This window comes from Vidua chalybeata, chromosome 2, assembly GCF_026979565.1.
Source record: "Vidua chalybeata isolate OUT-0048 chromosome 2, bVidCha1 merged haplotype, whole genome shotgun sequence".
Lineage (NCBI taxonomy): Eukaryota > Metazoa > Chordata > Aves > Passeriformes > Viduidae > Vidua > Vidua chalybeata.
The window spans coordinates 21,243,694-21,368,500 of NC_071531.1; the positions used below are offsets into that span (position 1 = coordinate 21,243,694).

A 124,807-nucleotide genomic window follows, 5' to 3' on the forward strand; every position below is an offset into this window, starting at 1 on the left:
TGTTAAAGATATTTTAAGTACAGACAGAAATTGCCTGTAGCACTGACTAAATGAGACTGTCACACAGGAAAGTTGTAAATGCACACAAATAATAAAGCAAAGTCTAGGACTTTGGCTACCACCACCTGCTCATAATAAGCACTCATGGCCTCTGGCAAAGCAAGAAACTGAAGATGAAACAATACTTTCCATTGCATAAGGAGGTTGTTTTTCCTGGGTGGTACTATGCAAAAGGTGTGTTGCAGGAATCATTGTGGGGGAGAGTGGAGAAAAGACATCATGGGAATTCTGGTCACTGTGAAATCTCCTTGATAAAATTCAAAAAAGTCTGTGAAGAACTCTCCAAAAAAAGTGCAAGCATTTGCTCCATTTAAAACTGAATGGTACAGTTTCCTGATCCAGTGCTGGAAGGAAGAACAGGGCACTTGCAGCAGTGTGGACAGAGACAGAATGACTTTGCACCTTCATCTGTGGGTACAGATCTGACCTCTTGGTATAAAGATGTGCTGTTTTGCTCATGAGCAAATGAATGTGCGGGGGAGTATAAAAACATTTAACAAAAAAAAAAAGAGAACATATGTAAATTGCTATTATCATTGAACAGTCCTTACAGTCTCCTTCTTCTACCATGTGATGTTTGCCCTGCCCCACTGGCCACTATCTCATCTCCAAGACATTTCAGCAGCTCTGCCCTATTTATGTCATACCAGCTGCAGATGTTTTTCATTGGCCACAGCTGTCTGGTCCAGAGTTTACATCTAACTCTCTCTTCTTATGGAAACACATTAATTTAATGCTTGACCAGCTTGATATTTCTTTTGTTAATCAGATTTCTTAATCTGAGGATGCTTACTGTAGTAAACAAACCTATACATTAGCGTTGTGATCAAACAGCACAAAACTGGACTTCCTTGGTCAGTATTCCAGTGTAAGAATCAAACACACAATTACTCTTTACAAAAGATTGCCATCTTCCAACATGCATTTTTTAACTAGAGAACTAAGTTTTTTGTGTGGTGGGTATGTGCATACACAGCAGTCATTAGTAGCACTTTATTCAGAACACATTATGTGTCTTTTGATGACACATTTGGACTTTTCCCTCCAAAAAGCACCATAGGAGTCTTGCGTAGAAGATTTTCTAGTCCTTAGACAATCTACAACCACTTGTCATCAGACTGTTCTCCAACTATTTGAGAGTCACATTTTCAAAGCATTTTTCAGATATTAGCACTTTGATTTAGCACAGTCATTAAATGAGGGCAACAGGACATTATTATTCTTCAAAAATAACCCTTATCAGAAATTTCTGGATGAGGACAGCAGCAGTATCTGAAACGTGCTTATAAGCCTATTTTGGCTCTTCAGGCTTAAGTTGTCATAAGTTGAAATACCTGACATTGAGACCAGAAAACTGTGTTTCATGAAGCTTCCTACCTGGCAGGGGTTTCTCCAAAAAAAGTGTAACTATGTCAAAAACTGCAAGGGTGGGCTTGAGCTCCCCGGCCATCTGAGGGCTGTCCCAGCTGAACGGTGAACAGCTCCAGATCTGTGTCTTCCAAGGGGCACCACATGTCTGCAACCAAACTCAAGGGGGAAACAACTTGGTTGAGGGTGTCTGAAACCTGGTCTCATAACAACAGAGGCATGTCCTGCCAGTTGCCTTGCAGAGTCCTGCTGGGCTCCTGAATGGCGGGGAAAGAAAAAAACTGTAAATAAATACATTCCCCAAAGCTATAAATTCATAGCACAAAAAGGAGCTGTCAGTCACAGCTGATTGAGTACCTCTTCAGAGAACAAACTCTCTCACTTCCCTGACATGCTTTGATGAACAGTGAAATAGTTAACAGTCTTGACATTTATAGATTCTCTAGAAGAAGTACACTTGCTAGACCATACTGCTTCATGGTGGACCAGGTGGTGGTCCTTCTACTTACAAGCTTCTACTCACAAGCTGGTAAAGCGTTGGCATGGGAAGATTTTACGAAATTAAAGAGAAGAATTAATATAATTTTAAGCGCCTCAGGCAGAAACATTTTATACATGTAAATATATATGCAGTGGTTTTCTCTTATAAAAGGAGAGGTAATGCTTTTTTTTTGTTTTTATATCTTTGTCAGAGATGAATTCTCTTCAATCAGAACTCTTCTGTAATCACATGAAAATACGAGAGCAAAAAATGAGACTATGAAAAATAAGAATCAAAGAAGATCAAATTCCCACATTTCATAATCTTAAATATCTGCTGAGGAAACAGCAAAATAGACAGCAAGATGAAATAGAAAGAATTTTTACCTAAATTGAAAAAATGTGACCATGTGACATTGTGCATGTGACCAAGAGAGAGAGAAATCTTTAATGAATGCACAGCTGTTCACTCCTAGCCCAACAGTTAATTCTGCCCCTAAGTCTCTCAATCAATATTGTTCTTTTCAGAGTGAACCCAGTAGCTCTCTTTCTCCTTTAAGTCTGTTTCTTATGTAGTATCTGGGATTCCTTAACATCCTTCCTAAAGCTGGAATGCTGCTCTGTGTCTCAGTTCTCACTCTGCTTTTTTAGACTCTCTCCATTTGAGCACTTATTAGGGGTCTGGGTTGTTAATGATTTCTCCTATTGCTGTCAGACAGACAGACAGATAAACAAGTGTCATAATCCTAGTTTCTGCTGTATTGTTCCCATTTTCCTGTCAATGGAAGAAATGAAGTGAGCTCATGTACTCTTTGTAATGTCTCAGATTGGCTGTTCTTCCCCAGTGATGTATTAAGAAAATATTTTTCAAACCAGAGAGAAAGCGGCTTCTTCGGGTGACACAACTTGTATGTATAATCTCCAAAAAGGAAGATTATAATGTGAGGATTGAATTCCTTTGTCTGTGCTTCTTAAGCACTGAAAATGATCAGCACATTCCTGCGTAGGTACAGGCAGTTCTCCATTAACTTAAACCTCTGTTTTCAGAACTCTAATATCAGAGCTTTTGTAAAACATGCTCATTTTCAAGTATGGCCATTCAGGAAGCTATTGTTGGCTGCTAGTTTTTTTTTTTTTTTTTTTTTTTTTTTTCATAATATGGGATGATAATTTAATCCTTTTAACTGCATGTTGTGGTGTTACTTACCTTTAATATCTGGAGAAATGGACACCTGATAATGCTGTTCTGCATAGCTATTTGTGAAAGAGGAAGTGGGTCAATCACTGCAATGAAAACAGTGTTCACCCGACCAGACACTCTGATTAAACCTGATGATTAAGCAGATGTATATTCTCTAGTGTCCTCCTAAAACCTGCATGAGATCTCAATGTCTTCTTTCTCAAACAGAATTTTAGAGTAAAACCAATATAATTTAGAAACAGGAAAAATAAGTCACAGTCTTAGTTTATTATTGTGCCCACTACAAACAAGCTGATGCTCTAGTTATCTCATTTAATTTGTGTTCAGTACAAAATGGAAAGTTTTTATTTAAATGACTATGCAACCACATTGCAATCAAATATGCAAATAAACCTTTAAACATTGCACAAAAGCTCTTTTAACTGATGATTCTTGTAAGTGTTCACCAAAATCTGTGGAAGTTTAGTCCCCCGTTAAAAAGCCCCTTGTCTTTGATCATTCAATATACCCAGTGACACAGCACTGCAGAGGAATAAACCAGGTCACAGTAGGTTTGGATGCTTTTAAACTATAATGCAAAATCTGTCTGTTAACTCTTATGTCATCACAGACTAATGTGGAGAGCCTCTACTCATAAATGAAAATTTCCAGCGGTTGTTCAGATTTATTTTGAAAAGTCACATGGATTTTCAGCTGAGCACTAAAAGTAAAATATGAATTGCATTTTGAAGCTTGTGTTTTGAAAGCCCATTGTGTATTAATATTTAATTTCTAATATAACAGTTCTACAATCTGTATTTATATAAAGCAGTAAGAGGTTACAGTATAATAAAGAACTATGATATGTTTTTAATAAAGACTATTTTTACACATGAAGTTGTAGGCACACTTAAGGGACCACAACACACATAGATTTTTATGCCTTCAAAAGATGGATAGTGTTTTGTTTAAAAGGACGTATATGTGGATCTGAATTCCTGAAAATGTGTTTATACATTTCTGAGATTATATTTCACCACAATAATTTGCAGCTAGAAGTAAAGAGAAAAAACACAGGTTTTATTATCAGGGAAGAAAAAATCAATAAACAGAATAAAGGGTAACTCAATGGGCAACTAAAATTGTTTCTTAATATTAATTTAATTATTGTACCACTGAATGTTGTACTGGCCTGGGGCAGAATTTTTCCCTTGTCTTCAATATTCCTTATATTTACTAATGAAATATGGGGTATACCAATTACAGGAGCTAAAGTATTTATCAAATTCCATTTATTACATAAATATTTGTTTGTCTTTGTTATTTTTAACATTAATTTCCTAACCAAGTTAACTCTATGATATCAAAGCATTTAAAGGATCATGAGTGAATTTTTTTGTTTGAATATACTTGAGTCCCACAGACTTTCATTTCAAATAAAAGAATGCATTTTTTGCAGCTAAAATCCTAGTTTGCATGATTTTTAAAAGTTATGTATTGCAACCACTCAAAAAATTATAAAAATTATAAAAATGGAAAAAATCATTAAAATTTACTTTTCAATTTTGTGAAACTCACAGTTCTTGACATGCCCTTTAGACTCCCTCTGAACAGCAACAAAATTTCCAAAACTATGTGTGAGAGTACAAAAGGACATACCAATATGTATTTTATTTTCTGAAACAGCTGACCTGTGAGTAGGCGTTCAGATTATTGATACCTACAATTAGGTGTCTGCATGGGGTTATTTCCTTTTTTTTTTTTTGTTTGCTTGTGTTTTTTTTTTTTTAATCTAAAAGATGTCTCTATATTGAAATAAACATATTTGGTGGGAAAATATAGTTTTTGATAATTGTTTTCTCTTTAAAAAATTGTCAGAGGAAATCTCTAGATAATTTACAAGTAGTAAGGAGAGCTGATGAGCTTCTGAGCTCTTTTCTGGGTCTGTGTTCATAAACATCTAGAAAAGCTGCAATTTTTTTCCCACAGTGCCAGCCAAAGAAAATGTCATGATAAATTAAAGTGACTGAACTACGACTGACATGTGAGAAGATTCCAGGTCTAGTTAAAATCTGACTTGTCTCTTCCATCCATAGCAAAAGTAACAGGTTGGATGATTAAATTTTATTCTTTCTTCTTCACCTGCAGTGGAGATGAGATCATCTGTAGAGGATGATTCACCTCCCAGCTTCAAAAAATTCTGAATCTTAAGAGCCTTTTTTTATATCCGAGTGATCCAATCAGGAAATCACCTCTCTGGAGGCCATCCTGACACCATTCTGTAGTGAACCCTGCTCTGGATGGCTACAAAGAAGAGGACACTGGCTGACCTTTTTTGTCAGCTGAAATTTGGGTATGTTGATCTTGCTGAACTACAGGGAGCACCTTGCCTTTCTGGGTCATTGTCATCATCATGAATCTCAAACATGATGTAGGCTGGGGTTGGAACACATGCCAAGGGTCTGTCTAATATCCTGAAACTGGAAAAAAACACCCAGACTGTAGTTTATATTGCATTTTCTAAAAATAAGAGTAATTTCACAGGGTATAGTATTTGCTGTGTGTTTCTAAGCTATCTGTCATTATACATTTACAAAGAATTTCTTGAAAATCAACTCTACAATAAGAGTGTATGAAATTTTAATGTATCATTTTTTGTTGGTAGGATATGGTTTGCTGGATTTTTGTTGGCTTTTCTAGCAGAGATTTTAGAAATGATCCAGAGATTACAAAGCAACATAAAGACCAGCTTTGAAAGATAGGATATATTGCTCACTATGATTTGAATGAACTAATCTCTAATGGCTCTTTGGGAAAAAAAATCAACTGAAACTTATATTCCATCGCATATATTAGCAATGACTACTTATTAATCTTATAACCTTTTCTAATTAACAGAGTAAATTCTAAAATTAATACAAATTGAATGTATCCAAGGGTAAAATATATTCAGCTATGGAATGGGCCCTTACATTTTCTGAAATATCTATGAAGTAAGTGGTTTGTCACAGAAATAATCTGTTCAATTCCTTTTTTTTTCCACTTTTTGTCAAGAAGAAAAGAAGTGCCAGCAGCTGGCACTTTGCAAGTAGCAATCTTATATCTCTTCATAGGCATGGACAGGAAAATTGCATTGTTGCTGCTGCTGTTACTACTGCAGCTGTTGCTATTTACTATGTGCTACAGTTCTTTCTTCCAACTATGTGACCGATGAAAAGCAGAAGAGAAATCTGAAGTGCAATTTTAAATCTAACATCCTAAAGTCGTAAGGTGCAATGTACAAATTGGATGAATGATGCTTATGAAAAACATGCTACATATAAATTGACACTGTATGGAAATTCTGCTGTGCGTGCTTCAACTAACAATTTGTTCCATCAAACCCAGCATGGACAAAAGGGCATGCAGGAACCATCCTCATAAAAAGAGGCACAAATACCTACAGAGATTAGGACATGGTAAAAGGAAGAAAAAATACCTGTAGTTATTTCCTGGCAAGACTCAAACTGGTATAGTTACATGAACAAGAAGCAAAAACTATGAAGAGATTGAATCTAGTTGCAGCAAATGTTTAACAGTTTTGGTATTTAAGGAAGGGAAACATTTTATGTGCAGTCCTTTAGAAGCATCTGACTCTTTCTCATTCCACTGTCTACAGGAATTAAAAAGCTGCATTAAACATCCAGCTTTAATTATGCTTTCTTATCCAGGAACTAAGCAGAAGTCCTAGAGTACAGGTGACACCTTACTTCAGCTGGAACCTATTTTGGCACTCTCAGCTTTGGAATAGAAGTATATATATTTTTCATTTGTGAAAAAACAGCTGAAATTCAAGGAAACATCTGCAGAGCCAGAATTATTATTTTACTGCAATATTTACTTAGAGAAAACAGGAAATATGAAATATATAAGAATAAAATTCAGAACTATTTTTCATTTATACTTCCCACAACAAAAACTCCAAAATATCCATTTAAGACAATTGTATCAATTCCATGATACACCAAACAAGATAGGCAGCAAGAAGCATAAATCTAGGATTAATAATTATGGGTATATATTTGTCTTTTTAAATGTACATTTCTGTGTATAAGAATATACGTGTAAGGCATAGAGGCTTCCTTCAGTGATACCCAGTGACAGAAATCAAGTTAGCAGGCACAAAGTGAAACACAGGAAGTTCCCTCTGAGCATCAGGAAACACCTTTTTTTTTTTTTTTTTTCCTGTGAGTGTGACTGAGCATTGGCACAGATTGCCTGGAGAGATTGTGGACTCTCCATCCTTGGTGATATTCAAATACCACAGTACCTGGTTCTTAGCAACTGGCTCTAGGTGGCTGGGCTTGATTGGGGGGGTTGGACTAGATGGACTCTGGAGGTCCCTTCCCACCTCAACTGTTCTGTGATTCTGTGATAGCATCATTAAATCATATATGATAAAAAAATATCTATGAGTTAATGAAGTTGTCTGTTTAATTAAGGAAAGTAACTTCTATAGTAATGCCATAAAGCGAAATTATGACTCCTTTGCAGCTGAGTAAGTTTAGCCCAGAGACATTTTATAGGTGTTAATCTGTGTGACTGAACATAGTTGTTAAATATGTTGAGTCTCTTTCACTCACATCCCCAAAGCCATTTAGATGCTAAAGTTCCATTAACTGAAATTGATGAAATTACGATTAAATTGAAATTAACTGACTTCTAAGAGCCTAAAACTCTCCTAGGTATTTGGTCCTCTCTCTTCAACAGAAAAACATGTCAAACAGGAGACTTCCACCACAACATAGTTTCCTTGGTACAGCTCTTCTTGAGCTGTATGACTGACATTGTGCTCTTTAAAATTAAAAAATGAAAACTTATTTTTCATAGAGTTTTCTGTTCTTACTACCACTTCAAATGCATACAAATATTACCAAAAGAATAACTCAAAATTTAAATGCTACAGTCAATGTATATGTACATTGTATATATATACAATGTATATATACATATATATATAATGTATACATTCATATTTGCCTTCAAATAAGGCAAGTCCATTATAACTTTTTATGAGTGCTGTAAACACAAAAGCAGAGATGCTATACTAGAAAACATGCTATATTAGCACAGAAACCAAGTAAGATTAGTGAAAGGTGAGAGATAAAAATGTAAAACAACAAACTATTGATTTTTTACTTCATATGTCTCCAAAAGGCCACAGGATTCTTGGGACTCTTTGGGTGTTTTGTAAAGATTATACGGTATGGGCTATTGTGTTACCATGATTAGATGAGCAATTCCATATAGACCAATATTATTAACTATTGAAAAATCCTTAAAAAAAAATATTTAATCGGCGCTTTTAAAGTCATCTCCACACATGTGCAGTTGATATCCATTCATAAGAAGCTTTCTTTGAGTTTTTATTGCAAGTTAGCATATTGCATCTTATCACCTAGTTTGGGAATACTGGATATATCTGAGATAATTAGAGGAATTTCCTCACATCAAAGTTATTTGAGTTATGTATATCTATTATAGGATTCAGTATTAATTTGTTGTGTGAAGCAAGCAAAGAGACAGAGGTTTGGATGGCACGGAAAAACTATCAGACATCTCATAATCTGAGTCTTGTAATTTGCAATTCAAGCACAAGTCAAAAATCATATTCATTGCAGATGAGTGCTCCCTTGACTGAAAAAAGAACCCAGCAGCAATGAAAAAGAAACAATCCCCCCCAATACACACAGCCCCAAGAAAATCCACATTTTGTATACAGGGTAGAATGTCTTTGGGAGGGAAATCGAAACATGTTAAGTTCTATTTTGAGCAATACTAACCCCAGATTTTTGTCCCTTATTTAGTAACATGGTGATTGGCAGACATGAAGCCACCATAGCATGAATACAACCATTCATTATAGCCATCACTAACTTCTGATATCAGCCCACTTCCTTCTCAGCAAAAACTATGTCAACCAACATCACATGGCACCAGCTTTCCTTTTTACTCATTCCTACATATCGTCACTATAAGAAAAATCCATTTTCTTATTTGGAGATCCTTAGAAGCATCTCTTGTAAAAAAACAACTGATTTTGTAGTAGGAAGGAAATATGGCAATGCAGGAAAATCACGTCACTGCAGTGAATGCTGGTCAGCTCCAGAGGCCATAGGATCCATAGGAAATCTGAGCTGTAACATCACAGGCAACTCCTACTGTTCAACAGACGATACGGGTGTTGAAATTGGACAAAAGTATTGGAAGCACTACCAGTATCCAAGCATTCTGTTTCAGCACTCTCCCATCTGCATTCTGCCATCCATTTCTAGGCTACCATTCAAGAATCTGGGTTTTTAAGCTCTTCCCATTTTGCTCTGATTTTATATTAAAACTACCTCCTTGTGCATACACACATCCCAGTAGCTGTTGTACATTCAGTTGTCTAGTTAGGACACTTCCAATGACAAACCATGCAACTAACAGATAAATCTCCATGCCTCCATCTATTTGAAAGTTTCTTAATATTCTGTATATGTTTACATATGTATGTATATGTTTAATCCTCTTTACTTGCTGCTTCCTCAATTTGTCATACAAATGCATCCTTCCTACTGAGATCAAACTTAAAATAAAATTTGCATTCCATGGCTAATGGCCTCCTCTCAGACATCTGGGAAATGATTCTTCTCTGTCTGGCATCTTTTATCAGCAAATCCAGTTTCCCTCTATTTTAGGGTTAGCACCAGTGCAATTATGACTGTCACAACACAGTCATCCCAGTGTAATAGACTGAGTGCATCCCACTGAAATAAGAAACAACTAGTAATTAAAGTTCACACAGATTCCATTCCACCCTGTCTTTTTGAGGAAAGGGGAGTTAAACACAAGCCTGAAATGCTATATAGAGCTTGTGACCCACCAGTGCCTGGGTTGCCTCCCTTACTGTCTGAATTAATTTTCTTGTTTTGGGATGAAACTAAAGCTGGCATTTTAAACTCTTACCTTTCAGAAAGCATTTTGGGATGTCTTCTTTAGTAGGTAGATTTTCTTTATTCCCTCCTGGTTATATTTAAGCCAATTCCTATTCCCCATGTCCTCATTTTCAGGTTTCTTTCATACTTTGATTAACTTGATTGATATCCCTTCAAACATACTATCAAAGTTTAATAAAGCAATGCAAACATCCCCTGGAATATATGCCAGGTCAGTTTAGTATAACATGGCACTTAAAACTTGCCAACTCTCGGGGTGTGACTACAAGAAATAATGTCATTTGGCTATCTCCTGCTGACCTGCTTGCTCCTTGTGATGGGAAAACACCAACCTCCTCTACTTTAAAACTCTGCCAGTGAGAAATATTTTGGTCTCTCTCCAATCTGTAGGTGATACATAGTCAATGAAAGGTTTCTTGCAAAGTATTCCTTCTCCACTGAGGAGGTGGCAGACAGGCATGGACATGGGAGAGGGTCAGAGGTATCAGCTGAACCTTATACAAACAGTTGGTAGGGCAAACCAGAAAAATCCCACCTTAAAGTTCCTTCTCCTTCCTCCTTCCTATCCCTCTGCTCTGTCACATGGAGTATTTCTTGAAACATGTGAGGAATGGGTGAAACAGAGAACACTGAAACTTTGGGAAGGGGAAGAGCCAAGAGATTCCTGGAGCTGCCAGCTTCAGTATAATGGTGGCAGAGAGAGAGCAAAGCCCCCAGCCCTTGCCCCTAAATGCTGCTCTGCTGGGGAATGTGTCCAAAAGTGGCCTACTCCTGGGGAGTAATTAAAAGAAGAAGCACAGGGTGTGATGGTTTGAAGGATTAGAAATCACAAGACTGAAGATTGACTTTTGGGCTGAAAAAGCAGCCTTGCCTCCAGTTACTGATTACCAAAGTGACAGAGCTGGCAATTCAGGTTGTCCCAGGTAGAACAGGGCTGGAGGGTTATTCTATTTAAAAAAACAAACCAAGACAAACAAACCAACCAAAAAAACCCCAACAAAAACCCCAAGCCCTAATCTACAATTTTATCTTATTTATCTATTTTGTTAAGGCTTTATGGCTGTGTTGAAAAAGGATCTCTCCTTTGGGGAAACCCTAGCAGTTCCAGAGTTCCTACTGCTGTAGCTATAAGAGGATCCTGTGCATCATGTTTGAACTAAAGGAAAAAAAAAAAAAAAAGCGGCATGTCATGATGACTTGATTGATGGCAAACCAGCTTCTAGTGAGGAGGCAGGAGAATCAGAGCTCTTGCAACACAACACAGAAGATTAATGCTAAGTATATTAGTATTGATGTGGGCAGTAGATTACACTTAATAAACTGTTTTAAATAGTATCAACAGCCAAAAAATGTGGATGCAAGGAACTCACACAGACTGATCAACAATGGAATTTCAGATGTTCTTTAAAAGATCACATGTATCATAGTAACGCAGAATAGTTGGAGTTTAATTTGGAAATTAATCTTCATTGTTTCAGTGTTGTTCAGTATTATTTTGGTATTATTTCAGTACTATCTTGCTTTTCAGGCACAGATAAAACCACCAGACACACAGAGAAATACTTCTACCAGAGTCCCTTCTTTCTCATCATTAGGAATCAGTACCATATCTGATGAACTCCTCCAGCATGAAGAATATGTTTGCTCCCTATCTTGGACCTTTTATGTGAGAGGCCTTTGCACACCTTATAAATTCAAAGATATGAATGTGGTAAAAGTACTACATATGATAGAGACTAATTTCTCAGCCATATGGTTTTTCTCTGTTTTTGTAATCTGGTTCAAGAATCTGTGTTATCTAACACTGAGCTGAATGGGAGCTATCTGTGCTCTGGCAGTAACAGAGCACCCTACTGAAACATTGACTGGAACAATAATGTTTCTTGAACACTGAAATAATGCATGTTCCAAAGCCTTAAAAAAAAAAAAAAAACAGGCTTCGCAGAGGGCAGAGAATACTCACAGAGCATTAATAAATATCCCAAAAAAAAGCTCACTCTTTAGTTTAGACAAAACTTTGGGTTCCTCAGAAAAGAAAAATTTAAACTGGCTGAAAAATATCTTTTTAAGCAATGTTGAACTACAGCAGAATGTTATATTTTATGGCAAAACATAAGGTACCTAACTCTAAGAGTTAAGTCACAGCTGGGAGTTCTTGGTAATTGAAAAATGATCCCCTTCTAGTTATGAGTTGATATATGGATTCATATCCCTGATTGTAGGTATCAGACATACATTCTTCCTTTTACCTTGCAATAATGCTTTCAGGGCATACACAAGACCATTAACTCACAGAAAACAGATGAAAGACAACACTGACTTAGCAGTAAAATTGTTCTTGTATTTTCCATTAATGAAAGATAGTGAGTTTTTTGTCAGAATTTAAAGTTTTCATTAAAACACATTCATGTTTTTCTCAAAAAAAAAAAAAAAGAAAAAAGTCCAAATTTTCATAATCTTAAAAAAAAGTAAATAAAAAGAGGAAGAACACAAAAGGAAGGAAGAAACAAAAAGGAAATTGATCAAGAAAAATATTTTTTTCAAAATAGTTAATATTTGAAATAAAATCCACTTAAATTTATTTCATCTGGTTCTCCTATTTATGCAACTAAAATTTTCATAATAAAAACCCAAAATGCCCCATTTCAGATGAAGATTCTGCTTCATTACAGATAGATCTTTGAAAATATTGTGATTGCTGGGAACTGTATGCCACCATGACTGCATATTGCACAGTTTGAATCTAAACTAATGTGGCAAACATTTGAAAAATAATTTTAAATGTATATTCTGTAGCTAGCAATCATGACTTTTCAAATACTACATCACAAAGCTTTCCATCACCTCCTGTAGCTCCAGCCTTTCATAGAAAAATGTGTTGCTGCTACTCTTTAAATTACCATGCTTTTCTGCGAAGAAAAGCTGCTTACATTAGGAATACATTTATGCACCTAGATTCCTAACACAACATGTATTATTATTTGATGTTGTATTTTGTTTATGATATTCCAAAGTGCATTTCAAGTGGTGTGACAATGGTATGCCCTTTACCAATTCTTATATCTTACAGAAAGATGGGGGCAATATTTTCTTAGGGGATCATAATTATTGGTGAAGACTTTGAATCATTTTTACCCATTGAAGATGTGGCGAAATGAAGAAGATAATGCCAATGTCACCTGTTCTGGCATATATCAGGAAGCAATTTAACAGCTACTGTGGAAAATATTATCATAAAGGTTAACAGTTTGGAGACCATAACAATTATTTTAATGGAGTTTTAGAAATTCCAGTTACATCCTTTTCTATTTTTTTTTTCCCAAAGGGTATTCTGAAGGTTTATAAAGGAGACTTAATGATGTGCATGCTTGTGCATGAAGAGATTTTGTGCATCAGTATTCCAGACCTGAAAGCACAACCAAGAAGACCTCTTTGCAAATATGTACGTTGTTGGTGTGCCTTTAGGGCAAAATAGTTAGTTATTTAATCTGGGAGCCATGGCAACACAGAGGTGCAAGATCAAGTACAGACTGAGTTCAAAGGATCAGGTTGTCAAGCAACATCTTAAATGAACTCAGGTCTGGCATGGATCTCCAGATATATCTATGCAAGTTAAATCAAGGCTTTTTAACTGTCAGTGTTACTTAATCTTATTCATACAAGGACACTGAGAAAAAGCTGAGGACAGACAATGTAATTAAACATGCAACAACACACAGTGGCTTCAGTACCTGCTTTCAAAGGCCTCCAACAATAAATTAGTTTAAATAAATTAGATAATTCTTTTTGCATGAAAGGCTCTAGAATCTTTCCTCCAAAATGTTTAGTGTTTAATGACTACCATTGAATGCATTAATCAGGAACCATTTATATTTTCATCATTTACCCTTGAGGGATAAGAAGCCTAGGTAGGCAGGGAAACCATGTAGTCCAAGTCTATTTACAAAAACTTACCTTCAGAGAACCAATCAAAATTTTCAGTTTACTTTTTGGGGCTGGGATATTACTCTCTTCTCTACTTTGATAAAAGGAGTACGGTTGGTGATACTACTGCTTTGTTTCTCTGGTGCAATCGTTATTTTGTTCTGATCTTTCGATCACACCTTCAACCCTTTCTTTGCCTCACCATCAACATTTCAGCTGGTAGGTCTTCTCATGCAGCTTGTGGGCTACCTCTCTAGCCATGCCTATACCATCCCTTCCTCTGCATGTGTCCTTTGCTGCCTCCACCTCAGCTTTCCCTCCTTCCAATTCCAGGGTAATGAAAGACTTAAAAGTTCATCAGTATCACTACACGGCCGTAAGTTTAGCAGGACTGAATAAAGAAATGTTAAATAAAAGGGCAAAGCAAGGTGTGTAGCGGAGACTTACAAGAAATTAAATTTTTTAAGGGTGTTTTATTAGAGGTATCCACCAGTTAAGGAAACTCAGCTGTAGATTCACTTGTTTGCATTGGTGTATCTTCTGAAGTAGTGATTAAACCTTTTTCCTAAACTTCATTCCCCCACTTCATTGAATTTTCACCCTGAATATCTTGTGTTAATCACTTCTTAAAGTTATCAACAGTGTTCATGTTCATCTCTTCTTTAGAAAAGAAGCTGCTTCTCTTTGATGATGAAAATGAGGAAAATTGCAATGGAATAAAGAGTACATAAATTTGATGGACAGAAATAGAACAAAAATACAGAAAACATTTCTGTGAAACTGAAATTTAACTTTCTGCTGAAATCAGGTTACTGACTTCTTAAGTATTTGATGCACATTTATTCTAATTCATTTCTTATGCAAAACGAAATGTAAATTAATATTGGAACATGGATAAAGAAACCATGCTCTTCTGTGATCATTGGGCTTGATTTTCAACTAAGGTGATTAGTAGAAGTTGTAGATGGTCCACTAAAAATTGCATATTATCTCTTCTAAATAATCAGTTACATTGGGTAGGCTTCCCAATATGATACCTTAAATAGATTAATATGCTTTGAATTTTCTAATTAATGTTGACAAGTACATGCCACTTTTGTTAAGGCAATTAATAATGCATAAGATTGGAGAGTCTTCTGCTTCAACTCTGAACTTTTCTTTTTTTCACTATTTTTTGTTCCAAAAAGATTGACACCCTAAAATCTTTAGAAATATCTTTGTCTTTCCTTGTTTTTTTTTTTTTTGGAGGGTTCATTGCTAACTTCTCTTTTGTGTTCTTCTATGAATTATGAATTACTAAAAAAAGAAACAAGCAATCAGGACCACAGCCCATTCAGACAGTTATCTGTCCAGAGGAAATCATTACCTTTTGGTTATATTGTTTTTTGGATATCTTGTTGCATTGTCTGAGGAAGTCGGTGCAATAATTCATTAGGAAGTGCAAGGAAATGTATGCTTATAGTATTCATGCAGAAAGGCAAGAGAAGTCTGCGAGTCTGAGTCTGATATTTTGCTAATGTCAAATTACTTCAGTTTTGAATATGGCTGTACTTAATATTTTGGTGCAGGTAATGTAGATAGAATGAGACTTTTTTAATGAGCTTAACCAGGTACTGCTTTGCAGTTTAACCTTGCAAGCACAAAACTGAACAAGGATTAATTTATGATTCTAAGTGGTGTTATTCCTTTGGAAGCAACATTTTAATAGGCTTTAGAGTTTTATTTAGTAGTAGTAGCAATTTGGCATTATATTTGACATGTTATTTGACAGTACTTAGGATCATGATGTCACATTGTAATGGAAGTAGGTAAAGAGCAGAGTTACAGCGAGGCAGTAAAATGAGAATGCACAATTATTGTCTTAGTGATTCATACCAAAACAAACTTACATGTCCCTAAGCACAAAGGTGGTTTAAACAGAATTAGAAACATGTATAACATATATTACATTTTCAGTCTGGGATTATAGCATCAATTCCAATAAACCTGAATTAGTTTCTATTAATGTCTTTCATTAAAAAAAAAAAACCAAACAAAAAACCAAACAAACCAACAAACCCCACCCCCATAAAAAAAAAAAAAAAGCATAAATAAAATTTGGATGCTTGTATAAATATAACATATTTTAAATGTAGGTTAAGTAAAGATTATTTCTTCATCGCTAGAGGCAGTCATCATGTTTCTTAAATTAATATGTCTTTTCTGCCCCAACATTTACTTTGTCTAAGTATTTGGTAGCATTATATTATTGTAACATTGACCAAAATAGTCTGGTGAAATCACATTAAAGTATTTATTTCATTTTATTCAGGGAACAAGAATAGACTTACCATAAAAGCTGCTGGCAATGCTGGAGGACATCCCTTGTCCCAGATAACAACAACTTCAAAACCACTACTTCTGGATTGCTTCTTCCTCTACAATTAGCTTTGAGAATTTCTCTTTCAGCACAACTGCAGGGGGAAACCTATGTGTTCAACTTTATTGTTTGTGATTAACACAAATATGACATACCTCTGGCAACCTTCAAAGTAATTTCTGCATTAAATTTATGTATGAAAAGTAGGCATTTAGAGGGAATTCCTCCACCAATTACAGGGCTTCATAGCTGTCCAAGTCAAAGAGATCTTTTTATAGGATCACAGAAGGGTTTGGCTTGGAGGGGACCTTAAAGACATCTAGTTCCAAACCTGCTGCCATAGGCAGGGACACCTTCCACTTGACAAGGTTGCTCAAAGGCCCATCCTTGGCCTTGAACACTCTCAGGACTGAGGCATCAACAACTTCTCTGAGCAACCTGTTCCAGTGTCTCAACATCTTCACAGAAAGGAATTTTAATATCTAATCTAAACCTGCTCTCTTTTGCTTGAAAGCCATTACCCCTTTTCCCATCACTACATGCCCTGGTTAAAGGTCCCTCTTCAGCTTTCTTTTAACCCCCTCTAGGGACTGGAAGGCTGTTCAAAGGTCTGCACAGAGCATTCTCCAGGATCAACAGCATCAAATCTCACTCTCTGTCTTCACAGGAGAGCTGCTCCAGCCCTCTTATCATCTTTGTGACCCTCCTCTGGACCCACCCCAACATGTCCATATCCTACTTATGCTAAGGGTCCCAGAGCTGGACTCAGTACTACAGGTGGGATGTCACCAGAAAAGAGCAATGGGGTATCTTGTTCTGCTACCCACACTGCTTTGGATGCAGCCCAGGACACAGTTGGCCTTCTGGGCTGCAAGCACACATTGATCAGTCATGTTGAGCTTCCTGTCAGCCAACACCACCAAGTCTCTCTCCTCAGAGCTGCTTTCAATCCATTTTCCCCTTGTATTTGTGCTTGAGATTGCCCTAACCCACAGGCAGGACCTTGCACTTGGCCTTGTTGAACTTCATAAGTTTTCTCCTCTCAAGCCTGTCCAGGTCCCTCTGGATGGCACCTCTTCCCTCCAGCATGTTGACCCCACCTGACAGCTTGCTCTTTTTTGGCAGACCTGCTGAGAGTGCACTCAATCCCAGGCCTGGACTCAAGCCCATGATGCCAACAAAGGTGTGTTAAACAGAGCTGGTCTGAACACCAGGCCCTAAGGAACACCATTCATCATTGGTCTCCACCTGGACATTGAATTATTGACCACAACCATTTGAGTGCAACCATCCAGCCAATCCCTTGCCTGCCAAGTGATCCATCCATCAAATCCACATCTCTCCAGTGTGAAGACCAGGATGTTGTGGGGGACAGCATCAAATGTTTTGCACAAGTCCAGGTAAATGAGATCAGCCACTACTCCCTCAACCACCAATGATGTAACCCTGTCCCAGGTGACCACCAAACTTGTCAGACAGGATTTGCCCTTAGTGAAGATACCACTGTCACCTATCACCTCTCTATTTTCCATGTGCCTTAGCATAGTTTCCAGGAGGATCTGCTCCATGAACTTGCTAGGCACAAAGCTGAGACTGGGTGACTTGTAGTTCCCTGTGTCTTCCTTCTTACCCTTTTTAAAAATGGGGGGTTATGTTCCTCCTTTTCCAATCAGTGGAAATGCCACCAGGCTGCCACAACTTCTCAAACACACTTCCGTGTATACATCAATATACACTATACATCCAAGTATAGGAAGAGCTGGTGTACATTTTTTTTAATATATCTTTTTGTGGTTACTTGAAAAATTAATATATTTTATATTCTAATCCATTTTTCCTGGATGTTAGTTTATTTGATATCTTTTCAACAGCATTTTATCTGTGGAGTCATAAGCCAATGTAACAGTTGCTAATGCTGGGCTTAGCTCATTTCTATCTCCATGTGTAAAATGCTTCTTTCACCTCTTATTTAAATATTTTTGTCCTCTGTTTTAACAATGGAATCTAACAGATTTAGTGTTGCTTCTTGTGACCCATGTAAAAAGGTACATATTATGTACATATTATGTACAGCTGGATAGTAGCTGATTATCAATTCCTTTGGATTTATTCTCTCAGAAAGATTTTCATTGTTCTGTTAGTTTTTTATTCCTTTTTATCCAGTACATTCTACATCATGATTTTTATGGTAAACAGTATCCTAGTAACAGAAGTAATTGGCTGTAGAGCTCAGAAAAAATATTAACTTGCATTGCATTTTCAAAAAAGAAGCAAGGCTGGAAGCAAGCTTACAAATATATGATAGACTTAGTCTAAAATTATTGAATGGGAAAGGTTGGAAACACCTGGAAATTAAAACATGCAAAATGTTTTTGGTTTAGAGTAAATTAAAGATATTGATAGTAGTAGCAAAATATTATATATTACTTAATCTTCTCTTCAATGGTCTCAATCAGCAAAATTCCTGAATGCAATGGAAATTGCAAACCTTGTTGAAATGTCCTGCTGAACTAGGATCTTTCTCCTGGTGTTCTTACAAGTCATGTGATAATACAGAATACTAGGAAATAAAATCCATTAAGGTGCTGCAACTAGTTTTATATCTAATATAATGCAGCATAAACATTTTTAACTTAAGAAACAAACTGTAATAAATGCCTAGCAGATGGAGCCCTAAAATATTTTTTCATGCATAATTCAGTGCAGTTTATATGTTTGCTTGGCTGCAAAGTATTTCTGCAAATACAAGATAGAAAATGTGTCATATGCATATAACAATATAAATGTTTTAACACTTAAACATCCAACATAGTAGAGGTTGAAAACTGTATTTTAAGTTTCATAACATTTTTTCCAGAAGTTCAGTAGTATTCTTCAATTCAAGTCCTTTCAAAACAATCATAATTGATGTTAAAAGAAAATGTAAATTGGAAAATATCTTAAGTTACTGTTAGCAAAACTCTATTCTAATTGAAATATCTCACCACAGTAAAATAATTAAAGCAGCATAAAAATTACTAATATGATCTTCAAAACAAATTGCCTGACCTCTATAATGATGACACTTCTTTTAAATACTTCCAATAGGATATTTCTTCTCTTACTTGCAGAGCATGGCAGAGACAAAAGGATCCATGCAAATAAACCCGAAGGAAACAAACAAGTAAACAAGGACATTTATCCTTTAAAAAGTGCTTTCAGTGAAAAATAGGCATTTGGTTGCAAAATTCTGACTATGATGATCCATTTTAAATTTCATACATGTTTCCCTACTTAAAAAATATTTCAAAGATTCTGGAAGAAAGAAGTAGGATTCTACTCCCTTAAAACAGGTGTTGTGGGATTTTATTAAATGTTTAAACTGTTTAATGTTTAAATGTTTAAGCTGTTTGAACTGTATCCCATTTCATTTTTTAAAAATTTTGTCTGAGAAAAAAAGAATAAAAAAAAAATAGCAGGGCATTATTAGACATGACTAATAAAATCTTCATACAGCCAAACAAGCTAGGATTGACCCATCTTGGTTTTGTCTGTCCTGGATAGAAATGGAGACAAACTCAGATATAGATATCTTCATCATTTAACTTAAATAAATCTCAGACCTAGAATGATATTTCTACCTACAGTGGTTTCTAAATTCTTCTGCAGGCAGAGAATACATCCTCCCTATGTCATCTAAGTACTTTGATCCTACTTTCAGAGCACTACTGGCAGTGTGAGAATGAGATCCTTTCTGCACAAGCACAGCATTTCTAAGCCTGGGATCAAAGAAGACAGATAATACTTTCAAGCCTTCCCTCCCTGACATTTTTCTAGATGGGACATGCAGGTAAAACAAAGCATTCCTAACCATCTGGTTGGGTGTGAAAAGAGGGTGGGCAAGGAGAAGTACACTGTACTTTCTGCCTTTTTTGTATGAGCTTTGCTGCTCTCAAGCAAAGACTGCTACCTTCACCAGGTCAGGTAGTGAGTAATGGAGACAGAAAGTGACTTCATAGCCAAAAGGCATATCCCTCTCTGCTCCAGAGGCAATATGTGTACCTCATGTGATTAAAAACACTTAATCAGTCTTGAAGTTTCATAGTAAAGCTGTCATCACAGCCCAAGTGAGTGTCCTTACCGCTAGGGAATTTTACCCTCTTCTTAGTTTGCTAGATTTAAAATTTTTGACCATGTGGTGGCACAGTCAGATGATGAAGAGCTATTTTTTTTCATTGACAGCCTGTACACTTTCCTACATCATGATTTCTAAACTCCACAAAATGGATCTGGAGAGCAAAAGGAAAAATACAGGAGACAGCTGAAACAACCACAGGTATTTAATATGTGAAGATGGAGATTCTCTGCATAGCCCAGTACTGAATGCTTAAAAACTGAGTGTCTGCAGCATTCCTTTAGTACACATTGCTGCAGCTGCTGGAGCTCTAGCATTCATTATTGACATTAATCCAGAAAGGGCAGAGTGCTTGGTTTCTGGGGTTGTTCTTTTGTGATTTGGTAGCATAAAGCTTAGTATCAGAGAGGATTTCCATTTATTTTTGGCAAATAGCATAGAGGAAAAGGACAGGGTATGAGGCAGCTCATTTTGCAAAATAATATGCTTTTTGAAAGCTTGGCCTGTGATGACACATGACTGAATGACCCTGTTTCTCATGGGTATCAGACAGGGAAGTGTTAGGATCTAAAACTCCAATTCTAACAATCTCCCTGAAGTTTAAACAGTCACCAGGAAAGTGGCATTAATCAGTTACTTCCCAATGCATTGCATATGACAATGCAAGGTTGACACTTACAAATCAATCAGCACATTTTCCTACAACTGAGTACTTAGTCTGCTTCGCAGGAGGAGCTATAACATAAAAGATAACAATAAGGAAAAAATGAAAAAAAAATTCTCACACATAGTACAAACTTCAAGTATTCTTTTTATCACTAACAGCACAGGCAAGCTATTCTTAAAGTTTGAGGATTTTTTCCTTTTTTTTTCATTTTTGAGCAAGAAAGACCAGATTAAACCAAAGTTATTCTCTTACAGCCCAACTTGAGTCCATAAGACGTTTGAGATGTTTTGTATTTAATCCTTTGTAATAAATATTGCTACCCAAAGCAACTTCATATCAAATTCTCTTAAAATAAGTGTCACAATGAAGAGCTCTGCTTTATAATTTACACTATTTCACAGTATTTTTCACATAAATCAGGTACAATAAAATATTATCTACATAAAAAGGCTTTATTATTGGATAAAGGTAGAATAAAAAGTGTTGGAGGGTTTTTATAACTGAACTGACCCCCACATGCTGAATTTGTTATCTTCAGATATAGCTTTCTTGTCCAAGGAAAGTACCTGCAACACCATTTTCTAATAGATAAGACTAACATTAATATACATAGGGAACCTACCATGATTTATATTAAAAGGCATTCAGGAGATGCTGCATAAACATTGCAAAACCTGTAATTCACATCTCCCAAGTTCAGAAATGTTTCATAACCTTGACAGTGCAATTAGAGATGCACAGATAATCAAGCCAGTCTTTATCTCACTAACCAGTATAGCACAAACTCCAGTGGGAGTCTGGAATTCAGCATCTTCCATATGTATGCACTCCTTCAGTTGCTGTGCCTTGTGTTGGCACAATCTCGTTGTTCTCAGTACCAAACTCACAGGTTAAAATTATTTGGGGGGGGGGGCATTAAGAAAAAAATTTAAAATCCTTTAATCCTTTGTTTTCTGTACATGTGAAGTTTTAGGAAGAATCTTACTAGTTTTGATGTAAAAAAAAAGCTACCAAGAAGAGCATGGAAAAGCCATATTATCTGCCAGGGTGTTTCCAGGACTCTCTGAATTATTTGCAGTTTTAGCAACCTGTAAACTGGGAGTTCCTAGAGCCTGGCTCAGGTCTTCTGGTCCTCCAGCAAAAAAAGTGTGAGACTGTTGCTGCCTTAGAGTGTCAGACTAAGATCTGTCACCTCATGTATGATGATTCATGAGCAGTCTGCTTGGTATAGTTATTCAGAGGCAAGAGGTGGAACCCATCCTATGGGTTCCAAACTAATTTCCTCCTGCCATCCTGACACAGAAGGACCCTGTCGCAGAACACATGACAGTCCAGCTGGCCACAGTAGGGACCTCATTCCTCCTGGTCACCTGCAGTCTCTGACAGACCCAGAGGAACCAGCAATTTCACAGAATCACAGCATATTCTTAGTTGGAAGGGATCCAGAAGGATCAAGTCCAACTCTTGTGTTGATGGCACCCATGGGGATCCAACCCCAAACTCTGGTGTTATTAGTACTGCTCTCTAACCAGTGTAACCAACTGACCTAATCTCAGGGTCAATTTCCAGATCTCTGTCTTCAGATTGGAGATAAACCCCAGACACTGTTTGCTTCCTGGTGGTTCCCAGTGAAGCCTTTTGGTTGCCTAAGCCTTTCGTCCTGCCCACACGTCTGGCACACAGCTTGTAGTGTATATGGACAGGGTGGCTGCCTCTTGCTCCTTACTGCATATTTTGGATGTTGCACAGGCAATGCCATAGGAAAGGGAAATGACAGAGAAGATGAAAAGATCTGTCTTAAGCACAGAACTATTATGTTCTAATGCAAGTAAAAACTATTGTAGTAATGTATGTCAAAAAAATAAATTGAAACCATTTTTAATAAACATACTTTAATAGAACATATGATTTTTGTAGCTATGCTCGCACTCTTCTTCTTTCTTTTTCCATTTTTTCCTATATCAAGTGATATCTTAAGTTTTTACACTGTCCACATATCTGAATACCCAGATTTCCCATTACTACAGTGTGAAATAAACGATTGCTGGTAAGTGATGATTCTCACTGACCTGTGAAGTATACAGAACAGATTCTATTAGTTCTCCGCAAACTTTCAGTTGAAGTGAGCTGACACCTCTCTCCAAAGCTCCTATTTCCCTTTTTCTTTTTTTACTTTTGATTTTTCTGACCATAATTGGAGGCAAGTCAGCATTTTTAAGAGCTGAGAACCTGTGACATCCAGTCCCAGAGGGAAAAACATAATTTATTATTCCATGTAGTTTTCTGACTGCTAAAGAAGAGAATAAATATAATTATAAAAATGGGTCTTATAACTTTTCTGAATCCCAAGTGTGTATCTTTCTCAGCCATCTATTCTCTCTCCTCCAGATCACAATCCTCCAGATCACAATCCCACATGCACTAAACTACACACAGAACCCATCTCCAGACTTCAAGTTAAGGGTATCACCTACTGCCTCATATAGGGGGATCTTATACATCCTATTTTTCCACCTTTTAAGTTGTGTCTTCTATAGAGAAGGTACTAGAAGTTCACCTTTACCTTTACCAGCTTACCACTTTCAGCATTTTCTGTTCTTTCAGTATTCCCAGCAGTTTGAGAAATACTGTTTTCCTTTTCCGAGTGCAACAGAAGAACTGAGAAATGAGTTAAATGACTTGCTCTGGGCTGTACAGGGACTCTGTCACAAATTAGGATATGATACTGTTAAACAATACTGTAGAAGAATACACTACCCTCTGAAGCTGAACTCCCCGTTTAAACTGACATATCCTATAAACAGGCACCATGCTACAAGAGCAGAGCTCATTACATGACAGATTGAAAGTCAGTTTCCAAGTATCAGAGCAGCACATTCTCCTTGAGCCTTCCTTGTTAGTAAGTTGTGAATCACGTATATCCCATCAATAACCTGTTGTTAAAAACAAAAGTTTTCCTTGTTAGATCAGGCAGTACCATTACACAAATGTTATATTGTCTTTCACATTCTATTTTGCAGATAAACAAGACTACTTTAATTACCCTGATCTGGTACACCATCTCCAGTATAGAAGGTATAGTACTGTATTTGCAATACAAGGAAGCTTTATTTTAGGTATTAAATGAAATGGCATTAACATAGAGTACGAAAAATACTGCCGTGTTCATCACAGAATCTTTCTTGAAGGAACAATTGTAAGAATGGATTTCAGATTTTACTGCTTATGTCAAAGTATTAAATGTTGTACTAAATTATATTTTGTAAAATATAAAGTCTGTGCCACAAACAAGAAATATTTTATATTATTTATATTAAACAACATCTCAGGTATATTTTAATTACTTATATTTCATAATGCAAGGTTAATTCTTGTTGGACCTTAAAGAAGCAGGAGGTTAGCAGAGTCAAAGAGCCATACAAGTCAAATTTTATAACAAAGACTACTTTTCATTTTCTGTTTGATTAGGGCAAAATAGCCATTACAATCAATATGACAAGCAAACAGAAGGACTAAGTGCCAAAGAAATAGATGGAAAAATATTTCAGGAGTGTGGATGTTTTAAGAAAGGAGATTAGAAAGATGGCATCAAAAGCCCAGAGGGGTATGAAAGAAACGTCATATTCAGGCAAGAAGAAATCAGAGCAGTAGAAAAGTCATCATTCTTGATACTTGATCAAGCAGCACAGAACAACTGTTGTGCCTAGCAGAACAAAGAATTCTTGCATCTGCAAAAAAGAAAGAAAAAGAAATAATAGCAACACAGTGTCTTCCTGATAAAAAAAGTCAATGTGGGTGTCCTTGAGAATATAAATTGAGTACTCTGTAAAGGTCCCAGGCCAGAAACTGTGGAAACAAAGTAGATCTAATGGCACCAAACCCCTTGTCTGAGTTAGCACTGTATACTGAACATACCATATATTTCTTTTTCCATTTTCTTCAGGAGTACTTGTTTGAAAAGCTTTTGTGTAAGCTATGGCAGAGCTGTGGGAGTTGGAAAGAGCATCCCTCCACAGCGTGGTGTTTCAGCACTCTGGACACAGCTGGGCCTGAGTCCTGCCCTTTGGCTGCAAGGAGGGACATGCTGGCACCAGTGCCATGCCCCAGGGGGTTCTAGGGCCACATGATAGGACCAAAAATTTGGGAAGTACAGATCCTGCCATGACATTGAAAGGCAGCTGCTCTGTGAAACAATATTTGTATTCAAATGAGAGGCATTCTTCTTCCTAAGGTTATGTAGTACATCCAGTGATAAATATTGGTCACGGGGCTTTGCCTCCTACAGAGAGTTTGCTGAGGACATAATTAAGATCATGAACACAAGGTGAAACATAAAAAATAGGATTTCAAGGAAAAAGTACATTTCCCAGGAGAGGCTTCTGGGTATTGTGGAGAATGAAATTTCGAATGAAACTGCAATGGAAAAATCAAATAAAGCCTAGGTTTTACAGACAGAGAAACATACCATTTATCACAATATATTTTTAAAGGAAGGGCTTCAATAGCTCACAAGAACTGGGTCACAACCTTAATGCTGGGTGACTGAAGTTACTGCATTACTATCATCACAGATTATTTTTGCCCCAAACAGGTTTTAATAAATTGTAATGTGGGAATTAACTGCTGCTTTCTGATAAGGAGCAAGTCACCTTCTATTATCAGGCATCAAATCATTTTAGTATTTTGCTGATATCTTCTTTTCATCTGCAATATGCCAAAGAAAATAGTTTGTCTGCCCATAGAGTGGAAAGAAAATCTGCCTGAATAAGACAGTGATAAAAATGGATACAAAAATTAGCCCTCGAGGACAGTAGATTTCCCAAGACCTTGCTGAGAACTCAGAGACAGTTATATTTGGCTGCAAGTACTCAAGCCCAAGCTTATTTTCAGAAAATTATAGATCCTATCCAGAGAGCTTAAAAGATGGCAAAGATATTTAAAGGAAGACCAAATTTTATTTATTTGTGATTACTTTCATCAATGGAAATTCTTTCATTGATTATGGAAGACAAATTGATATGGTATGACATACCATACCATTGATATGCTATGACAAATAAGTGAAAGACAAATTTGTTGTATCATGTGAATTTGGAACTCATAAATCAAGTATGGGCCAAATATTTTCTTTTATCAATTGGAATATGATCATAAGGATGTGCCTATATCAGGGATTGAAGGGCTATATATATATATATATACATATATATGGATACATATATATATAGAGACTTATGGTACACACTCAAGCACACAGGTGGTACACTTGAAATGGTGTTTTTTGAAACAGAGGTTGCTACCATGCAATATAACAGCCAGGACACTGGGGAGCATCATTTTAATATGGACACAAGGTCTTCCATTACCATAGCTCTGCGCATTTTTATGGCACATTCAAAGTTAGACTGCTGGCAAGCTGTCAGTTTTTTCATATTTGTCATGGTTGTTGACAGAGATCTGTTGCAAGTCTGCTCTTAACCTATCTATCAGTTACCAAATGACTGTCACAGGAGGACTTCTCCACTATTATCTCTCTGTTTTCAATTACTCAGTGCTCTGTCCTACTAATGGATAACACTTAGTAAAAAGGACAGGAAAGTGCACATTTAGTAGTTGTGATTGACAGAACTGATAGGTAAATTCTTTGCTGTGTAAGACAAAAACTCAAGCTGAAGGTCTAGAAAATTATCTCCCATATAAAATGCCTACAATTCCACCCACGTGTAGATGAGGACGGTAACATGTCCTTCATGCTGTGTGATAAAGATAGAGAATGTGTGTCTTGCCTTCCCTCTCTTGGCATGTTTTCTTGACTGAAATTCTCTTTTACTGCAATATGTATTTGAAGACGGTCCTCCACCAACACAGCAAAACCTTCTGAAGGCTCATACCACAAGTTCAAGTCAGACACTCACACTCTGCTGGTCCAGTTTCTGAAAGGGAATTGCAGCTTATTTATCCCAAATGCACCTGCAGTGGACTCTCTCCTGACTCATAGTCACAGTAGCAAGACTGAAGGAGAGATGAGCAGCAGAGCTGGAGCCATGGCTTCCAGAGAAGGTTGTCCCAAGACAGCTGGTTTGGAACAGCATGCAGGGATCTGGTGTGGTTGTCTACTGCTTGGTGTACGACCCTGAGAATTTCATAGAAACGGCTCTCAGTTTCTGGAGTCAGTGGGACTTTCTCTTCAGGGTCTCTGGACAGATCGAAGAGCAGTGGAGGATCATGTCGTGTAATGAATCCTCCATGGCAGAAGCAAACGTGAGAATCATAGCAACCATTAGAGTCCTCAGGACTGAAGTTTGGAGTGAAGAAGAAGACTTTCCAGACAGATTCACCTGCAATTTACAGCCACAAAACAGCTGGTGATAAAGTGATAAAATAACAAAATGGAAGTTCCCTGGTCTTAGGAAATTCCACCAACATGGGAAGTCAGTGTTTCGGTAAAAAGACAGTACAGACAGTCTGTAACAGAAACTGCAGCATACTGAAACACTAAAACAAGATTGAACAAAGCAAAAATAAGCAAAACATCATGATTTTCATGCTACACATATTTATGAAGCAACTATGATAATTTCATTCCCTTGGAAGAATTCTGATTAACCAAATTACAGAATACTTTAAATAACATTGTGTTTTATATAAACAGTGCTAAGAAGATTTGCAGAAATATATACTAAGTCTTCTTCAAGGCTTATTAAAATGTATTTTTGCCCCTTGACTATATTTACCCACTGCTGGGCCCTGTCTGCTTCTCATTTTGATTATCTAAATAATTTCATTGTTAACTTTTCCCTCTCTTCCTCTCTTTGTTGTATTAACCCATTGTCCTCTGCCCCATGCTTTCATTGCAAACACCTGGATACTTATTTTATTAAATGGGATGACATGAAAAGGCATAATGGATGCTAAATTCCTGTCTTATGCTTCTATATGATTTTTCCAAATATAAATGATAAATAACAGTTACAGTAGCACAATTCTTAGGTGACATTCTGCTTTGCAAAATAAGAATCAAAATTCTTCATTTATAGACTGGTCACTCTTAGTTTAATTTTCTGTGTACAGAAAACTGAACTGCCCATCCTCATGTAATTTCAGTTGGTATTTTCACTGTCTGAAAATCCTAGTTATTTCTTGGAATAAGAATAGGCAAATATCAGTTGGTTCTTTCAAAAAGCACCCTCATACAAGTCAGTGGAGGATCAGAAAACACTTAACAAGAAAGCTGTGAACAAAAAACTTGTTACTATTTTCCTCAAGTATCACAGAACAGATAGGAAAGGCAGAAACAGACAAAACAGAACTTCCAGGGAAGCACACCATCCTCCTACAGCCAAAGCAGTATATAGTTCTTCAGAAATGGAACAAAGAATAATTCATTAGAGTAAGAAAAATCTGTATTTTATTCTTAATAAAAGCAGGTCACTAAACACCTGAGATCTATATCAGATTAACTGCCCACTTAAGAACTATAAAAACATTGGAAAATTGTAGTCATCAGTAATTTACATTTCTCAGCACCCTGTTGTGTTTTTTTTTTATCACCTCAAGTTTTTAAATACTGTGTGAAAAAACTCTGGTATTTTGTTGAATTTTGTTCAGGTCACAGAAAGCTTGTTAACCTAGTAACAGGCTTTCAAAGATTTATGTGTGCTGCAGTAGTTAATATTTATTAATCAATTCATTGGTACAACAGAGTGGATGGCACAAGAAAATGTGGGATGGGTAGAGCAGAGATAAAGTGGTATATGCCACGCTGTAGCTACATCACACTGAGCTTTTAAAGAATCAAAACAGGTTTATAGAGAAATGTTTCAGCAGACTAAAGAGTCACAGGCTGCAGTTCTAGACTATAGCATGGATTTAAAGGACAGTAGGTGACCTTAAGATTCTTTACAGCTTCTTCTATTCCATGGTATTATTCACATTAGAAATGATTTTACCTTTAGGAACCAATTCAATGACAGAGCCTGGGGACTACCAGTTCACTTAGTCGCCACTTAAATCGGGGTCGGATAGGTGATGGCTATTATACACATTGGACTGGGAGAACCCTCTAAATGCTCCTTGGAAGTCAGCAAAGGGGAAGGACTTTTAAAGCTGAGTGACTTGCTGGCACAGACAATGGGACGTGGCAGGTTTTAAAAGGCTCTGGCTGTGAGAGCCAAAATGGCACAGTCTTACTGGGAAAAATGAAAGGAAATTTAAAAGAAGGCAAAGCAAGATAAGGCCAGGTAGCATAAGATGGCATTCCTTCATCTACCTCCAGTAACATTTTGAAAAGTTGGTCTAGCACTTGAGTCTCTTGTTTTCTTAGAATTAAGATAAACAAAATCAAATACTGACACTTAAATTTATTTGAACTTATGCCCAAAACATTTCCAAGAAATATACCTCTTATTCACTGAGATTTACAATTTTTATTCTGAGAAAGCATGTAATTCTGTACTAAGCATTGGTTCAGGCTCCTCAGACATGTTTAATTGGCAAGATGGATGATAAAAACCATAAAAAGCCAAAGGGCTTGATTAATGAGTGCACTGTGTGCCATTGTAGACCATGCAACATTTGCCACACCTGAGAATTTGATTCACAACACTATAACAACTTGACAGAAGATCAGCAGAAAAAAATTATATGGCTACTAAAATGTCAGTTAAAAGAAATTCCAATAAGGCCATGCACATGAGAACTTTGTGGTCAAGCTGTCTTACCACACATCGGTCTTTCATGGTACATCTGTGCTGAATGACATTGAAAAGAACACTTTCAGACACTTTTTTTTGGTGTTGGGCATTGGAGCACCAGGTGTGCTGAAGGGCTTACAGATAGCAATACAAAACTGGGAACTCCAAATTAATGGAAGTTGGTACAAGCAGCCCATATAGGTAAGAAATGGGGAAAAAAAGAAAAAAGGAAATTGCACCATGATATTTTTTTCCCACACAAAATAAAGACTTGTTTAGGTTTTGTTATGTGCAGAGCATGCAGCATGTTTCAAAATCATGCGTGGGTTTGGGGACAAGGCACGTGTGACATGTCTCATGTCTGAGTGACACTGCTAGTGTTCTGAAGAGCTGATGGTACTTTATCAGATAAGCAGCTATAGAATGTCACGAAACACTGAGCTCTGGAGTGCAAAGCCTGTTCCTGCGCAATGTTTATCTGTTGCACTGCAGCAGTGTTTCTGGAACTGCATGTTGTGCTGGAGAAGCAGCAGACTTTAAACACCTCTTTGCTAAGCATTATAAAAACTAAAGCCTGTCAGTGACTGTGGCTGAGGAGCAGCCAGTGCTATATACCAGGAGGCATTAAGAACTGTCAGACTGCTAATCGGTAAAACTGATGAACTGTATAAGGCGCTATATTAAAAAGAGAGAGCTCTCTCTCAGTCTCTCAGCTGATATAAAATCTCATTTTGTCAGAAGGTTAACTACAAGGATCAAATTAATCTCCCTGTAATTAACAGTACCTGTGTTCTCCAAAGCATCTGGGTAGTAAACCCCCGTTATATAAAAAGATAACTGTATGTCTCTTCCACAGTGAAGTTAGTAGTAAAATTGTCAGGGCTTCCCCAAAGCCAAGTATATCAAGCCCCTTCTGAAACGTAGGTAGGCTCTAAGCCTGCAGCATCCTTAAAGGTCCTGTCCAAGTGCTTCACAAATAATTTCAGTCCCATTTTCCTGCAATTCTCCAGTTCTGTGACCTGTCCAATAAGTTCGCTCTCAGAATACCTCTTTCCTTTAAATGTAAGAAAAACAAAAATTAAAGAAGTTGTACTTCTAAATAATTTCAAATTTAGATAGGTTGCCATTATTCCAAGCAAATCTGCTATGAACACAGTTGTTGAGTATTCAGTCTCCCTAGAAGACTCCTTTTATTATCCTTAACCCAGCTATTTATCCTCTCATACCGACAATATTGCTCCAACAGACCGGTGGAGGCCTTGAGATTAAATAAAAGTCTCTCAGAAAGATATATTAATATATTCAAGATGAAGTGACACACTGGATAGGGATGCCATCTCTGTTATAAAAACACCCTTCTTAATCATTGGTGGCAAACTGGCATTTTCTGATAAGCAGTTCTTGATGTGAAGAGAAGCCATTGTTGTGTTATTGCCTGGACTTAATTTTCACTGAATTTAATCTATGACAGTAGCTTTATAGGTTTGCAGCTACTGTCATTTCCTTTTCCTATATTATTGTGTTCCTTCTTTCTGTAGAAGAACAAGTTAAACAGGGCTGTTCTCCACTGCACACTGGGGAGCTAGTCCCTTCTTGATTTCAAATGCCTCTGAGGGGAGCCATTTGGGTGTAGCAGACCAACATAAACTGAGCCAGACTTTTCTGTGTCTCAGGTGTGCTCTGTAGCCATTGTCAACTCCCACACTCTAACTCATGCTTTTCAACATTTTTAGACAGTAGCAGATGAAAACTGCAACTCACTTGAAAATTACTTTCTTCAGATAACTCTTGTTATTAGATTGAATCCTTTCTTCCTGCTTCCTCTAAGCTCAATCAGAATTTTTAGGTTCTCAGCTAATCTTATTCATAGCAGATATCACATATATTCAGCTCCTCGATAATTTAACAATGTAGAAAAGGCTTCAGTTGTGAAATTCTTGTAGAACTATATATAGATCTATATAGCAAAGACAATACTGTTTGGTTACTATAATGAAATTATACATATTATTTTTATGACTATGTGCATTCCTCAAACAGCTAATAAAAATACACCATTTAAATTTAAGAATTTGCAACTTTATTGTTCCTACAATGAAAATTACTTCTTTTTTAATATATATATTTTTTAGATATCTTATTTTAAGTGTCTGGGTATCTTAAGGTGCTATAATGCTACATTGGTCAAAAGACAGCACATCATGTCCCAGTGTAGGTCGAGAATAACTGAGTGATATTCAAAGACACAATGTTGATTTACAACAATCACTTGTTTCTAGAAGAGGCTTGCTTAAAGAACTGTGCAGAACTTACAGTATTTAAGTGAACCCCATGAAAAAAAACAGCAGTAGCAATGATTTTAAAATATTTAGAATAAATCCTACAGTGTTAAGTATCCACTAAACCAGAAAGGACTGCACATTCCTGAATTTCTAATAATCTTACTGAACAACTGCTGCAGGAAAAACACAAGACACACTGAAACCATGCCCAGACTGCTGAAGACAGAAATCTCATGACTGAGTTCATTATCTAGAGTAAGTGCTGTGGTATGAGAAATTCCACTGAATTCTGTTCAAAAGTCAAGATTATGTGTTGAATTGTAGTAGATGAAAAATAATTATTTTCCTGAATTCTTCATCATCACCTTCAAAAAGAATTGATTGATCATTTGCAGTGTTTTCTTGTTGAAGAAAGTCCTAAAAGGGAAGAATCTGTGGGTATTGAAATTATGCTGCTAAAGTAGGAAGTGTTATAATGCAATGTTATGCCTCATATTTAGATGTCTTAGGTGATAGCAACATGCAAGAATACATACTGCTCTGGAAGAAAAATTCAATCTGTTGTAGTTTCATGGAAATAATCCAGACACCTGCTAAAGACTTGTTTCAAGAACATTTACTTGCTGAATGGTCCATGTAATTTTCAGGTCATCTAAGCAGCAGCTGATGGCAAGCTGAAGACAGAAGATAACATTGGCACACACACACAAAAGAAACCTAAACCAAAACAAACCAGGAAAAAAAAAAAAAAACCAAATCCAAGAAACCTGCTCATTTTCAATCTATATTAAAAGTCCTTGAAAACAGAAAAGCCTCATTTTATTGCTTATGAAAAAAATAGTCTTGATTTTCATGTAGTGATTTTCCATGAGAGGCAGAAAGAGATTAAGAACACCCTTTCAGTAATCAATTAATCAGTTAAGAACACCCTTAGGAACAAAGCAGAAACACTTTGCCAAAGATGGCAAAACCCAAAGAGAAATCTATTCAGAACTGTGTTTTGTATTTTGATATTTTTCCTGTCCTTGAGGAATGCATTTTACTAACAGAAAATAAATTTAGGACAATAATTTTCCTCTTTCATAAAGTGTATGCAATTTTTCTGAGTGAAAAGAACAGATCTGTAAGATTCAGGGAGCAATTTTTCTGATACTAATCAAACATATGGGACAAAGATGCCATTGAAGTCCTAAGCAACTTCTGCAAATATTTTTAGACAAGCTGGTGCCAGCCAAAACCAAACCCATCCCCAGGAACTTTTTTATAAATTATTTTCTTCAGAAAGTTTTCAAAATTTGGATGTCAAAAAATAAGTTGTTGACACATGGAATACTAGTGAAGTACTCAAAATCATTAATATGAAAATTACTACCATGCCTAACGTTTAAGTTACCAGATGCACATCTAAAACCAAAGAAATAAATGTTCAAAGTTGCTTTAAAAATGAAAAATAGAAATTTTGTAACTGCAGTTGCCTGAAATTTTGTGCTGTGCCAAAGAATACCGAATAATCATTTTCTTTACTTTAAAAAGTCAAAGAAAAAGGTGAATTAGTCTTCCTTACAAGTTTCTTAGCTAGTTGAACTCTTTTATTTTTCCTTTATTTTTATAAAATTACTAGGTTGCTTAGACAACCTTTTAAAAAAATAATTTTGAAAATTTATTCAATTAATCATAAATGACAACAGAGCAAAGGAGTTTCTTTTATGAGACTAAAAAAATGGGTTGAAGAAAACGAACATTTGCAAGTAATTTGGCGCAAAAAAATATCAGTATCAGGAAGTCCTAAATATTAAAAAAAAATCAAATCATATTGCCTGAAATTTGGTTTTATTGTAAAGATGTATGTGCAGTTCAGCATCTGAAATATGAGACAGCAGTTTTTATCCCAGTGTTAGAAAATGCATGCATTTTCCAGAATATGAAACTAGTAAAAGATTACAAATGATGTTAAACCATAAATCTGCAATTTTCCTGATACTGAGCAAACAATGCAAAAATCCTTCAAAATCATGAATTAAGACCCTTAGCATGAAAAATGACATAGCACAGGAGATTCTTTTACAGATGATCAGCAGGGACTCTGGTACAAATTTCAAATTTGTTCCTAAGAACACTTCTAGAAGTGTATTTTCTCTTTCACATGGGCTTGTTCGAGGTAATGGTATTTCAGAGAAATTCAACAGTTCTCCAGTTTGGACTTTTATGCAAAAGCCAAACTTGATTTCACAGTTCTCCAGGCAGCAAAAATGTCTGAATTTGAAGAGTTTTAGTAGAGTAATGGGAATAATTTCTTGTTTTGGTTGAATACAAAGTGGATGTAGAAATCGCCAGCTATTCTCCAGATGACAGCAAGTAATGGAAAAAGGAAAGAATCCTGACTCTCTCTTATAATTTTCAACTTAAAAATGCATGTATACAGTGCAGTGAAAAACAGGCTTTACCCTTTGGAAGTGCAATAACCTGCTAAAATCTCCTTCCTCTGAGAATCAAGAACAGAGGAAGATATCCTGTGGATGCAGATGAGAAAAATATGTTTTAACTGTTCCTTATAGAGGACTTAGATGGAAATACCAGCATCATTTTCATAAAAGGTTACTTAGGTCTGTCATTCAATTAATACAAAATCATTTTGGAATTTTCAGGGTTTGTTTGTTGGGTCTTTTTGGGGTTTCACTGGGGCTTTTTGGTGTTTGTTTTTTGGTTGTTTTTTTGGGGGAGGGAGTTGTTTGTTTGGGGTTTTTTGTTTGTGTTCTTGTTGGGTTTTTTGGGTTTTTTAGTAAGGACTCATTAATTGAATTAGTGTACAGGAAGTCTGGCTTGTGCTTTCCATGGTGCAGCCATATTCCTGCCCCTTAGCTTGCAATCTAAACCAGGATAAAGGGAAGTGAGAAGAAGGCATGAAGCAGAAAGGGAAAAAAAAAAAGTCTCAATTTCAGCTTAAATAACTATGATAATAAGTTTGGTTTATGCTCTTGCTATGATTAGGAGTAGAGTTAGTATTTTTTGAAAGGACATTATTTAATTTCTTTTCATTCCCTTTATTTCTCTCTCTCTCTCCCTCTCTCTCTCTCTCTCGTTCTCCCAAAATAAGTAGGGGAATGCTGGTAGGGAACAGAGCCCTGCAAATCCCAGGGTATAAATAACTCTGCCTGAGCCTAACAATAACTCTGCTGCCACCGACACAGAGCAGAGCAAAGGCAAGAAAATTCTTTAACAGTATTTGTCATGCTTGTCAGGGGGAACACTTTCCTACCTAAAAAATTGTGAGCAGAAATGCGTATCAGATGATTAGGTCAATTCTCTTGAGCTTGATACAAACTGTTTCCTGGTGTCTCTTCATGCTAGAAATGCTCTTCTCTCCTTTGACAGTCACGTTATTTCACACTTATCAAATAATGTGTCCATAACTGTGTCACCCAAATTCAACTGCAGCTGCTCTGATATAAGACTCAAGATAGCATATTAAAATTCTTAATGAGATAATTTAGGTAAATGACATGATATGCTTGTTTCGCTTCTTCCAGTGCTGTGGTTGAAACACTGAACACAGAGAAGGGATTTGGGAGACAATTTGAGATTTTTGGAAGCTTTCCTTTATTGTGATGCCTCCATGACATGGGGAAGATCAGGTAGAGAGAGGAGGAAAAAAACCAAAGGGGGCAAACATGGAGTCAAGATGATGCTCATAAAGCAAGTTAGGAAGCAGGGAGACAAAATATCTTTAATAATCAAGTATATTAAAAGGTTGTAATGAACTACAGCAAGAAACAGCAGTAAGTGATTCAGATATTTTGTGCAGAGCAAAAAGATATTTCTTTTTGATACAATCAAAATGAGTAAAGAAAGAAACCAGAAAGATCTTAAAAAAAATCATCATCAACAACAACAAAAAACCAACTCCAAACTCACTTCTAAAATAGGAGGCTTCTCTAGAGAGAACAGTGGAAGTCAAGGAACTTGTGAGACTGAAAAACAAAAGGCAAATGACAGAAAAACCCTCATGAGGGTCAGAGTCCATTACAGTTTCTGCAGTAGCAGAAGGGAGAGTCACACAAGGGTTTGATCAATTAAGACGATCAAAAGAGGATTCTCTATCAGTGAGACTAGAAATAAAGAGAGAAAGAGTAATAAACAGATAGGAAAAGGATGAAAATCATGTGAAGACTTCTGAGTTATTACTGAAGAAAAAGTGAATTTTCTCCCATGACCTACATATTATGAATCAGATACTTGATGCTATTTAAGTCCTTCAGTGGAGAACAAACACAAATCCATACCACACTGACACTTCAATGTTTTTCATGAATGGCAGCGCTCAAATCCAGAAAAGCAGCATTTGTCTTCTACTCTTGAGGAAACCTCAAGAAACAACTTTGCCGTAAACTATAACATGCAAATGTCTAATATCAGTGAAAGATATTTCTGTGTATCTATGGAAGCTTGTTACTTTTTGCTATTAGTTTTTGTGCAACTTCTTTGATAGATTACTTTGCCACTGTGTGTTACTATTAAAACAAAGTCTGGTGACAAGGAATGAGATTTAAATGAGACTAATGAAGTTTTTTAAAGTAATTTTGTGGAGGGACACCTATGCTTCCACAATGAGAGCTACCCCAACACCACCTGCAAGAAAAAGTAAAAAGATTCTTAGAGAGCTGATAGCTAACAGATGAAGTAAATCACAATTTTAGTCTTCTGTTAAAAGGAAAATTGAACAAGTAAAGTGAGTGGCACTTTCTTAATTAGATTTTAAAGATATTTATGACACTGCCACTCAAGTCAGGATTTGCATTTTAATATCTTCCTGGCCATTCTTGTCAGTTCTTTCATGACACTAATGAATGAATAAAATGCTGCTTTGTGTTCCAAAACAAATTAACTCTTTGTATTTTATTGCACATTTTAATGGCTATCTGATTTATCTATATATGTAGACAGCCCCATTTTTGAATCTCTGCTGATTTAAAAGAAAAAATTACACTAAATAAATTCGCTGAATTTAAAATTCCTAGTCAACTTCAAAAGACTCCTATAGTATTCCTCCTGTCACTTAGCACAGTAATACTATTCTTCGGACTCTGAGAAAGGTAGGAAGACATCTCCAGTTTTAAATTCATATTACTAAAATAGGATTTATTGCTCATCACTTTGCTGCTACTTAGCATTCAATCTGACAATCTGGTCACCTCACCTAATTTTGGATCACTGCAACCAATATGCAGGTCTTTATGTAAGCTAGTTACCAGCCCATACTTATCTGCTTCTTAACTTTGTTAGAGGTGTTTAGGATGAGAAGAGTTATGCTTGTTTCTCTTTTGATGAGAGTGACTCAGGTTAGCTTAGCTGTAGCCATCTATACTTGTATACATGTTGTCATCACCATCCTCAGAGTTTGCTAAAAAACCAAGGTGTTATGAGTCTTGAAGGCACCAAAAAGCCTCACTGGCCCTGCCCAGCCCTCGGGTGGACCCTCATCTGTGCACCCTGCCCATGGACTAGGATTCCCATTTCAGCTCACCCAAGGCCATCAGTCCCTGCCTGAGTGGTGCAGCAGTGGCCAGTTCCCAGCCCTGTCTCTGGATGTCTCTAGGCTACAGCCTTCCTTCCAGCTCTGTCTGTGCTCTCATCTCCTCCTGCTCCTTACTGCACTTCCTGGGTAGACCTTGAACTTGACTCACCACTTTGCCAGGACTGGGGCTATTGTGAAGCCTATTACCAGCACTCAGCTCTTCCCTCTTCCCATTCTGCTCAGGTGCTGGAAGACATTTCTCTGTTAGTAAAGTCACTGTCAGTGCAGGGGTCACTCACAGTTCTATTGGACTCACCTTCAGGATGAAGTGTCACCCTGCTTAGAAAGCTGAACTTGTCTCTTCAGTATTCTCTCATCTACCCTCAATTTTGTTTTTAAGATCAAATATCTATCTACAAGGTGCTGTTGCTCATGAAAATCCCACAGTGTTCATCCATAGCGTGTTAAAAATTTCCTCCCCTCAAGTACATGTAAAACCCAAAAATATCACTGACATGACTAGAAAATAGAGAAGTTTGCCTTCCTTTTTCATATATGTTACTTCTGCATACTTTTTAAAAATGAGCCTTACTTATCCTTAACAATCATTCAATGACCTTTGAAATACAGTCACTAACTACAGTACATCTACATCAACACTGCTTACAAGATGCTGCATCTTGCTCATATAAATGTGCAGTTTCTTCTGTTCCAGTTGTAGAAAATAAGAGCAAAATCTCATTTCAAGTATTTCAAGTGAATTTTCTTTTTGTCATCTAATTCATCCCCCTGCCACTGCACAATTGTTCTCCACAATGTATTTTCTAAGAGCTCTCTTGATGTATGGTGTCTTCTATTGTAACTTTTGTGCTACTATCATTCATTTCCTTTATTGCAGAAGACAAAGACATTTTATTGGCATGCTCCTTTCACTTGGTGTTTTATCTACTAACTTTCTCAAATACAAATCCTTCACAAACTTTTTCTGGAGTTTAAATAAGGATTTTGGTACAGATGACTGTCTCACAGTTCATTCGATTTGCCCCATCCCTCAATTACCTGTTGCACTATCTATTCTAAATTCCATTTCCACACCTTTTGTAGAGTTGTGATGCATTGAATGTTAAAATCCCTGTGAATTTACTGATGATTTAATCTTGTTTGCCTTCAGTTCAACAAAGTATTCCTACATTAGCTTAAAATAATAACTCCATGCTTAAATTTAGCAAAGTACAATGTATTCTATGACTGAAGCTGCTGTGTGCTTAACTAATTGTTTAAGCAAGGATGTGCATATGCTGCTCAACTTCCATCAAATCTCCTACTTCAAACAATTTATGAAGAATAATGAGTAAATTATTTTCTGGCCATCTGTGCTATTGCTTAATAAAACAGTTAATAAAACCTGTTTTATTTCTTTGCAACGCTGATATATATTAATGGATATACTATGAGGATTTTTTTAATGTTGTCTCAAGGCCTACAGGAAGAAGCTACCCAAATCAAGTTTTACCAAGTCTAACTGCCCTTTTTACTGGACAACTCTGCCTTGTAGAAAAATCAGTATTCAGCATTCAATCGTACTTCCCTGAAGATTAAACTCAAGTCTGCTTAGCAACATCCTCTCCCTCCAAACATACATTCCTAAGTAACTCAGTATCTCAGTGGTAATATCACGATGCCTTTGCTTCTTATGGCATATTCATGTATATGTATACCTGGCATGCTACTTAATATATCCAAGTAAATCCAGATGCTTTTGACCTGTGTGATGCATAGACCTGGGTGCAGCATTTGAACAAACTCCTTCCCAGCTCTTGGGTCTTCTGGAGAGATTCATCAGATAGTCCTACACAGTGCTCAGCTGAGATGTAATCAGCTATGGAGTAAGTTCATCTCAAACTAGAAGAATGCAGCAACGGACCTCGGTAACTCCAGCCACCGTCCTTCATTCTCTGTGCTGTATTTTCTTACAGATTTTTGTGTAAAAAAGATGAAAGTGCTAGAACTTCAGGCAGTGTCACGAAGGGCCAGGGGTTTTGATGATACAGGAGTGGCAAAAGGAATGCTGGTGGGGTTTTTTTCCCTCCAGTTTCTTGAGCACAGTATGTAGACCACTACTGTGAGTGAGGGGGTAGAAAACATGTTTCTTGCCTTTGGCTTGATCTTTTATTTTTTACTAACTGTACAATTGTATAATTGTATAATTACAAATGTAATAATTCTAACAAGCCTCAAAGTATCTTTGAAGAGGGCATTTCTAAATTAAATCAAACATCTATTACTTCTTGTGGCACTGTGAGGCTCAAGATATGTCAGGCAAGACAATTACTAAGACAAGTTAAACAAAGAAAGCTTTATCCTTGAGCATAAAATACACCTTTTTACTGGTCTAAAAGTATGTTGCCACACATTATGGTTTTCTTTAAGGGCCCTAACCTCTTATTTTAAGAAGTGATATAAATAAATAGAATATAAAACTGTTTGCAGTCTGAAGTCATTCAGTTACACATTGTACCTTCGCAGAACAACTGAAAGTGCTTTTGGCACTACATGACAGATATAAATTTTATATATGCCCTCCCTCCTCACTGCAGTTTAGAGTGATGACATGATATTGTGGAATAGAAACATCTGCATACTGGTAGCTGTTTCTGGACTGTTGAATCTTACATTAAATTTTTAATTCATAGTTCTGCAAACTCAGTCTCCATCTCTCAATTTCAGCTGGTTTCTTTATGTCAAAATACTCCCTATAAAATCTGTAAGAATAGTAATGGAAACAGGAAAGACTAGGAAATATTCTTCTATTTTATTCACTACCATGGCCCCTTCTAAGCATTTTTATGTTGTTCTTCACAAAGCAAATGACCTTACACATATTCCTCATCCATTGCAATGGAAAAGAAAATGGATTAAATTAATTATTTTCAGCTGTAAACCAGGTTTAGTTTAGCATTCAGCAGTGGTTTGCAGTAATCCATCCTTCATACTATAGTGCACTGCACGCTGACAGGCATTTACCTCTATTTCATTTTGTGATTAATTAAAACACACTTTCTATAACATTTCCAAAGAAGTCTCTAACTAGCTGTCATTTACTCTGAATATGTCCAAGATTAAAGTCTCTCTTAAACTTTTTACTGATACTCAGAGGGAATTCCTAACTCAGGTCTTGGTACTTAGACTCTGAAGACAAAAAAAGGAATCTAAAATTCAGGTAGGATTAAAGAACAGGAAATCTACCAACCAAAATGCATCCAAGTTGTAGTCAAGCCAGGCAGATGGACCTGCTAAACAATTTACCTGTCATCCAAATCTTCACCCTTACTTTGAAAACTTTGCCTGTCCTGCTGAATCTCATAGATCTGTCTAGTTTTAACTTCAGAACTTTGGATCACTACTCATCTATCAAACATAAGAAGACCTAAAAGGTTAAGCATAAAAAAACCCATCTGCTTCCACAACTAACTCTGTAAGAGCAGACCGAAATTTACAGGAGCAGCAAGATGCCCATACACGGACATATTACACAGCTGTACAGATATCCAAGAATGTAAATAGTTTAAGCCTTCCTAAAGCTTCTCCTCTACATCCCTGAGATACAATGTGTGCTCACACAGCTTTTGCAAGTATGTAGCAACTGAAATGCAAAATCTAACAATCCAGTGTGGCAAAAAAATATCTGAGGTCAATTTGGTCCACAAAGAGAACAAATTGCCTGAAATTGCTTAGAAAAGTAATATATACCAAGTATATACCAAGTATACCAAGTATAATTGTCATAGGAACTGTTCTTGTGTGTCCAGGCAGAGACTGCATTGGCAGGCTCAGCCAAGCTCTAAGGTTCACATGTTAATGGGGTAGAAACCTGTTTCTGACTTTTCCATGCCATGGCAATAACACAGATTTATCAAGCTTGACATGTAGACATTGTCCTTGTAATCACTTGCCAACATCTTAGGCTGAAAAATACTCACTAATGGAATAATACTTTAAAACATTCAAATGATTTATACTTAATTTTCTTGATTAAAAGATAAAATCTGTAACTTTTTCACATTTAAGCTGTGTTAAAGAGAGTAATGATGATTTTTTTCATATTTTCAAATACAAACACTTTCCATGGATTAAATGCTTTGAAAGATATGTATTGAAAAATATTTTCTGAAGCACAAGTGGCACATTTACTTTTTTTAGTTCCACCACATTTACTTTTTTTAGTTTAGTTGGCAATATAAAAGGGAGGGGGGGAAATTAGGCCTTTGATAATTATCAGGAGGTACAGGCTTTGTATAATCTATTTAGTATCATATTCCCAATTTCAGTTAAAGCATTTTTCATCACCTTTTTCTTGATTATTACAGCCTCTCTGTAAATACCAGCATGGTTTTCTAAGCCAGCCTTCTGTTGTCACAACACAGTCCTGGTATTTGGTGCTACACAGCATTCCTGAAATCACCAGAACCTTTAAATGACCCAACAGCTCCACTAGAGCAGAGCTAAATGAACTGAAGCATATAAGAAAACAACCTGCATTCTTGTACAATTTTTTGCAATTCCCAGTTGCTTTTCTATCCACAGACTGATTATGTTTCCATTGACCGTGAAACTGAGCCGAGACATTTGTGTTCAGTACTTACTCTTGTGCTAAGATAAGCTTATTAAAGCACTTTGCAATATTTTAGGGTAAACCTGATAACTCTAAAAGTATAATATCCAATAGAATACAGTTGTAAAAAACCTGGTAAATTTTGCTAATTTTGAAAAATTCAAATATCGTAATCCAAATATTTCAAGTACCATAATTCATTTTTAAATGGATTTAATTTTATTATAAACCCTATTTAACGTCACATAATTTATTTTCTGCCACTAAAGAATGCATCAAATTACTAATATTTTCCTTACTCAAAACATAAAATTAGAGAATGAAAATTAAAATAATGTATGAAGTTCTAAAGTTTTCTTTCAAAGTTTAAGAGTGACCATTGCAAACAGGACTCAAAAAAATTTTTTTACATGTCTTCTGTATTTGTTTTGAAGAAAAGTCAGTTATATAAAACCTCAGTTTCAGCATGATATAATAGCTACATTTTTCTCTGTCCCTTATTTTCTTGATTCTACCTTTGGTCTTCTTATTCTGATCAGCTCTGTTAGGATAAAATCTTCAATATGATATTTAGGTTTTTTAAGAAATTTCCAACTTTAAGGCAAAACTTCCCTCTCACAGCATAATTCAAATCATCTTCATTTCTGTGAAACATGTATTTGTCCTCATACTTGCACATAAGCTCATGCCCTCACAGCATACATACGAATAGCCCTCACTGATGAAGCTGATTTAGTCTGGAAAAAATGGTAAGTTTTATTTAATCTCTGGCTTTCTTATAAGTTGCTTTTTGAAAAGTGACCTGAATGTCCAAGAGCTCCAGTTGTTTCTGAATCATAAAAGTACGTGGTCTTAGAGCCTCCGCCTACAGCTGAAAATTGGTTTTAGTAACAATTACATTGGTTTTTTTAGAGTCAAAAAATTGTCGTCAACTAAAAATACTACAAGCAATCCACCATTCAGTATTATAGAGCTATCAGTATCATCCTCTATCGGTGTAAGTCAAAATCTTAAACTTTTATAAAATATTTATGAATCATAATTATGTTTGAGTATTAATCTTTGAGAAATCAGACACTAAAACTAGGATCTCATATAGAGCACCTGATGCAAATATATATATTAATAAAATAATTGTTTTAGCTTCTAAATTAGATATGCTGCATAAAACAGAGAGGGATATCCTACAGCACAGCAAACTCCATTTTATGTCAATGCCTTAAAACGCACAGTCTACCTACAGCAGACAGGGATTGAATTTTTCCGTAAAACAACTTAACCACGTCTGAGAGAGAAAGGCAATAGCTGATCAAAAGCAAACAGCAATGCAGTTGCAACAAAATCTGACTTGCTAGACTGGGATAATTTGAGAGATGAAGAAGTAGAGAAAGTGCATGAAAGTGCCTCCATGACCAGCTATGGGATAAAGTGAACTTAGACCCTGGTGAAACTAAAGGATTTGCAGTTCTAAGACACCACAGTCATGAAAAACTAATGAATCCTAATTTTAATGTTTCACAGAGCATCCTAGAATGCTCTAAAAATGCTTTCAAAAGAAATTTCAGAGTTTTGAGACACCATTTTCAAAGAATAAGTAATTTTTCACTCAGGTAGATTTATTCACTCACACTTTCTTGTCTAATGTTTCAGTCTTATACTTACATACTTCTAAAGTCAAAATCTTCATTAAACCATTTATATTTTGCTATTATCTCTCTCTAATTAGCTTTATGTTTATGTATCATGGTACTGTTTTAGCAGCTTCACCAAGTGATTAATTAACAATGCTAGCTTTCGGAAGATAAAGTATTTGGAGCTTGGCATTGGATAGGAATGGGAGGGGAACTTTGTTAAAAAACCCAGCAACTGATCAACCAAAAATAAACAACAAAAACCAACCAAACAAAAAACCAAACCCATGTGAATCAACTAAAACCTTCGAAAATTTCAATTCTGTAAAGAGCTAGAGTAGAGAATTCAAAGTGGAATTATCAACAACACAGTAATCAAGAGTGTGGTTTTGAGTCCACACTATAAAGCTTTGTGGCTAAGTAGTTTTGCTGTGAAGGATATGAACTAATGCTAAGGTAACTATAAGCTTTTAGGACTGAGATTCAGTCTCTATTTGTCACCAAACAGGACCATACAGAAAGATAAGACTTTCAGACTGAAAAACTGCCTGTAAAGATCCTATGGCATTGAAGAGAGTCCAGATAATATAATTAAGTTAATCTTGAAGATTCTATGGAGTCTTGAAGACTCTATTCACTGAGCAAGTGAGATGATTGAGAATCTTGCTTCTGTGATATAATACCATTTAAAAATTAATGTTCAACAGACAGGTAACAGGTTGTACATGAAAAATTAGCACACACTTGGTAATGACAAAATTATCTTAAGGATGACTAATGTTTCTTAATACTAAAAGGGTCACCCTTTCTTTATTGCATTAGCGATAATTCTAAGTACTAAATTTTCATTATCTTTATTGAGGTTTTATAGTCTTGTTGACTTTTAATGTTGTGAGTGAACCATGATTTCTAACTTCCTCCTTGTACTGTGAATGCTAGAAACCTATTTTGTTTTAAAATGTCAGTTTTGAAGAGGACTGAGTAATTGAGTCTCAGGTCTCATTTCACCTTAGTGTCCCACAACCAGGAGACCATAAAAGTCTCCTGACTACAAGTGAACTGCAACTGAAGAATTATTTTCAATAAATTTGGGGTTAAAACTTTGAATAGATGTGAAAAATGTCACAATGTGCAGGAACCTATTCTATACTATTTCACCTAATTTGCTTTTCTACTAAGAGGTAATTGAAAGAACTATGATAAAAAACTACAAGTGAAACATAGTCTCTTTCAGTTTCAAAAAGCTTTCATACAAATCCACTACAAAATTTCTGTACTAACAATGACATAACAAGTCATAGAAATCTGTTTGATGCTTCGCTGTCGGTTTTTTTCCCCCCTTATTTTTAGTTTTAGGAAACTATAAATGCCTTAAGAAAAGATACTTGAAAAATTCAATGTGTTATATACCCTCTGATATTTTGAGACCACATAAAATGGTCTGAAAGCAATAAAAAACCACTCTTTGCACTGAGATGTGAGCTTTTCTCAGGCTGAGAACAGTTTCACTGATTACTGAGTAATTCTGCTTGTGTTTTCTGTCCAAAGTACTGATCTGAACTTAAATTTAGAAGCAATTACATGGTACAGAGTGCACATAATCCACAGATTGCACACTGGCCTCCACCAAAGTATTGCCCAAGTGCACGTAGCCTGCAAACATTCACTGTTTTCTTCTATGTTTATTTCTTCTGCCTTTCATGGCAGGGTCTTTTTATGCCATACTGAGAAGTCACCTCACTATTGACAGTCAAGTTTCCAGGGAATTTCTCTAATAAACATATGGTTTGCTTTATTTTCTAGGAGCGATAATATGAGGTTAGAGGCTGTGGCACACAGAATACTCCACGTGGGTTGTGCATGCATTAACTACTTCCCTTGAAGAACACTGCCTAAGACAACATATGCCATTTGAATCCGACTTTAAAATCAGGATGAATCAGCTCTATGTTCTGAATGTAACATGCAAAATGCTGCAGGCTCAAATCCAACATTGAGCTAAAGATATTTTTGGAAGTGTAATGCTCCAGATATTGTTAAAGACTCACTTTTAATGTTACTTGGATTGCTGAAATTAATTTTTGAAAGTTGTAGTGCATTTTTACCAAGTCTTTTATATGGCTGTTGTTTTGACTACTGCTAAGTAGTCAAATTAATTAAAATATATCAGACAGTCACTCTAACTCAGATACCTTTTTCTATTTAAGTGTTAGCTGTGGCATATACAGAAAAAAAAATCCATTAAAATTTTTCATTTGTACACATCACAAGTGCATGACAAAATATCTGACAGCAAACCATTAAAGCTGAAGTTCAAATAGCACTAAATTATCTACTTTAAATGCCTTTGCCATTATATGATCATTGAAACCTGTCAACCTCATCATGTTCACTATAAACATTACTAATTTAGGTCAAGATATTTTGAATCCAATAGACCAGTATGTTGTTTTCTATTTTAATATGAAGAAAAAGTACTCTGATATGATCTATGTGTATAATGCCTCTGTCAAGGGTTATTTACCATGGTCCTTCACTGGGGGAACAGCCCTCTAAACCAAAAACATTCCTGAATCAATTTTACTACAACTGAAGAAAAAGTCTATTCTTTCTAGCTAGAAATCTAGAATTTTTGTGACAATAGGAAAGTTTTACTCCTTTAAATGTTTATTCTTTATGTTTGATCCTTTCTCATCTGTAATTTTCTGAGAAAAGATACAAGGTTGGTGTGATAAGATTTGATAAAAAATAAGTTGTTTCTTTGTAAGGAAACAAAATGTTTCCTTGACAGCAGTGGAAGCCATGTGGTAGTATCTCTCCTTTGAAGATGTTGTGCAAAAGAAGAAATTTCTGGATCAAACTTCTATTAAATTTACCTTCCTTTGTACTGTTAAGCAATGAAAGCAACTGTAACTGTTGGCATTCTCAGGGTCAATGTGAGCCTTTACTAATCTGTAACAACATCTTCTAAGTCCTTTGTTCCCCACAGAGAAATAAACTGTAAATGGAAAAAGCTCCTCAGGGAAGCAAGCAAAAAGAATAGGAAAAAGTCAGGCAAGGGTATGGGTTCTGCCAATGGTTCTTCTGTATATGACAAGCACATCCCACATCTTACAAATGAAGCTGCTGAAGCATTTGTTCACGCTATGGTAAAGAACATACTGAAAAATTTCCTCTGTTATTACTAAGAAAGTAACAAAAAAGAAGCTTACGTAGCTTTAGAGAATGCATGATTTGAAATTTCTTGTTTATATTCAGAAAGTGGAAGCAATATTAAAACAGATCTTTAAAATATCAAGTGCTTAGGAAAAACTAATACTTTCTAATTCAGAGCAAAGAGAAGTGTTTGTTTACTTTGTGGATGTTTGCACAATTATATTTCTTAGATGCACTAAGAGGACCAAACAAGGCAGGACAGACATTTACAAACACCTATTTTGGCACCACATAACAGTCCAAAATTTCCCTTATATACACATTAATGCATTTCTGTTTGCCAGAGACAACCACTAGATTCACCTGCCCTCACACTGAGAACTTGACAGCAGAGAAAACATTTCAAGCTGGTTCCAGAGCTTTGTAGAAGTTTTCCAGTTTCTATTACTTGTCTAAACTCCAAGTCCTGTGTTTTTCCTCTGATTACAATATTGTGCTCACCAGCCAGTGTTTTAAGCATATGAATTCATTTTACAGTTTTTAATTATTAACACTGAATGTGATATTACAAAAAATTAAGCTAAGAATGGCACCATAAATAATGCAAGCCCCCTTAATTTATAAGGTAACCCTTACTACCCTTTAAGGCATGAATAACACTGGGCTTTTGAGAGGTAGGGAAAAGTGGAAGATATTCCTCTTGTTTAATTTCTTCAGAAACAGGTCTTATTTTAACTCCATTTCACAAGAAAGGTTGCACTTGTCCAAACCAGAAATTGTTACAAAATGACCCTTCTGAGCAGATTTTTCATGCTTTGTCCTCTCTTTATTATGACTCCAATGTCTTTAGTCAAACTAAATCTGGAGGAACCCAAAACAGTGTTCTGGTACATTTATCCTATATATTCAGTCTGAAAACTGCAAACCAAAATATTTCTCTCTCATTTTCTTTTTATTTGTTTTTCACCTTCAATTTTTACAGCTGAAAATGTAGAAAAAGGCAAAATTCATTACCAGGAAGGGCCTATAACCCCTAGCCATAGAACAAAATACATCTCATGAAATACTGTTGGATGCTGAGAACATTGCAACAGCCAAGAATCAGAATAGCTTTGAATTCTGTGATGTTACAGAGAATCCCTCAGTGGTGAATTGGACTGAAATAATTTCAGTAATTGAGGTAGTTCACAACATGCAAGAAAGTCAATATAAACACTAATTGAAATGTATCTTGTTTGTTAATTTCTATATAAAGCTTTCCAGTGAATTTCTACTGTTTTTAAAAGTCATTATATTTGCACAATAAGCTAGTTTGGCATTGCAGTGTAGTCTGCTTCAATTGAACTTCCCATAGAAAATCTCCTTGTCTTTTGTTTTCTGAATGACATATTCCACTGAATAGCTAAATGCATTTTGAAATAGAAAAAGTGAAGTGCTGCTAGTAAAGTCACTCTAGCATTTATCAGAAACATTAGTATATTTTTATCAATAGTATGAAAATACTGTGAAGATCATTATTTCTTTATAATGCAGACTGTATTGCATTATATGTATTTATTACACAGCATTACAATATATTTCCTCCTTATCAAATCAAAGTTTTGCACACAAGCAGTGCAACCTGAAAGATGAAGTTTCATTCAATTGTAGATTTGCTGTGTATCTGATTAATCCTCCCCTTATAATTAAGTTGTCATAGCAATGCATTTTTAGTAGTACTGATTAATATCCCAGTAATATTCTGGAGACAGTGCTCTTGGTAGTTTTTTAGTACTCAGTTATGCTAAATTATAAAGTTAGCAAATACAAAAGTACTGGTCAACTTGCTCAAGCAGAAGAACATGTGATCAGATTTAAAATAGGCCAAAGTATCATCTGGCATACATCACAGAAAGCAACACAAAATTTTGGGTGGCTCAGCTCAAGAAAGTAAAGGCAGATCATATATCTGTTTTATTTTCAATATAAATTCTTAATGATTAAAAAAATTACTCCATGCTTTAAAAAAACAAGGTTATTACACCCTACTTGGAAGAAAGAAAATGCAGTGATTTTTTTTTTCTAAAGGTGCTGTTTTCATATATTGGTACTTCTGTGATATACCAAGCAGCTGTGCAGAAAAAAATATTGATAATGGGAAACCACTTTACTTTTTTACATGTCTTCCTCTCTGTATTTTTGACAGATACATTAAATTACAAATATTTATAACGTTTCAAAATAACAGGAATTCGTTCTTCAAGGACTAGGACTATATATCTTGGCTGCTTCCAAGGAAATTATAACAAGTTAGACTCAATGATCCTTGTGGGTCCTTTCCAACTCAGCTTATTCTGTAACTCTGTGATTCTGTGAAGTATCAGCATGCAAAAGTCTGTGAGAGCAAAAGAAAATTGCCTGATATTTCATTCATTTTTTAAAAATCAGAATATGAAGAATTATGTGCATTATTTTCTAGCAGAAGGTAAAATGTGAGTCAAAGTGACATGAAGAAAAAATGGTGTCAGCTTATTTCTGTGGCTGGGAAAAACAAAGAAAAGAGAAAAAAAAAACAAGAGATCATTTTCCTCACGACTCTCTAAAAAGCACAAGGTTTAAATTCTGCAGACTTGTTTGAGAAGGTCATTGCATAGCACACATTCTATAAAAGCTCCTTCAAAGGACTGATCAAGGGGAAAGTACATTGTGAATGCAATAACTGACCTAACTAATATAACTTAATGAAGATGTGTATTGATTTGGTTATGAGGAACTCTTAGCCTCTAAATATATAAATGCAAAATGGTAATTGTTCACTCTGAAGTTTCTGACCTTCCCTCAATGATGAAAGAAACATGCTTGCTTAAGTCAGACTAGAATCTTGCAAGCAAGGGAAAGATGTGCAGCTACCAAAAATTTGACGTACACTACATTTGCCTATTTAATATATATATGTAAGAGTCAAAAATTAAACCAAAAAAACCGGGGTCTGGACTGAAGCACAGTGAAAATTTAATAGTGACAAAGATGGAGTTATTAAGGGAACTGTGGGGTGATGAAGTTAAAAAGGAACCAAATAGTTAAGCAGAATTTAGCTGAGGATTTCCTGAGAATCAAAGCTAATACTACACTCTCAGCATCTAGAAAAAATATGCAAGCTGTCACTGATATGCAAACTGAGACTTCACAGAAAATAAATATAGCAAGAAATCTCATGGTAGATTCATTAATAAGTGCATATACACAGTATATTTACCATTACCTTGTACCTTAATCAATAAATACATACATCACATTTTCCTTAACTGTTTTAAGTTTTTTCTTCTAAGCTGTTGTTGCTTTGTTCTTCAAAAAGTGCATCTTTGAAATTAAGAGAAATTACATGTTTAATGAAGGAATAAGCAGTCTAGTTGGACACTTGGGTTAGGGCCCATTACCAGAGAAGTGCAGAAGATGCAGAACATGGTGTGAAGCTCTCACAGAGGACTGGTACCTAAGATAGTAGAGAGGAATACCTGGCTATTGTCTATTCTCACTACAATGTAAGCTGATAAGGCAGAATATCAAAACCCTTTGTGCTTGTTTTGCCTGGAATAGAGTCAATTTTCTTCACAGTAGCTAATATGGGGCTGTTTAGCATTTGTGCTGAAAACATTGTTGATAACAGGGATTTTATTTATTACTGAGCAGACAAGGCTGTTCTGCCTCTCACCCCACCCCACCAGTGAGCAGGCTGGGGGTGCACAAGGAGCACTTGGTGGCAGCTCTGCTGGGACAGCTGACCCCAACTAACCCAAGGCATATCCTAGACCAAATGACATTATGTTCAGCATGGAAAGCTGCAGAAATAAGAAGGAAGGGAGGACATTCAGTGATGACATTTGTTTTCCCAAGTCATCCCCAAGTCATTCCCAAGTCATGGAGCCCAGCTTTCCTGAAGATGGCTGAACACCTGCCTGTTAATGGGAAATCCTTGTTTTGCTTCGCTGACATGTGTGGCTTTTGCTTTATCTATTACAATGTCTTTATCTCAGCTAATGAGTCTTCTCACTTTTACCCTTCCAGTTCTCTTCCCCATCCCAGAAAGAGACACAGAGTGGCTCTGTCAGGCTTAGTTGCTGTCTGGAATTAAACCACAACAACCTTCTGTACAAAAGCCAGCCCGTTGTTATGAAAATATTATTGCCAGGTTCTGAGTGGGCTTTATCATTTGAATGCCTTGGAGAAAGGATGAATCACACTCTACATTGCTGTTGCTCATCAAGTAAATACTAGACTAGTAGGCTAGTCCCCCACTGTTGCTCACATTCATTTCCCATCACATTCCCCTTCAGTGAAAAATAAAGGGTTATGTCATCTTGCAAAGGTGTATGTTTGAGAAAAACAGCTTCTCTGCCCACTTCTCTCATTATGATGCAGAATAACTTCATCCACCACCGGCTACAAAATGGTTCTAGATCTGGTTGCTTGGTTCTTCCTTATGATTATTTATCAAACATAGAGGCACAGTAATGGTAAATAAATATTATACGTAATATTTTCCCTTTTCCTAGTTTAAAGTCCAAGACAGGTAGAGAGTCAGCTTAGAGATGACCAAGAAAACAGAGATTCCAAATACTTCAAGTTTGCATATTAACTATTAAACAAGTCCTTTCCCACAACACTTAAATAAAAAAAAAAAAAATTCTAAGCCAAAGATTGTTTCGGATCATTATTTTGAAGCTGTAACACAAGGCATCACTTTCAATGTCAACTGAGATGGGACAAAATGTTTAACTTCATTCAGCACAGAGATTTTTATAGAAAGGGAAATATGCCTCGGTTAATGTGGAAGGTGCTACTAGAAACAGTGAGCTGTTAGTTAAAAAAGAGCAAATCAGTGAGAAATGCTTTTTTCCTTGAACTACAAAGTAGAATTATGCCATTCATAAAAAACATGAAAAGGGACTCTATAATACTATATTAATTTATTGGATAATTATAACTTTGACTCAGGGATTCTTCTACATTTTGCTATCTGACTAACAAAAATGGCCAGGCTGACATCATACCTGTGCTGTTGTTCAGCAAACCATCCTATTACCTGAGCATTTTTAGGATAATGTAAGAGTTAACCTTGACTACTTCATTCTGCTGCACAGACTCTCTCTCATGAAGGTTTAAAAAAAGGACATTTTCAGATACCATAGATCTCAGTATTGTATTCATATTTAACATTAATACATAACAAAATAACATCAAACAGTGAAATGTTGAGTAGGAATGTAACAGCAAAGACAAAAGTGAAAGAGAAGGAAAAAGGTTAGATATTTTCAACAACTTTTTTGTTACTATAGCCCAAGGCTTCCTCCTGGTTCTTTTCAAGCTGCAATAAAAATTATATTAAATATTTAAAATGTGAACAGGCAAGTTTACTTACTGCTTCCTGGATGCCAGCGCACTGCATTTAAATATGCATTGCAGTAATGGAAGAGAAATTCATGCTTAGATTGAGTAACTTTTCCTTGAAGTAAAGGTAGCAGATCATGTCCATCAATAATCCTGAGTAAGAAAACATTTCAAAATCAGAAAAATAACTCAAACCTCACTTTCCTAGAAGATAATTCTACTTATCTGCTGATTAAAAAAAAACCCCAAATCTAAATGGCCACCTCCAATTGGTCAATTCAGAGAAAAACCTTCAGGTGCTCTTCCCTTTGATTTTTACATTACCTAAGGAAACAATTTTACATTTTGTCATTATGAATAGTTCCCTAAACTCTTTTTTTTCACTTCTGAGAAGGCAAACAGACATAAGTGAATAAATTGCTACAACACAGTCCTTCACATTTACCTATTCAAGTTTTTAGGAGTAGTCTGGCCAAAGTAACCCTAAAACTAGAGAAAATATGTTGTTCTGTGCTAGCATCCCCAGAAGTAGTGGTAATATCTCTGTTCAGTATATTATGTATGCCAAAATTTAAGACAGAAGTGGTAATTTAAAATTTGAAAATTAACTGTTTAAATATGCATTTATCATTTACACACACACACACACACACACACACACACAAATATATATAAATTCTCTAAATGCTGTTTGACAATTTGATCATGCTTTGAAGGAGTCAGTCAATTTACATAAAAACTGAGCTATAAAATAAGCAAGACTTTTAGCTTTTACCCTAAATTAAACCTTTGAATTGCTGACATCAGCTGGCAGGGGAGAAATCATAGTCTGCATTTTTGACTTGGTATGAATTACAAATTTTTCAATAAGTTTTATCGGAAATTACTTTTTGCTGACATAAAGATCAGCAAGTAATTCTTTCTCAAGCATTTTGAGTAACATCCCATAAAAATTTTTGGAAACTTATAAAAAGCTTTAAAAGGTCTATGTTGATTTTCATTACCTTTACAAACATGCTCATCTCATTACCATTACATAAAACATTTTTCATGTTAGTGCAAATACTGTAAGACAAGTACTAAGTTTACTTTTTTAAGTCACGTGTGATGATTGAATTCTTGTCAGCAACTGTATGCAACAAAGCCATTCAGAGTAACACTTTTCTCAAAGGATTGGCAGGAAAACTTCCTGGAATTTTGAAAGCTATCTTGTCTGATAACTGCCATCTGGGTGAATCCCTGTCTGTGGGGGTCTGTTAAAACAGAGTCTTTCCCACTTTCAGTTTTTCATGTTCTCTTGCCCAAGTAACAGGCTCTTGTCTTGCAAGCTTGTTCATTAACAGATGCATGTCTGTTGAACACTTCGTGTTCTGGAGCCTGTATGGGGAAAAAAGCATCTCCATAAAAATGTCTCCAGTACTCTAGGATTGCTACAGTTGCTGGATTCAGAGGAATATACAAGACTTTTCTTTCCAATTACTAATTTCTCTTCTTTAACTACGAGCATCTCTTCCATTCCTTTTTAAGCTGCTCTCTCACAGTGAGAGAATATCAATTATATTAACTTCTCTTATTTCTCAGGTAGAATTCAGTGGAGCTATAAGAACCCAGGTGCTGGAACAAAAATACTTCAAGCTAGTCCATGATCTAAGATGAAGCAGTACTTATGGCATCAGTCTAACACAGAAGAATCACAGTGGAGCAACCTACAAGTGAAAGTTTCACAAATATATTTGAATTTCTATAAAGGGGATCAAAGAAAACATCAGCACTTAGTATTTACTCAAGCAATAAAAAAACAAAATGCAAAAGATCTGCCACATAAAGAACAATCAGAACTTCTGAGGTTTGACATAATTACTGCTTGTAGAGCATCTCTCAGGACCAACCTGACTAATTTTTCATGTCTTAAGACTTGTCCTGCCCTGCCATTTCCTTCAAACACTCAATGAATAATCATTAGCAGAGTGACTCTGCTCACCACTGGGCTTCCCCATGTGGATTCTTGATACTTTGTGCTCAAAAGCTGTTTGTGAGTCATCACTGTGTTCAAAGCATACACATATCAATAGGTTTCTCCACTTACTGGATTTGGATAGCAACAGCACTTAGGCAGAGGCACCTTGCCACTGAGACTGTGTATCTCACAAACAAGATAAAGCCTGGGGATGTAGCAGTGTCAGGAAAGCATCTTATGAATTGTGGAAGTCCAGTGGCTTTTCTTATCAGGCTGCAAAAGCCTGTAGGGGATTATTTTTACTAACTAGGTACAGAGAAAAAAAAAAGACCAAACCAAACAAAAAAACCCAAACAAAACTGTGAAAAAAGCCTAGCTAGCATTTTTATGTTTTGTGATATTAAGCAGGTCAAGGCTAAGCTCATGAAGTTTAAAGTAATTTACACTTAAGTTTCTTTTCCTACCAAAATCACTCATGCAGAACAGAATCTTTTTTGATACATTCATTTTTGCTTTTAGCAAGTAATTCCAAGTTTCATTTGACAGTACATTGATCTGATGGTATTCTGTTATCTTTTTGGTTCTTTGGTTCTTGTTCTGTGAGTTAAGCTGTATTTACATACATTTCTGTAAAATATTCTCAGTATGTCAATATGAAAAGAGACAACATAATATTGCAAGTATAAAACCTAGTTTCTTATTTACATTCTCACCTCTATCTTAATAGATATCACCAGAATGAATAAAACACTCATGACACTTTCTATAAAACAGAGATGACTACAGAGCATACCTGTCAGAGGGTAACTGTGCATCTGCAAGTTGAACTATGGTAGGAAATATATCCATGTTACTTGTTGGCTCATCAATATAGGCACCAGCCTGTACCACTCCAGGCCAACGGAGAAGACCTGGCACACGGATACCTCCTTCCCAGTTTGTTGATTTTCCACCTGAAAAATTTAGTTTTGTTTGCTGAGAAAACAATTTCTTCTTTGATAATGCTACCCTATAAGATTCAATTTCCAAATATTATACATTCTGTCTGGCTAGAATGTTTCCATTAGACAAATTTGTCCTATTCTTAATTTTCTGGATTTTCTACCTTCTGTAGTACTCTCTTATTGTAAATTTACTAATATGTATTAGACAGAGCTTATAAAATTTATTTAAATTACACCAAAAAACATATTTGTAGGAGATTAAAGAGCACTTCACTGGAATCTTCACATAGGAATTGGCCTAGATAATGTGGCCCATAGATATATGAACCTATAACCAAAAAACAGGAATCCAAAAAAAAGAGCTACACTTAGATATCTGAGGTATGAACCCAGAGAAGGTACATGATATTTTATTTAAAATGGTGCTTAATGACTGTATATAGAAGAAAGTACTAATTTAAGTATGTTATTGAATTCTCCAATTCAATGCATTAGAAACAAATTCACTTCAGTGATGATAACTTTCAGGATACTTTTGTGTTCTAGACCAACACAATTGCATCAAATGCGCTATCAACTGATTCCATTCAACAGTGACTTGCAGTCATTTACTGTTTCTACAAGATCCATCACTACTGAGTCCTCCCAGCACCTTTGGCAGAAGGGCAATGGGTTCATTCTCTGACAGCATATTCACCATTACTGAATAGATAATTGACATGGCTCTGTTTGAAGAGGCATCACAAATGCTATTACCAATGTCCTGCACAGTTGTGACTATGTAGAGCACTTCAGGGTGACCTTTGAAACTAATATACCACTTGAAAAAGAAATCTCTGTTCAACAGATGGGTTTTGGATATGGTTAAACACTGTCAGGGCCATTTGGAAATAAATTGAGATTATTTTATAGAATTAAAATGTCTGCAAAAACAGGAATATATGGGTTGGACTTCTGCCATTAAATGAATCAAATAGCAATTCATGGTTCAGTCAAAACTGCTACAGAACTATTTTTACCGTGTATCTCCCTTTTTCAAGTTAAAAAAAAAAAAAAAAACAAAACCAAACCAAACAAAAAATTATTACAACAAAATATTTCAAAAGTTCTGTTTCTTCAGCATCTTAAACACCCAAAACACCTCATAGATGTCAATACCTTTGGTATTGACCCCAGGCCTTGTTATACATGCTGTCTATTTTACTGACTTCTTGATGATCTTTTCCATTTCAGCAAAGGGGGTTCAGAATCCACCTGGTTTTCTACAGGATTTTCACTGTAAAGGTAAGTAGTAGCTTCAAGACAGCCAATTCTTTTTTTGTATAAATTTACCTTTTTCTTTTCTTGTAAATGAAAGACCATTAGCTCATGATTCTTTGTTATATCAGATTTTTGCTTAATTTTTTTCACGGGCTTTATCAGAACTCATAATATTGAATAGTCAGAGACACATCTAGTCTAACATCAGAAAAGTTAGGCTTTTTAATATTCAGCCTTATGTCAAGCAACAATATTTGCTTAAGTTTTTTTTTTTTTTTTTAAACAGTGTCCAGATCAGATCTCAACTAGATCGTCTGTCTTCTAGAATACTTAAAAGTTTACTGTCATGGCTGAGTTAAATGTAATTCCATTCTCATGATGAAGTGTGTGACTACCTACCCAAGAATGAGATGCATGTCCTATTTTTGTTTACATTCTAGTAAAATATTATTTTTAAAACACAACTCTAAAGAAAATGTAGATTTAAGTTCATAAAGTGTTATTTGGTGAGACGTAGAACACCTGTCACCAGAAGAAAGTGTTTACCCAAAAGTATGCTGGTCAGTTGTTAATGTTGTTGGGTCAAGATCAGTGTAGATGTCAATAGGCTGTGTCCACCTTCTGTAGAAAAGATGACTCCACCCCTGTACAACAGCCATTACGTTTTTCAACGTTTGGTAGGAATTAGGTGTTACACAGCAGGAAAGATCAAAAACCTGACTGAGCTATGGTGCATAGAAAATCCTGAGTAGGAGTTGTTTAATCCAAATAAAAATACAAGCATAAGGTCATAAAATTACAGATATCCTTAAATGAACAAAATGAACATACTTTTAGTGAACAGATACACCACGGAGGTGATTTAGTTCATGAGCCAGATCTGAATTCTGTGTATACATGACAGCAACATTACGGCTGAAGGATACCAACAGACAGACAACACTAAGATTTGATCTATACCTTAGGAAGCTTTAGGTATGCTGTTCCTTTTATTTCTGTACCTGTATGAACCAACTAAGAGTGCTAGCTAGACTAGATGTTTAAATAAAGTCTTGTTATACTGTTGTCTCCTGTATAATCTGAAGACAGAGAAATTTCAAAGTAGTGGTAAATCTGATTCGCACACATGCTGCAATTCTTAAAACCTAGATATTGGGTCACTTTCACAGTTCTTAAGTTCACAGTACAATTTTCTTGAATCAGCAGAAAAGGACAGAAAAATTGCACATTACCCAAGTACAAAGGAACACTCCACAAACTCTTGATGCCCTGCTGTAAGGTAGAAAAAGCAAAATGGATTCCACAGCAGGGCTTTCTTCTTACTTACATCTATGAAGAAGTGACTGCTGTTTTCCTTTCAAAAGGCTAATTGGAGCATATATTTTTTTTACATCTCTGGAGACTGGGAATAGCAGAGAATCAGGGCAGGAATTACAGGTCATTGCAGAAGACTGTCTTCTATTATCTCTGCTTACGTGGTGTTCATTTTTATTAGAATTGTGCTTAGTGACTACAGGTGCTTAATGCCATTACATGATTAAAAATCCCTGGACATTTATCATCTTTAAAACTCTAGCTGTTAAAACTTTGTCCAAGATATCTGCATTATTTTTTCCTTATTGAAAAAAATCAAGGTTTTACTGCTGATGCTTGAAACATGTAGCAAACATCTGAATGGCTAATAAAACAAAAAAAAGAAATCCAGAAAATATCATTATTTTGAAACAAAATCTCTTGATATTTAAGGACCTGGCTCATTAGTTTTGTATTTTGCTCAGACTTGACAACATAGAAACAGAGAAAAGACTGAAACCTAGTAGGCTGTATGCCTTGCAAAATCTAGGCAACCTACCTTTTGTTATTTTTGTTCTCTTAAAGTCTTCTAAAAATGTTTCTAAAACAGCAAAAAATACATGAGTCTATAGTTTCCTGCTTAGCCATCTGTGCTTTCTGAGTAGTTGCACCTTTCAGTGTTATATTGAACAATAGCCTACATTCACCTTTCCTGAAAAATCTGCAGGAGCAGGCAAAATACAGACATAACTCTCTGCAGTCATCCACAACATGATGTCAAATTTCCATTTTAACCTCATTTCAAATCTTAGCTAAAAGAATATATCTTTTTTTTTCCCCCTCTGGTTTAAATTGACTGCTACTACCTAACCCTGGCAATAGAGCTTTTACAAAGGATGATATATAAAGCGGAACTCTGCAGTAAATCACTATTAACATTATGAATGATGAATGACGAAAACTATTTGAAATAACTTTCTTAAATCACCTGGATTATAACCATACTACCCTTTCCTTCATATATTCTTCTAAAAACAAAGCTTCCAAACCCAATTTATTCTCTTGAATGATAGAGAAACACAACATTAATTATTCTACCCCTCTATACTGGACTTAATGCCACAAATATCAACAATCAAGACTGGTTACTATTGCTTACTTTGTAAAATGGTTGAACAACAATTTATTTTCGAAGACAAGTTTACTCTTACTGATTTTTAACTTGTTTCATGTACTGTTTTTGTTAATTTTATTTATGTTAATCTGAGCTATTCTTGTACAGGTGAATGGAATAGACATGGTTTGTTTGGATGTTTCTCATCTAACATTTCTTCCAATCAAATGAAAAGATCTCTGAGGATACTTTTTGTTTCAGTCAAAATTACAATACACGTTGATTATTTAAAATCTACTTCAGAGAGGCTATAAAAATACAGTACATTTGAAAAAAAGACAACTACTGCTTTATTTCAAGTCAAAGGTAAACTCCAACAGATATCACTAGATATGCCATAGCATGATTCCTGGGGTCAAAGTAATGGTCAGCTTGATTTCTCTGTGGCTTACAGGAAGCAAAAGGTTTACTAACAGCTTCAAGAAACCCTGCTGAACTAACCACTGCAGTATATAAACTTGTTTGACAGTAATACATTAAAAAAAAAAAATTGGGTATTCATTTCTTGTTTTAGTTTCACAGATCTATAGTAGATTTAAAAAAAAATCAGGGTCTAAGTCTTTAGGAGACATTAATTAGTATTTTTTATGGATATTAACAAATAACTATGATAATACCTATTTCTAAGGCACAAAGCACTTAAAATGAATGTTGTTCACACAGTCTGGCTTTATCAGTGTTTGGCTCCACTTCCATTATCAGCAGACCCACTCTGCACTCACTCATGACTCTGGCAGCATGACAGTAGCCAAGTGTCTGTATTGGGCTAAGTGCTTCATAAGTACAAAGAAAAACTGTTTCTAATGCAGGTCGGAGGTACATGCAAAATGCAAATGCAAAAGACAGTAAGATGTAAGGAGATTGAACAGGAAATCCAGTATGTGACAAAATGGAACAGATGTCAACAAGTGATAGTGAGGGAGGACTTGTACTATCTGCATATGTACCAGTGAAATACTATAGTGAGAAAAAGTGTAGAGAAAAGTTTTTATTGCCTTCATTGTTTACTGTTATAAATTATGTGTCTATATATATATACACAGATATGTATGCATATTTACTGTATATATGTATATTTATATATATGTGTATTTATATATATGTATATGATAGCACACTGAGGCTAATTCAAGAAATTACTCACTAAGAAGCTAAATGGAAATTACCACAAAATATTTAGATTCAAAATCTCAGGGTACCAAAGAAGAATCAGTTTACTTTAAATCAGTTACCTTACACATCTTGTTAATATAGAGGAAATTCTATTCATTTATTTATTCTTCTCATCTTATTTGAAAGTAGAAATGCAAAGTATTTGGAAAAATTAACCTTATTTCTGCTCCTAAAGGAAAGCTATGGTGACTATATCAAATGGACATGCTTCAGTGAGGCAGCTAGTGAAAAATACCTAAGAAGAAGTCAGTGCAGGTATCCTGGAAATCATATATACAAGCAATACCTTAATGTTCTACACTTTCAACAGACAAATACAGAACTGAAAAAAAAGACTAGAAAAATTACATAGAAAGTTTTAAGATGATACTTCAGTTACACCTATTACTTTCCAAATTTCAATATAAAATTGTTAATATTAATGTATTAATTAAATTGTTAATATTTTAAATTTAATTAAAATTATTTTAATAGTGTCTTGTACAAATCCCAGCAGTACTTAATGAGTTCATGTAAGAAGGCCTTCAGTTGCAAAGAAATTCCTACTTAAATCGCCAAAATTCCTACTTAAATAGCCAAAAAATTATTCTTTGTTTTCAAATCTGTATCTAGATTTAAAGCTTTGAAAGACCTTTGGCAAAGACCTTCAGGAAAAGTTACTAAGGAACATTAATCAAGGGTTAGGAGACAAAGGATTGTAATGAATTAAAATCTGACTAGAAAACAAAAAGAGGAAACAAAAAGAGAAAACAAACAGCCTGTGACCCTTTGCAAAAATATCCAAAAAACAATAGTAAGGTACCTTGATGCTACACTTACTATTTTAGTATATTTACTTCAGTTTTGAAAGGGAAGCAATTCACACAGGAAAATAACAAAAAATTAGGGACGAGTTAAAACTCATCAATTAAAAATCATAAGAGAGACGGAAGAGACAATTATCTTCTGAATTTTACCTCTGCCAAGAGCCACAGTAAAAGTATACAAAACAAATCTAAGCTAGGGAAAATTTAAAATTTTCCCTCCTTTATGCTATATCAGTGAGAACATGCTATTAAACTTCAAGATATTCCATGAAATTTGCAACTGTCCCATTTTATAATAGTAAATGAAAGCACTGTGCTCTCATGGATAAGTGATAGAGGCTATGCTCAGATTTTAGAAAAACTCAAAGTGGGAATTCATCTTTAAATGATAAAAATTTATATAATTAATGTTAAGAATCTTGGTAGAATCTAAATTGTCAGGATTCACATCTTAAACCAAGGTCATACTGTCTAGGATTAGGATCTTCTTAGGGATTTTATTTACTATACAGATCCTGACAACCAACCATCAAAAAAAGGCCACTGGATATTTTGATCCATCACTTCAGTATTACTATATAATGTCTTCTGAAAAGGAATACTGCAGAAATAAACCAGACTGTGTATGACAGCAATTGGTTAGCTCTGATTTCTAACTATCCAAATTTATGGTGGACTGTTCTGTACTTAGGATCCAGAATAATAAAACCTCAAACAGCAATTTTCCCTTTTTGCATTGAGTTTTGCAGCAGAGAAAGCTTAACTCTCCAAACCCCTCTCAAAGTTTATTATTGGTGCTTATTTGGCTAGGTATCAAGAGAAATTAGTGAGTTAGAATTGCAGAGATCGGTTAAGAGCTTTTGATTTTAGGGCAGAACCAGTTATTGCCGAGCATACTGCTCCAGATCTGACAAGAGGGTTAAGTGGCTTGATTCATATTTGCATTCATACATCACTCAGAGACAAAAAGATAAATAGTAGAGATTGACTAGCTGAGACAGGGAAGGAGAAAGGATATGTGTGTCTCACAAGCTTTTAAGCTGCACACCAAAGGAAGCAAATTCCTGGTGTGTGGACACATAAGCACAAGCAGCATAAAGATTGTCCTTCTGCTTTTTTAGGCTCATTGCTATTCTTGGGGCTTCACAGGTCTGTTTCTCATTAACTCTGACAGAGATGTACAGACACTTTTCATCACACATGACTTCTAATATGAAAAAATTTCTATGTATGAAAATTGCTAGTTATGCAATTAATTGATCATTTTTACCTCAGTCCCTTTGAAAATGATGCATAATATACCTGTTAAATTAAGGATTGATTTTGAGATGGAGGGAGGGAATGTAAAGCAGAATTAATTGTATTTTAAAATGTTAAAAGTATATTCAACTAATTGCATGGGTCTTTTAATTTTTATTTATTAAGAATGTTTCTCATCAAATAATAATTTTGTTTCTTACATTGTGATTATTTTCTAACCCATTTGTCAGCACAGCAGAGGTGTTAACTGCAAACTACACAATTTTTCCTTCTCTTTAAAAAAGAAGCCCCATTACTACCCAACTAAACCTATCAATCAGATTTTTTTTCTTATTCCAGGCAAGATCTATTTCAAGTTTTTCTCTGCACTGTAAGTATGAATACAAAATTTTGCACGGCTTGAGAGAAAGACTCCATTTAATCAAAGTTCTTCAAGAAGACATAGTGCATTTTTTTGCTTCCTTATCATTTATCCTGTACCTTATGTCTGGCACTCTAGAAGGCAAATATTTTTTAGAGCTTCTAAAACACCTCAGGCTGTGCCTACGGCTACAGATATGTAACCATATGGTTCCTTAATTACTTAAATCACTATGCAAAGCCTATGTGCTAATGTTCAAGATACATTTCACTCTGGTGTTAGCCCAAGGGGACTCATCTGATAGACCTCATCATTTTGGCATTCCTTGTTTTTCTTGTGTAGCATTTTCTTTGAAACTCTCTTAAAATGTAAGGGTCGTTTCTCAGACAGATACCTACTGACTAAAAACTGTGGGGTTCTCTTGCTTGAAAACCTCTCTGTATGGTTATTGCTTACTCTACATGCCTGAATTTTTTCCTTTTGGAAGTTTTGCAGGTGATATAAATCTGGCAAGAGTGGAAGATTGTGTTACCTTTCAAAATTACTTTGATAGGCTTGGAGAAATGGACCAAAAGGAACCCCATTAAGTTCAGCAAAGGAAATATCAAGTCCTGAATCTTCACAGCAGCAACCTTTAGCAAAGCAAAGGCTGGGGAGTAACTGGCTAGAAAGCAGCTCTGCAGAGCCTGGAGGGTTCTAATGAGCAATCAGCTGAATATGAGACAGCAATGTGCCCTGCTGGCAACGAAGGACAACATCACTCTGCGCTGCAGTAGGAAGAACGCTCCAGGCCAGTCCTGCTCTCTGCTCAGCACTGGTGAGACGTGCCTGGAGCACTGGGTCCAAGTGCAGAACTCCCCAGTACAAGCTACATGGGCATACTGGAATGAGTTCTAACGAAGGTGATGAATGATTAAGCGATTGGAGCATTGAATATATGAGGAGAGGCTGAGAGAAATGTTCATCCTGGAGAAGAAAATGCTTACCAGGATCTTATCCATCTGTAGGGATTACATGCATTTATCTGAGTAAAGAAGTCAGAGCCAGACTCCTTTCAGTGGGGGCCACTGACAGGACAAGAGGCAACGGGCACAAACTAAACCACAGAAAACTCCATTTAAACATAAGAAAAAGTGTTTTTTATGGTGAGTGTGATCGAACGCTAGAGAAAGTTGCCCAAGGAGGCTATGAAGTTTCCATCACTGGAGATTTTCATAACTTGACTAGATACAATCCTGAGCAATGTGCTATAGCTGACCCTGCTCTGCAGGGGCTGGGACTACAGACCTTGGGAGATGCCTTCCAGGCTCAACTACTATGAGATTGCTGGATTTCTTTGATCTTGACCCCTGAAATATGAGTGGAAAACAAATTACACAGCCTCTACCTGGTGAAAGAATGAAAATACATTAATCTCTCATAAAGAAACAAGAAGACTTACTGAATTTCATTAAAAAGAATAAAAACAAACATTCTTACTTTATTTTGAATAGATGAAAGATTTTGACCTTGGCCACATAGTACATTACAGTTTTGGTGCAACCCCAAGGAGATGCTTTTTCTTGTATTTTTCAAGAACAATCAGAGAATATTCACCTTTATATATGCCATTGTATCCTCCATGGACTTCTCCAGCACTGGAGATTTCTTCAACATGAGCCCCTTGGTCAGATGTAAAGTATACAAGACTTTTGTCACTCAGATTATGCTTCTCCAGCACATCCAGAACCTGCCCTAAGTGAAAAAAAAAAAAAAAAAAAAAAAAAAAAAGGACAGCTTTAAGAATCACAGAATGAACTAGGTTGGAAAAGACCTTTGAGATCATCAAGTCCAACCTATGACCTAACCTAACACTTCCTCATCAACTAAACCATGGCACTAAGTACCATTTCCAGTCTGTTTTTTAAATACATCCAAGGATGGTGACTCCACCATCTCCCTGGCCAGACAATTTCAGTACCCAATCACTCCTTCAGTGAAAAAAATTTTACTGATGTCTAACCTAAACTGGTTGCCCTGGCACAGCTTAAGACTGTGTTCTCTTGTTCTGTCAGCTGTTGCCTGGAAAAAGAGACCAACCCCACCTGACCACAACCACCGTTCAGGGAGTTGTAGAGAGTGATAAGGTCACCCCTGAGTCTCCTGTTTTACAGGCTAAACATCCCCAGCTCCCTCAGCTGTTCTTCACAGGGCTTTGGTTCCAAGCCCCTCACCAGCCTTGTTGCCTTCCGCTGGATGCTGGGGACTTTAAATGGCTTTTTCATTAGCCTTGGCACATATAAATATGTGTGTCCTTATGCCTTTTTGAGACCACTTTTCACATAAACTCTCTTATACTCAGCTAATGGCACATGCAGCACACAGTAGGGCCCAACCGCACAGGCCTTGTAGCAATTGGGACCATGACTCAGTTGCTGCAGGGTTTCTTGAAGTACAGTATGACAGGATTTGTGCACATCAGAGAGAAGGGCTAATCCACAAAGAGCAAGTGACTTTTGGAAGCAGTTGGTCTCAATCAAGGAAATCCCTTAGCAAGAAGATTCAAGCCACTGAGGATATTTAGTAACACTGAGGAAAGAGTCAGCATGCAGAGTAGATCTCACAGTTTGGGGGTAAAGCCTTGCTGCCTAGCAACCTATAGAGACAGCATGGCAAAAATCTCAGTGTGAGTGTTAGAGTAAGACAAAAAAAAAAAGAGTACGAGAATACATGTAGCAAATTTAAAGTATGTGTGGTTTCATTATCAAACCTAATAATTAGCCCTTAATATCTCATCATATGGAAAAACATCAACTAAACTCAAAATGCACATGGTAATAAACAAACCCAGGTGCACACATTTAAAAGAAGTATCCACAGGGATATATCTTATAACTCTTAGGCACCATGGGCTCATGTTTCATTTTCACAAAGGGCTCCTCACACTACTTTGGCACTGTGGAGGGCCTTGCAGTTATATAAATTACACTGAAACCTATTTAGGCTGAATTCTTTAAAAGGTGTTTCTGTATGAATTAGAGAGAAGCTTCTCCTTGTAACTTGCTCCAGTGAATTTTATACTGATTAGGACCTAAAATTATTGGTCCTGGCAAATGACCAAAGCTTAAGAATATAATTCTTCACATCAGCCTGACAATGAACCTGTCCTTTAGGGATCTCAGAACATATAAAGATAATTCTGTCTTCACAACCATTTTATCTTTATTCTTTTACTTAAGAAGACATTTACAAGAATGGCCCAATTTGAATGTTAATTTTGATTTGCTAACCTGACCACCAAGAATTAATTCATCATCTGATGCCCAATTATTGTGTCAAAGAGTATGAAATACAGAGCCTTCTAAACGGTTTTCAGATCGCTGTTTCTGTTGTTATGCTCTTTTTCTAGATAAGGAGTAACTACCTTACTTTATTGCTACTATTTCTAGTTGCCTCTTAATGCTATATCATTTTAAAACTGTATTTTTAAAATGTTTGACTGTCTTAATTTTTCAAATGACTGGATCAAGAATAAAGAACATCAGCTGCTAAATTTAAGTAGATACCTGTTGGTCTTCCTTGTAAAGCAGGAGCAAAGAAGAAATATAAGAGTAGGAGAATTTGTTTATGTAAATTTTGAAGCCTTGTGGGAGTTGAAATTTCCCAACAGAGCTGAGAAAATCTGTTACAAAGGCTGACATTTTAAAGCTGGTGGGTTGCGGGAAAATCATGCAGATCCATCTGACAAACCATGCACTTGCTGCATGAGGTGGATGGACTTAGTGCCAGAAAAGAATGAGGCAATTTCCCATTGGCTTCTGAAACTGGAGAATGTACTTGCTAAGTGATTACAGTATCTCTTGGAAATGCGCCAGTGATGATAAAAACATAGAGTACAAAGATAAATTAGTAAATTATATGTAGGTATACAGCCTACATGACCTTCAGAGTTCCCTTTCAACCTACATCAAGCTATGATTTTATGATACAATGACAATAAATAGTATTGTGCAAAGAAATATATGTGCAGTGATGTGCAAAACCATATTTTTTTTTTACATACATCATGTTCATGATGAAATTGAACTTTCAAATTAATCTTATATATAAACCAAAATGAAAATAAAATGAGAATGGCACTCAGTATATAACATTAAATGATCTCCGGTGATCAAATGCATTGGTAATCTGTCAATAATGACCACTTTGATTTCCCAACTAATTTGGGAAGATATGAGAAGCAATGAAAATTGTCTCGCTATCACAGATAATTAAACTAAAAATTAAAAATTAATATTAAAATTAAATGTAAGACATTATAATGAATTTTTAATGAGGTTGAGTAACTTGGCTTGCTCTGAAAAAAATATTAAATTCTGACACTCAAACACGTCCCATGTTAGAAAAAACCCAGCCATATAAAATGTATAAAAATTCTCATCCATTGTTAAACTCAATGGTAAAACTTCTATTTCCTTCAAAAGGATTTTGAAACACAGAGGATTGCCTACATTAGGTTTAACTAAGGAATGCTAAAATGACTATTAATCTTAGCAGCAACATCCATATAACTATTTGTCCATCTGTACTGTTTTTCAATACAGATGGACTAATAATGGTAATTCAAAAACCAGTATTGTCAGAGTATGGCAGTCACAACACACTCACAAGCAAATCTTCCATTTCTATTTTGATCTTGAACACTGGCACCTACTAGAATGAAAACTGTAAATAAACAGCAAAGTGTGTGCTACCAGGAGATAAGACACATTTAAGTGCATTTGAATCATATGACTCCCATTAACACAAGAAAGAGTTTAAATTAAAATACCTTGCTTGAAAGCCACATTATAAAAAAATAACTGCTGTACTGATCTATGAGGATGGTACCAGTTTTTTTTTTTTTCTGATTTGAATAGAACATATTTGGAAAGACAACATTTCCGAATATCCAAATCAATCTAGCTGATGAAGCTCCATAATTTCTGCATCTATTTAGCAACTAGAATTTCAGATCAAGCTACTCCTACCACTGCCATTATAGGAATATATTCTGCAATGTAGGTGACTAACATTGTAGCAGACAAAGGCATTAGATCATTGGACATTTTTCTTACATTTATATATTTTTAAGATACAAAACAGATTGAGGACTGCATTAAGATGCTACTTATTTTAATTAGTACATCAGTGTTCCAAAATTTAAATGAAGCTTCTTGTGAAAGTGAGTGGTCTCTGTATTCTGCTTTCCATTCTTGCTTCAAGCTGTGTAAAATTATGAAGAATTGTTTCATTCTGAATGTGAAAATGCTAATTTCAGTGGAGTGATAGCCACATGAAAATGAGAAGAGCAATTGACTCTGTTCTTTGGAAAGAAACACAGCGCCATGCCGCTTATCAACTTCTCTTGCACAGCCTGAATGGAAGCTGAACCAGCCTTGCTAATGATGATCATAATTACTGAGTTTTGACTCATGTAAAGCTCCTACTGTATGCATCTACAATAAGAGATAGGGCTTATAAAAAATTACTATTCATTTGTAAACCAGGTAAAAACGCTGAAAAACAATAATGCATTTACAAACATGTTAGTGATTTGCAGAAGCGTTTCGTCCAGCAAGTATATGAACAAATGCATTTTATTCAAAAATTAGTTTACTGTCATTTCAATTCAATGGGAAAGAAATATTATTTGTATTAATTCAAAACAATTTAGAGTATTACTGAAATTGTGAATAAGAAGCTAGAGGAAATAGAATACCTGTGTGTAATCTAGGCATTAGAAAAAAATAGTCTCTCTACTTGTGACGAAAGCTTTAAAGCAATTTGCCAGATTCAAAGAAAAAACATGTTTCAGAAGGAAGGCTAAGGATCTGTATCAGGAAAAGACAGTTGACAGTAAAGGAAATTCCTATTAATGTAACACTATTTTCCAACTCCAATAAACTTTCACATGCCTCTCTTGTATCCAGAAACTTACAGCAAGATTGAGACAGATTCCAATAGATCAGCCTGGGAAAATTACCCATCACATCACTGCCTAGAAGAGGCAGTTTGATTGTGTTCGGGTTTTATTGTTTTTATTTGCTGTTCAGAATTTGCTACTGCTGCTCATGTATGGTTTTGAAAAGCATCATAAACCAGAATCACAACTTGTAGTCAGCTCCAGGCATTCACCTCTGTGTGAATTTATTCAAAGGCAAGCCTTTGAATAAATGCATAAAATCCTAAAAATTAATGCTACATGCATAAGTGTTTGGAAACCCATATTTCTCCCAGAAAGTATATTGATGCCTTTCAACTATATACCCATAGGTTTACTACATAGTAAACCTCTTGGGAGCCCCTTTCTACACTTTCCAAAGCGCTACAGCACTTTAAGGTTTTGCCACAGTTAATCATCTCTTCAGGACTCAGAGGCTAAGATTTTCACCTTATGAAAACTTAATGTTGCAGCTTCTGCATACCATCATTCACAAGCTAACAATCATTTCAATCTCTATGTTGCTTTTCTGTGATGAAGAAAAGATACTTCACTTTAATGCGCTGATCTGATCACAAAATCCACTGACTAAAACCTTTGTATTAAAACAAACTTATAACTAAGATCAAGACACCCCAATCTTAATTTTCGCTTTTGTACATTTCAGGTTATAAATATGCAAATGTTCCCATAGTATGCTCAGAGCCATCCAGTTTCCTTTGATAAATATGTAAATTAGTTTGTCTCTGCAGTGGGGAAGTAATTATCACTTTCAGACCTAGTCATTCAGTACAACACTTGAGGTAAAGATGGAAAATAATAAAACCATTGACAGCAACACAAGAAGTGGCTGCACATATGATGAACAGTACATAAACTCTGCATGCAACTTGTTTAACATTCAGAGCTACAACACAACCACTGCAGAGTGGAAATTCTGGGACAAAGCATTAGAATGTGCTATGGCGCATTATCTAGCCAGTCAACAGAACAGATCCACCTTTGAAGACAAGTGATTCTCATAAGGAGGACATTAGTATATGAACCTCAAAGGTGAGAGGGCAGTATGACTCTTTGACCAGAACAGAAAATAGATGCATAACTAATTAGAAAATGTATAAGGTTCTTCCTGCAGAAAGAAAGTAGAGTCTGCATTCAGTACAAAGCCTTGAAACAGTATGGAAACAATCCATACAACAAAATCTTCTCCAAAAGTACATAGCTGGAGTCTCAAATGTGCTAAGCTCCTGCTATGATAGGTTAGTGGGATCTTCAATGTCAACAGGAAATTCTGCCAAAAAGTAGCATCTGGTTCTGAAAAAATACATCTATATTAGTGTTTTAATTTGTAACAGGAATGCATATTTACAGTAAATCCAATCATGGACAGTTAACATATTTGTTTCCATAGCAAAGCCCTCTTGAATTTTGTGACCTGGATTTCTTTAAAAGTCTAATTTCAAGGACAAAACCTGAGAATGCAACTTAGGCACTCACACTACTAATGGGCATTTAGTCAGGGACCACAGTAGAGCTGATCTGAAGTGGGTTTCTAGTCTCTTCTGGTGTGCTGACAGTCTTTCTCCAGCTCAGAAGACAGTTCAGACCTGCCACTGTTGGCAATTTTAAACATGGTAGGATTGATGAATTTTCCAGTGGAAGTCTAGAGCAGGCACAATGCAGCTCCAGCTGTGTATGCTGTAGATACATTGAGAGTGGGATTTACATACAGTGTACACAAAGCAAAAAGTATGGATTTTCATATGCAAGTCACTGATTCTAAGAATTTGGCCCCAAAAATTCTGAATTCTTTTCAAAGTGAAGTAAGGTAAGGCAATTGCCGCAGATGTAACTACCTACTACTAGAAATCAGATAAGAAGTTCTTAGGTCCAGATAGTCTGTAGAACAACAGTTCTCTGTTATATTCCTCTAGACTCAGAGTGGGACGAGTAAGTAAGCAGAAGCACTCAGAAAAGGACAGTCTTTTAAACAAAAACAAGGCAACTTTGGCGTGGTCAGCTAAGCTATCAATGTGAACTTGCTTTTTGTTTGGATTTAGATTGCCATGTAGCTGTAAACTTGCAAATCACTTGTGACTGTTTATACAGTTTTATAAGTATAATGTGTCTTTCAGACCCTCAGGATAAATTTTCAGCACAGTGCACAGCAGATTAGGTATGCACACTGCTTAGCAGCTTTGAATAAATCAACCAAATTTTGACTTATGCATAAGGTTTTTCCTAGAGATGAGTACCACATCTTTTATTTTTCTTATGCATATAGGTTCAAATTATTTTTTAAATATGAAAGTTGGAATGATATTTTATAAATACATGTGCACAATGAAGCACAGAGTTAAGTGTCTGAAGACCTGTAAGTATAGAGCAATAGAGACAATGCAGGATGGAAAAGCTTCCTGTACTGCAGCACTAATGATGGATTATTACAGGTCAAAAAGTATAGCTAATCAGTAGCTATTTCCTTATTAGTATTTAAATTAGCTAATAAATGCATTGCTTGAAATTCACTTTTAGACCTTACATCTGTTGAACATAAGTCAATGTATTTCTAACTTAAATCTTGATTTTTAGCCTGCTTAAAATGCTAAAATATAAGAAATGGTCATGCAATTTTAGGAGGGTCCACTGAATTTGCATTTTGCATGACAGCTGTGATAACTTCTTGGGTAAATTTGCATCTTCATTCTGCACATATCTAAAATGCCATTTCACACATACAACTAAGATGAATAATGAAAAAGACATTGTCTCATTTCCCACTTTGAGGTCTCCCATGTTTTCTTGCAAATTATGAAAGGGATTTCTTTAGGTGTGACCTTGGCAAACTGTAGTGACAGCTGAGGGATACTATTCAATTTTGAATTAGACTGTCAGGTGAATTTAAGGCTTCAGTTATTTGACCATTCCAATATATGCTGATTGTGATTGATTGCATAAATGGGGAGTGATAAAAGAAAGTATTTCCTATGTCTTCAAAGGTTTAAACATTTACTAATATCAGACTAAGTTTTAAACTGAATATGCATATGGTCCTAGAACCAAATGCATAATGACAATATTTTGCCAGATTATTGTATGAAGAATTATGAATAATATAAAGCAGGGAAAAAAAAATTAACCTCCAATTTTAATCCTCTGCACTTTTCTAAAAACATCAAAGCATTTGCCAGTTGTTTATTTCATTTTTATTAAGTAAAATTCAAACTGTAAAAAATTGGCTAACATTAGAGCATAAACTTTTATCATCTTTCAGCAGCCAATTTTTTTAATCTTTGCTGAATTTGGAAGCAAGTTTTAAACACTTGCTATAAATTACATGCCATATAGTTAAAAGGAGATTTATCAAGATTGAATTATATTCTGTGGAAACCCTGGGCACTGGGAATATTCCTCTGTCTGCTCTGGGGTGTCCTGATCCCCAGGGGAGCACTGACTTTGACCCTCATTCATGGAGAAACCTTCCAAAGCCTCAAGGTAAACTAGAGTTTACCTTCACAAAAGTGTGAAATAGATTGTAAAGAGTAGTGTAGTATGTCACATGGGTGAGAAATTTAGGTTTTAGGATTTTTAGTATGTTATAGATGGGTTGAAGATGGAGGATATAGGGTGTTGTCTCTAGTTCATTTTACTTCCTTCTTCTTCTTGGGTTTAGGTGGTATCTTGTAATTGGGTAAAAAATCCGCATTGCGGGTCTTTAGGGGTCAGTTATTGGGTTAGAAAGGAAAATAATTTAGGTGTCACTTCTTAATTGGGTAGTTTAGTTTTTGATTAGACCTAAAACACCTTGTAACAAGAGATCGTTAGCCATTTTTGTGCTGTTTTCCTTGCACACAGAATCTGGTGCAGACAGTGTGCTGAAGTTTTGATAAGATAACAATAAACAGAAGCTGAAGACCAAAAAGTCCAATGGGTCTCTCATTCCTGTCACAGCACTGCTCCAGGAGGCTCTCCCCTGCCAGGGGAGCCTCCAGGGAGTTGCCCAAATTGGAGCCCACAAAGTCACAATATTCATCATGAAATCTCAATAAATTTAATTTCCTGGTTTTCTGATTTTAATTGTGCATATCTAATCTAATATGAAAGTAGGTGTGCGTTAACTCACTCCCAATACAACTTTTTTTTTTCTCCTTGACATAAGGATCACCATGCACTCTTGTTAATTCACCTACTTCTCTAACTTTTATGCCTAAGTGCTACTAGACACTCAAAGCCTACTGTGAAATCACCATCTCCAAAACATGTTACTTGATGATGAATCTCTGTATAGACACTGTTACTACCAATAAGAAAGCAAACCTGACTATGAAAATTCTCTCAAGGGATTTTTCCACTAATGATGTAGACTCTACTCTGTCTTCTCTAGATGATATTCAGAATTTAGGAAAAAAATACAAACAAATACACTGAGACCCAAAAATTATGATTTGGTGCCTTTTTCCCCTGGTATATGTATGTGTGTTAAACATGACAAATATATGCTGACTTCAGTTCCAGAGGATCCTGTCTGGAGGGAAGGTAAATAATTTTTCAGGTCATCTTCATTGATGATAGATTACTAGCTCAAAAAGATTACTCATTAAATGGCACTCTCATGAAATGGCACTTTGGTTCCTTAATTCATCTAAGTCCTCTTGAAAAAATATTCACAGCCTATTCGAAAAGAGTTTTTGCTGAAGTTTCAGAGTACTATTCAGTAGCACAGCAGAAGCCTATAAGGAAGAAAAAGAAAATCTGCCTTTTTCTGGTCTGAGACCTGGAAAGAAAAATATGCCGTTCTTGTTTTAAATTGGTTTGGAAATATTTGAGGATTCTGCTTAGACCAAGATGTGTTTGATGCCCCTAAGACATGGTGATGTCATGAGATCAGAGAGGGCACTAAGACCATTAGGCTAATTTCTTTGCCTTTTCTCTAATTTTCACTCATATAATAATAAAACAATAACATGAGTATGTTACATGTGAAATTAAAAATTAATCTGAGTTTACAAAGGTTTAACATTATGAATGCTATGTGTAATTTTGTTTGCAATGACAAGTTACAAAAATGGACCAATATATTTTTCCTGTGTGAAGGCAAGACAGAATTCTGAAAGGGCTCGGCCTTGCATATAAGGATTACAGTTAGATGTGTTTTTTAGAATAAATCTGAAGGCTAAATTTGAGATGAGGAAGGATCATTGACAAAAACACCACAGATCAGCTGAAATATTTACATAGATACATGGAACAAATTAGTCTAACTGTAATTAGACACTATTTGGGGAAGAGAGGAGTTTTTGCCAAGGTAAACTCTCCAAAGAACAGATGGCAAATAACCACTCGAATGCCCCAAGCAGCATATTTGTTACTTATGGGAATAGCACTATTCCTATGGATAGACAGGCTTCAGGTATTTGACCATTCCAATATATGCTGATTGTGATTGATTGCACAATGGGGAGTGATAAAAGAAACTCCTTCTTATGTCTTCAAAGGTTTAAACATTTGCTAATATCAGACTAAGTTTTAAACTGAATATGTATATGGTCCTTGAACCAAATGCAAGAGGGTTAGTTCCCCCCTATTAATGTATTTTTTTATGAACGAATCATTTTGGAACCTATAAAATCAAATTTAAGAATTTATATATAAACAGATGTCTTTGAACAGGAAATGGTTGGAATCTTCACATTTCACATGAATAGCTCTGTAACACACTGTGTTTCAGTATCACATGCAGAGAGAAGTACAATCCAGCAAATAGATTTCTGCTCTAGAAGGCACTGGAAAAGTATGGCTGGCTATACACAGGAACTGACTCTATTGTTATCAAAATTCAATAAGTAAATATGGTAACAGTAGGACAGAGTATTTGCATACATTTCCTGATAATATATTTAATATACCAATTCCTTCTATTTAAAACAATTATTTTCTATTATTTTACCACAAATTCCTAAAGATAATATATAACCAGGGAAGTAATTAAATGTCTCATCAAAAAATCAGTTTGCATTCTGAGAGGTAAATGTGGTATTATTGTCTAGTATATTTTGCCAAGAAAGTCCTCAAAGCTCTCTTTAAGTAGGCCATCTATTTTTTTACGAGCAGCACCTGGGGGTTATTGCACAAGAAGACTGGCAAACTGCAGCAGAATCACACAAAAGTTGGACTGAGAAATTGAGGATATGGAGCTTGACTACCTCAGTTCTAAACAGGCAAGACTATTTATGATATGTCCTGTAGAATGGATTTAGGCTTTTTGTTGTTTTTTTTTTTTTTTTTTTTTAAGGACAACTGCCAATTTATGCCTCTTAAAAAATGCTGGTTAAAAATCCATCGTAGTAGCACTTTGCTCATAACATCCTGCTAAGAGGCTCAAACATTGTTCTGTAGGATGTGCTGGTTACATAGTGTCTCACTCTGTCCTGATGTTGGTTTGGAATGGGCCTTCAAAAATCATCTAGTCCAATCTCCCTGCCTTAGGAAGGGATATCTGTCACTAGATCAGGTTACTTAAAATCTGGCTTTGAACACTTCCAATGATGCAGCATTCACAACTTTTCTGGGCAACCTGTTCCAGTGTCTTATTACCCTCATTGTCCAGTATTTCTTCCCAATGTCCAATCTAAATCTACCATTTTGCTGTTTAAAACTTTTGTCCCTTGTCCTATCACTACAAGTACTGGTATCAAATCTTTCTCCAGTCTTATAACTTATTTTCCTTTATATATTCTTCCTAGAGCCTTCTCTTCTCCAGGCCCTCTCTCAGCCCAGCTCTCCCAGTCTGTCTTCATAGGAGAGGTGCTCCAGCCCTCTGCTCATCTTCACCAACCTCCTCTAGGCCAGTCCTGAGAGGCCCCTATCTTTCCTGTGCTGAGGACCCCAGAGATGGATGCAGCGTTCCAGGTGGGATCTACCAAGTGCAGAGCAGTGGGGCAGATTCACCACCCTCATCCTGCTGGCCACACTGCTTTAGATGCAGCCCAGGACACGCCTGGCTTTCTGGGCTGCAAATTCACACTGCTGGCTCATGTCCAATTTTTAATCTGCCAAATGGAAAGGATAAATTCTATGTGTTTGAATTATAAACAAATAAATAAAAAAGTATTCATTTATTACTTGCTTAATATATGCTCCGTGATTTTGTGATGTCAAAATCAACTGAACTCTGGATTAGAAGCACTTTGCTATCTTTTACACAGCGATATGCTATACATTGAATACTCTGTATCTTCCCTGACTTTACTAGAAATAATGAGGCATCCTGAACTATTAATTTCTTTCAAACATCTGGCATTAAGTTATCTTTGGATTCACAGGAAGACAAAATTTATACTGCTTTTTAGGGCTAGGCCATTCTTTTCTTTAGGATTAAAATGAAGTTACATTTGTATTATTTCTTGTTTCCTGCTTTGTTTTTTGATGCAAGTCTGATTAGGCAAAGAAAATAAGCTTGATTTCTAACTCACAACTATCTCAACCACTGAGATACAAGAGCCTAAAGAGCCAAAGTCCTTTACCCTCACAACAGTGAAATGGCAACAGTACTATAAAACCATGTAAACGGAAGGACTTAAGTTAGTCACACTTAATTATAGGCAATGTAAGTGTGATATTATAGACAAGTCCATCCAGCAGTTTGATAAAAGTGCACTTCCTGAAAAAGGAAGATTCCTCTCTTCTTCTCCTCTTTCTCCTTCTTTCTATTTTCTCTGGAAGTTGGTTAGAAAAAAAAAAGAGAAGGGAGAGAAGGATGCTCTGCCTCCCCTCTTGTGGAATTATAAGGCTGCAAGATCCACTAAAGCTCTAGAATATAACTTCATGCTGGTCTAAGGCAAGAATTTGATTATCATGGAGTCTTTGTTTGCTCATCCCAAGTAAGCAAGTTAGCCCTTAGGGGTCAGGCGTTCCTTTGGATATTGAGCTTACTATTGTAATACAAAATCAGTTCAGTGTTCTCAGGGTTACTGAAATGTGCTCTTCATAAGGAAATGCTATAAAGAAAGTTTCATAGGTAGGGAGAGAGAATAATTTAAAAATAGAAGTGTGCATACAAAGTCAAAAGAAAGTAAAAACAAAAAGAAAGCATTCAAACTCGTAAAACATAACCTGAGTACACTGTGAAACACACAACCCTTGCCCCACAAACATCAGTATTAAAAAAGAGTGATAGAAAATAAAAATAAAGATTCAGTTTTGTTTTTTCTTAAATAGCATCTTGAATTGAAAAATAAATGCCTTTTGTTACAATGAAGTGGTGAGAGGAAAAGCGCCAGAGCAAAATTACTACTTTACCAGCCTGCCTTTCACTAATCACTGCATCACTGCCTTTCACTAATCTACTGCTTCTCCTAGCCCTAAAAAATTCATTATTTATCTCATTTTTATATTTTGTTATTATACAGAAAGCAATAAAAACCTTTCTTTAATACAATATAAGCAACTGTTTTTATAAAAATAATGATCTGTAGTAGTATTACCACCCAGCCTATTATATAGTGTGGTTGTTTTAGCAGTCAAATGTACCATTGAAAGATTACCAGCCAGAGTCAATAAAAAGCCAGTTCTATAAACCTCATCAATAAGAGCTTATTACCACCTGGAATTTGAGCCTTGTGATTCAGCAGTATGCAATTCTGCATGGAAATTCACTAAGAGGAACCAGTCTGTTGATGAAGAATACAGAATCTATATTGTCATAAGCTTTATTTTATGATTACTGCTTTCACTCAGAATTAGATCACCTTTTTTTAAGCAGCACAGTCTCAAAACAATTAACATACATTTCAAAAGAAGCATGAAAAAGTTTCATATCTCTCTCCAAAAAAACATTGTGGATTATTTTAAAAGAATCTCTAGTATTCTCAGTATCATCACTGAAACTGAAATGCACATGATCAGTTTTAGGGTTTTTTCTTCAGCTAATTGATATGCAGCCAGCTATGAAAAAATGGTAAAAGGCTGGAAGACATTCCCTGAGTCATCACAGAAACTGTTCATATCATTATAGTTCATATATTGGAAAAGATATTTAATTATCCTTAAAAAGTATCACTTAGTCCCCAGGACCAGAAAAAAACCTGAGTTCCTGACTCCAGGTGCACATTCTAACCATTTCCAGCCTCCAACATGGATCAAGACCGTGAAAAAAATTACTTATCTTTCCCCCTTCCCAAATCCCACGGCAACTGAATTAAAGTCTTAATGCTTTACTATAGATCCAGACCTGGATTAGTGGGTGACTAACAACAAAGTTATATCTCAGGAGTTAAAACTGAACATCATCTCTGTGTCTCAGTGTTTCTTCCAGGAAACAGATTAATGAGATTCTCCTATCTCATAAAGGCTTTGTGAAAATGCTTATTTGCAAATCTGTTATACACTGTAGCAACGTACCGACACAGAAGAGATGAGTCATGTCAAAGTATCTGTCTTCAAAACAGAACTTCAATAGCATGTGTTAAATAAAACATGAGAACTCGTATTTAACAATGAGGAATATACCTACTGTTGAGAAGCTGCTCATTAAGAAGGCACTCTGATAAGGAGATAGGATTTCAATGGGAAAAGAAATGGCATGTAAACGTGTTAAAAAACTGCACCATGAGGCACAAGCATAGGAAAAATGATTTTTTTCTGTCTTTGAGTACTTGACTTCATAGTCTTACAATGTTCACGTGTGCCTTCTGCATGTTTGTATGCATTTATGGGCTGTATCAGCCATGGTAAGGTACTGGGTAATCCACTACAAAACTATCTGAAGGTACAAGGAAGAGGCATGGATGAGAAGGTTTAAATACACAGATTAAAAATCCTTGACATTTTCAGTTTCTTTGTTCCTTAGTTTCATGTTTAGGTTTCTTTCATAGACATGCAACTACTACCAGCAACATTCTTCTCCTTCTCTAGCACAATCACATTATAAAATCGTGATAACAAGCTCCATAAATACCTACATAGATATGCTTTCAGTGTCCAACTATTGAAGAAAAAGGATGGCAAAAGTCATGTTCCTAATTCGGGGCTGAAGGTTAAGGCAGACAACAGTAACACTTCCACCAAAGTTACTGAAGTCTGTCATTCTGACCCTTGCTCTGGAAAACTGGCTTACTAATTTCATGTGGAGTTTTTCTAGCACAGTGCAAATGTAATTTTTCTTAAGAGCTTCACAGTATCTGTGCTAAAAAGCTTGCTACACAAAGGCCCTTGATGAGCAAAACCTTTAGCAGCTTCCTTAGAACTGTTTTTCCAGTCTGTATTTTGGAGATTATCTACAATTTGAATAAAGTTAGCCCCATTTTGTTTCCTTATTGCAACCTTTATCTGAACATTCATACTCAGACCTTTGTCCATGTGGACTTGAATTCCCGCAGGTCAATTTTGTCTTAAATCTGTGTTCTTAATTGTTCTCAATTGTTCTTAACCTTGCTGTGTTCTTAATCTCACTGATAATGGTTTTCCCTACCCACTTTAAGCAAGGAGCAAAATCCAACCATACCATTTATATGTAAAATTAAACTTCAGAGGCAAAGGTGAAACAAAAGGTTGGTAGCACATTTCATTTGAGAACTTCCTATCCTCCTTGCCTGGATTTATCCTCACTGCTTGGAGTCATCAGGATTCTCTCTTATTTCAAGTTTATCTGAAACAGCCTTTGAGTTTTCTCTTACTAATGGAAATTAGCTTGTCTAAGAGTAATGCTAATTTTCTTTCACCAATTACAGCATTTTGATCTAACACAATGTTAGATGTCATGTCACTGTTTTTGAAATAGACAAAATTTTAGGAGCTTCATAATTAACAGAAAGCATTTACATTTTTGAACATTACATGATTACATTTTTGTAAAGAAAAAGGCACAGTGTCTTATCACACATTGTGCTGACAATTTAACTTCTGCACTATCAGATGCAAATGAAACCTCTTACACAGCTGGCAGCAAATTTTGAACCACACAGCACTATTACCACAAACTACATTACACTGAATTTTTCCATCATGGAGTACTAACACATTATTTGAACATGACTGATTAAAAAGTGCTACAGAAATGGCGACTTAAGATGTGCCTTGTAATCTTGTAAATAATGTTCTGAGAAGGAGCTTTGCTGTATACAAAGATGTGATATATAAAAAGGAACTGTACTTAAGGAGGATTAGGTAGATCAGGAGGCTTACCATAGTGGAAACAGGAATCCTTCATCACCTAGTCACCTCTTAAATTTGGTCCCATTCAGTAGTGACTGAAAGTCATTGCTGCTTAGTGACATATGAAATGGGTTTGGGTTTTAAAGCAGATTGCAACTGGAACACATCCATATCATAAAAGGCAGAACCACAAATTTTTTTAATCTGCACCCACATTGACAATTTTCACAGATGTGACCTAAAGAGCCTAACTACTGCCTTAGATGAAGAAACAGTCTCTTAATGCTAGGATAAGAACAGAATGGCAAGACAGGGTGGGAAAATTCTATCCTAGTCACAGAATGCCTGTATTGGCTGAATACTTTCTTCCTCAGAGGTGCTGGCTGAACTTCTTTTATTATAAGAAAACCAGCCTAATATTAAACCTTGTACACCAGCATACATTCAGAAAAGCAAGGTCAAGGAATGCACTATTAGCATGAGGCATCCATCTCCAGATTTTTAATTCTATTTTTCAGTTTTCAGGCTCAGCCAACATGATGTCACATTCACAGTAGCTGGATAAGATCAGTGCTTATCTGGTGCTTCCGATCATGTGGCATCATTCTGCTTTGCTTATCTTTTAAATCGATGTTGCACTGTTACAAATGACTACATGAGGTGAAAAGCCATGATAAATTAGGCTTATCTTGGTGTGCAGGATTTTTTCTTGGAAAAAAAAAATAAGGATAGCTCATTAATTTTTTTTTCTCAAAGCAATAGGAATTTATCCTTTTTTTTTCTTCTTATATTATTAATAATGTTTATTTTGATTTTTAGTACAATTCAGAATTCTCAGTTTTGTGGTACATTTTTAGGTTGTCCCTTGTAGAATAGCTTTCTAAATAAAGGTTCAAAGTATACAAACACTGCAAAGTGATACAAAGATGTGAGAATTCAAAATAATAACCACTAACAATTATATGTAAAAGAAGAAATATCGATTTCTGATGAAATGTAATAATACTATGCTGTTTACCAGAAGGAAGATAGTTATTGTTCAGTATTGGAAAGAACATTTAAAAAGCCCACAAAACCCCCACAAACCCCCAACACTCAACCTCTAGGAATGTAAGTTCAGGCCAGAATAACTTGAAATAAATATTAAAATTAAATTTTAATTACTTTGTAATTAAAAATAATAAGTCAACTTTAAGAGCTTAAAGGATTGTAAGTTTAAAATAATGACTTTAAAAAGTGAAAAAAAATTACTCTTTTTTCTCTTTACTTTGTGAAAGCATTAGACTATGTTACTTTCATCAGAGCAAGAATTCCTATGAGTCTTTTGGGCATAGTTCGGTTTTCTGTCTCCTAAATACATTACATTTTCCAAAGTAATTTTTGTTTTGTTAGTGCTTTTGAAAGCATTATTTTCATTTACTAATGAAGTGGTAGTACATCTATTACTAAAAAGAAAGATGCCACAGGGGTCATGAAAAATAGTTTATATTAAATTGGAATTGTTTTCACTTAGACCTTTCATTTACATGATTCCAGAGTAGAATAAAGATTAAAAGTAGAGGATGTGATCAAGTTCACTTGCTTAGCATAGTAACTATTTAAACATGCACAAATTCATCAGATAAAAGGTATGTAAGAATTTAGTTTTCATCATCTCACAATTGGGTGGTATAGAAATTAGAGCCACAGCTTAATTCTGCACATATTACTGATACAATCTCTTTTACAACACTAGGAAATCTCATTAGGGAATAAATAAATTAGATGTTTTTCACAAAAGTCTGGAGCTGGCTTGATGAATCTTCTGTTCTTCTCTTCCTCTTTTAAAGTGCTTTGTGAAGATATGTATTTATAGAAAATTCTTAATAATGATAACAGTGGAATAATAATAAAAAAAAAAAAACAGTTGAAAAGTGGTCTGACTTTCAGATAGTCCTACTAGATTGTACCCTAGCTGTCCTTCCTCAGTGAGGTAAGCATACTTTGCATCTGCCTTGCTGCATTTCAGTACAGGCTACATGTCACCCCAGAGAGTTGTGTTGCAGAGTATTGCAAATGCTTCAACAAGTCATAAATGTTCCTCATGTAAGGTTCAATTTCTTCAGATACCTAAAGTTTAATTACACAGCTACTTTTACTTAAAAAAATATTATGGGATATTATTTCCTTGTAAGGAAAATCTACTTAAGATGTCATTAGCATCCTCAAAATTTGTCAATCACAGTAATAGAGAATCACAAAATGGTTCGGATAGGAAGGGATCTTCCAAGATCATCTAGTCCAATCTCCCTGCCACATTGCTCCGAGCCCTGTACAACCTGACCCTGAATACTGCCAGTGATGGGAGAGCCACAGCTTCTCTGGGCAACTTGGTCCAGTGTCTCACTGCCCTCATCACAAACAATTACTTTCTAATGGATAACCTAAACCTGTCCTCTTTCAATTTAAAACCATTGCCCCTTGTCTTGTCTATAGAGCCACTGGCAGCAAGTCCCTCTCCACCTTTTCTATAGTCCCCCTTTATATATTGAAAGGCAGCAATAACCCTGGAACATTTCCCTCCCTGAGCTAAACAATCTCAGCTCTCCAAGCTCCCCAACCTCAGCTCTTCCAGCCTTTCTTCAGAGATTGTTTCCAGACCTCTGACCATTTCTGTGGCTTTCCTCTGGACCTGGATGCATTACTCCAGGTGGGGTCACACTAGAGAAGAGCAGAGGAGGACAGCTTCAGAGTTCCTTTGTTCCTCTACACTGACTTTTAAAGGTTGTATTTGATTTTGTTTCAAATATGATTTGACTTAGTAAACAGATTTTTTTTTTTTGTTTTCTCCAGAATCTCACAGAATCACAGAATGATTGATGTTGGAAGGGATCTCGGGAGGCTACCCTGCCCAAGCCTGCTGCTTAAACAAGGGCCACTTGGAGTACTGGACCATCTCCACACTTCACCACCCCTGTGGCAACCTGTGTTAGTGCGTGATCATCCTCAGAGTAAAAAAGTTTTTCCTGATGTTTAGAGGAAACCTCACGTTTCAATTTGTGCCCATTTCTTCTTGCCACTGGGCAAAAATGAGAAGAGCCTGGGCCCGTTCTCTTTGCACCCTTCCTTCAGGTATTTATATAGGACAGCAAGATACTCTCTTCTCCAGGCTGAATAGAGCTTCAGCCCCAGCTCTCCCAGGTTTTTCTCTTAAAAAATGCTTTAGTCTTTCTTTCAGTAGCTCTCTATCCCTCTGGTACTGGGAACATATTGAGCTATGCTCTCCCTATAAAATTCTGTAAAACCTTTTAAGATATTTAAAATGAAAGTTAAATGTAAGGTGCTTTGAGATTTATTTCCCTTCCCTTCCCTTCCCTTCCTTCCCTTCCCTTCCTTCCCTTCCCTTCCCTTCCCAGTAACTAGTATCGGATGACTTGTAATATTTTCTTATAATATTAACTTGATCCTAAGACAGGGCAAAAGATCACGGGAGAGGGGCAGTTAAGGTTTTTCAGCTTGCAGGACATTCATATAATAAAGACATCCAGACAAGGCCCCCACTTTACAGTTACCCAGCCTGTGACAGACTACAATTTCTGAGATTTTTTTACATTTAAGCCTTTCAGCTGGGATTATCCTACAAAGGAAAAAAACCTGATATGTAGTTCTGCTGCTGCTAACAAAATAATAACCAGCCATTTGCAAAAGTTGTGTTGGATTAGTGTCTTCACACAGCTTGCATGCAAGTCTACAGGGGGCTCCAAAACTCTTTGCAGTGATCTGTTTTGGATTAAATTACTGTAATGCAATTTAGATCAAAAACAATTTCTGAGCATATCCATTTTTCTTCCTATACTCAATCAGGAATGAAGGAATCAAAGAAGGGAATAGAGGAAGGAAGAAAAGGATGATAGTGCATTCACTGATTCATTCATCATTTCTTTTTCCATTTTTAGATTGTAAGATTATTTCATCTGCTCTCATATGAATTATAATTAATAGCATTAATTGTAGCTCAGACTACATTGAAAAAAAATTAATGTTATTAGCCGGAGAATAATTTTCTAAGGCATGTCACATGCAGTGACATTATAGCTGTGAATGCTTTCAACATTAGATTCTGTTATACACACATCAGTATGAAAAAGCAATAGACATACATGGTCCCAAAGCTTATCAAGAGGCTTTGTATTTTGGATTTTTGACGTGGATTGTAATTATACTCTTCAGTATTGGTTTAACAAGTCACAAACATGAAATATTAAAAGAAGTATTTTATTAATGTGTCTTTTGGGCTTTTCTCCCCCTAGTATGACTATTGCCCTACAATTGAATAATTATCCAATTTGGTATTGATTCTCAATAAATAAACAAATGAAAATGGAACTGTTTTGTATTTAGAATTTTGAGTCTTGAGTGTACTTTTCCATCTTACAAGAAAAGCTTTTGCTTTCTCTCTTGAAAATGGCACCTAAAGTCTTTCTGATTCCATCTGATCTCTCAAATGAGGAATAATATTTCAGCTGCATTCCATTGTTCAGTCTTTATATCTTCTTCATCACTGGTACCTGGTAGTACTTCTACTTGCAACTTCTACTCCCTTTCTACTCCTTTTTTTTTTTTAAGTCATCCACAAGGGTCTTCCACAACATGTCTCAGTCAGCAGAAAGCACTGTAAATTTCTTTTAGAACTCAGTGAAAGCTGGTGTATTTTTCCTACCAAAGGTCAAAGATTTCTGATGTTGTTCTATAATGTAGTTTTGAATACACTCATGTTCATGTGCTGTGTTGTCTTTATTTAGAAAGTCTTGCAGCATATTGTTATATCTGGGCTTTATTGTTCTTACTGCTTTTGCAAGTTACATTCATCTATGCATAAATACTAATTTCTGTCAAGTGAATGATAAAACCTCCATTTCTGAAAAGCTCACAGTATTCACTTTTTCATCTTTTCTAGACATTTTTTTTTTTTTAATTTTTCTACTGTAGCATCTTCAGAGGCATTTCCAAGAACATACTGGTTACTGATATCAGCAGTACAGTGAATCAATCTACTTTCTCTGACATAGCTGATGCATTAAAACTGGACTTTTCAGTGGAGGTTAATGGAAATAAGTACTCCCTTCAACTGAAAAAAAAAGAAAAGCTATATTATTTTTCCAGATTCATTTCAAAATGACAGCCATGACTTTTATTTTTTTCATCACACTAATAATGGAGGAGAAAGTAGCAGAGGAACTAAACACATTTTCTACATCCTGAAGCAAATATGCCGTCTCTCATCAACAAGATCTTACAAGACATGACCAAAACTGAAAAAAACCAAACCAACTGAAAAGAACCCCCGTTACTTTTATACTAGTAAATGACAGTTGTGGATCTGTGGATCTGTCCCTGATGCACCTGTAATAAACAGGAAATACCTGAAGAATCTTGTCTATCTTCTCTAAATTTGTTCTAATTTCCCATATTATCACCATTAGACTTTTATCTCTGATTTAGCCCAAGCTTTTTAAATAGCATGTTTCTGTCCTACAGTTGGTTTATTTGACACATCTCCTAAGAGCCTGTGGTCATTCTGGAAAAGAGCAGTGTTTTTCAACCTGTTACCACCTCTGCATCACTAAATAGCCTGAAACAGCAGCATGTCAGCTACCCTGCTTTTCAACTTGCTGTTTAAACCCTAGAGACACTCTCTGAGGCAGCAAGGAAACAGCAAAATGTAATGGCAGCAGCAAATAACCAATTAGGCTGGAAGAAGGTAAATATTGCACAACAGAAAAAGAAACAGGAAATCAAACACAGAGAGTAAAATCAGCTAATGCCCAGTAGATTGCTACAGTGGGGATGCAAACAGAAATTATAACACATGTATTCTTTTATCTAATGCAAGTACCCAATTGACCAAATGCTGGTGGCCACTGATAGACATGGTAAAGATTCAGGGTTGATAGAACTGGAATAAAACAAAACCTGCTGTCTCATTACAAAACATGATTTAAAAAAGACTATTGTTCTGTTATGTCCTACATTGAAAACCCTTCCTAAGCACATTATAGTTTCCCACAACAGTTCTCCCCACTCCTGTAAATACTGCAATAAGTACATTACAAATCTCTAAGTATGCCTTTTGCCCACTGTTTCTGCAACTAGAATTCTTGATGCAAAATATGCAAAGAATACATGTTCAACTGCACATGCTGGCATAATTTATGTATGCACCAAAGCTAAATAACTGTTTATAGCAATTTAGTCAGAAAGCTTTCTTGAAGAAAGACAATTTGCATTGACTTGTACTGGCAAGAGAATCAACATGGGGTATACAGGAAGGAAGGGAAGACCATAAAGTCATCTTTAGCACCTACAATACTGCTATTCTGTGATTATTTACAAATATGAACTTTTACTTGTTTTTCCAGGTGATTATCTGTGGAATCAGAGAAACACTTTTATGCATCTAGAGATACAGGAAGCCTGTTGAAAGATTTAAGGAACAAGTCCTCTCCAGCCTCAGAGAGAATGGAAGGCTCTGAAAGGCAAATTCTTTTTTTTTGGACTGTTCTTCATAAACAGAAGTGGACCTCATCTTAATTTCAGTAATTCAGAGAACTCACTGAAATAATTAGCAAATTAGTTTTGCCAACAGTGCATATTATAGACCTAATTTGAAAATATTTTGATTCTGATATCATATGGTAACTTTTAAAAATAATAGATTGTTTTATAAGGATAATCTGAATAGGCCAGATGCATTCAGAAGCTCAGATTTAACTACTCAGCTTCAAAAGTCCACAGTTAGACACAGTTAGTCCACATCTCTGCTAAGTCTATACTGTATAGACCACCTTCACAGTCAAAGAAGGGAACTGCTTTTGTAGGACACAACAAATTTGGCAATAAAGTAGATATTGCAAAATCTCTGATTATTGTGCTTTCTAAATGACTATTTCTTTCCCCTAATTATAAAGGACAAGTATGACAGATATACTATAGACACAAATTGCTGGTCTCAATTTGGTGAACATGAACACAAGTCGTCAAGAATTCCTTCCACTGCTGTTAGAAGCATATGTAACATACCTACACTCCAGTCCATTTCCTCCACTGCATCACCATATAAACCATGCTTGCTCTTTCCTTTGAAATTTTCTGAAGCATATAGAGCAGTATGAACATGAAGATAAGACAGGACAAGAAGAAAAGGCGTATCAGTGTTCCTGGAAAACAAAACAAAACCACAAACCCTTAGTGTATCTTATAATAAGATTTCTACAAATAAATATTTCTGCAATAGAGTTAAAAAAAAAAAGGCTCCCTGTTCCCCCTCAAAAAAACAAACACCAAAACAAAAAAAAAAGGTGAAAAGAAATACTGTAATTGATTACAGGATAATTCTGAATAAACAGACTCAGTAAAAATGCCACTCTTTTACTGAATTGAAAGCAAAAATAAATGACAAAATCTATCTAAGTACTATTTGCGATATATATTGAAAAAGGACTTGCTGTTTAAATGCAGGAATCTAGCAGTTTCTGAATACAAACACCTCTCCACATTTTACAAGTATATTTTTAAAAACCTGAATACAATTTCTGTTCAAAAACATACCCTCAGCACTACATATCCATGTGAAACACAATTTCCTTCCTCACAAAGTCATGTGGAAGCTGATCAACTAAACTGTTATGGCGACCTGGGTCTTTATTCTGGACTAAGGTATATGACCAAATCTCTTTTCTTTTAAAGCTCTGTATGTGCATGCATGTGACTCTACATAACCTCAAAGTCACACTAATATAAACATTTTTGTTTTCAGAGTAATGAACAGTCTCCATTGTCTTCTATTTCCTAAACAGATACAAAAGAAAGAGTGCAATAAATAGACTCTCTGTAAATTTTGCTGTTCATGTGATCTGTCAAAACGATATTTATGATCAATTCCAGCAGGCTGTGAAAGCACAGCTCAAACAAGTACTTCTCCTTATGCATTATTTATACTACTTCACTTAAAATTGTGCCATACTTGCCAAATTTACTGCTATATGCTCTAACAGCACTTGCAGTACATTACGTATATTGTAAATATCAGCTGAACCACAAAAGCGCTACCCACAAAACTTGTCTGAATCTCACCCTAAAGCACCTGGCTAATTGCAGACTACTTTTAGCTTATCATATTTTCCCTCACCAAGCTGTGGTGGATAATACCTGTGATTCACATCAACATCAAATGGAGACCGTGTATTTCCTCAAGCAGTTGGTTCATCCACCCTTTAAAGAGGGGAGCCCCAAGACAGGCATGATCATAAAAAACACTTTAAAATTAACAAAAAAATCCCAACATCTAGAACTTGAAAACAAAGTTTTTTAGTAGAAGATATTAATCTGATATCAATATTCAAATCAAACTGATTTCCTCTTAAAGAAAAATAATTAAGTTTAATCTAGTATATTTATGATCCATTTTTCCTCTCTCCTTGGTTGAATCTGTTTTTACAAGTTGTATGGTTAAAGTTTTTTTCTACTGGCATATGCAGAAGTACATATAACACAGAATGGGAAATTTCTATCTATATTACTCACTTGATAAGTGTGTTTCTGATGGGGATTTTTTCTTCATAAAAAAATTCTCATTTTTTAGGAGACCCAGAAGAAAAACAACATTCTTCATGTGGAAAATTAATAAAAAAATATTTCTATTTTTTTACAAACATTTGTGCATCAATCCTGTATTACTTTTTAATATAAAGTACTGATCCAAAAAATTTAAGACATGTTTTTCATAGAAGATACACTTTCTACTAAGTTGTTTGTTGTTATCTGAAAGGTCATATATGTGAGAAATTTACACAATTTTAGCAACAAATAACAAGATATCCCTGAATCAATTAAAAAGACTGAAAATGTCACATATTGATGCAAAAAAAAAGACATATACTTAAAAGTTACTTATTTAATATATATATAAATGTAATAGTGACCTTTCACTAGAGAACTTTACTGCAAGGCAGATGATTTTTGTTTTACAACTTGTATTTTTTAATGCCTGGGATTATTGTAGATTTTTTCCTTAAACACAGTTCACTGAATTGACATTAATATACAAATTCTAGGGTAAAACACCACAAAAATTATTTTGTACTTTTAACACTGCAGGCTATATTTAGTTTTCATGCAAACCACCTTGTTCTAATGCCATAGAGACACTGCATTCTCATAACTGCCTACTTGCTTTGCTAAAAGTATCAATAGCTTCCATTACAAATGTTATATTCAAGACATAATGATTCAAGTTTATTTTGTTTGTTGAACTTAGAAAGATCTAACTTTCATGAAGAGTCATCAAATCAATGATTGATATGGAAGGGCACTACATCATTCTCTTTTTCCAACTAAAATTGACAGCTTTTGATTGACAGCTTGCTGTCGGGTAGAAAAGTGTCTCACCTATTAATACTCTATAAAAGATCAGAGGCAGCTATTTATGTCCTGCCAAAACACTTTGAGGAGAATCATGACTAAATACCTTTACTCTGACCTTGAAAATGGAATGACAATACCAGCTAGTAGGCAGGAGAGAAATTTGACAATAACAGCTTAACTCCTGAACCACTTCAAAAAACAGCTCTTTCAAAAATGCATTTCCACTATCTCTTACACAGCCCAAACACAGAGAATCTCCTTTTCAAAAGATTTGAGATTCTTTATCATTACATGAGTCACACAGTTTCTTCAATTTATTGAGTAGCTAGAGAGATTACATACATCTGACATAAGATATTCTTCAGGGTGTTTTTAATGGATCTTGAAAACATCTTAAAGCATCACATTGCTGGTGACTTGTCTGCATTCCAAAGTACTGGGTTCTTCTTTTTTATAGTGAGGTGTCTTTAAACTATTCAAGGATTCATCTCAGGCTTGAGCTGTAAAAAACAGCTTTAAAGTGCATGAGAGAGCAATTAAAACTAATCTGACTTTGTGCTTCCAACACAAGTCTTTTAACTTTTTCCTGCAAAACTGCTGTAAATGCTTGCTGCTTTGAAAACTCTTTGGGCAATTGTTTGCTTTTCTATGCAGTTAAGTGCCACAGTTGACACATGGCAGAGAAGGAACATCGCCCAGAGGTGCCTGGACAAGCTCAGGAGTTTGGCCCATGAGAATTTAATGAATTTCAACAAGGCCAGGTGCAAAGGCCTGCACCTGAGTCATGTCAATCCCAAGCACAAATGCAGGCTGGATGAAGAATGGACTGGGAGCAAATCTGAGAAGGACTTGGGGGTATTGGTTGACAAGAAGATCCATATTAGCTGGCAAAATATGTGCTTGCAGCCCATAAAGCCAACTGTATCCCAGGCCTCAACAAAACCAGCATGACCAGCAGGTAATCCTTGAACACTTCCAGGGATGGGGCATCTGCAACTGCTCTACCTGTTCCAGTGCTTCACAGCCCTTGGAGTAATAAATTTCTTCATAACACCTCATCTAAACCTGCCCCCTTTCAGTTTAAAACTATCACCTGTCACTATCTGTCCTTATAAAAATTCCCTCTCCCTCCTTTTAAAAGCCTCCTCAAGGTACTGGAAGGCTGCAGTGAGGTCTCTCTTTAGCCTTCTCTTCTCCAAGCTGAACAACTTCAGTTTTTTCAGCCTGTCATCATAGAAAAGGAGTTTCATCCCATTGATCATCTCGATTGTCCTCTGGACCCACTGTAAGAGGTCCACATCTTTCTTGTGCTGAGCACCTCACACCTAGATGCAGTACTCTAGGTGAAGCAACACTGCGTCAACACAGGCAGAGAGAAACATAACATTTCCTTTACAGTAATTTTCCTTTTACTAAAAAAAGTTCTTATTCAGTATCCCCCCAATGGATAAATTAATTAGTGTTTATTCCCCATGCCTCCTCTACTTCCAGATTAGATCACCAGTAAGACACTACTCTTTGTGATAGCATTGGATGAATGCACTTGATTAAATCTTCTTGTTCCTGCAGGAGGAAAAGCTAAATTTTGGCTTAGTTGTACTGAAGCAGGACTGTTCTACATGCTGGATTTTTTTTTGTTCTGACTGTTAACAGTGCTAAAATTCTTGTTAGTCTGAATGAATTTATGGATGAATGTTTCTGTCCTGTCTTTTAAAATACACACCTTCAAACACAGATGTCATACTTTCAATTGTTTTCAAAATCAGAAAGAGAACTCCGCACCACTGGGGGATAACTTATAAGAACCATAAAAGGTGTTAAAATGTAACAGGGGGGAGGGGGGGAATGTAAATATATAGAAAATCTGACTCCTTCTAGTAGATATTAAAAGTAGAATTTGTTACCACTGTATCTGCATTTTTTGATATAATGCTTCTTTGCCAATAGACAAGATGCTTCTACTTTTCCAATTTCATGCCTTCATTGCTTCCTTTAAATACTTAAGGTAAACAATTCACATATGTGTTTTTATTTCCTTTCTAGATAACCTTTTTTCTCCCTCTCCTGAAGAATTTTTGTAAGCATGGAGAAAAAAAAAATATCATCTAGTACAAATTAAACTCATTACTAAACCCTCTCATCCACAAAGCTTTGGAGTCCAGTATACAGATCTACTTCTGTTTCAGGAGTGTTCCATTGACCAGTCTGCCACTCACTGCAGAACTAGTGAGGACCCTAATCATTCTTAAATGATCTAAAGATTTCGTAAAGCCCTATATGAATCCACACCTTCTTCCTGTTACCTTCTCGTTCAAAAGGCATTATCAGAGATCTGAGAGAAAAGGCATGAAGATCCAGTAGAGTTGCTACAGCTTATAAATTACTACATTTTTTAATATATGTGCACATATACAATATATGTATACAGAGATACACACATTCTTCTCTATAATTTTTATTTTGCTGTAAACTATAAGGTATATTCTTGTAGGATTCATAAAAGCATTGGATTTGAGAACTGTAACCCCAGTACAACATGAGAACTGCTAGATCTTAAGACCTAGTGATATGTGGAAAAACTCTAAAGCACAGTCTGCTACTGTAGATAACAGATTCTCCAAATTCAACTTCACCACAGCTTTTAAATATAACCATGTTAGTATTTAAATACTGTTTTCCAGAAACTAGATTTCATTAGACTTTTAAAAAATATTATTATTACTTGTGATCAGGTATAGAAATTTCTCAGAGAGGTATTCTGTATCACGGAGTGGTATTTTTGTGTTACTAATTTCTGATATGCTAGAAAACAGAACCTGGCATATTGCAACATTGGATATTCTGTGCAGCTGGTCACTGAAAAGCATGTTGAAGATGTATGAGTGACAACCACATTGAATTTAACATTAAATAAGTAGCATCCATTTGACTTTCAACTACATTCTAATACCAAGAGAGCATTCTGTTAGGTTTACGACATGTAAACACATTTCTTCTCAGGAAAAAGCAATTAGAATTAACATACACAGACAGAGCTGACCTGCTCCCTTAAAATTAGGGTAAGCAACTAAACTACTACCCGTTTTCACACACCAGATCCGACACTTGTAATTGCATACATTCTTCAGTGCCATCTTTGGGCATTGAATTTTGTATTTGCTCTCTTTCAGTCTATTAAAGAACAAACAAAAATTGTAATATGCATGCACAGGACTAAGGAAGGTAAAATACAACACCACCTTTCCATAAACCAGACCAAAGTAAGCACAACAGCACATGGCTGTATGCTATGAAGACATTATAAGACTTTAAAAATACAAATTCTAATTATTATATAGAATCACCGGCCAAAATCAGCCATGCAGCAGTTTGAGGTAGTAGTTCTGGAAGATCTCTCTCCTTATTTTGCTAGGAATCACAAACTCTCATTTTGTGGTCTCTGTGCCCAAACATCCTCCAGCCACCACAGCACCCACCAGTCTTTGTTCACAGAGAGCAGATCCAGCAGGGCCCCTCCTCAGGCTGTTTCACTCACCAGCTATGTCAGGAAGTTGTCTTCCATATATTCCAAGAACCACTTAAACAGTTTCCTGTCCACTGCACCGCATTTCCAGCTCTGGTAAGCTGAAGTCCCCCACATGAACAAAGGCCAGGAATTGCGAGACTTCTCCCAGCTGCTAAGAGAATATTTTGTCTTCCTCTTCATCCTGTCTGGGTGGTTCATGACACACTCCCACCTTGGTATCTACCTTGTTGGCCTATCTCCTGATTCTTACCCATAAACACTCAAACTTATCAGTACCATAATTAAGTTTTGGGTAATCAAAACACTCCTTAATATAAAGGTCTACCCCATAGCCTCTCCTTCTTTGCCTATTCCTTCTGAAGAATTAGATGTTTATACAAGTCACAAAACTGAAAATTACTGAGAAACAGCTAGAAAAGAGAATGTCTGAAAGTCCATCACCTGAACTCTGAAGAACTTCTAGAGGTAATAAACTTCTAGAGGCAATAGGTAAATAAACTTATATAGATAAAACATGGGAAAATTAATATATATTCATATACATTGCATATAAATATAGCATTAAAAAAGCTGTATAGAAATATCAGTGCTGATGAAGATTGGAGCTTCATCACATATTTATTGTACAGTTATTTAACCAACTAAAAGACACATGATACCTGATGATTTTTAGTTTGATGATTAAATGTGTATTCAGACCCAGGTAAGGTGAAAGCTTGAATTCTTTAACTTCAGGATTGTTTGCACTCAGGTATAATTGTAGACAAGGATTAACAGTGTACATGACTGAGTTTGCTGTTTAATGTGTCAGCTAAAGAAAAGGAGACTGTGTGACAAATTCAGTGTTCAAACTTGTGGCTAAAGGGCTGAAAGAACTGGAATGACAAGAATGCTGTTAAGCACTGTGACTTTCAAAAACCTTGTGGCCCTTCACTTCTGCAACCTGGTTACCTCTCAGTGGCCATTCACCTACAAACGGCCAAAGTCAGTGGATTAGTCATAAAAGCAATGGTCTACTGGTGCTCTGGAATTAATAGGTATGAACTCTATCATGTCAGAACTAGTGTGTCAAAGAAAATATTGGTTTTGTTGCTCACACTACTACATCGGGCAGATCAGTTCAGTGAATATTAATCCAATTAGTCATATCCCCAGGAGTAAGGTTTATGATAATATACTTTGCATGTGCATTCATTAAAGGGCACAGTTAAGATTGCTCAAATGCTCTAATTGCTTCTCAATACTTTAACATGTTTGGATATTCTCTAATATAACATTGACTATGAAGAGTCTGGGTTATAATTCTCACTGTAATTGCAGCACTCCTGTAACAAAGTTTGTTGTAAATTATGAATATGTGCTATTAACCTTGACTTCAATTTAACATCAGTGTTGTCTGAAAACTACACTGACATTTGGGGCCAAGTGCCTAAATGATGTAAAACCACTTACCTCTAGCTGCGTCAACAAAGCTATGCTGACTTAGATTATACATTATTTTGTCAGCTCTAAACACTGGGGTCAAAAAACAACACTAATCTACATGGTAACACTGTGCACATGCACATTACACATATTAATACAGTTAAAAGAGTTACTAGATTTCTACCATCGATTTCCATCTTGAACTCACCTATTTTGAGGCAACCATTTTATTGTCATGGCATTGAATTTAGTGAAACATTCATAGATACCCAAAACAGTATCACTACAGGCACTTTATATACTTGTAAACAGTGGAAGAATATACCAACATATAGTTAATGTACTTGAGAGTCTTTTGAAATCACCAAACACTTGGTCATTAAGCATGTAATCTCTCAACAATTTTCAAATGTGTTTGTTCGTGTGTTTATATTGCATCTTTATATCTATCCCCATCACCAAGAGGAAATAAAGATAGTTTAGTTAATTTATAAATACTTATGAAAATGTTGATTGTTGGGAAGACTTACTCATTTAAGGTAATTTGTTATTAAAACCATTTTTTCAGTATAATGTATAGAAATGGCCACATCAAATATTCATAAGGATGGAAATGATAAAAAATTGCAGTATGAGATCAAGATTTTAGATAAATATTTTTTCTTGCTAACAGCTAGAAGCAGCTGCACTGTACAGTCATTAAGTCTACAAAATTTAGCTGCAGATTTGTGGTACGTGTTTTCATCCAGCAATGACACCATTTGCATGTATTCACAGAAACTAATGCTACATACTTTAAAGACTAGTAAGTCATGGACATAGAATAGAAATTCAGGATCATAGTAATTCTATATCTTAGAATATGATTTTACCTTGATTTAGTATTTTTAAAAATGCTGCAAATTTTGTCAAAAGTGGTGGAGAAAAATACATACACATATTTTTTACCAGAAGTTAAATTGATTAAATTTTTTTTCTGTAAATATATTGATTTCTATTTTAGAACATACAAATGTATACTTTTTTGACTTAATCCCATTAAGAGCCCTTTGATGACAAATACAGCAAAGCAACTGACTTAGCAAAAATGAACCATGACTTGGGTTTTGTAGACCCAATATACAGGTCGCCCAATGTGATGGCTATTAAAAACAGTTTTCAAAACACTTGTTTGTTTCACAGCATCACAGAATACAGAATGGGTAAAGTTGGAAGGTACAACAGTGGGATCATCTGGTCCAACCTCCCTCAGGGTCATCCAAGAGAACATGGCACAGGATTATGTCCAAACAGTTCTTAAATATTTCCAGTGAGGGAGACTACAAAATCCCTCTGGCTAACTATTCCAGGGCACTGTCACTGCACAGGAAAGAAGTTTGTTCTCATATTCAGCTGGAACTTCCTGTGCATCAGTTTCTGCCCATTGCTTCTTGTCCTACTGCTTGGCATTACTGAGCAGAGCCTGGCTCTGTTCTCTTGACACTTCCCTGCAAATACTTAGGTACAGTGACACGGTTTTCTCTCAGTTGTCTCTTCTTGAGGCTAAACAGACCCAGATACCTCAGCTTTTCCTCATAAGAGAGATGATTCAGTCCCTTAATCAACTTTATTGCCCTCTGCTGGACCTGCTCCAGGAGCTCTGCATCTCTCTTGTCCTCAGGATCCCAGAGCTGGACACAACATTTAAGATGCGGCCTCACCAGGGCTGAGCAGAGGGGCAGGATCATCTCCCTGCTGGCAATGTTCTCCCTAATGCACCCCAGGATCCCATTGGCCTTCTTAGCCCCTAGGACACACTGCTGGCTCATGGACAGCTTGTTGTCCACCAGCAGCCCCAGGTCCTTCTCCACAGAGCTGCTTTCCAGCAGGTCACTCCCAGCCTGTCCTGGTGCCTGGAGTTATTCTGTCCCAGGTGCAGAAGCCAGCACCCTGATTTCTGAAAATCAAATATTTTCAAAATTACTGTTATAAAAGTGGAGTCATCTAAAATGCCAGTATCTTAAAAAATTAGCCATTTGAATGCCTTTTAATGTTTGCATCAACTCAATGATGAAGAAAATCTCTCCATTCCAGAAAAGTAATGAATTATGACTCTGCATTGTGCTTTCACAGAATTAAGTCACACCACAAAAGATTTTTCATACTTCAAGTAACACAAAATTCTTAAGAATAAAACATTTCCCTTTTTATAGAGAAATGAATAACATACCTGATAGGAGTCATTCCTACCAAGAAGATTACCTTCAGTCATCTTTTAAAGGAAAAAAAAATTACAATCATCTATAATGACATATTCCTTGTGTCCATCAGCTTATTTTCAGAAGCACTGTCATTATGAGATGCCAATGTTAACTTACAACACAGTTAGAAACCTACCTTTCAATAAACCGCATGGCTTCTTTTGTCAGCCTCTGAGTAAGGTTCTTATAGGACAGTGGCTGCTGGATAATCTGATGGTCCCTCATTAAAAAGCAGTTTAGTTGTCGAAAATGATAGAAGAAAAAAATCAAAACCACAAGTGAAATTGTGATTATTAACAAGAAGTAACCCAATGCTTGGCAGGGTACTTTGAGAAGACCGATGTACTGCACTACTACCAAAGATACGAGGGCGATTCCAGTGATTTGGATTGGGATGACAAGGTCTTTCTGAACTCCTTTTAAAAATACACTGCCTTGGCCAGGTTTGCAGTCTCTAAAATTGGTCACAGGAAGGCCATAAAAGTAATCAAATCCATGACTGAGGGGGTGGTGACAGAAGTCATTACTGCTTTCACAGTTCATCCCAAGATGCCACTTTCCTAAAAAGAGAGAAGGACAGGGAGTATTTTTGTAGTTAAATGATCAAACTTACTTTTAATGTGCATTATTTCAAACATGAAAACATCACTATCTGATTGATATCCCCCTGCTCCCAGAATTTACTGTGTGGATCCCTATTTTCTATTTAAACTTTCTTTGTGCCTCCATCAAAGATGTTTTTTCATGCCTCCCTCTTCATCAGTTAGAAATAACTTAACATGGATGCTGCTGAAGACCATTAAATTCTGAGTGGGCTAGCAGGTCATTGAAGAACAACAGAGTCCTGACAGTTAACTTTGGAAATTAAGTATGTGCAGCTGTCATAAGAAAATACTGTTTTGTAGCAGCTACTGATTGAAGAGGAAGAACAAATATGGAAGTACAAAATATCTTTGCTGAAGTTTTTTCTGGCAAATAATTTGACTAGTCAAAAAAGAAAAAAAGACAAAGAATAAGAAAATAGTAACAAATAGAAAATAAATCAAGAATAGGAAAATTATTAAAGCATTTATTATTTAAATGATTGCAAAATCTCTGAAATTGTCAATATCCCTCAATATACACATATATATATAGTAAGGCAAATTATTTTGTATTTATATATTTCATAGATATAAATAAAAAACAACAGTAACAAGTAAATTACTGTCAAATACTATCTCTCACAGCATTTTGTACCACTAGGAAATCACTCTAATTCTGCAATAATGTTGGACACTGTCTGACATAAGAAACCAGTGAGCCTGATTTGCATTATACTAATACAATCTATATTCATGCTGATTATGGTAAGTATCTAGATAATTCATTCTATGACTCAGCTACAACCTCTTACCACATGCTTATGCATTGCTTAGCACAACAGACCTAATTGGTAGCTGTTATTTGAATCAAAATGCATAATTATAAAAAAAAATTCAAATTCAGTTAAGCTTATTGAGATGGATTATGGATAGAGCTATGCCTTTGCTCTCAGCAAGAAAATGTGCTAAATATTTTAAAAAGCATGCTGGCCTTGACAAAACAGATGACATTATATACTGCTGGGACAAACTTTATTTATTTTTCTGAATCAAACACCTAAACATGACCAGCATAATTCAGGGGTTGTGATTGCAAAATAAATAAACAAGAAAATCTACAAACTCAGTAAGTCTTCATTCTCATAACTTACCCCAGAGAAATGTGAAATACTTGTTTCAGAGAAATCAGAATACTCATGGCAGTAAATGCAAAACAGAAAAAAAGCATATATGGAATTTTCCCCTTTTTCAAACTATCCCAGCTTTAACACATCTAGAAGAGAGTCAAACAGTCCTGAGCATCTCCTCCTGGGTTGCCAGAACAGCATATTCATCCTGCACTTTTTAATTTGGCTGTGATGCAGGTACTGCAGTACCAAATAGGGTGAACATGGGGATCAGTTCTGCTTTTTTAAAATTTAGCAAATTAGCTGGCTGTTCTTATTTGTCTTCCACAAATAACACAACTGAGAATGGATGAGAATGTCATCAACAGGATAAGAATGTCATATGCCTAAGTTCGTCTGTCAGCAAGGGTGGAGAAAAAGCTCAAAATCTTGAATCTGAGTGCTTAGTTGAGTCCAGTTGCCCTCATAGGTCTTTTGATGGTCTTAAGTTAAAAATAACTTCTGTATATCATCAAAGCAGGTATAAAACATTTTCAGGTCTGCTTTTGTGCCAGTGAAATGAATGCCTCTACACCTTTCTCATTCCATTCAGAACTTTTCCCTCTCAGATGCCCCCTCACCTGTGGACGTATTCGGCTGGTGGTATTCTGAACAGAATTGTTCTGGTCACTATTTTTGACATGGTCCAATAAAAATTATTGTAGTCAATTAAAAAAAAACAAGCAGTACACACCATTGTACTGAAATTTCAGAAGTTATAATGGTGCTATAAAGGGCTAGGTAAGGCTGGAACTCTGATTTTCATTCCCAGCCCCCAAAGATGCAGATTTTTGAAAAGAAATGCTTCAATTTTTCTCTTACGTTTGAATAAGTGTCTTAATGGAGTAATCATAAAGCCAGATGTGTAATAGCGTGAGAATGAAACAAATGTCATCAAGTTAGATAAGTGATTTAAAGGTAGAGGCTTATAATCAGGAACATAAATGCTCTTCAGGCTTCAATTTTTTTTTTTTTTTTTTTTTTTTTGCTATTACATGTTAATCTCAAAAAACCTGTAATTCAGTAAAAAAATATGAAAAAGAAACTCAAACAAATTAAGTATATCTTCAAGGTCACTTATGTAGTGGATTTTTTAACTGGATCTCAACTACAATCCAGGATAGAAAAACCTTGCAATAACAAATTAGAGCAGGGGGAAATATAAGTTCTATTTTTATTGAAAGGGCTTCTTTAGCAAGCACAACAAATTGTTCAATGTCAAGACAAACTTGGGCCTCAGAAAAATATTTCTTGAGAAGCAACTTAAGCCAAAGCAGAGACCAGGTTAGTAGGAAAAGCAACAGAAGCCTCAGCTCAAATTATATCAGGACCTGTGACAGAATGACACAACTGCCATTCTCAAATGGCTGGGGAGATAGAAGGTTTTGATAGATCCTGCACTACTCTGAAAAAGCATGTGATGGCTGGGTCCACAATACATGTTTTGTTTCACTCCTTGTGACAATAACCCCTGCCTTGAGCTAGTGCTTGAACAGATTACTGTGCTTTAGATTCTGGGGCCCTTCTGAATCTGAGAGCAATGCAAAAGGCTCTCATCTCTTTGCCAAGTGATGCTTCATAGAATGGACACTTCACACAAGCATCATAAGCATTTCAACAGATTCTACCAAGCTTTTGAGTGAAATTTAGGCTGTTAATTGTAAATTATGAGTACCATAATAATTTGAGACCTAGGCTTTTTTCCGTCTCCATCAGCCACAATTAAGACTTCTGCAGAGCGAAAGCAATGCAATGAAAGGCAAGTGGAAGTGAGAGGCAAGCCCTATTCAGCCAAGAAATTTTACTTGAAACTCCATTTTTCAAAATGCAGAATCCTGAGGACACTACAGAAATCCATGTTTCCCCTGTACTTTTCCATCAGATAGTGGAAAAGGGAGCAAAGTGGTTTTGGTACGAAGACTGATTTTTATATAATGATATATTTCTTTTTGAATGATTTTTTGCTTTTCAGATAAATGACAAGATACAAGATGTGGAGCAAGATGCAAACAGAAATATTTTGTGTTCTTAGGAAATATATTTATTTGAAGTACATAGCAAAATTTGTAAAAAGTGTATGTGCATATGGTATTTACATGGACAGATTTTAGGCTGTTTTATGAATAACTGTTGTACTATCTCCACTCTATACACTCCGTCAATCTTGGACACCTTACTGCTGTGATGCCCAAACATTATAATACTTCATTCTGAAAGAAATAAGCACCAGCTATCAGTTAGTATTTTAGCTTCGGAGATAAACCACATAGGTGGATTTTAAGCTTCTCTGGATGCTGGACAACACACTGGATAGCAACAGTGAGGAAAAATTAACCTTTACTCAACTGTAATTGAGTACAGCAGTTGTTAAAATACTATCTATCAAATTTAAGGGAATTTTTTGCATTATGAATTGCTATATCCAACAAAACATGAGCATTTCTTCCCACTGGAGAAATACGTATTCTATGCATCAGGGTTTTTTTGATAGAACTTCATTTTGTTGCAGATCTGATTGTGTACTTTTGTGACAGATCTACTGGTTGTCACCTTCTTTATGTCACAAGGGAAAACAATGAGGTAGAAAAGTGTATATATAAAGTAGATTCATAGATAAAATATATTTGGGACATATCAAACAAAAGAAATCATTTATTCAGAGGACAAAAAAAATTTTAAAAAATAAACAAAAATTCACCCAGGGAAGAAAAATAATGTCCTCAGAGAGGAGATTGGCAAAAAAGATAGAAATTACACTACAGGCTTGCAGATCAGAAAGGCTTCAAATTCCCCTTATACCAATCCATCACTGGTGCAGGATTTGACAATTAATTCTTTGGGAACTGCTGAGTTAGATTGAACCAAGCAAAGACTCCCTGACCTAGACCAATATGATGTGATAAGAACACCAGCAAAAGCAGAAAATGTACTGGTGAATCAGACTGCTTATCTAGTCTTCAAATCTACATAATTTTTCTTTCTGTCATTTACATATGCTTTATCCCTAATTTTAATGCACTTCTTGATTTTTGGAAACCTTCATTATACTCTAAGGATATGGTAATATTACATTTTATGGTCTCATAGCTATCACTCAGGCCACTTGGAAGAATTGTTCATTAAGCATCTTGGAGAGAACTTCTGAAGATCTAAGTGGCAAGCTGTCATGTTGCAGCAAAAGTAGTTAAAAAAAGAATATTAACTAGGTCAGCTCCAGAAAATGAGTTGTATTACTGTGCTTGTTACAAACAGAAAAAAAACCCAGCCTTTAATTGAATATGGAGAAATAGAAATCAAGTCCACAAGGACAAATTATGAACGGCTTTTTTGTACTATGGTTCAAATACACCTAAATGAAGTAAATTTCTGGTAAGAATTTCTGGTTTTCTACTTTCATTCTTTCAGGATATCATGGTATTTTATGCTTCATAAGACTGGCGTATAGCTAAGTAGGATTTTTAGTTAGAACACTGACACTGGTTTATCTACATAATACAGATGTTTTTTGAACAGTGGCGTGAATTGTTAGCTTTGCTAAACAGCCTGGTTTTTTAAACAAAAATTACTTTCAAAATTCCAAGTTTCTGTTTCATTTAAAAAACAAATTGCGTGCATCTTTCATCTAATTTAATTTAGTAATATTCCAGTATGATGTTCTCTGCACAACTATTCCCTGGCAATTCCAGTAAAGAAACACATTATATAATACAAGTTGTACTTCTCAAGAATCTTCTAAAATATAAGCAGTGTGGAATAAGTCAGTGGCCAAATTAAGAAAAAAAAAATCTGAAAACTTGAATGTTATACTTTTATGACATTAATTCCAATTCTATTTAATATTAACCTAGTATGATTTCTTTTGCCCATCACTGCATATTTATGCTGTGATCAGCTGTCTGAACTATCTTCATAATGAGAGAGAAATATATTTTTATATTAAATATCTACCAAATAATATGAAACATTTCCTAGAAACATCCATTTCTGTCTGATGACTAAGACAGTAGCCCAGGTACAGTGTTATTTACTTTATGAGAATTTAAACACTGGTGAAATTAAAACAACCACAGCGCTGACCTGTACCCCTGTGATCAACCCCTCATTGTCTCTCTGATGTAATCTAACTCCTATTTATACAGAAAATTTTTCATGAGCTTGACTAATTTTCAGTTTGTTCATCATGTTTCTTCAGTACCTGGCAAAATGAGACTATAACTACACAAGTGAATTAGACATACTTACCTGACTAGTGTTTCACACAGGCATGGGAATGTGCTCAGCTTTGTTGCAGAAAAATAAATTCATTATGCTGTGGGGGAGAAAAGCTTAATGCAGGCCCTTAAAAGCCTATATGGGAAGCTAATGTTCTTTTCATTGAAATGAAAGAAAACAGTGCTGCGCATGTCTGCAATTTTACCTATTAGAGCTGTTGCATAACCTTTCTGCTTCAGGAGTTTGGAAAAAGTTATTTCTTCAGAAGGAAGTCCTCCAGAAGAGGCAGAAAATAAGAAGACACCAACTCGTGAAAAGGCAGCCATTCCTAAATACAATAAAAATGAATGAGACCAGGATAATACAAAGAAAGAATTTCCAATCATTAGTTCTGCATGCACTTTTTTGCCTTAGGTGGTATCACTTAAATGACATATTACAATCAGACACTAAGTGTTGCAAGTGGAAGATAGAATCATCCATTTAGCCATGTGAGGTCTTTCCTGTATTGACACTAGCAACAGACATGGAGAAAAAAATTCTGAGCTTATAACCATGGGGCCATGGGGGCCAGCCATCACATAAACAGCTCCTTCTGTAGACTTTCTATGGTATAGCAACATTTTAAGAAGTTGAGGTTGCATAATTTATTTTTCTTGTACACGGAGAGGGAAGGAAGATGAGAACTAAGTGAGATCATTCCCAAGTTCTACTTTGAGAATTTCTTCTGTTCTCATATGTGGTTTTCAACAAGCCTTTAAGGTTTTTTGAGAGAAGGCATATTGAAATAGGGCAGTCTTAATGCTGGGCATGTAAATATCATGAGGTCAGAAAGAGCAAGAGGGAATCTGATCCTGTAAATAGAGTGGCTTGAGCTGTCAGCATTAATGGGGTGCTCCAGTGGCATGAAGACACATCATCCAATGTACACTGACTGAGTGAGTGCACTAAAAGAGCATCAGGTACTGGCTAACAAGACAACATCTAAATAAGGCACGGTAATTTCTATATGCTAAGACTCTGAGAAACACAAATGAGCTTACAAAGTGCTCTCAGGATGAGGAACTTGAGAGCTCAGGTTCATGAAAATTAGATTACTAGGATTCCAGATGAGAGCTGGCACTGAAAATAGACAGTAAGAACAGAGAATATCTATGCAAATCTGTGCAGATGTATCTTCAGGAAGTCTAAATTATGCAACTGGATGATTACAGTGCCCAAGTTACATGACTGATTTAGACAACCAGAATCCTCCCTCAGGTATCCCTTGTGGTTACATGAGAAAATGACTCGTTAGACTGGTTTATTAAAGAAAGCTCAACCTGCCCTTCAAATGCTGACTTCTGTTTTTCATCCCAGAGAGTTTTTCTGATCAACACTTCATATAGCTTTAGCCATATATTTATCTATATTTTACTTATTTATATTTATTTTTACATATTTCAAGCTGTTGCAACTGAAATCAATGTAATTCTGTTACTCTACTGATAACTTTATCAGAATGAAAGTACAGAAGCATGACTTCTTTTTTTTTCCTCATTACCTTTCTCTGAGCTTGTGTCTTATCCAATACAGCATTTTGGAATCTTTTTCTTCAGCTCTATTAGCAGGAGATTTATATTTCTAACATTTTTTTCCACATCATGATACTAGTGTCGTCTATAATAACCCTTTACTAGTTCTTCACTGGTATTTGGAAGCAATCCATATTTAGAAATTTTGTAACTCAAGTAAGACAAAGTTCAATTTTTGTACCTACATGGAAATGATTAAGTATGTCTGAGAGCTGATCAGTGAAGAAAAAAATTAGTTCAAGTCCTAATTTTTCAGAAATAAGAACAAGCAACATAATGGAAAGTGACCTGTGACTTTACCTACAGTAAATATTAATAGCAATATATCTGTAACAGGTATATAAAATTTTCCTTTGCAGATGAATGTAATGGAAAATTTAGCAAGTTATATTAGCTGGCACTTTTGCAGAAGCTTGTTACTTGATTTGAGTGAGCACAAATGTATCAAGTAGGCTCCAGAGTCTTGCTTTGCTTTCATTCCCAGAAGCAAGGACAGGATGTTTTATCACTAATGAACAAGTGATCTGATTAATGTATAATGATCCTTGCTAAAAATGATGTTAAGGGAATGTTAAAGTTGCATGGCTAAGCACTGAGAGGCTGAGTCCCAGCACACTAAAATAAACAGACTAGATCTTCATGGACTCAAATAGGCTTTGGATCAGGTACTTTAAAAGTAAGAGAAATTAAATGCATGTATTCACAGGATACTTAATGCTGTGTATGGGTAGATATGAAACAAAAATAACACTTCAAATAGATGAGAGATTTTTTGCTCTCTTCTCCCCAGTTTTCAGGGCAACTTGAGTACTTTAATGAACTGTCCTGCCCCTACCTCCCTCCTACAAAAAAAAAAAATAAAAAAAGAAAACCAAAACACAAACCTGAGAAGTATTTACATGTCTGAGAAGTATTTATATTGGGTTCTTTTACTGAGTCTTTCTATCTGCATCTCTGTGGTGTTCAATACTTGGGCTGCCCACCAACATAGTGGGAGCAGCCTGAATGCAATGGAGGCAGGTAAAGAGCCTGGAGTCACTGAATAGTGGAGTAATTTCACAGAATCACACAGAATCACAAGATATGCTTAGTTGGAAGGGACCTACAGGGATCATTGAATTCAACATCCAGCCCTGCACAGGACATCCCCAGGAGTCACACCATGTGCCCCAAAGTATTGTCCAAACACTTCTTGAACTGTCAGGTTTGGTATACACAGCATTTGAGGCGAGGCCACCCTCGCACAGAACAGTTCGGGACAATCCCCTCCCTTGCCTGGATGGTGATGTTGTGCCTGATGCAGTCCAGGACATGGCTGGCATTAAATAACCACAGTCAGATTGCTTTGTTGACATTTAAACAAAAAAAAAAAATTACTCACTAAAAAAACTTTATCTTTGTGTCAACTCTTCTGAAATATGAAAATTCCCCATATATATGAAATATTTCTAATGTAGACCAAGTCTGCTGAGCTTGATCAGTCACTGAAAGGACTAATAATTTACCATTTCTTAATCTGGTAATGATAAACAAATCAAGGAAGGCCAGACAAAATACCTACATACAGTTTACTGTAAATAAAATAAAATATTTATATATAAATAAAGTGATGGGATTTTACCTGATCTTATAGGATATCTCCCTGTCAAGAAAGCTGCCCTGCTTGGAGTACAAAGTGGGGATGCTGCTATATGCTGAGTAAGTGTCACTCCTTCCTCTGCTAGCCTGTCAATATTAGGGGTTCTGGAAAAACACAAGCAGGTGAAAAAAAACAAAAAAAAAACAAAGATGGTTATTTGGATACAGGCATGGTAAGAACAAGGTATCTGAAGCAAGAACTATCAGGAAAATCCAGTTAAAATTTACTGTATGTAAATTATCAAAAGCATGGTGGGGTTGCAATTCCAAATACTATCATGTCAAATATTTTTACATTAGGTGTCTGAACAGAGACACTGTAACATTGCATTAAAAATATTTTTCTCCACTTTCTTCTATTCTTCACGGCCAGTGTTAAACTGTAACATCTGGAAATACAGTATTGCAATCCTTTTTAATGTGTTACTTAACTAGAACTGTAAATTTAAAACCTTTTTGCTTCAATAATGAAGGTAAGAAAGACTAGAGCAAGGTTGTGCTTCCTTGCTCCCTACTTGGTGCCTCTTCAGTCTTTCTCCAGCATAAACTTTTTGGAGTAGGGATAATGTCCCTATGTGGTGCTATAAGCTATTAGAAGAGATTCAAATGATTATGACTCTGTGTTATGCTCTATATTAACAATATCTACATGTCTGACATGATTATGTCTGCTGTATTAGACCCAGGGGCACAACCTAGCCTCCATATCTGTATGGGAGACTTGTCTGTGACCTGGCTCATCATACAGATTAAAATTGGATCCTGCAGGAAGAAATCCTGTGTCCTTGCTTCTACAGATAAAAATTACTAATGCAGTCTGGCCAGCAGCTGCAGCAGGCTCTAATAGCTCTCTGACCCTGGAGATTAATGACCATGACCTCAAGGCACACTAGTGCTCCCATCATCTAAGTCTGAATAGTCAGAAACATTAAATTTCCAATGGAATTAATTTCTATCTGTAAAGTCACCTACTGATAACAATCACTAAGATGAAAATTCATCATATTCTAAAAATCTAATTCCAAATTCTCTCAGCAGAGAATATAGATCTTGGGGTCGTTCTGGTGCCTGTGAGGGGAGTGATCCAGGCATCAATGTTCTATATATTTTTCCTTGTTTAAAACTAGAAGCTGTAACTTGATTTGCATTTTTTTCTGAGTTATGAGAAAATTTTACTTATAACTAACATCAGCAGGAAAAAGAGCATTTAACATTTGACAGACAGTGCTTTTAGTCTGAATGTTTGATTTAACTTTGCCAAAGAATTTGCACCTCTGAAACACAATGGCCGGATATCACTTGCTCTGTTTACACAACCATCACATCTAAGCTGGTACCAAGAAACATCCCAGGGTGCATTATTCAAGTATATTAACATTTGTTTTAATTAATAGATTGGCTACTGTATGAAGATAAATTAAGGGCAAATATCAGCTCTTTATTTCAAATTAGTTAGCAACAAGCTTGTCCCAAATCACGAGTGCTTCAAAATACATTTAATTCATAGTACTTGTGTCGTGTACATTATAGAAGAAAATTATTGATCATACTTTAGTTCTCTAGAGCTACCTTATTTGGTTGGTTGCTCAAACCTCTGTTTTTAATGCAACTTTTCAGCAGGATAAGTGCATTAGCTAAGTCTTTGGTCAAAAAAAGGAAAATAATAAGGAATGAATATTCAAATCTCTGGAAAAGTTATTAACTTTGGTTACTCATAAAAAAACCTAATCACACTTCTGAATGCTCTGGCGTTTTTAATTTTAAAAATCCATTGAAAACTATGTATAAAGCTATGGCTCCACCAAATTATCATCCTACCTTAAGGTTCTGTTCCCATAACATCCCAGGTCTCCAATACCAAGATCATCAGCCATCAGTAAAACTATATTGGGCTTTGAAACACTGTGTGTTTTGATACTGTTTATGGCACACTGGCAAATTATTAGAAGTAAAAGGAGCCCCATCTTCTTCCTGGTGTGTAAGAATAGGTGGGAAATATAATAAATAGATTGTTAATCTAATTTATTCTTATTAGTATGCTTTGCATAGTAAAAGAAAAAAAAAAGAAAGATTGAATGCTTTTAGATGGTGCTTTTTGTCTTGAAAGTTTTTTAATGCATTTTTTCTCTCATACTTCTTAAAAATAAAGATGCATGTTTTAGTATGTGGCTAATTTTTCCTTCCACTCCTTTACACAGGTGAAGCCTTTAAATAAAGACAAATAAAGAACTAGGTACAACCTCAGTGACAATTTTGCATCTACAAATGCACTATATAGCAATAAATCATAAGAGCTAAAAATGTTTGGCATTTTTGTCTTTTTTTTTGTGTATTTGCTTTTTTTTTTGTTTGGTTTGGATTTTTTTGTTTGTTTGGGCTTTTTTTCCCAGCTACAAATGTTATTTGAGGAACAGAGAATCTGAAATAATTTATGACCTAAACCTCCAAGGCTCACTGAAGAAAAAAAAAAGCTAATCAATTCCACTAATGAAGTAAATTACTGAATTTCTCTTCAACAATTTCTCTTTTCAAAAAAAACCCCGGTTGAAGTTTCTGGAAAGGAATAAATACTATGGAAAAGATGGTGAAGAGATGCACTATGAAATTATTTTAAGGAGTGTTTAAGAAAAGGCTCTTCACAAACATTACAAATACCAGGGTCTATAGCAAAATCAATTAAAAATATTTTATATCATATCACAATGTTCTATAAAGAATGCCCATGCCATATCCAACCTAAAACGAGAAGAAGGATGTATTGTACACAATACACCATACCATTATACGCTTTTATAGTAAAAGAAGAGTATTTGCAGACATGCATGATATGAACGCTGTTTTACCTTAATCAGAACTTGTTGTGCCCCTGTGTTAAACTGCACTGACCATGCCCTGACTGAAACTGAGTGCCTTCAGGCTGTAATGGACTGTGCCAGGCACACACATTAAAAATAACAGAAGCTCTCTTCTGTCTTCTTAGTAAGATTCCCATCTTTTCTGGATGCAGGCAGCCTTTTAAAAATGCAGGCAAGGCATGAGTCACACTTGCACTCTGCATTACTCTCAGACAAGAAGTGGAAGAAACCAGGACTAAGGTAGAAATTTCTAAGTGAAAGAGTAGAAAAAGGAGGTAGAGACAATAATTTCCAGAGAGAATGGGGATACCTGGTCAAGAAAGAAAAATCTTGTAAATCAATGAGTTATGGTAGATAATGTAACTGAAGAGAAGATAAAGAAATCAAGACTGAAAGACCTGGTACAAAGAGACTAGACATTAAGGGAGACAGATTCACAAAGAAATGAGGTGGGTAAAATTATTTGTAGAGGAGACAAAATAGGTAGAACTAGAAGAGTTTACTCTGACATTAATAGCAAAAATGGAAGTTGATAACCAGCTGGAATGAGAATTGCAGGCAGAAATGAGGGGAAATGGCACAGTAATAAAGAATCTAGAAGGGATGACTGTACAGGAAAACAAAACTGAGGAACAGAGGTGAGAGAGAACTGAGAATGTCTGAGAGGAAACAGCTGAGGAGTTATTATTACAGTCAATGAAGAGAACTGATTGGAAAGAACTTGGGAAGAAAAGATTTGGGACTAACGTAAGTGAGAAGAGATCAGAATAGTAGGGATCAACCAAAACAGACTGGGACTTCTGATTCCCAAATTCACTATTGCTGTCTGTCAGAAAGTATAGGTACAAGGAGGGCTTTAACTCTTTTAGTATGTTAGCTATTTTTTACTGCTTAAGGTTCATTTTATAAACACTTTGGTGATCATAGTTCTGGCTTAGACTTCAGCCAGAAGTCTCTAAAGATCCCAGCCTTATCACTGCAGTATACTGTTCTCTTGTTTATCCCATGGAAAGCAATCTACTTTATTTCAGACATGGAAAATAAATACACAAACTATAAGTCTAAAAGAGCAAATGCATTTCTGCATAGGATACATCTAATTCATCCTTCATCAAATAACCATACTAATGAAGCTGTGTAGCCCCAACTATAGTGCAGACTTACCTTTCTTCCCTGATAGGATGAACAAAAGTAATTTGCTTCCCATGCATTCCAAGAGAACAATTAACACCTAAAATGACCTGAAGACAGGAACAAGCTGCAGCCAGATCTTATGTTCCTACTCTTATGTTCAGACTGCAAAGGTCTCAAAGGCCAATGGCAACAGGCATGTTGAAAAAGGGAACATTATATGTTGATATGTTGGTGACTTTATGCAAAGAGTTGCATGGAAGCTTGCAAGACCAGAAGAAGGTAGCCTCATTTAATACCTCCATTTCTCATTTTGTAAATCAGCCAAAAGGTTATTGAATGTTGTCTCTGATACAATACTGCTGGTACTTCTTTACTGTGAAGGAATATCTGTAGATACTCTCACACATTGAGCTATTTGCCTTCACCTGACATCATGTCCCTGAAGTGAAATCAACAAGGAAACAGGCAAAAAAATAATCCAAACAACTATGATTTCTCTAGTGTACTCCTTCTGCAGCAGATTTTTATGTGCCTTGAAAGGATGTGCATAGAAAGCAAGAAAAATCAGATGGATGAAATTGAGTGGAACAGACAACAGCAAAGAAATTCAAAGGAGCTAAAAGGGAAGGATGTGAGAAGAATGAAGCTCTGAGAATGCTGAGGGCTGTCTGTATTACACCAGGGTTTTTCCTGGTGAAAACACAGACATGTGTAGACCTAACAGAAAAATGATAACACAAAATTAGGTGAAGCTTCCAGCTAACTAATGTTTCCTCTCTGTCCAGAGCAAATTCAAATGCTTAAGAAAAGATTTAAAACAACCAGGCAAAAAATTATTTTACTAGCACAGCCTTTTAGCTTTTGGCAGTCAGCATTAAAGGCATTTTGGAGAGGAGAACATTGTAATGAATATCTCTCCATGGATCTTTTAACTTTCATGGATTTGTTACAGTCTATTTTTAATTGATTAACTTGTGGTTTGGTTTGGTTTCTTCCACTGAAACAATCTGATTTTTTTTTTTTTAGTTCTGTAACACTCTTTAGCTATTCCTTCAGTAGGCATCAGTTTTGAAGGCTTGTTTTTCACATTCTTCTGGCATCATTTTTCCTGATTTTTTGCATGTGTGCAAGTTTTAACCTCTGTTTCACTTTCCCCATGACATAATAGAACTAAAAGTAGCTTCTTCCTTTCTAAGGTGGCTGATAAGTTGAATAGATGCAAGAGGTGCTTAATCTCCTATAAAAATAGCCACATAAGAATTTGTATTTCACATATCCAATTTCAACCTATAATACTTAAATCACCTTATAGGAACCTATAGACATGAATACATACACACACAGATATGTCAATATGCACATATACACATGTATGGGGGGGCATTTACAAGTGTCCTACTTTTTCTATATATCTCCAAATTGTATTTTTGGATTCTAATACATATTTTCTATTAGTATTAAAAAACCTGAAGTATAACTATGTAAGAATAAATTAATGAAAGAAAAGCCCCAAACAGATACAATCCACTATTTCACCAAACACTTCTTTTATTTTGGTCAAAATATATTTGGTCAAAAATTCTGGTCAGACTTTTTTTTTTTTTTTTTCCCATCAGGATAACTGACTTAAGATATGGTTGTCATAGAATTGTAGAATATCCTAAGCTGGGGACCTACAAGGATCATCAAAGTCCAACTCCTGGCCCTGCACAGGACATCCCCAAGAGTCACACCATGTGCCCATGAGCATTATCCAAACAATTCCTGAACTCTGTCAGGCTTGGTGCTGTGACCACTTCCTTGGAGAACATGTTCCAACCACCCTCTTTGTGAAGACCTTTTCTCTAATATCCAACATAAACCTTCCCTGGCACAGCTTCAGGCCATTCTCTTGAGTCTTGTCACTGATCACCAGAGAGAAGAGATCAGTGCCTGCTCCTACTCTTACCCTCAGGAGGAAGCTGTAACTGCAATGAGGTTTGCCTTCAGTCTCCTCTTCTCCAGGACGAACAAACCAAGTGATCTCAGTCACTCCTCATACGGTTTCTCCTCAAGGCCCTTCACCACCTTTGTTGCCCTCCTTTGGACTCTCTCTAATAGTTTAATGTGTTCCTTTTACTGTGGCACCCAAAACTGCCCCCAGCACTCAAGGTGAGGCCACCCCAGCTCAGAGAAGAGCAGGACAATCCCCTCCCTTGCCCAGCTGGCCATGCTGCCCAGCTGGCCATGCTGGCCCCCAGGACAGGGTTGTCCCTCCTGGCTGCCAGGGCACTGCTCTCCAGCCTCTCATTCCCCAGTCTGTCCATACATCCAGTGCTGCACCATCCCAGGTGCAGAATCTGGCACCTGCCCTTATTGAACTTCATATGGTTGGTGATTGCCCTGTCCTGTAATTTGTTGAGGTCTCTGCAGGGCTTCTCTGCCTTCAAAGCAGTGAACAGCTCTTCCCAGTTTAGCATCGTTGGCAAGCTTATTTAGTATACTTTCCAGTCCTGCATTGTTTATGAAGATGTTGAAGAGTACTGGGCCTACAATGGAACCCTGTGGAACCCCACTACTGACAGGTCACCAGTCACTCCATTCCCTGTCACCCCTTGCATGTGACCATGAGCCAGCTGCTCACCCGTCACACGATGTGGTTATCCAGCTGTGTGCTGGATAATCATCTGACTACTACAGATACATGCATCTTTACAAGAACAATTAGATGAAAGTCTTTCAAACATCTCTTCCCAACTGAATTATCTCAGCATTTTTATTAACTTTGATTAAGCAATTTATCAGCAAACTACTCTTTTAATGTAACAGAACCCTTTGAGAAAATGCTTAATATACTTTATTTTTGAAGGTACAGTATTTTCTGATTAAATAAGCAACATTTAAAGATATTGACCTCATTAAAATATGCTCTGTTATCCTTAAGCAGTATGCAAAAAAAGAAAAAAAATTACCTTGCTTAACTGAATGCTCAAACTCCAAAAATTTCTCAAAAGTAATTTAAAAAATCACAGTGTAAATAAACTAGAGAAAGCCCTGCCCTCCATAAGGTTCTGCAGAGAAAATTCTTAAGCTTAGTGAGAAACAAAAAAAAAATATTATGTACAATTGATTATTTTCTGGTATCAGTTTAAGATTTGCTAAATTCTCTAAATTCATTCTTCTCTTACAAGTTGGCAATATCTGTTCAATCTTTGAAGAAATATAACTGTTTTTCTGAAACTTTTCATTATATTTCAGTATGAATCTTAACTATATACATATATGAAAATCTGTATTTAATTGACTAAAAGTCTTCTCATTGCAAGAAATAAATTTCACTTTATATAAGCTGGGAAAAACATTAAAACAAATAATCATGTTTATTAAGTGTAAATAATTATTGAATCTGAATTAAATAGAGATGAAGCCACACAGCCCCTACCAAATCTAAGTTTAGTTTAGGTGTCTTTCTAAAATGGTCTCTCAAGAATTTTCTACTTTTGTCTCAACTAAATTACAGAACTTAAAAGCAGTATTAATAAATGATAAACATTCTTTCTGATAGCAAATCATAACCCGAATGGAGTAAAATATAATTTTTTGTGATATAATGTCATTATTTTATTTGCAATAAAAAAAATCTTATGTAACCAGATACACATATTAGAGCACATAGATTTTTACTCTTCTACTGTGTCACAATATTCTCCATTAGCCAAATGCTCATTAAAAAGTTGATTTTGGTTATGGGCTCTGGTCAGCAACATAAGAAAGATCTTTGAGATAAAACAGGTATTAATCTTATTTGCCAGTTACGCACCATCCTCAGAATGAAAAATCTTTTAAAATAAAAATAAAGCTAATCATGAGTAACTAACTACTAGTGACTATGTTATGTCACTTCCTGGAGACTAGGAAGTGTATCCAAACCAATTAAAAGAAATCTTATATACTTGAGGGCTTAGCTAAACTCCACCATTATATTTAGCTTACTTAACAGTTTTGAAAGATGTTGAGTCAGGGTTTTTTTAATATACACAGATGTTGAGTGAAATGACTATTTTTGAAAATGCCTTCTTCAAGAGGGTCAAATGGACATGCAGAAGAACTTATGTGCCTCAAATTTTGCACTTTAGAGTTATGCAAGCAGATAAGGACTGTAAAGCTCTGCAAGACTGTGACTCTTACACATCAAATTAACAGTTTGGTTACATCCATTTGGATGACCTGGACAACACAGAAACCACAGCTTCATCTCACTGACTGGTTACAAACTCTTCACCTTTGCCTAACTGCAGCCAAATTAGTCTCCTTTGAGTTTCCATTCATATTCATTGAAGTGTTTTAAAAAATTTTAAATAGAAGTTCTAATTACAAGTAGTATTGGACAAAACCACTCAACTTCATCAAAACACTGCCTTCAAAGGGATAGTGCGCAGATCTGAAGGTTGGTATTTAAATCCTGCTCTAAGTCACTGAAGGGACAGTAACACAGCCAACCACTTAAACACTGAATTTTATTTTCCTTTAATTTGAAAGCAGATTCTAAACCTTTTTCACTGAAATGGTAGCCTTTGAATGTGTATCAGAGGAAAACACGAAACCAAACAGAAAAAAAACCAAAAACAAGAACCCAAACAACCCCAACCAAACCCACCTCTCTTCCCTGAATTACTTAATGGAATCCTCTGGAGTCTGTCAAGATCAAAGCTTTGGATTTTATAACACCATATTCTACTACCTGCAATCACTTTACTAGATAGAGTGGTTTACCAGAGAAAATTGCAGGGAAATGGCCAATAAATTTTCTTTGCTACATAAGGCTAGCAAGTAACACATCAACAAAATGACCCGATATGTTATGTTATTTCCAAAATAATGCTTCATTTTAAGAAAAAAGGCATTTGAATTTGTTCTCAAAGAGTTATTATTTTTATACCAGTTCTATTGTTATTTATTCTTGCATTATGATAACACTTAAGGACTCTCAATATTGCTGATTGTACCAGAGAGAAAAATTAAGACAAGGTTAAATTCAACCAATAATGATTTTACCCATGTATAATTCAAGTACCTATATGGCACACATCAAATAGACACTCATGATGCAAACCATGAGTGAAAATCCATGTGAATTTATTCATCTTCAAGTTAGGCATTTAGTCTGAGCTAATTACCTAAGCTTTCTTTTTAATTAACAGGAAGATACAAACACCTTAATGTCGCTATAGGACATGAGAAAGCACGATGTGAGCTGCTGCTATTGTCGAGGTAAAAAGGTACGTTTACTTTTCTGACTCTAGCATTTGTAGTTTTCTAAAGGTGACAGTGGATTGGAGGGTGAAAGTGCCACCTCTCCAACAACACTGGACAAACTACCAGTCCATCAAATTTCTCTGTCTCTATGAAGGAATGCAAAACCAGTAAGTTATTTACAGAAAGTGTGTGAGAAAGTTTGCTACAAGAATGTAAACTCAGAAGGCTTTAGAAAATCTTAAAAAAAATCAGGGCGACACCTTAAGAGTTTTTTTCTTAAGACTGGTATAAAGAAATTTTGGAAGGAATGCTCATGACCTTTTTCCACAGACTAGAAAGCCTTAAGACCTAGTTTAGACTAGATTTATACAAAAATAATAGTTACATGAAATAAATCCCACCCTGATTATGGGTTGCCTGTATGCTGTCAGCATGAAATATGAAAAAAAAAATTCTGTAATAAAAAATCATGAAGAGTTCAATTAGTATCATGTACTCTACCAACCTTACTGGTGTAATGATTTCTTATTCTCTGAGTAGTAATTTCTACTAGAAATCTAAGAACTGGGGACAATTCCTCAGGAGTATTAGTAGCAAAATTTTCCTCCAAGGGATTATTTTTTTTCCTTCCCAGACTGTATAGCAATTTGATGAATATTCTATCTTAAATATTTTATTCTTTCATTACTCTAAAACAAAAGAGACAAGAGTGATTGATCCAACAGCAATGATTATTTTATAGGAATATTGGTAATTCTCTAATTGAAGTCAGCTATAGCCAACATGTGTTTAAGTTGCAGTCTCAAATCTGATTGGAAAAAATAAATTTATTTTGACATAGTTCTAAAAGAACAGAATTTATTGAAGCAGGATGATATATCAAGAAGCTCTTGTCAGAGATGACCAGCCAACAGACTGTGAGCTCAGCCCATCTACTCCCTGCCTACTTTCCTACAAGCAGCACACACAAGGCAACCAAAACAGCCTGTGACTTGCCAGTGATCACTAGATCCTGGTAGTTTCCTTCATGAGGTCCTTGTCACAGAAGAAAAAACACTTCAGTTCCTGATACATGGTAAGAAAAGGTCTGTTACTGTCCATGGGTACTGTTCAGCAAGTCACATATACACAGTGAACATTATGGTCATGACACCACTCACATGTACAAGTATTGTCCATGTTCTCCTGATTCCCATCGCACCATGGGAAATTCATTTATCCCAATCATGGAACAGTGATGTTCTGTCACATGTGTGTCCTGTCACATAAGAGGTAGAAGAGGTAGGTTGTTTTGACAGTGGAGGGGCACTCCAGGGGATGACTCTGTGAGAACAGACCAGAAGCTGCTCTGTGCTGAACACAGTCAGTTCCAGCCAGCTCTGCAATGGACCTACTGCAGATCACAGGCGAGCCCTTAGGGAAACATATTTAAGAAAGGGCAAAAATACTGGGAGGGAAGGAACAGAGAGAGAAGGCTGTGAGGAGCAGTGGGAGAGAAGGAAGAAGAAGAAAGAACAAAAAGGCCAAAGCAGTATGAAGTGCTCATATTGGATCAGGAATGTGCCCAAAGGCATTGTGGTCTGTGGAGCAACAAGGAGTATCATAAGCAAACAGCCAAGCACTGACCACTGCCTTGTGTGCCACCCAGTGCCTCCCTGAAGGGAGACTGTGCCCCATCTGCAGCAGTAACACAAGAGGACATGTCTGGAGTGAAGGTGTGGAGCCTAGGAAAGAGAAAGAGAGGAATCTGAAGCTGAACCTGGGAGAGTGGGAAGAAAACTGTTTTTCCTGTAAAATTAAATGTTTGTCCTTTTTTTTTTTTGTTTTGTTTTGTTTCCCAGTACTCCAGCTAATTAAATATTTATACTACCTATCAATAAATTAACTTGTATTCCCCAAGTGGTTTTGCCTATTACAGGGATTTTCCTGTCTTCATTTCACCACCAGCTTTCTCACTCGCATTCTTAATTTTTCCCCATATCCCTGGGGAAGGAAGGCAGGGAGTGAGCAGCTGTGTGAGTTCTTGGCTGTTAGCTGGGGCCAACCCACCACATTTAAAATGAAAAGGAATAGATGTATCAAATGGCAAATTACTTTCATTGATTACCAGGAGCCAAAAATTTCTTTGCTGTTACTGATGCCATCTAGATCTAAAAGTGAACTTTTTACCAGGGAGAGAAATGACAAAGCTTATTAAGTAAAAAAATAACTTGAGACCAATTGACTTATGGTGTTGCTGCCATAAGCAGGAGACTCACGGGACCTAAACAAACATCTTCTCCTTCCTCTTAATTTGCATGGGTAAGAGACATTAAAAATAGACAAGTAGTGGCTTATTAAAGACCAAGCTCCTTCCCTACAGTTTCTAAAACCAGAAAATCTGGTTTATGTTACTTTTGTCCTACAACTAATATTCATGGAATGTTTTCCTCATTCTGCAAATAGTTATGAATAAAATAGTTTAATTTTTTTTACAAAAGTCATTCTAGCAGGAAAAAAGTGGGTTTAAACAAATTTTTTTTTTTTTTAAATGAGGCAATTTAAAAATGAAAATACTCTCCCTTACTTTTAAATATGAAAAATAGCCTGTTTAACTTACAAGGTGAAAACAATCCACTTTTTTTGTTCTTTTAGGCTGGGAGATATTTTTACTGCATTATTTTGACTTGAGTTAAAAGATTAACTCTCATATTACACAATTTTTGGCATCAAATGCAAAATTAAAACAAAGATAATTGCTTTATGCATTCACCATTTTTATTTTCCCCACAAATAACCTAATGAAAAAAGAGCTTTAGAAAAGGGGAGAGGAGGGGAGTAAGATGGTAAGTAATTTTCTAACTACCTTGAATGATGAGATACTCCACTAGCATTATTCACTAAAAAATAAAAGTATGAAACAGCTTAAAATACAATCATTGCAAAACAAAATTGAAAACAATATGGAAGGATCATGAAATTAGGAGGTCTTACAAACCAGGAAAATGTTTACCCTAGAAAGAACATTTATACAATTAAGAAAAGAAGGATGATGAGCTGCATAGTGGCTATATAGCAGTCTGAGTGCAAACTACATAGATCAAGAGTCTACTAAAAATGTGACAGACAAAAGGCAAAGACATTTACAAAACAAGACATACACACATTAACCAAATCTGAATCCCAATTCCAATGAGTTGATCATTTACTAATTTCAATAATTCTACAAAAGAATAACTGACTTTCCCATCAATTAAAAAATTATGTCCATACTTATCTTGGCAAAAATATTTGAGGGATAGACTCTATACATCATAGTATTAAGTAAAAATTAAAATGAATGTCTTAAAATGAATGATACCGAAACAGAAAATAATTCTAAGACAAAAAAATATATGTCTACAGTACAAGAAGAGGCTAAGTGGATTCTTAGAAATAGACAGAAAATAAAAATACCTGAATAAACTGTAGAAATGCACATATTGTATTACAGCAATACAGGAAAAACAGCAATTTAAGCCAGAGGTATCAGGGTTTGTTCTGTCCTGTGTAAGTAGGAAACTCTTGCTACTTCCCTTCCTTCCTCCCCTTCTTTTTCTCTAGTTATTTACTCCTTGCTTACATAGGAACTCTATGAAACTTGTAAATTCTAGCTGTTAAAACAGAACGGCATTTTTTGTTGCACATAGGAGCTGAGTAAAATCCCAACATGACAAAACAAAAATTATCAGTAGCTCAAAACTATAGGAATTATTTCATTTTCACCTTATCTTGTACGACATTTTAAAATCATAAATAAACTAAAAGGTATTCAGAAAAGACATTTTTCTATTTTCTTATGGCACACCTTTTCTTGTGGTACACCAGCATTAGCTTTTCCATTACCATTTGAAAGTTTCTCAGTAATAGCTCCAGGGGTCTCATTATCTTTTGGCTTGGTCTAGAGCATGCTGCCAATATTTCTGGCAAATAACGTGCTTTTCCAACTGTATGAGGATGCTTTTAAATAAGTTTGTAAGAAGAGATATTTTCCTTTGCTTTGTGCTTTTAGGTACAACAAAACCTTATGTTTTTAAAGGATGGATTCTGTTCATCAATGAGAAAGAACGTATCAATTCCTCTGTCCAAAATGCCTTTTTTTCAGGACAATACTTCACTGCTATTACTAAACAACTGCTATACTAGAGAACATGCCCAGTTGTCTATTATAATAATAGAGGACCTGGAGATGTGATGCTAAGAGTGACTCTTGTAAGTGACTAATCCATGTCAATAGCTTCCAGTTTTCTTCATCATAATAGTCAGTTCTGTCAGCAGTGCAGAATATAAACAATAACAGAGAAAAACACATCTGTTTGAGATCTGTACCCTAAGATTTCCTTATAAGTATGGCTAGTCATCTGATTCTTTAGCATGGAAGACAAAAAGAAGAGGCCATTTTTGCACCAAATTTGAAATGTTGGTCCAGGATTTAAAAAAATCCAAAATCAGTGTCATTGTATACCTGAAGCTGTTCAAACTTGTGTGTGTTCAAAGCCTAGAGTGCCACAGTCACAATTCTTGTTAAGCACTTCTTAAAAAGCCATCTCAATTATCCTGTAGTCCTGCTCTCAGCTAAACTTCTCACCTAAACTACTTTTATTTCATTTATCCTCATCCCCAAACTTCCGCTCATGCAATCAAGAAGCCACCCCACAAACTCTTCTGCAATCCTAATCTTTCTAAACCGTGCTCTACCCTATTTCAAATCCCGTCTTAACTCAAGAATCACTGTGCCATCAATGTAAACTGAGGCTAAATACCTTTTGGATGCAGTGGCTTGACTCCTCCAATTCTGCTTGCCCAGGTGCTGCTATTGTCACTGCCTCTCTAGCACTACTCACTGCTCTCAAAGCTGCTGTGCCTCGCTGCCTGCCTCCTCCATGACTTCCCTCAACATGGGCTCTTCCTCGGGCCAGCAGCACACAGTGCTCCCTACTGGCAACTGGAACCCTCGTCTGTGTTAGCGCAGCCTCAGCTGTTGGACTGACGGGGCTTTAACACAGATTTACTAAAATCCGCCTACACAGCATCCTGAGGGCAAAAGCAAAATACATGTTTGTGAGAAAACAGGATGTATGGAATACATATTATTAATGAGTCATTACAAAACCGCATAGCAAGTAATATGTATGGTCAGATTCCATTCCAACACTTGCTTTGGTTATACAGGCTTCTCTTTCATCTTCCTTCTTCTTGTCTCAGTATGGTTGCTCAAATGTAATTTTTTTGTTTAAGCCTGGCAGATACAACCTATCCAGAAGTGATGAATTTTTCTTACATTTTCCCTTTCTCTGTTACTCTTTGCCATTCTCCTCTATCTCAGAGATTCCTCTTATAGATACTCTCCCCTCAGCAGCTGTGTTTACTCCCAGTTTGAAAGCTGAATGTGTATGAGGTTACAAAGGAAAATATTAGATTTATTTAATATCCCTTTAAAAGTTACTTCCACCTTTGAACTGAATGGACTTTTTCAGATTACATACACTGCACATGAACCAGTCACTTCAAAACTACAAGCTTATTTCAGAACTTACCCCCCTCCAAAACTATTTAACAATTCATTTCCATTTGATCCTTTAAACAGACTCCATAATCAAAATTACATACACTTTTATCATTACTTTTTAAACACCCAGAGCTTAAATGCTAAGAAAAAACTGCTGTGGCACAGCTGGAAAATCTTCCAGTTCATAAAGACCCTGCTTTCTGTTTTCTTCAAAATGCTTTCACAATTAAAGTAATGCTTATTCCTTTTTTAACCTCTTCAAAGCAGGGAATGTTCTACTCCATTGCAATACCAGATAACAAAGTGCATTCTGTTACAAAATAATTTGCCACTGTATTTGATAGCATCTTATAGACATGAGTGTATGGTTTCAGCAATCTCTTCTTCATTGTAAGAAATACATTGTATTAAGTTAATGCAGAAAAGACAACACTGAATATGTTATTATTTCTCATAATTGCTAACTTCCTGCCATGAAGAATTTCTTTGAGCTGTGAAAGAGTATGAACTCTAACTATACATTACCCCAATGTTTACAATATAAACTATATATAAGTGACAGACTTTGGGGCAGAAAGGGTGATTTACCTGGCAGCACGGAATTGTTTCAGTTTTAGCCTCTCCTATGCAAACAAGATGGCTGTGCACTTATCAGTATATGGGTACAAAGTCCAGTCATGTGAAGCGAAACAGAAGAGTGGAGGAGAAGAAGGACAACATTTATACAACAGGGACAGGATTTCTTGATAAGACACAGTTTCACTAGTACAAAACAATTTCAGCATGTTATAATGGATATATTGATATGCCTAACCAAGATGCTTGTTTTAGTTTGTCACTGAAGATTCCTGTTAAGACTTTTTCGTGAATTTGCACTGTATTTTTGGAAAATGTTATAGATGGATAGTGAGATGATTAGCTCTCACAATTAAGGGATAAATATTGTGTGACTATTAAGAGAAGCTTTATATAGTTGCATTATTGCAGTTTGTTGTTTAGATGTCCTCTGTTCTCCCCATAGTTTCCTGTTCCACCCCCTCTGTATTGCTGCCATCAAACAGCCTGAATTGTCGAGGACAGGTAGAAAGAAGGCGTGCACATGTGCCCCTTACATGGAACAGTTGGGAACAGAAAAGCTTGTTGCTGGGGGGGGCACAGCATGACAACACCTGACCTTCCAATCAAGTTGCAAAAAAGCAGACTCCATCAATAAATGGCAAAGAAGAGTTGACTGACAGACTTTGGGAGGGGCCAAGGTTGGCTGATGCAACACCCAGAAGTATAAAAGACTGAGCATCCATCTTAAGGATGAACCAGTCACATGGTGCCCACAAGGGCAGTTCCCAGCACTGCAAATTTTTCCTTATGTAGTCCTTTTGTTGTATTTTTGTTAAGGTTTAATAAACCTTTTAAATTTTCAAAGTGAGCAGTTGTCTCTTACAGAAAACAAGGGCTATGCCAGAATCTCAAGTACATTTCTGCCTTCTGTATACATGGGAAGCATTCCTACAGAATATCTACATAGCAATTTTATATAAACTACACTGAAACACCTTTTAAAGTATAATTTCAGATCAGCATTTTTCAAACTTTTCCATTGGAGGCACAGAATATTTTGAGATTCTCTGTTTATAAATACCATACATTATAGACCATCCTAGTTTCTTTAATATGCATTGTCTTAGAAACCATATGTGCTCCCAGAAATTGACTGCTTCCAGAAAGCCCAAGGACCCTAATGTGAAAAATCATTCATTAAACTTCAAAAAGTCCTAGCTAGTTGACATATTACCTTCCTTCTCAGTTATTGTCCTCCTCACCCCAATTTATGTATTTGTCATGAGGAAATTTGATCAGGAAGAGAAAGATGGATGTCCAAAGATGTGTGACAACCACTGCTGATGAAACTTAATGGAATCCAAGCCTTACAACCTAAGTATGAAATTTTACTTTTCTTCCAGGCAAAACCTAAGAGCTCACAATGACTGTGAGAAATCAAATTGAACCAAGACTTTTTAAGAGCTGCCTAAATGCAAAGTTTAAATTACATTTTTCTGTGGTTCAAAAAATCAGTACAGCTTGTCCTGAGCTTTCCTCTGCATTTTTCCTGTCTATTTTAAAATAACATTCCACTTTAACAACTTTGAAAGAATTTAAAATTACCAACCTTTTCTCTATCTCAAATGCTGGTAGGAAATGCTAGCCCTATCTTAAGCCTTTGAAAAACTGCACTATTGTCTAGCATTTATTCAAAGCTTTAGTAAGTGAATATAAAAACCATTTTGAAAAAATCTTGTCAATCTCTCTAAAATAAACAGCCAATTACTTTTTAATCCCTTCGATTAATTATATTTTTAGATTAATAATATTTTACAAGGTATTAAAAAAACCCTATATATGGACAAAAGAAGCAGTACTAGAGATACTACAGAGGAAAAGCAACATCCACTGACAAAACACATTTCTTGTGTACATACACTGCAGCTCTTAAATGCACAATAACTACTTACTTACAGTAAATTTTATTAAAACAAATTATTATTGACATTAATTCAAAACCTTATGATTATGTAAATTAGAAGAAAGTAATGATAAAACAAGGATATGTGTGACAAAATATAGATAAAATTAATGAAAAGTAGACTTGTCTATGTGAATTAGCATGACAATTTAAGGCATTTGATATGGAAAACCAAAATGCAGTGCATAAAGATCTATTCATTCTAACTATAACAGTATGCAAAAAATTACAATGAGGTAATGAGTGTAAAAATAAACATCCTCTCATATCCAAATCTGAGTACTGAATGAAGACTGAATAGAGGGGGTTTGTTTGTTTGGGTTTCTTTTCCGTGTTTGATTAAACATCACTAAAGGTGCTGAAGTGACAATTAGTTGCTGACTTCAAAGCTTAAGCAGGAGTGAAAACTGAAATGCCAACAGGGAGGCTGCATTTAGGCATGGCCTACGTCACCCAGTAATGTATTCTCCAATGATCCATGTTACTTAATGGATTATATTCTCCATTTTGGCCAACAGGTGTTTTTGTGGTTTGGGTTTTTCCACACAGAAACACAGAGACAGATATGAACACAGAGTCCATTTTTTTTTTATTTTATAATATGTTAGAAACATGATTTTTTAGGGTACTTGGAACTTCTGGTCACAAATTGGGAGTCAGTATCTAGCAATTTATTTATGAATGTTCATATGTATAAAAGAATTCAATTCATTGAACTGGTAAAGGAAATTATGGTTTTAATTAGTGTCTGGGATGAAAAGGAGGAAAGAAGGATGCATGACTCAATTTACTGGAATTTAGTGGTAAAGTAGAGTTGCAGCAAGCCAGATCCTTTGTTTCAGCTCATCAAAACATCTCTGCTGAAGTTTTAGAAGTTTAGAATCCAACTTTACCACACTACTAAATGTTCATCTATCATGTATGGTACAATGTCTTGGTAAAAACAAAACATGATACACTGCTATCTTAGCCTGCCTGGATGTTGGTGTATGTGGAAATGCTTCTGCTTCCACATAAATCTAATACAAACTTGTATTTTACTTAGATTCAAATGAAACATAGCAGCAACAGAGCTAAGAGGAAACAAAGGGTATTTGCTAACTTCTCTTATCATAGTGAAATCCAAGGAATAACGTTATTTTCAAAGGATATTTTTGAAAGACACTTACCCAGAATTTAAAGATAACAGCTTTGCTGTTCTAGGGACTATGTACAAATTGGGTTATAGGATTCTAGAGAAACGAAAAAACCTTCAGTGAGAAAAGATGCTTAAACTTCATTCTTCAGCTTAGTCCAAAAAAACATTGGCAAGTTTCCCTTTGAGAATTGTGTAGTCATTTAGGTATCTTGATAGAAAGTCATTGCATGAACTTGTGAAATCTGTGGATTGCAGAGGACTTTATACAGGTCTGAGGAAGTCCCAAAAGCTTTTGTACATAGAACTCTATGACACTGTCTAAAGGTTTTGGTCTAAAGGTTTTTTTAATGGTTGTGATTAACTTTTGTTAAGACTTACATATGGGAGTTTAGCTGGAAGAACGTGTTGGCTATGCCATGCAAGAATAGAGATGCAGGTTTTGTAGTTGCTATAACCACAGTTTCTGACTATCAAATAATACTGGTCTAAGCTACTGTGAGTCATAAGCAGAACATGATTTTTAAACAAAGATGGGCTTAAACAGGTAGGAAAAATATTTTTCACTTGATCTACAATATCAATTATTTTATCTCCTGGATGTGATGAAGTCAGAAAAAGCATATGGATATTGATGTCTCCACACTTTGTCAGGTCCTTCAAGAATCAACAATCATCCAAATACTGAAAAATTGAAATCAGGCAAGGTTTTACTTTATTTCTGCCAACTTCAGAAAGTTCACCTAGTTGATGCTTGGTGACAAAAATGCCACATCCTGAGTGAAGCTCTATGGCCTCTGAAGCCTTTTCTCCATGATCTGCAACTCCAGAATACACCCTAACCATGCCCCATTTCACGACCACAACAAAAGCCTAGTTTTGGCATAGTATATTAGGATACATAGCCATC

At 35.8% G+C, this 124,807-nt stretch overlaps 1 protein-coding gene across 1 annotated transcript; it reads right to left on the reverse strand.

The window, feature by feature from the left end:
* Positions 1-23,077: 23,077 nt before the first annotated feature.
* On the reverse strand, positions 23,078-120,841 carry STS (steroid sulfatase). The gene is made up of 11 exons (XM_053935502.1): positions 120,830-120,841; positions 107,309-107,461; positions 105,474-105,595; positions 102,484-102,606; positions 96,453-96,876; positions 86,783-86,919; positions 64,207-64,344; positions 55,133-55,292; positions 52,414-52,535; positions 27,045-27,467; positions 23,078-24,062 (listed from the first exon to the last, which is right to left on the reverse strand). Exons 2-10 carry the CDS (start codon positions 107,452-107,454, stop codon positions 27,085-27,087), a joined length of 1,755 nt encoding a protein of 584 aa, XP_053791477.1. The 5' UTR covers positions 107,455-107,461; positions 120,830-120,841; the 3' UTR covers positions 23,078-24,062; positions 27,045-27,084.
* Between the last annotated feature and the right edge of the window lie 3,966 nt (positions 120,842-124,807).

Excerpts from the sequence above, each read along its gene's own strand:
- STS (XM_053935502.1), bottom strand. The coding sequence starts at position 107,454 with ATGGGGCTCCTTTTACTTCTAATAATTTGCCAGTGTGCCATAAACAGT. Across the intron at positions 105,596-107,308 it reads TATGGGAACAGAACCTTAAG|AACCCCTAATATTGACAGGC; the intron begins GTAGGATGATAA and ends GTGTTTTTCCAG. Across the intron at positions 52,536-55,132 it reads GCACAGTTACCCTCTGACAG|GATTATTGATGGACATGATC; the intron begins GTATGCTCTGTA and ends TTTCTTACTCAG.